Source organism: Perca flavescens, chromosome 18 (assembly GCF_004354835.1).
Source record: "Perca flavescens isolate YP-PL-M2 chromosome 18, PFLA_1.0, whole genome shotgun sequence".
Lineage (NCBI taxonomy): Eukaryota > Metazoa > Chordata > Actinopteri > Perciformes > Percidae > Perca > Perca flavescens.
Genome location: NC_041348.1, coordinates 28,293,581 through 28,437,759, shown reverse-complemented (window position 1 = coordinate 28,437,759; position 144,179 = coordinate 28,293,581). Strand labels below are relative to the sequence as shown.

The 144,179-nt window shown below is 40.8% G+C and overlaps 7 protein-coding genes, 1 long non-coding RNA gene and 1 other non-coding gene across 11 annotated transcripts in view; 8 read left to right on the top strand and 1 right to left on the bottom strand.

Annotated features, from left to right (window-relative positions):
* The window catches only part of LOC114572871 (uncharacterized), an 11,701-nt gene extending 6,634 nt beyond the window's left edge, over window positions 1-5,067 (top strand). Inside the window, exons 4-5 of the mRNA XM_028604651.1 lie at window positions 4,596-4,634; window positions 5,045-5,067. Coding sequence (XP_028460452.1) covers window positions 4,596-4,634; window positions 5,045-5,067 — 62 coding nt within the window. The remainder of the gene's footprint in view (window positions 1-4,595; window positions 4,635-5,044) is intronic.
* A 337-nt stretch (window positions 5,068-5,404) lies between these two features.
* Window positions 5,405-5,915, top strand: LOC114572692 (uncharacterized). Its single transcript, XR_003694800.1, has 3 exons — window positions 5,405-5,525; window positions 5,647-5,675; window positions 5,847-5,915. It is a non-coding gene; the product is annotated as an uncharacterized LOC114572692 (long non-coding RNA).
* Window positions 5,916-13,328: 7,413 nt separating this feature from the next.
* On the top strand, window positions 13,329-16,584 carry LOC114572869 (uncharacterized; the record flags this gene model as incomplete). Its single annotated transcript, XM_028604650.1, has 5 exons — window positions 13,329-13,587; window positions 13,716-13,973; window positions 14,119-14,322; window positions 14,799-14,827; window positions 16,400-16,584. Coding segments are annotated over 5 exons (822 nt in total), but the record flags the coding sequence as incomplete, so codon positions are not given.
* Window positions 16,585-45,230: 28,646 nt separating this feature from the next.
* LOC114573703 (uncharacterized) lies at window positions 45,231-53,064 on the top strand. 2 transcript variants are annotated; one of them, XM_028606009.1, is made up of 9 exons: window positions 45,231-45,371; window positions 45,611-45,946; window positions 46,084-46,341; window positions 46,475-46,516; window positions 48,049-48,141; window positions 48,241-48,269; window positions 48,575-48,631; window positions 49,392-49,460; window positions 52,825-53,064. In XM_028606009.1, exons 1-9 carry the CDS (start codon window positions 45,311-45,313, stop codon window positions 52,954-52,956), a joined length of 1,077 nt encoding a protein of 358 aa, XP_028461810.1. In that variant the 5' UTR covers window positions 45,231-45,310; the 3' UTR covers window positions 52,957-53,064. The 2 variants fall into 2 exon arrangements, with proteins under 2 accessions (XP_028461810.1, XP_028461809.1); XM_028606008.1 differs by having other exon boundaries at window positions 45,608-45,946.
* Window positions 53,065-62,023: 8,959 nt separating this feature from the next.
* On the top strand, window positions 62,024-73,710 carry LOC114573715 (uncharacterized). The gene is made up of 10 exons (XM_028606027.1): window positions 62,024-62,197; window positions 62,447-62,776; window positions 67,766-68,023; window positions 68,167-68,208; window positions 68,485-68,544; window positions 71,215-71,307; window positions 71,406-71,434; window positions 71,782-71,838; window positions 72,064-72,132; window positions 73,278-73,710. Exons 1-10 carry the CDS (start codon window positions 62,137-62,139, stop codon window positions 73,416-73,418), a joined length of 1,140 nt encoding a protein of 379 aa, XP_028461828.1. The 5' UTR covers window positions 62,024-62,136; the 3' UTR covers window positions 73,419-73,710.
* A 10,816-nt stretch (window positions 73,711-84,526) lies between these two features.
* Window positions 84,527-90,107, top strand: LOC114573716 (uncharacterized). Its single transcript, XM_028606029.1, has 8 exons — window positions 84,527-84,668; window positions 84,905-85,240; window positions 85,378-85,632; window positions 86,449-86,541; window positions 86,641-86,669; window positions 87,567-87,623; window positions 87,808-87,876; window positions 89,802-90,107. Exons 1-8 carry the CDS (start codon window positions 84,608-84,610, stop codon window positions 89,931-89,933), a joined length of 1,032 nt encoding a protein of 343 aa, XP_028461830.1. The 5' UTR covers window positions 84,527-84,607; the 3' UTR covers window positions 89,934-90,107.
* Window positions 90,108-95,533: 5,426 nt separating this feature from the next.
* On the top strand, window positions 95,534-103,249 carry LOC114573273 (uncharacterized). Of its 2 annotated transcripts, none has more exons than XM_028605354.1 (8): window positions 95,534-97,014; window positions 97,515-97,832; window positions 97,964-98,236; window positions 98,308-98,358; window positions 98,487-98,576; window positions 98,678-98,706; window positions 101,123-101,191; window positions 102,875-103,249. In XM_028605354.1, exons 1-8 carry the CDS (start codon window positions 96,954-96,956, stop codon window positions 102,998-103,000), a joined length of 1,017 nt encoding a protein of 338 aa, XP_028461155.1. In that variant the 5' UTR covers window positions 95,534-96,953; the 3' UTR covers window positions 103,001-103,249. The 2 variants fall into 2 exon arrangements, with proteins under 2 accessions (XP_028461155.1, XP_028461154.1); XM_028605353.1 differs by having other exon boundaries at window positions 97,102-97,832.
* A 624-nt stretch (window positions 103,250-103,873) lies between these two features.
* Window positions 103,874-142,576, top strand: vash2 (vasohibin 2). The gene is made up of 9 exons (XM_028605594.1): window positions 103,874-104,592; window positions 105,675-106,137; window positions 117,662-117,750; window positions 119,027-119,083; window positions 120,152-120,226; window positions 125,927-126,164; window positions 126,244-126,387; window positions 130,170-130,285; window positions 141,225-142,576. The coding sequence occupies exons 2-9, from the start codon at window positions 105,814-105,816 to the stop codon at window positions 141,292-141,294; spliced, it is 1,113 nt and encodes a 370-aa protein (XP_028461395.1). The 5' UTR covers window positions 103,874-104,592; window positions 105,675-105,813; the 3' UTR covers window positions 141,295-142,576.
* On the bottom strand, window positions 121,693-121,765 carry trnat-ugu (transfer RNA threonine (anticodon UGU)). Its single transcript has one exon. It is a non-coding gene; the product is annotated as a tRNA-Thr (tRNA).
* Window positions 142,577-144,179: the final 1,603 nt, after the last annotated feature.

The following is a 144,179-nucleotide window of genomic DNA, read 5'->3' as shown; positions in this document are numbered from 1 at the left end:
AAGGCCGACATTTACTTAAAGTCATAGCGCCCCCTAGTGGCAACAGGAAGTAGGCCTAAAAGTCAAGGTGCTATACTTTAACGAACTCCTCCTAGAGATTTCATCCGATGGACTTCAAACTTGGTCTGTACCATCCCAACACCTTAACAATGAAAAATTATTAAAAGAAAAACTTTTCGTCAGACGGTGTGGGCCTGGCTTGGCGGCTATTTTGAGTGTTTAGCGATGAACAAAGAAGTTGTTGTAACTTGAGTGTACGTTGTCGTATCTGCCCGAAATTTCTCTCGATTGACAAGGGTCCATGCCTGAGGACACCTACAGGACAAAATTAACTTTTGGTCATAGCGCCCCCCGCTGGCAACAGGAAATCTGCCTTATATGACATCATCCAATTTGCATGAAACTCAGAGTGTGTGGTCTACGTGTGATACTGAGCCGCCCCCTATAATATGGCCACGCCCACGTACTCAGGCCACGCCCCCTTTCTTAACATTTGAACCGTTTAAGGTAGAGTTTTGTGTGAGGTGTCATTGAACTCAGCAGAGACTTCGTTTTTAATTGGTCATGGTTTGACCAGCCCCCTATGCTTAAGCCACGACCTTTTGAATAAATGCTGACCCATCTAAGGTAGAGTCTTGTGTGAGGTATCATTGAACTCAGCACAGACTTCCTTTTTAATTGGTGATGGTTTGACCCACCCCCCTAAACTTTTGCCACGCCCCTTTTCACAGCTAATGAACCGTATAACGTAGAGTCTTGTGTGAGCTATCGTTGTACTCGGTGGGGAGTTCCCTTTTCATTGTTGACGATTCGCGGCGTCTGAGTGCCGCGCAAATGCGCGGTCGCAAGGAGCGGAGTCCGCCGGTAACCCCGACGCGCGCAGAGGCGCGAGGGCCCGTCCATCGCTGCTCGCAGCTTTAATTACTCTTGTTGGTTTTACTGACCATTGTCTTGTCCAGTGCTCTGTTTATATTCAAAATGTAAAATTGCACAGCGCATATTGGCACTTTAACACTGGACTTTTAAATGATAACTCTTTTAAAGAGGCATTTGGGTGTGTGTGGTGTATACACCGGAGTCATAAGTCCAGTTTCCCATCGTTGCAGCAGTAGTGGGATCTCGGAAAGGTTCAGGTGAAACTTTTTTGTCAGCAATATACTCACAGTGTCACCAAGCACATTACCAGGTCTCTTCAAGACCTAGAGTTCTACAAAGGCCTGTTCAAAGAGGAGTATGTGGAAGATGCTGAGTCAGCTGCTGGGCTTCCTCAGGTGGGTGCTGACAACAACACCGTGCTGGAAGATCTACTGTCCCTAATTTAATTGTATGTTGCTCTGATGAGCCTGGGGAATGGTAAGGCACCAGGCATTGACGGGCTGCCTGTGGATTTTTACAAGACCTTCTGGCCAGTGATTGGTGAAGATCTGCTGGAGGTGTTTCAGGACGGTTTGAGTAGAGGACGTCTGCCGCTGAGCAGCAGAAGGGCAGTCATTACCCTGCTGCCAAAGAAAGGAGATTTACAGGAATTAAAGAACTGGAGACCTGTTTCTCTGCTGTGTGGGGACTATAACATAATGTCCAAAGCTCTTGCTTTGAAGTGGTTCAAGACGACCAGGCTTACTGTGTGCCCGGCAGGTTAATGAGTGATAATTTCACTTTAATTCTGCATGTTTTGGATGTCTCTGGCTCACTGGGTATGTATACTGATCTTATTTCCATAGACCAGGAAAAGGCTTTTGACCGGGTTGAACACCAGTATTTGTGGCAAACGCTCAATGCTTTTGACTTCAGCCCAGGTTTCATTGCTAAGATTCAGGTACTGTACCGTGATATTGCGAGCTTTTAATTGAACTTTTTGGAAAGGAACTTTTAGGTGTGTGTTTTCCTGGGTGTGCTTCAGCAGTTAAAATATCAGCTTATGCTGACGATGTCATGGTTGTTTTGAACAAGCAAACACATATCGACACTTTGGTAGAGAATGTGAGCATCTTTAATCTTATTTCTTCTGCTAAAGTTAACTGGGCTAAGAGTGAAGCTGTGGTGGTGGGAGATAAGTCACAGAACACTCTATCTCTACCAGGAGGGCTAACCTGGAAGAAAGGAGGGGTAAAGTATTTGGGTGTTTTTGGGTGAGGAGTGTGTGATGCAAAAAAACCTGGAATAACGCTTTGGAAAAAATAGAAGGCCGTTTGAAGAAATGGAAGTGGCTCTTACCGAGCATGTCCTATAGAGGGAGGACACTTGTTATTAACAATCTGCTGTCCTCTTCTCTGTGGCATAAACTGTCTTGTGTGGATCCCCCTTCTAATTTACTTGCAAAGATTCAATCTGTTTTAGTTATTTTTTTGGGGGGATAAGCTGCAGGATTCCCCTGTCTGTTCTCTTTCTTCCCAAGGAAGGAGGAGGACATGGACTTGTTCATTTGGCCAGCAGGGGCGCTGCTTTCAGCCTGCAGTTCATCCAGAGACTGCTGTTTGGCCCTAAAGACTTGATCTGGAGACCTCTGGCCCATTGGGTGCTGAACAACTTTAAGGGTTTTGGATTAAAATATTCTCTGTTCCTGATGGATGTAAGGAAGCAGAGTTTCCAGGCGTTGCCTCCTTTCTATCGCGGCTTGTTTACAGTGTGGAAGCTGTTGATCAAGGAGAGAAGGGTGCAAGGTGACTCCTTACACTGGCTGCTACAGGAACCGGTGGTGTACGGAGAACAATTGGATTACCTCTGCTGGGCAGGTTCTGCCATCACAGAGGTGTTCTGCAGAGCACGGGTGCTCACGCTGGGGAATGTGGTGGATATCGCTGGTCCGAAACTAAACAATGCTACTGCTTTGGCAGCTGTTCTGGGTGTGAGATCAGTCAGAATCATCACCAAACTGTTGGATCACTGGAAGTACAATCTGTCTGGACATGAATCCATAATGTTGGAGGAATATAATGTTGGTCTGATTACACCTCAATCTGACGATTCCTTCCCTGGTTTATGTGTCTGTCCCAGTCTTGATAACTATGTTGTTTTTGTTTTTTTGGATGTGAAGCACTGCACTTTAGACCTGAAAGAGGAAAAAGGGAATGACTTTTATAAAATGAAGGTGCTGTGTTTAAATAAGGGTAAGTTTCATGAACGAGTTGACCCAACGTGGCGAGGACATCTGGGTTTGGCGGCTGATGTCCAACCTGCGTGGAGGAGTTTATACAAACCACCATTAACTAAAAGAGTAGCTGACCTACAGTGGAGAGTGCTACCCGGGATAGTGGCAGGCAACAAGTTCCTGTCTGTCATTAGTCCTGGGGTTAGGTAACAAATGTCCTTATTGTGATGAAACAGAAACTGTGTTTCATTGTTATTCTGAGTGTGTGCGTCTGCTGCCGTTGTTCTTGTTGCTGGAGAAACTGTTTAGTAAGGTAGGGGAGGTTTTCTCCAAACAAATGTTCATCCTTGGGTTCAGGTACAGTAAGTTTGCTAAACATAAATGCCAGCTGTTAAACTTCATCTTGGGCCAATCAAAGATGGCTGTGTATGTGAGCAGGAAGAGGAAGGTGGATGAATCTGTATATATTAATATGAATCTACTGTTTACTCAGATGTTGAAAGCCAGAATCAGTATTGATTTTAATTATTATAAAGAGATGAAGGATGTGGATCCGTTCAGTGTGATCTGGGCCCATGGTGATTTGTTGTTCTCTGTTGAAGGAGACCAACTCATCTTTTCTCAGGAGGTGATGACATGTATTTAAGTGTATATTTATGTACGTATTTATTGGCCTGTTGAAAAGAGATTATTTTGTAAATAACGAGATGGAACACTCTCTCTCTGTCTCTCTCTCTCTCTCTCTCAATTCAATTCAATTCAATTTGCTTTATTGGCATGAACAAAGAAGACCTGTTGTTGCCAAAGCAGTTTACAGAAAATGCATATAGTACATATCACATATTAAATACATATATAGTACATATCACTCTCATATATCTCATCATATTAAATACATATATAGTACATATCACTCTCTCACTCACTCTCTCTCTCTCTCTCTCTCTCTCTCTCTCTCTCTCTCTCCTTATGAAGCCTAAACTATGAATGTCAGACTAGGGCTGGGCAATGTATCGATATGAAATCGATATCGTGATATGAGACTAGATATCGTCTTAGATTTTGGATATCTTAATATCGTAATATGACATAAGTGTTGTTTTTTCCTGGTTTTAAAGGCTGCATAACAGTAAAGTGATGTCACTTTCCGAACTTACCAGACTGTTCTAGCTGTTATATTATTTGTCTTTTCCCCACTTAGACATTATATCCACATTACTGATGATTATTTATCTAAAATCTAAGTGTGAAGATATTTTGTTAAAGCACCAATATCAATATTGAGGTATTTGGTCAAGAATATCGTGATATCTGATTTTTTCCCTATCGCCCAGCCCTATGTCAGACTGACACAGTCATCTTGTAAGGAAACAGGTACAGTTGGTTTTATTTGATGTATTTATTTTTTGTACTTATTTCTTGTTTAGTCTTGTCAGACGGTAAACATGAGGTATGTTATCAACATTTGTTGTGTTTTATTATTTCATATATTCCAAACAATCAAAAGGAAGCACAACAGAGGGAGAAGACAATACATCAAAACAAGGTAGTCTCTCTCTCTCTCTCTCTGTCTCTCGCTGTCTCTCTCTCTGCCTCTCTCTCTGTCTCTCTCTCTCTCTCTCTCTTGCTCTCTCTCTCTCTGTCAATTTCAATTTCAATTTCATGTTGCTTTATTGGCATGACAAAGAAATACATCTGTGTTGCCAAAGCATAAGAACAAACATGCATATAAAATGACAAGGAGTAAATACATATGATGTAATAATAATAATAATACAAGTAAAAATATTATAATTATGATATAAATGCAGATACAAAACAACTTCTGTGCAGTTCCCTCAGAGGGTACATTGAAACAATATATAAAAAAAAGAATACAAATAACTAAAATAATAAATTAGAAAAGAAATGATAATCTATACAATTTTCTATTTATGTTGCCTTGTATTGTGGCAGGAGAAGACATATTTAGCTGCTAGCCATGCTGTGTTTTTATCTTCCCCTAATAAAAAAGGAAGCTTGTTGTCCTCAGTGTAGGTAGTGAAGAGTGGTATATGTTTTTCGAATTTTTGGAAATATTTGGTTCTTAAGCCTTCATATTTGGGACATGTACATAGGAACTTTAATTCTGTTTCGATATCTCTCTCTCTCTCTCTCTCTCTCTCTCTCTCTCTCTCTCTCTCTCTCTCTCTCTCTCTTATGAAGCCTAAAGTATGAATGTCAGACCGACTGGCTGCCAAATGGAGATATTCACGTTGGAGAAAGCACGTTTATTCCCTTTGAGCTACAGGATTTTGAATACAACAGAAAGCTGCAGCCCAAATATATATCATGTTTTTATTCTCTTCAGACTGGTGGAGGGTCATCATGGTGTCTGTGGGTTTAGCAGCACTCATAATAACTGTTGTGGTGGTCAACATATGGATGAGAACTAAAGGTGAGAATATTCACAGATGTTATTTTTAGAAGATTTAATGAATGTCTAATGAACAAGAACAATTGATGAACGTAGATTTACAGCGTGGAAACTAAAGTCTGCTCTTTTTTTGTCTTTTCAGGAAACAGAACCCAGATGGACGGCAATGCTGTGAGTGTTAAAACTGAATAATCAAACGCTTGTATTTGTGATATTTCACTATTTACAATAAGAATAAACAGTGCTGACTGGATTGTTTTGAGTCTAAGTGGCTGCAGCAACAAAGGAGATTTATTTGTTCCATTTGATCTCAGAATCTCCAGCGTGTTGTGTTTTTCACAGGAGCATCATGATGAAGATGAAGGTACAGTGACCTATGAAAACGTTGGAGAACCTTCTGTTTCTATCAGACTCCACTGATCAACAACTTCAACATCAACTCACCAGAAAAAGAAAAAATTTGTAACATCATTTTGAGTCGTATCTAAAAACTGAAGTCTAACTTGTATTTCAGTTTAACAATGACATCTTGATGTTAGGATTTGACTCATTGCTTTTAAAGGTAAAGCTTTGCTCAAGTTTTTAAATCTCTGTGTATATACGTATTAGAAATGAAGATAAGAGAAACTTTATTGTCATACTTTTATATACAATGCAGGAGCCTTGAAATCTAGACGCACCCTAGTTGCAGCAAATGTAATTTGCAGCCAGGGTCAGTCTAGCAACTCTCCGTTAGCTTGCGAGCTGAAAAAACCAAATTCTGTCCGGGCCAATCACATCGTGTATAGAGTCGGTGGGCGGGGCTTATGGCTGCTGCTGCTGGCGAGCATCAGTCTTTGGAATCGGCTTTGGCCGCGACTCTGGAAGACTTGGAGTTCAGATTTTCTTTGAGAAAAGAACAAAGAACGGCACTGAAGTCATTCTTAAAAAAGGAAGATGTGATCTGAGTTTTACCGACCGGATACGGCAAAAGTTGATCAACTAGCATTGCTCTGGTTGGTTGTAGTGCTATCCTATTGCGTGCAGAGGGAATTTGAAAGACAACCGTTTATCCCGCCCCTCGGATTGAGCCCTGCCAATGTTGAGTTCCCAGACCCAACATCTGGATGTGGGTCTGGCTTGTCAGGCTAACAATGCAGTACAGTGCATACAGGAACAGAAACGTGTTCTCTAGTCCCGGTGCAAAACAAAAGAATGAACAAATCAACATACGGTGAAAACAACAAGATACAAAACAGTTACAGAACAAGATACAAGACAAGGAACAAACATTTAGTGAAATAATAGAAAAATATACATACAGGGGAAAATATAAATACACAGAGTGAAAATAAATGGAAACAAATGTAAAGCAGTTCCCTGATAATATCATCGATGACAATGTCATCGATTTTACTTTATAATTCTGTTGTAAACATGTTCATTGGAAGTCTAATATGTTTTTAACATATTGTTGTGTTGTTTTGATGAGCTTTCAGCCTTAAGTGTCTCTTTATTATAAGTGAGAATTATACAATCTGCAAATAAATAAAATGCTTTATAATAGCTCATGCATTGTGTTTTGTATAACTCCTTTGTATTTTACAGGTCATTTTCTTCGCTATTATTTCTTTAATTCTGTCTAAGTGAATTATTCAGGATACAGAATGTAACTCTCTCCTTACTGTTACTGTCCAGCAAAGATAGAACCTGTCATTGTTTATTTCTGGGGTCCTGCTGCACTCCAGATGGTTTCTGGTTGAAATTTCTGGCACATTCCCAATTTGGTTCAAATCTAATTTTTCAATATAGAGTATACTTTGTGTTAGTTTAACATAAAAAGATGAACAACTGATAATGGACATCTTCAAGGGACGGTTATTGGGCATTTTCTTTTCAAACTCTTTATGCTCACACATTTTACAAACCAGTTCAATCTCTCACTATAATTATACAGAGGCCCCAAATTCCATTCAATTAAACAGAAGTAAAAGCAGCCAGTGCTTGCATTAAAACCCTTTCTGTCAACCCTGTGAAAACCAAGCCATTTCTGAGCAGTGTTTGCTCCTGTCACATTATGACTCATTGTGGGCTCATTTTTCACTCAATCTGCAAGTCCCACATCTCAGATTAACAAGCACAACCATGGCCAGAAGCAGGAAGAGCTCCTAAATGTCTTTTGAGCATCTAGACTATCTTTTGATCTATCAATGCCGCTGTCTGTGGTTCTGAAGTAGCAGATGGATTTCTTTGTTTTTGTTTTTAAGAATAATTTCTGGCCTTTTTTGCCTTTAAAGTGGCTCCAATCCATATTCCTGTGGTAACAATATATGACAATGACAATGTGGCAATGAAAAGGGGTTGCTCATTGTGATGAACCTACAAAGAATTATCAGCTGAATCTGCTGCTCCCTTCGGCTTTACAGAGCTTCATATTGAGTTTCAGCTCATTGTTTTGCTCTCTGGCCAAAAACTTTACTGTTCTGTTTCACACTCAGCGCTCTCAGAGCCTCATTTTCCAACACAAAAGGCTTTAAAAAGCCATTGTACACTCCCTGCTCAGCAGCAAACAGCACACAGACACAGTTAGAGACTAGCTGGTGAACAAAGTGGAGCATTGAGCAGCCAAAGAAACACAACTCCAAAAGCATCTGCGATTCTCTGCGTCTGCTGGATGTGTAAATCAGCAACTGATTGCTAACAAGTTCACCATCTTACTCACAGATTTAGTCCTGGTGATTGGTGATTCCTTCACTTGTCCTCTATCGCCACCATCAGACCAACATGTCAACTTCACTCACAAGACTTTTCATGATCTAATCTAAAAGCTGCAGCAAAGTGAACATGTCAGTTGTTACATGGCTGCAAAATCTGCACTTTCACAACCAGGTTACTTTGTTTCATAATTTAATTTCATCCATATTGTGTTGAATTTCCTGTACAGTAAAGGCTGATTTATGCTTCTGCGTCGAATCAACGGCATACCCCTGAAGACCCCTCCACGTTGCTGCCCCCCCTCCGAGTCCTCCGCCGTAGCTTGACGTGCACCTCCAACAATGTCTAACTTTGCGTCTAGGCAACGCAGACCACGAAGACTGTGATTGGTCAACTCGTCCTGTGTGTTGATAGTCAGTGTTTTAAGCAGCCTACTGTGGGGAGTAGCAACATGCTAGTTCACTGATATAAGCTTTGCAAATAAACTCAGACATATTTTGGTTACAATGACGGGGTTATCCATTTGTAAACTGCTTGCTAACATAACATAAACTTGCTGGCAGACACCTCGCCAAAGCCACACCCCCCCTAGAGTTATGGCGGTGAAATTCACCGCGATGCAAAGCAACCCCGATACAGAACTCTGAAAGGGTCACGACGCCGTAGGAGTGACAGCGTAGCTACGTCGTGGAGTTGACGCAGAAGCATAAAACAGCCTTAAGTTGGGAGCTGTTTCCTTCTCACTTCTCAGGTACGGGTTAGAAATGATGATGATGATGATGATGAAGGTGATTCAGTGACCTACAGCTCTGTGAAAGCTTCCTCCTCTCCTGCCGGAGCCTCTGCTGATCCCAGCGACCTCTACACCGCCGTTAACAGAGCAAACACATAAGAGACCACAGCACCCGAGAGACATTTTATAGCTTTGGATATTCACTGGTGTTTTGGAGTAAATATTGGAATCTTCACCTGTCAGCTTAACTCATAATGAACAGATCCCTAAAAACTTCACCAACCAGGGAAATCCTCAAAGATCAGCAATCTCCAAAGTTCATTTTCATAAACCGATTTCTTTTCAGTATCCTTCAAGCTGGAAGCTCTGACTGTTGACCACGTTTAGAACTAAACTGTGATAGTTCTAACTGCTGAACATGATTCTGTTGTCATCTGTTCTCTGTTGTGTTGTTGTTGTTGTTGTTTAATTGTGCTTTGTATTTGAATATTTTACACGGCTTTGAAACCGATAAATTGATGCTGTGACTCCAAGTAAATTCATCATCCATTTCAGCATCATGGACAGCAACATTACAAACCTCTTATTAAATTAGAGTCCGGATTGGGCCGAATTTTTCTGTCCGAGCCCGGCCCGTGTCCGACAGAGCCCTGACCGAACCCGGCCCGAGCCCGACAGGTATTAAGATATTTATGTCCGAGCCCGACCAGAGCCGACACAGTTAAAATCAATGTTTTTTCTCATAGTAATGACACATGTAGGCTACGTTTTTGTGTGGAAAGCTTTCATTAAGAAACTGTAGGAAGGCATTCGGAAATGTAAACAGATGAGGCATCAGCGCACACGGGGCAACAAGCGCACGTTAATAAGCTGTTAAAACGCTCAATGTGTTAACCTTTCCTGCTTCTTTTCCGACAGAAAACCAGGGGAGACTCGTTGCCTCCAGGGCCAACGTTATAACACGAATATCGTCAGGGTTAATATCTCGTTTCTGGTGAGCAAATTAATGAACTTGGCTTTCAGTCTGGGGTTTATTTCAGACACCGCACAGTATAGCTACAAAACTTAAACTTATTGCACCAACTCTGTTCCGTTTGCATACAACACATCTGCTTCCTCTTTCTCCATCTCTTCTGCCCACTTTCCACACACACACACACACCAACACGTACTGAGTTCTCTTAAAGGAGCCGCGGCACCATTTTACAACAAATGCCTTATCGCGCTGATGTGACCGAGCCCGACCCGAACCCGACCATAATTTCTAAATATCTGTCCGAACCCGGCCTGGCCCGTCGAGTACTGTTGGGACCCGGTTCGGGTATCCATGCCTTATAATAAATCAGCACCTGAACTCACTCTTAATGCGAGACACTACAGTTGAATAGGGTAACATTTTTAACTAGCAGATATCACCATGAAACTCTCCCAGCTGATTACTTACATTAAGATGAGAAAAAAATGTATTACAAGTTTTCTGTAATTTAGTTTTAATATGCAAATTAGGCATTATATAATTAAATATGCGCTAATTTGTTGTATTGGATGAAGCCAAGTTCAAAATTATTTTTTCATTCTGTTCACATATTAGATGGGAAAAAAACTACAGAGAGATTTATGGATATCTACTGGATTTTCGCCATGTTTTTTGGAATAAAATGTTATAGAAATCAGGCTAGGAATAATCTCTTTACAAATCCCTCTGTAAATGTCTTCCTCATATAACTAGGTATAAGACTGGAAGGTTTGGTCTATAAAGGTGTTACTAAAGTGGAGAGTTCGGACTTGAAGTATGAGAGAAAAGTCATTTTGAGAAAACGGGCTTTAAAGATTTTTATAGCAATATTCCACTAATTTCAATTGAAAGCCATGAAATACATGCAGATATCCCTTCAGGTCCAAGTAAGATCCATGTATCACACTGTTTAACATCCAAAAGTCATTATTGCTTCATCCATCATTGATCATAACATCCAAAACAGACCATTACACCACAAACTTCGAACTGACAGAACACAACCATTACACAGCCTAGTTCCCCCAAGTTAATTTACAGTCTACATATCCATGCCAGTACCATATGTAGGGCCCTCCTCCATCTCCTGCTGGGGTCGTCTCACTCTTTTGGCTGTGCTTACGCTTTTAAGGCTCCGCTTTGCACTGGTGGAATGGACACTATTGGCTTTTGAGATCCTAACCATGTTGTCATCCTTCATTGCATTAACAGTCTGTGCTCTGAAGCCACAATTTCTCAATCACAGCCAACATGGCAGAGGCACCCTCATTGAATATAGAAATAGCCATACAGCTTCAACCACATTTATTTCCCCACAAAGACTGTTTTTGGACATTGGGCCCATATAACCAAGTTGAGGCATGCGTTGGCATTCTGAGTGCCTCCATGCTGCACTGTCACTGGACATCCGGTGATACACAGGGATGAGCTTCTTATGGTGATCATTCAAAAGACCAATATTTAGAACATTGGAGAAAGCAAACCAAGTAGACAACATTTTTATTCGACAGATTATCTTCACACTGTCAGAGATACGAAGAAGAGACGGATCCTGACTAAATACAGGCTCAGTGACCTGATCTGATCAGTGATCTGCCTGCCACTGCCTGAGGGACTCACAACCACTTAGGATCCCAAATACAGATTTGTTTAGTATTGTATAGTAATTATATTAGAATAGTATATATGTGACACCAACATATTTACATGTAGGCTATGAATTTCTGTAAACTACTTGGAGAGAGAGAGAGAGAGAGAGAGAGAGAGAGAGAGACTAATTACCTCCACTTTTCTGAACGACAGTTTATTAACTTAAAGTTTACACATCAACGTACTATGTGATGGCATTTTATCATCTGCTGTCTTAGTTTGTACATTTATTTTTTAATCAATGTTTTGGGACACCTGTAAAGAACATATTTTATTTATATATTTTAATTTTGTGGTGTTGACCAAGCGTGCTGCAGGAAGGTGTCTGATCATTATGCTTTTCATAGTGGAAAGTAAATTGTCTTTGCTATATAAATTATTTTTTTAAATTCTCTGAAAATATTTAGTAAATGGAATGTAATGCTAATACCAGCTCACTTTAGAAAAAAGATCATTGAGCCAAACAGCTAAATCTCTCACTATAATTAAGCAGATGCCCCAAATTCCATCCACACAACACAATTAAAAGATGGAATAATTGATTTAAAGTCAATGAAAGGTCGACAGCCAGTGCTCACATTTAATCTCTTTCTCTTAAAGGTAAAAAAACATTGGTCAGGTCTTGAACTGTCTGTGACCTAAAATTAAATTGCAAAATGAGCCTACTGCCACCTTAAAATATAGTGACAGTTAAAACATTTCTCTCAATACAAATGGGTCCATACTTTCATGTTTAGGGAGGAGTACTACAGATGCTTATCATCAGAGTAAAACCTGCTGAGCTCTGCTGCTGCTGTTACCTCACCAAACACTTCCCCCTTCAGTTCTCAGAAAACACTAAGCTGCATGAGGAACTAACAAACCACTAACATTACATAATTTTCCCCTGTATGGACATATTGCGCCAGGGGTACATTTCTGGTGTGTGAGCAGATTGACTAATTTCAGCATTTTAATTGATTCTATAAACATTCCTTCTGTGTGAGAAGTTTACATTCTGACCTGAAGCTTCTCTTGTTGAACTTTGACTGAAAAGGGGTTTGGTCAAAAAACAGAGCAACAGGTTCTCTCCTCATCATCTGTGGGGCTGAGAACTCATCAACTCATCAGTGGCTCATGCACTTTATCTCCACATTGAACAACATCTGGCTTTTTGGCTGTTTAGATATCATCAAGAAATTAAAAAGATGAAAAGTTGATCTGTGAATTCAGCAGCTGAAAGGAAGGATAAAAAATGATTCAGTCACCGTAAGGAAGTCACACTTTACTCAGAAGGGGAAATAAACTTCTCCTAAAGAAGTCAGAAACGTTGACAGTCGAGGGCGAGAGAACAAGAGAGAGAGACCGAGAGGCACGATGGCTGAATTCAGACGGATTCAAATAACTTTATTTGTGATTCTGCTGCTTCAGTTTAAAGGTAAGGACCCAAAACACATACATGACTAAAATAAATGTTAATGGTAGTATATAAGTGACTAACATTGATATAAATGAAACAGTTTTCTGTTTGTTTTGAAAATTGTGTGTCTAGTGGATTTTAATTGAGGCAAGTTTGCTGATCTCTGTTGTAATTAATGATCATCTTCTCACATAACCTAACTATACACATAAATGCCAAATTCTTATCTCAGTCATGTTTGTCTCATCTTACACAGCAGTAGTTGGACAAAACCCCCTCTCAGTCACTGTCAGAGCTGGAGATGAAGTCACTCTTCCTTGTGAAAATGTGATAATTCAGGACAACTGTGACCAAACTACTTGGCTTTCTAGTCATAAAGGGGAAGCAGCAGTAGTAGAGCTGGTTATTCTTGGACAGATTAAAGATGAGATTCCCAAAGCTAAATCAGACAAACTAAGTGTTACAGAGAACTGTTCTGTGGTTATGAAGAATGTCACATATGAGGATGTTGGTCGTTACACCTGCAGACAGTTCAACAGATCAGGACAACAACAAGGTCCAGATGCTGTGGTTCATCTGTCTGTTGTTTACTGTGAGTTACATAAATCATTTTCAAACTCTCATTAAAACAACATACTGACACATTACAATAGTTATGATTACAATGATGAAGTTAATTTTACTCTTGTTGCCTTTCTCTCATATCTCCATCTTCACCAGTGATTGAGGTGATTGAGGATAATACGGTCATCTTGATCTGCTCTGTGTTTCCATATTATGGATGTGAACACACAGTGAAGTGGCTGTATGAGGGTAATGAGAAAGACGTGGAGATGGCACAGTTTCCCTGTTCAGCCAGTGTGTCATTATTAACTCCTCATCTTAATCAGAAGTTACTGAAGTGTAATGTGACAGATAATAAGAATGGAAACACGCTGCTGTGTAATGTCGGCCCCCAGTCCTCTAGTAAGAACACAGGTACAGTTGGTTGTTATTTAATGAATTTAAAGTTTGAAGATTACATTAATCATTCTCATTTAGTCTATTCCGATGGTAAACGTGAGGTATTTTATCATCATTTGTTTTGTGTTTTGTTATTTCATATCATATTCACCTAAATCAGGGGGGAGAAACAAAACATCTGCAAAGGATGGCACTCTAACTAAACAAGGTATGCTAAATGAGAATAAACCCCCCCAATGTGAATATCTCCATTTAACATGTTTATTTTTATCTTCAGGTTATTTGTGGTTCATCATGGTGTCTGTGGGTTTAGCAGCACTCATAATAACTGTTGTGGCAGTCAACATATGGATGAGAACTAAAGGTGATATTTCCTTTTATAAACAAGAAGATTTGATAAATTTGTGTCTGTGTGTGTGTACCCGTGTATGTATGAGTGTCTAGAGTTGGATTGTACTCAAATGTGCGTAAGCTGCTGCTTCTGTCTGAGTGTGTGTGCTGGGGAGGAGGCAGAGAGAGACTGAGTGGGCTGTTGGGGCTCCTGTTGTTTGTTTTTTTGCTAGACTGCTTGTTTTTAATTACTTTGGTCACCACATCATCTATAGTCCTGTTAAATTTCTTTTTAAAATTGTTATTTTTATAATTGTCATACCTGCCCAGGGACTACAGGTGGAAATTAGCAATTGTTGCTATAACCTGGCCCAAGACATATTCTCTTGTATTACAAGTTTAATGTTTATTTGTGCATTGTCTCTGTTTCAAATAAATACATTTCCATTCCCATTCCATTCCATAAACATAGTTATACAGTGTGGAAACTCTTTTTTTGTCTTTTTTCAGAGAACAGAACACGGATGGATGACAATGCTGTGAGTTTTAAAACTGAATAATCAAACGCTTGTGTTTGTGATATTTCACAATTTACAATAAGAATAAACAGTGCTGACTTTATTGTTTTGAATCTAAGTGGCTGCAGCAACAAAGGAGATTTGGTAACACTTAATAATAATGGAATTAATGCATGAAAAAGCAGGATTTCATTAATGTAATACTTCATGAACTATCACTAATGTACAAGGATTTTCAGTACCTCATGCACAACTTACTGCAGGAACAATGCGTTAATTAAATCATCAATTAAGGTATTTCAGTCATCATGATTTCTGATTTATCAATGATGCTCATTTCTTCTTCATGGCTAAATTTGCAGTTAAAGTGACAGGCTAGAGAAACAGAATAGTAGTGTTGTAATCATGATAAACTAAACATTACTACATCATGTTTGTGGCCCTTCAAATAAAATTGCTGACCTGGTTTATCTTTAACATTGATAAATAAAATGTGATTAATGGTGGCATATGCAGCAATCATCTTTGTGACCCCTCAAATGAAAATAAAAAAGTTGTCAAGAAATTCCAAGTGTACAGACACTTAGAATTTAATAATAAAAAAGAAAATCATGAAAATAAAAAATGCATTTGATAAAATGCATCTGCAGTATACTGTATTTTGTGTCAATGTAATGAACTCAGTAGTAGTTTGCCAACCCACTCCTTTAATTCTTAATACATTTAATTTCGTGCCACCACTATCTTATTTATCAATGTTCAAGATGGAGCAGGTCAGCACTTTATTCAAAGGGCCACAAACATGATGAAGTAATGAAAAAGTAACGTTTACTTAGTCATAGTCTCGCTTTGCCAGACCCTCCTCCAAAGTGTGCTGAAGGAGGGTCTGGCTACTCCACATAGCATTAGAGGATGGGAGGAAAACGAACTCTGGTTTATTGGCATTTCTTTAAACCAATCAGAATAGTCATGGGCGGTGCTAAACTCTGCACAGAGCTACTGCAAAATAGTTGTGCGAGAGAAAACTCAGATTGGACAGATAGTCTAGCTAGCTGTCTTGATTTACCCTGCAGAGATCTGAGGAGCAGTTAACCATAGTCCTCAGAAATCCACCGGAGGTTAGAATCACAACACAAAGAAAGAGGAGGGAAACAGAAAATACATGCATCCGGCAGAATTTCCTGCAGCACTGGAGCAATTCCCGGAAATGGAAAGCAAAGGATATAGACTAACTTATCATGATTACAACACTACAGTTCCGTTTTTTAGCCTGTCACTTTAACTGCAGATTTACCCATGAAGAAGACGTGAACATCAATAAAAAACCAGAAATCATGATGACTGAAATACCTTAATTGATGCATTAATTAACGTATTGTTCCTGCATTAAGTTATGCATGAGATACTTTGTGTTATTAATCTTTGTACATTACTGATAGTTCATGAAATACTACAAGAATTAATTCCTGCTTTTTCATACATAAAGTCATGCATGAATTCATGGTAATTCATATACCCTTATTATAAGTGTTACCGGATTTATTTGTTCCATTTTATCTCAGAATCTTCAGTGTGTTGTGTTGTTTTTCACAGGAGCATCATGATGAAGGTACAGTGACCTATGAAAACGTTGGAGAACCTTCTGCTTCTATCATACTCCACTGATGAACAACTTCAACTCATAAAAAGAAATGAAAAAAAAATGTCTGTATCATAAATTTGAGGATTAGGCTATCTTATGTATTTACACCTCAAGTCTTGAAGCTTAAAGCGTAACTCTCGCCAAAATGCAACCTAGGGTCTTTTTGTGAATGTACCCGAGTCAAACTTTCGTTTAAAAGCATTGAAAGCACGGAATCGCCACTTTTAATATTTACCGTATTTTCGTTTTTCGGTCAAATGGCCTTTTGAATGGGAGTGCTAGGGGCACTTTTATGCTAGCCTCAAAATAGCTATTTTTTAAAACACTTAGAAGGCTCGACACAACATGAAAATGTTTGAAAGTTTGACTCGGTAAATTCACAAAAAAATCCTAGGTTGCATTGTGGCGAGAGTTACGCTTTAAGTCTAACTCGTTTAATATTTCAGTCTTGATGTTAAGATTTTACTCATTGCTTTTAAAGGTTAAGATTTGCCTGAGTTATTAAATCTCTTTGTATAGACAAGAAATTAGAATAAGAGACACTGTTGTCATCCTTTCATATACAGTGCAGAACTGTACAAAAAGAAATTGTGTTTCCCTAGCAGTGGTGTAGCACAAAATTCGGGGCCCTATAGAAAGGCATTCTTTATGGACCCCTCCCCACATCCACAGCTATTCATTCTAGCATCTTCTTGGGCCCTCCTCATAAGAGGGACCCTGGGGCCTTAGTCCCATTTCCATCCCCAGTCTGACACCCCTGTTCCCTCTAGTCCTGGTGCAAAACAGAATACTCAAAAGAAGGTGCAAACAACAAGATACAAAACAAGGTTTCACAAAACAAACATTTAGTGACAAAATGAAAAATATCAATACAGATGTACTAAATATAAATACACAGAGGGGAAAAAGGAAATGCAAAGCAGTTCCCTGAGGATATTTATGCAACATGTAATAACACCACAATAATAAGTCATTTTTATTCATAACTCTGCTGGAAACGTATTTATTGGAAGTCTAATATGTCTTGTTAAACTTTGTTGTGTGGTTTTAAATTAGCTTTCAGCCTTAACAGAGTCTCTTTTTTATAAGTGAGAAGTATATAATCTGCAAATAAAAAAGTGCTTTATATCAACTCATGCGTTGTTTTTTGTATAACTGTTCTGTGCATTTTACCGTTCATTTTCTTTGCTTTTATTTCTTTAATTGTGTCAAAGTGAATTATTCAGGATACAGAATGTAACTCTGTCCTTACTGTTACTGTCCAGCAAAGATGTAACCTGTCATTGTTTATGTCCACACCTTTATGTTTAGGTAGGACTACTCTAATAGAAACACATGCTCAGAGTTTAAAAGATGCTGCTTTTATTGCTCAGCTTCCATTCTGCACTGCTCATAAACCAAGCTGAGAAGACTAATATTGTGATGGTAATATGTCTTGTATTGCAGCATAAAGAGCCAAACACCATCACACCCCTGAATTGAAAAAAATATTTAACATCACAAGTTGGTCCACTTTGTCTTTGGTGGTCTTCTTTTAAATATGTGGCTCCAGTATCGCTAGCTTAGCATCAAACTGAGCCACTGACATGATGAAGTAAACTGTGAGTCGATAGGGAGAATCCCACAGCTCTGTGATAAGGAGGAGGAACTCTCCTTGCTCTCTGTGCAGTCTCAGGATTGGATGGACCCAATAGTTCCTATTTCTTTTTCTCTTTTTAAGAAGAGACAAGACAACAAAATCATCAATGCAGCACTTTTACTTGTAACAGAATATTTTTACAGTGTGGTATTATTACCTGTACTTAAGTAAAGGATGTGAAAACTTCTTCCACCACTGTTTACCACTATAAAGACCACTTTACTATGACAGTAAACAAAGATGTCCGCCGTCTTGAAGCTCATAAACCATAGGATTTCATGCATGTTATAGATTTTTTTGCAAATTTATGAAGACGGACATGTTCTATGCAAGTTTTTCACCCACTTTGTGGTTTTTTTGTCTTAACTTTGGAGCTTTTGACATAACGTAGCCCTTGTCACACGACCAATTAATGTTTCCATGACGACTATCCAAAATTGTGATACCATGAAACCAGCACTGATTTAGAGTGACAGACTGAGCCTATAGTACTAAATGTGTATTGTATTTGGATATACAATTTGTTTATAATGAAAACAAGTGAAACTAATAATGAATGTGATATTTTATTTAGCAGAGTTACATTGTGTTCCATCTTACCCAATTTTTCCTATATCACACATGGTGACTGTCTGGTGTGTGTGTGTATGTGTGTGTGTGTGTGTGTGTGTGTGTGTGTGTGTGTGTGTGTGTGTGTGTGTGTGTGTGTGTGAGTGTGTGTGTTGGTTTATTTCTTCATTTTGTTATGCCTGCCGTGTGTTTGGTGTGTTTTGGTTTTTTGGTTGTCTGTGTTTCTGTCCCCCCCCCCTTGTTGATTCTCCTCACACCTGGTACCAATTCCAATCAGCGCACCTGCTACTCATCCTGCTCCATCATCTGCCTTCAAATGCCAGTCTGACTTTCCTCTCCCTGCCAGATTGTTGCTTACCAGTGAAAATAAGCCACCTTTGGAATCCTCTGCTGCCAGTAGCCACGCCACGTACTGGAACATCAAGCCTGCTGCAGCACTGAGGAAATAAGATTCATTACCACCTACTCCAGTCTGAGTTCTGTTCTTTCTTTCTCCGCCTCACCATGACTTATTATTGGTCCCCCCTTGTGCTACCTCACTGGTATCAGCCCTGTCTGAGAGCCTTACTTGGTCATCATCATCAGAAGGTGAAACCTGCAGAGCTCTGCTGCTGCTGTTAACCACATTCTCACTGAAACATTTCCCTTTAGTTCTTAGAAAATCCCACTAAGCTGCAAAGAGCAACCAACAAACCACTAAAACATCAGAATTTTCCTTGTATGGGCATATTGCACTGGGTGCGTCATGTCTCAAATTCTGGTGGGCGAGCATTTTGAATAATTTCTGCATTTATGTGTCGTCACCATGAAGCTGACTCTGAATCAGAAGTGACATGTGTTGTGTTGTGGTTTTGGAGGCTGGGTGAGTAGAGACGATCACTGTCAACTCCCACAACTCAGATCTCAGCTGATACTCTACAGGTTTATTTATAACTTTGACCTCAAGCTTCTCTTGTTGAACTCGTTGAACTTGTGTCTTTTATCTCCACACTGAACCACATCTGGCTTTTTGGCTGTTTAGATATCTACATGAAATTCAAAAAGATGAAAAGTTGATCTGTTAATTCAGCAGCTGAAAGAAGGATAAACAAAGATTCAGTCACTATAAGGAAGTCACACTTTACTCAGAAGGGGAAGTAAGCGCTGTATCTCTCCTCAAGAAGTCAGAAACGTTGACAGTCGAGGGCGAGAGAACAAGATAGAGAGATGGAGAGGCACGATGGCTGAATTCAGACGGATTCAAATAACTTTATTTGTGATTCTGCTGCTTCTGTTTACAGGTAAGGACCCAAAACACATACATGTCTAAAAGAAATGTTAATGATATTATTTAAGTGACTAACATTGATAAAAATGAAATAGCCAAGTGTGTTTGTTTTGAAAATGATGTGTCGAATGGATTTTGAGGCAAGTTTGCTGATCTCTGTTGTAATTAATGATCATCCTCTCACATAACCTAACTATACACATAAAGGCCAAATTCTTATCTCAGTTATATTTGTCTCATCTTAAACCGAGGTAGCTGGACTAAACCCCCTCTACATCACTGTCAGAGCTGGAGATGAAGTCAGTCTGCCTTGTGAAAATGGGATTATTCAGGACTGTGACCAAACTCTTTGGCTTTCTAGTCGTAAATAGGCAATAGTAGAGCTGGTTAATTGTGGACAAATTAATGATGGGGTGAGTGTTACTGAAAAATGTTCTCTGGTTATAAAGAAGGTCACAGAGGAGGATGCTAGTCATTACTTCTGTCAGCGACAACAAGGTCCAGTTGCTGTGGTTTATCTGTCTGTTGTTACCAGTGAGTATTTCCATCATAATGTCTCGTTAGAACAATATACTGAAACATTACAATAATTATCATTACAGTGATGAAGTTAATTTCACTCTTGTTGTCTTTCTTTCTCAATATCTCCATCTTCACCAGTGGAAGAACAGAAGAACACTGATGATACAGTCACCTTGATCTGCTCTGTGTTGACATATAAGTGTGATCACTCAGTGAAGTGGCTGTATGAGGGGAATGAGACTGACGTGGAGATAACACCTCTTACCTGTTCAGCCAGTGTGTCATTTCCTCCTCATCTTAATCAGAAGTTACTGAAGTGTAACGTGACAGATAAGAAGAATGATTTAGATTTACAGCGTGGAAACTAAAGTATTCTCTTTTTTTTTCTTTTCAGGAAACAGAACCCAGATGGATGGCAATGCTGTGAGTGTTGAAACTGAATAATCAAAAGCTTGTGTTTGTGATATTTCACTATTTACGTTAAGAATGCTGACTGGATTGTTTTGAGTCTAAGTGGCTGCAGCAACAAAGGAGATTTATTTGTTCCATTTGATCTCAGAATCTCCAGTGTGTTGTTGTGTTTTTCACAGGAGCATCATGATGAAGATGAAGGTACAGTGACCTATGAAAACGTTGGAGAACCTTCAGCTTCTATCAGACTCCACTGATCAACAATGTCAACATCAACTCACCAGAAAAAGAGAAAAACTGTAACATCATTTTGAGTTTTATCTAAAAACTGAAGTGTAACTTGTATTTCAGTTTAACAATCACATCTTGATGTTAAGATTTGACTCATTGCTTTTAAAGGTAAAGCTTTGCTCCAGTTTTAAAATCTCAGTGTATATATGTATTAGAAATTAAAAAAAGAGAAACTTTATTGTCATACTTTTATATACAATGCAGTAACCTAGAAATGTCATTTGCAGCCAGTTTCCGTCTAGCAACTCTCTGTTGGCTTGCGAACTCTGGCTGGGCCAATCACATTAGAGTTGTTGGAAGAAATACCGAAATTCCAATATAATTTGAATAGTAAAAAAATCAATACTATTCAAATGAAGAAATTACTATTCGAATGTGACTTTTTTTTATAAATATGTTGGCTAACGTTAGCTAATCTCCCTCTTCTCGCCTTGACCTACCCGCATGTGTGATTCATGTCACGCCGTATGAACAATAACAGCGGGAGCGAGAAACTCAAGGCATTTTGAGGTCTAACATTACGTACCAAGTAACGTTAGTACAACATCACAGAGCTAACGTTACGTAGCGAGTAACGTTGGTGCACTGGGGAGTGACAGGATCCGGCTGGAAATCGTAAGGAGGACGGGAAATAGTTTTAACATGACTTTAAAATCTCCACCCACCGAGCCAAAATGCTAACGTTATCAATAGTTAGCTCGTTCTGGTTTCTTAACTGTGTCGGGAGGTAACGTTAGCGTAGCTGGGAGCATCATGGAGAAAGCTACAGTTTATGTTAGCTCCCCTACAGCTGTCAGAGTTAGCTTCCACGTCATATTATCTTCTTACAGCTGTATTCTCAGTAACGTGACAATCTGCTGGATTCATGTTGGTTATAAATCACTAAAATAGTAACAGCACCATTCGGCTTGGTTATTAATGCCGTTAGCATCGTCTGTTACTTACCTAGTTTATGACAAATGGTTTTCGGCTGTGCTTCCTAACATGATGTCATTGTGCTATCCGAGCACCGTTAGACTTTACAACAGAGCCGCTTCACTTGTTAGATCATGTTTCATTCAAGAGTTCTCTGTTGATTTGTGTTTGTCGCTGTTTGCGCTGTGTGCTCGTGGTGGAAAATGAATGTAAACAAAGTTGCGTGCAGGTCGCCTCGAGGCCAGTCTATAATGTTAGAAGTCCCTCTAGTGGACAGAACGTGTAACAACAACCACATGCTTGTAGTGGCATTAACAATGCATAAGCCTGAGTAGTGTAGAACATATTTAACAGGCTGCAATTGAGCATTAAATATTCGAATATTATTTGAATATAAAAAAAATAAAATGGAATTTGAATTGTATTATAGAAGAAGATTGACAGCTCTAAATCACATAATTATAGAGTCGGTGGGCGGGCTTATGGCTGCTGCGGCTGGCGAAAAGCAGTCTTTCGAATTGGTTTTGGCCGCGACTCTGGAAGACTTGGAGTTCAGCTTTTCTTTGAGAAAAGAACAAAGAACGGCACTGAAGTCATTCTTAAAAAAGGAAGATGTGTTCAGAGTTTTGCCGACCGGATACGGCAAAAGTTGAATCTATCAACTAGTGTTGCTCTGGTTGGTTGTAGCGCTATCCTATTGCGTGCAGAGGGAATTTGAAAGACAACCGTTTATCCCGCCCCTCAGATTGAGCCCTGCCAATGGTGAGTTCAGATTAACAAGCACGACCATGGCCAGAAGCAGGAAGAGCTCCTAAATGTCTTTTGAGCATCTAGACTATATTCTGATCTATCAATGCCACTGTCCGTGATTCTGAAGTAGCAGATGGATTTCTTTGTTTTTAAGATTATTTTTGGGGCTTTTTTTTGCCTTTTAAAGTGGCTACAATCAATGTTCCTATGGTAACAATGTATATGACAATGACAATGTGGCAATGAAAAGGGGTTGCTCATGTGATGAACCTACACAAAATTATCAGCTGAATCTGCTGCTCCCTTGTGCTTTACAGAGCTTCATAGTGAGTTTCAGCTCATTGTTTTGCTGTCTGGCCAAAAACTTTACTGTTCTGTTTCACACTCAGCGCTCTCAGAGCCTCATTTTCCAACACAAAAGGCTTTAAAAAGGCATTGTACACTCCCTGCTCAGCAGCAAACAGCACACAGACACAGTTAGAGACTAGCTGGTGAAGAAAGTGGAGTGTTGAGCAGCCAAAGAAACACAACTCCAAAAGCATCTGTGATTCTCTGCGTCTGCTGGATGTGTAAATCAGCAACTGATTGCTAACAAGTTCACCATTTTACTCACAGATTTAGTCCTGGTGATTGGTGATTCCTTCACTTGTCCTCTATCGCCACCATCAGACCAACATGTCACCTTCACTCACAAGACTTTTCATGATCTAATGAGCAGATAAAATCTGCAGCAAAGTGAACATGTCAGTTGTTACATGGTTGCAAAATCTGCACTTTCACAAAAGGTTACTTTGTTTCACAATTTAATTTCATCCATATTGTGTTGAATTTACTGTACAGTAAAGGCTGATTTATGCTTCTGCGTCGAATTGATGGCGTACCCCCGAAGACCCCTCTACGTCGCAGTGGACCCCTCTCCCAGCCCTCCGCCGTAGCTTGACGTGCACCTCAAAAAATGTGTAGCTTTTCGTCGAGGCGACGCAGACCACAAGGACTGTGATTTGTTAACTCGTCCTGTGTGTTGATAGTTGGTGTTTCAAGCAGCCTACTGTGGGGAGTAGCAATATGCTTGTTCACTGATATAAGCTTTGCAAATAAACTCAGACATATTTTGATATGATATGTCAATGACGGGGTTATCCGTTTGTAAACTGCCTGCTAACATAACATAAACTGGCTGGCAGAAACCTCGCAAAAGCCACACACCCCCCAGCGTTAACAGAGCAAACACATAAGAGACCACAGCACCCGAGAGACATTTTATAGCTTTGGATATTCACTGGTGTTTTGGAGTAAATATTGGAATCTTCACCTGTCAGCTTAACTCATAATGAACAGATCCCTAAAAACTTCACCAACCAGGGAAATCCTCAAAGATCAGCAATCTCCAAAGTTCATTTTCATAAACCGATTTCTTTTCAGTAACAATCCTTTAAGCTGGAAGCTCTGACTGTTGACCACGATTAGAACTAAACTGTGATAGTTCTAACTGCTGAACATGATTCGGTTGTCCTCTGTTCTCTGTTGTGTTTTTGTTGTTTTTAAATCGTGCTTTTGTATTATATACAAACAAGGTACAAAGATTTAGTGAAAACATAAAAAATATCAATACAGATGTACTAAATATAAATACACAGAGAGGAACAAAGGAAATGTAAAGCAGTTCCCTGAGGATATTTATGCAACATGTAATAACATCACAATAGTAATAAATCTTTATTTATAACTCGGTAGCACTTTATAATAACTATCCATAATTCATCATTTAATAAGCATTAGTTAACTTTTAGTTAATGGTTTGTTCATTATTACTTATTAATTGTTCATACATAGTTCATCATGAGTAAAGTATTTGTTCACACAATTATAAATGGTTTGTTCATAGTAAATAAGCCTATTAGTTAATGGTTTGTTCATCATTATTAATTAATTGTTCTTACATAATTCATCATCAGTAAAGCATTTAATCACATTTATACACAGTTATAAATGGTTTGTTCATAGTAAATAAGCCTATCTTGAAAAATATGTTTGTAAGTACATGATTTATACTTAACAAATAATGAAACAACCATTTGGAAATGAAATAATTTTCCCATTATAAACCAGTTAGTAACTATTGCTAAATGCTTTGTTCATCATTTGTAAAGCAGTGCTCCTATGTTAATTCTCATGAATGAAGCATTTGTATACACACTCAAAAATGGTTTGTTCATAGTAAATAAGGCTCTCGAAAATTATGTTTATAAATAGAAGTTTGACACTTTCTAAGTATTGCAAAAAACATTGGTAAATTAGATAATTTTCCTATATAAACTATCTACAAACTAGTAGTAATTTATTTGTTCATCATTTGTAAAGCATAGTTCCTACATTCATTCTAATCAGTAAAGCATTTGTAAATGCAGTTAGTAAATGGTTGGTCCATAGTAAGTAAGCCCATGTAAAAGGTTTATCAGTATATTTTTTAATAATTCCTACATGATGCATTAACTATTTGTAAATTAAGTAATTTTACCATTATCAACTAGGTTGTCAGGAACGTAAACGGTTGTTTATAACTAGGAAGTTAATGATTAACAGACTATCTAGACCTACATTTGTTCATGTCTTAAATAAAATGTTATGATTTAGAAAAAGGCCTAAACTAATAGCTGGGGTGTTAACACATCTGTTACAAATACTTACCAATAATGTAATCCATGATTAACTCATGAGTTACTACTGGTTAGTTAAGTATACTGTGTGAGCCCATCTAAAGTGAGTACTTTCTTTGCTTTACAAACCATTTATAAATGAGTTCCAAAGGCTAACAGAACCTGGACACACACATGTATTGCTCTATTTGGATATGCCTTCAGAAATATGCGTACGGATAGTTAGTGTTAATACATCTTTAACAAGCACTTACCAACACATCAATCCATGATTAACTCATGAGTTAGTACTGATTAGTTGACTACATGATGTGAGTCCATCTAAAGTGAGGACTGGGTTGGGTCCCGCTTGGTCGGGCGGGTCGGCCAACCGGGCCGCAGAGCCGCCTCCGGGGGCTCAAACTCGGATGTTGCGCCCAACCCAGTCTCACGTCAGTTCGTGATGGCATTACAAAATTAAATCTATTAGAACGTGATACCATTACGTAATTGTGAAGATTTACGTGTTGGGGTCACGTTTTTTATACTAATTTATTTCAATGGCAAATATCCCTCTGAGGACAATAAAGTAGGCATATAGCTTGCAAAATGGTCCCTATGATATGTGAAAATTAAAACCTTGTTGTAGGACTATATTAAACACATCGTTGGAAAGGTCTCAACCTGGAGAGTAACATATGTCAGTCTGGAGAGCATACATTACTCCTGCTTTGAAATATTGACCTCTGAACTTTGAACCCAGTCCATGTTTGAAGGCTTGTCATTTGGGGGCAGAAAACACTGATAAACGTAAAGTGATCTCCCTCAAAGTGTATTCATCCACTTCAGCACCATGGACAGCGGCATTACTAACCTCTTAATAAATGAGCTCCTGAACTCACTCTAAATTGATGTTTTAGGAAACCTGAAAAGAACATATTTTATTTTTTTACTTTTATGTTTTAACATGATCTTTTATTTTTGAGGGTGATCCAAGCATGCTGCCGGAAGGTGTTTTTGTATAACTGTATCATGCATTTCACAGTGGAAAGTTAATCTTCGTTGCTATAGATATTCTTTGTATAGATTCTGTAAAAGTGATTATTCAGGATACAGAATGTAATGTGTCCTTACTGTTACTGTCCAGTAAAGACCAAACCTGTCATTCTTTATTTCTGTGGTCCTGCTGCAAATGTCTGGCACATTACCAATCTGGTTCAAATCTATTTTACAATGTAGAGAATACTTTGTGTTTGTTAATAACATAAAAAGCTCCAACAAATAATATAGTGATCCCCAAGAGCAACATGGCATCATGACTTTGCTATTGAGCAAGGCACTGTTCCCGCCCCCCCACCGTTCAGGGCACTGGCAGTCCACTCGCTCCACAGCTCTCCATTTGTGCATGAATAGGTCCTGAGCATGTGTGTGTGTATTTCAGGCCTGTGTGTAGTAATTTCTAACAACTTTCGACTGAGGATCGAAAAAAGTATCTTGATTGCACCAGAACAAAAAACAAAAGCAAACAAGGGGTATGTGGTTGTGTATTTGGTTGTGTTGTGTGTATTTGCAGCGCGTTTGTTAAATGCTGCACATGTGTGTTTTTTTTTTTAAATTATCTTGTGTTTGGTCTATTTGCATTTCTATTTTTTTTTAGTTACAGTGCGTTTGCCCCTGTCGGTCACCGTACAGATGGGTTAAGATTCACTTTCTTTCTTCTGCTGCTGTGAAGGTAATGTTACCGGCTGCAGCTGCACCAGGTCAGTGGGAATGTTTTCCCGCCTCTTGCTGCTTCCAATGTGGTGACGGTGACACCGACATGACACATTTAGTTGGGGGTGGATGGAAACATTCACCAACTACTACAACTCAGTTACAGTTCTCACCTGATACAAACAACGTTCCTCTTTAAGGATGACTGAAGGAGTTTGGTCATCAGTCCAGTCAGAGCAGCAGATTCTCTCCACACGTTAAAACTCTCTCTCTTGAAGGTAAAAAAGAAGAAGTTAGAAAGGTTGCTAAGGTCATGAAAAGTGATCTAAATTCAACCAGCTACATCAGCAGGGTTACTGCCACTTTAAAATATAGTGAGAGTTAAAACATTTCTGTCAGAGCGATCAAATAAAATGGGTCCATGCCTTTATGTTTAGGGAGGAGTACTGTAAAAGAGACAGATGCTTATCATCGGAGGGTAAAACAGAGAGCAGAGCTCTGCTGCTGGTGTTAACCACATTCTCACCGAAACACTTCCCCTTCAGTTCTTAGAAAACAACACTAAGCTGCATGAGGAACCAACAAACCACTAATCTTTAAATAAAAAGGGGTTTGGTCAAAAGACAGAGCAACAGATTCTCTCCTCATCATCTGTGGGGATGAGAACTCGTCTGAAAACTCATCAGTGGCTCAAGTACTTTATCTCCACACTGAACAACATCTGGCTTTTTGGCTGTTTAGATATCGTCAAGAAATTAAAAAGATGAAAAGTTGATCTCTGAATTCAGCAGCTGAAAGGAAGGATAAACAAAGATGTAGTCACTGTAAGGAAGTCACACCTTACTCAGAAGGGGAAGTAACCGCTGTATCTCTCCTCAAGAAGTCAAAAACGTTGACAGTCGAGGGCGAGAGAACAAGAGAGAGAGACGGAGAGGCACGATGGCTGAATTCAGACGGAATCAAATAACTTTATTTGTGATTCTGCTGCTTCAGTTTACAGGTAAGGACCCAAAACACATATATGACTAAAAGAAATGTTAATGATAGTATTTAAGTGACTGACATTGATATAAATTAAACAGCCAAGTTTGCTGTTTGTTTTGAAAATGGTGTGTCAAGTGGATTTTGATTAAGGCAAGTTTGCTGATCTCTATTTTAATCAATGATCATCCTCTCACATAACCTAACTATAAACATAAAGGCCAAATTCTTATCTCAGTTATTTTTCTTCAAATCTTCAACAGCAGTAGCTGGACAAAACCTCCTCTCCGTCACTGTCAGAGCTGGAGATGAAGTCACTCTGCCTTGTGAAAATGGGATAATTCAGGACAACTGTGACCAAACTACTTGGCTTTCTAGTCGTAAAGGGGAAGCAGTAGCAGTAGAGCTGATAGACTTTGGACAGATTAATGATGAGATTCCCAAAGCTAAATCAGACAGACTGAGTGTTAAAGAGAAATGTTCTCTGGTTATAAAGAAGGTCACAGAGGAGGATGTTGGTCGTTACACCTGCAGACAGTTCTACAGATCAGGAGGACCACAACAAGGTCCAGATGCTGTGGTTCATCTGTCTGTTGTTACCAGTGAGTATTTACATCATAATGTTTACTAACTGTCTTGTTAGAACAATATACTGAAACATTACAATAATTATGATTACAGTGATGAAGTTAATTTAACTCTTGTTGTCTTTCTCTCTCAATATCTCCATCTTCACCAGTGGTAGAACAGAAGAACACTGATGATACAGTCACCTTGATCTGCTCTGTGTTGAGTGATGATGGGTGTGATCACTCAGTGAAGTGGCTGTATGAGGGGAATGAGAATGTCGTGGAGATAACACCTCATACCTGTTCAGCCAGTGTGACATTTTCTCCTCATCTTAATCAGAAGTTACTGAAGTGTAACGTGACAGATAAGAAGAATGGAAACACGCTGCTGTGTAATGTCGGCCCCCAGTCCTCTTGTAAGAAACCAGGTACAGTTGGTTTTATTTAATACATTTAAACTTTTAAGATGATTATTCTTTCTTGTTTAGTTTCTTCAGATAGTAAATATGAAGTATTTTAACACCATTTGTTGTGTTTTGTTGTTTTATAACAAAATCAAAAGGAAGCACAACAGTGGGAACAGATAACACACCAACAACACCAGGTAGTTACTACATCATTCTCTCTCTCCCTCTCTCCCTCTCTCTCCCTCTCTCCCTCTCGCTCTCTCTCTCTTAATTCAAATTGCTTTGTTGGCGTGAATGTCAGAAATAACAATATTGCCAAAGCATCAAGGATAATACGATGTGAAAACATGCATACATACAATCCATTGAGTAAACTAAAATATAAATTTAAAAAGAAAAAGAAAAACATGAAAACAACAACAGTATATCAATATAACATCAAACACAACAAACCAAACAACAACAAAAAATGTAAGAAAGAAAACAAACACATTAGCTCTCTCTCTCTCTCTCTGTCTCTGTCTCTTTCTCTCTCTCTCTCTCTCTCTCTCTCTTTCTCTCTCTCTCTCTCTCTCTCTCTCTCTCTCTCTCTCTCTGAGTGGATGTGTGCAGAGTGAGTCTAAGGGCCGGGACACATCAGGCCGATTATCGGCCGTGGGACAGTCTGGTGAGGTCGGGGACTCGAGTCTGTTCGGTGTGTCCCGTGCCGTCGTCCGTCTGGGGGGCTGTCGGCGTTCATTTTGGCCGACCTGACATGTTCGGTCGGCGGCAGGGCCGTCGGGACTCACCCGGAAATGACGAGAGGAATGAGGTGACTAGAGTCTCTCAAAATCTGACGAAAATCTTCTAAACTGACCTTTGTTGATCTGAAATGAAGACAGATTCAGCAACTGCACGGCCTGTTTCTCTCTTCAAATGTTTTCAGAAACACGTTGCAGTGAACTATTTTAGTCCAATATGAGATATCGTATTCTGAACGAGCCGCCATGACAGTCTGGCTTTGGATTTCCGGAGAAAACAAACCCATGTGACGTGTTCGTCCAATCAGCTGCCGGTTTTCATTTCTTGGGCGACATTACAGATTAGCGCCGCCTGCTGTTATAGAGACGTATTACGTCTTGTCTCCTCTCGTCTTTTTGGTCTGTTCTGTGGCAGCTTTTTGGACCTCGGGGACGCGACTGGAGGGGCGTAACACAAGACCTTGGGCCCTATGCATAGGCAGTCCTTATGGGCCCCCATGTTCCTCAACTCACCCCCCTCCCAACTAAAAAAATAATAATAATCGGGCCTCTGTACACATGAATCTGTAGGCCTAGATGTTTATAGGGTAATAACTATTAACTGTAATGCTTAGAGTAGCCTGATAACACACATTTCAAACCTCCTTTCTCAACATTCTCTAGCCTACTTTACTGTGGTTACTACTACATTTTGTTGGTTTTCTCTGTACCTTTACTTGCCAGCCTGCGTACTATGGTGTATCTCTGATCATCTGTTAATTTATCTGGCCAAAGTCCTGGATCCTCTGGCAAAAACTTTCCAGTTCTTCAGCTCTCATTTCCACACTGTGTTCAGAGCTCACTGCTTTCTTCACTGCCATCATCCTCAATCAGATCATCTCTATCATCTTTCTCTATGAAGGATACATCTGATATTAACCTCTTATCCTAATTGTAACCTAATATAATAAAACACACTAAGATGTTAGTGTTACTTAACACCTTTCAGTCAAAATGGCTAAACATGGTTTGCTTTAATTTTGATATCAGCTCACCTTGTCTCAAATCCAAAGAGGAGGATGAGGGGTCTGTTGCTCCCTGCTGTGACAGTTTCTGAAACTGAAGGCCAGGTGTTTCACAATGTTAACATCTACTGAATCTGACATAACTATAATGTTGACATGATATGTATCTACCAATGAGCTACCAAGCTACCTATGACACTGATTAGCCTATTATTGCTTATTATAGACATTATAGCCTATTCATTTAAAATTAAACATGTTTTAAATTAGGCTATTACAATGGTGTGTTATATGCAAACAGCATTGCTAGTGTAGTTTATTTATTTAGCCTTTACCTCAGATTACATGTATAACCAAATTATCATTTGAATGTGTATGTTCGGCTCTTTCTATGGGCTGTCTCAGTTTGTTTTTAGCACTAACGGTCACGGAGATATTCAAGCAGTTTAGCACCATGGATTTGGTTTTCTAGTTAGTGCTCACCTTTCTTTGAAAAGAAGTCAGTTACCAATTATTTCCCCTCCTTTCGTTTTCTCTCCTCCTCCTGTCTTTCCTTTCTTTTTAGTAGCCTGATTTGGCTTTCTTTGAGAAATTCTACAGCAGAAGTTTGCGCTCCACCAGACGCTCAACTGAACTAACTAAACAAAATGCGTGCAGATGGACTAAACCATTTGGCGCATTAGCAAGGGGTGGGTGAGACCTTAGATAGTCTTTTTTTTATACAAAATGTAGTCAGTCAACCAAGTTATTCAGCCATTACACTAACTTTACATTTCATCTGACATGCATTATGAAATTGAATTCGGAAATGACAATATCCAGGTGAAATAAAATATATTCCAGACTTTTCAAGGGCCCTCTCTCCCCTTGGGCCCTGGTAATCAGTATCGGTTTTACCCCCGGTCCGACGCCCCTGAGCGACTGATCATGTCGACGGGGTTTTCTGTCAACGGTCGGCAGTCGGATATATGTGTCTACACCTTAAGGAGCGTGTGAGTTTCTATCTTTGTTTTTCTGTTTATTTTGGGTTTTGTATATGTGTTTATTTTGTTGTGTGGTTGTTAGTTATTAGTTGGTGGAGGGTTTTGTTCGGGTAGTTTGGTTGTCAGCCGGGCATCATGCCCGTGGTTGGAGAAGCTAACAGGCCGACATGCGGTGAGGATTTCCCCGCATGTCGGCTGTTCAGTTGAGGAGGCCAGCTGTGCTGTCGGGGAGGTTGTGGCTTTGACAGTGTGAAGTCTGCCTCCCGTATGAACAGGGCTGCGGTTATTTTCCTGGATGATGTGGCGAAGGTTGACACTGTGGTGGAGAAAGGAATCGTAATCCGGGATACTTTCACCCCGGTTCTCCCGCTGGTGAGCCCAGCTAAACGGATCACGATTTCAAACGCACCTCCGTTTATTAAAACTGATGATTTGGCTAAAGAGCTGTCGCGGTACGGCCAGCTGATGTCTCCCATTAAAATGGTTCTTCTTGGGTGCAACTCCCCGAAACTCAAACACGTAGTGTGTCACAGAAGACTTCATGATTTTGAAAGACAACACGGCTGATGTAAATGTAACGTTCAGTTTTAAAGTTGAAGGCTTCAGTTATGTTGTTTTTGCGACTTCTGATACCATGAAGTGGGGAGGAGGGTCATTTGGTCCGTTCTTGTCCGCGCCGGCCGGTGTTTCGGTTTAACTGGTTTTTGAATGAACTGGTGATATCTGTTGCTGGCGGGGCTGCACCGCTGCAGTAAACAATTCTGATCAATTCGCCTCTTTTTCACATTAATTTGAAAAAATTACGGTAGGAACTGTTTGCTGGGAAAATAGTTTTGGATCCGACAGATATACATGAACAAATTAGCCGTTTTTGTTACGAAAATATCACTCGTTGTCTGGCGAGTGTAACGTCGTGTGTCTCTACCACGGTCTCTGACTGTAAACCACGGACACACCGATTTTTTAGATTATCTAGTGACATTCACGCGTTAGTTAGCTATAAAACGGGGTCCAAACTATATAGGTAGGCCCGTTTCGATAACAAACAAGCTAACAACAAAGACACCAGCACAAACCTGGTATTTCACCTTTCCACACCTGCGCCTAATATCCAAATCGCTACAAAATGGGAGATTGACAGTCCTGTCCAAATGTGATGAATGAGTAATAGTGTAGACTACCATAGTGATGTACGTGATGAATGATGTACGTCCGTAGAATTCAATATAAAACAGTCAACGGGATAGAAGTTGTCACAAATTAATGTGGCATCAGTCGTTGCTATCGCCACAAACATTACGTGCAAACACCTCAGAAAGTATGTTTCACTTATCCCTGTATGAAAGCATCTCAAATTAACTTGAAGTCAGATTAATAACGGAATGATAGGCTACAAATATAACACTGATAACGGAAAAGTTTTGGAAAACACACTGACGTTTGGTGCGATGCCACATGGGTGGCAGTGAAGGTCAGGGGCCTCGACGGACCAGACCCGGGCGGCAGACGCTGGCTCTGGGGGCGTGGAACGTCACCTCTCTGTGGGGAAGGAGCCGGAACTGGTGCGGGAGGTGGGCGCTACCGGTTAGATCTGGTGGGGCTTACCTCTACGCACAGTCTCGGTTCTGGAACCATACTCCTGGATAGGGGTTGGACTCTTTTCTTCTCCGGAGTTGCCCAGGGTGTGAGGCGCCGGGCGGGTGTGGGGATACTCACAAGCCCCGGCTGAGCGCCCGCTGTGTTGGAGTTTACCCCGTGGACGAGAGGGTCGCCTCCCTACGCCTGCGGGTTGTGGGGGAAAACTCTGACTGTTGTTTGTGCATATGCACCAAACAGGAGTTCGGAGTATTCGGCCTTCTTGGAGACCTTGACTGGAGTCCTGCATGGGGCTCCAGTGGGGACTCCATTGTTATGCTGGGGGACTTCAACGCACACGTGGGCAATGATGGAGACACCTGGAGAGGCGATTGGGAGGAACGGCCTCCTGATCTAAACCAGAGTGGTTGTTTGTTGTTGGACTTCTGTGCTAGTCATGGATTGTCTATAACGAACACCATGTTCGAACATAGGGATGCTCATAAGTGTACCTGGTACCAGAGCACCCTAGGCCGAAGGTCAATGATCGATTTCATAATTGTTTCATCTGATCTGAGGCCGTATGTTTTGGACACTTTCGGGTGAAGAGAGGGGCAGAGCTGTCAACCGATCACCATCTGGTGGTGAGTTGGGTCAGGGGTGGGGAAGACTCTGGACAGACCTGGTAAGCCCAAACGTGTAGTGCGGGTAAATTGGGAACGTCTGGAGGAGGCCCCTGTCCGACAGACTTTCAACTCACACCTCCGGGCGGAGCTTTTCGTGCATCCCTGTGGAGGCTGGGGCATTGAACCCGAGTGGACAATGTTCAAAGTTTCCATTGCTGAAGCTGCGGCGAGGAGCTGTGGTCTTAGGATCTTAGGTGCCTCAAGGGGCGGTAACCCACGAACACCGTGGTGGACACCAGTGGTCAGGGAAGCCGTCCGACTGAAGAAGGAGTCCTTCCGGGATATGTTATCTCGGAGGACTCCGGAGGCAGTTGCAGGGTACCGAAGGGCCCGAAGGGCTGCAGCCTCTGCCGTGAAAGAGGCAAAGCAGCGGGTGTGGGAGAAGTTTGGAGAAGACATGGAGAAGGACTTTCGGTCGGCACCAAAGTGTTTCTGGAAAACTGTTCGCCACCTCAGGAGGGGGGGGGGAACCATCCAAGCTGTGTACAGTAAGGATGGGACACTGTTGACCTCCACTGAGGAGGTAATAGGGGCGGTGGAGGGAGCACTTTGAGGAACTCCTGAATCCGACTAATACGCCCTATGTTTAGAGGCAGAGCTGGAGGATAACGGGGATTGTCGTCGATTTCCCAGGCGGAAGTCACTGATGTAGTCAAACAACTACACAGTGGCAAAGCCCCGGGATTGATGAGATCCGTCCAGAAATGCTCAAGGCTCTGGGTGTGGAGGGGTTGTCCTGGTTGACACGCCTCTTCAACATTGCGTGGAAGTCTGGGACGGTGCCAAAGGAGTGGCAGACTGGGGTGGTGGTTCCTCTTTTTAAAAAGGGGGACCAGAGGGTGTGTGCCAATTATAGGGGTATCACACTTCTCAGCCTCCCTGGTAAAGTCTACTCCAAGGTGCTGGAAAGGAGGGTTCGGCCGATAGTCGAACCTCGGGTTGAGGAGGAACAATGCGGATTCCGTCCTGGTCGTGGAACAACGGACCAGCTCTTCACTCTCGCAAGGATCCTGGAGGGAGCCTGGGAGTATGCCCAACCGGTCTACATGTGTTTTGTGGATTTGGAGAAGGCGTATGACCGGGTCCCCGGGAGATACTGTGGGAGGTGCTGCGGGAGTATGGGGTGAGGGGGTCTCTACTCAGGGCCATCCAATCTCTGTATGACCAAAGTGAGAGCTGTGTCCGGGTTCTCGGTAGTAAGTCGGACTCGTTTCAGGTGAGGGTTGGCCTCCGCCAGGGCTGCGCTTTGTCACCAATCCTGTTTGTAATATTTATGGACAGGATATCGAGGCGTAGTCGGGGTGGGGAGGGGTTGCAGTTTGGTGGGCTGGGGATCTCATCGCTGCTCTTTGCAGATGATGTGGTCCTGATGGCATCATCGGCCTGCGACCTTCAGCACTCACTGGATCGGTTCGCAACCGAGTGTCAAGCGGTTGGGATGAGGATCAGCACCTCTAAATCGGAGGCCATGGTTCTCAGCAGGAAACCGATGGAATGCCTTCTCCAGGTAGGGAATGAGTCCTTACCCCAAGTGAAGGAGTTCAAGTACCTTGGGGTTTTGTTCGCGAGTGAGGGGACAATGGAGCGGGAGATTGGTCGGAGAATCGGCGCAGCGGGTGCGGTATTGCATTCAATCTATCGCACCGTTGTGACGAAAAAGAGAGCTGAGCCAGAAGGCAAAGCTCTCGATCTACCGGTCAGTTTTCGTTCCTACCCTCACCTATGGTCATGAAGGCTGGGTCATGACCGAAAGAACGAGATCCAGGGTACAAGCGGCCGAAATGGGTTTCCTCAGGAGGGTGGCTGGCGTCTCCCTTAGAGATAGGGTGAGAAGCTCAGTCATCCGTGAGGAGCTCGGAGAGCCGCTGCTCCTTTGCGTCGAAAGGAGCCAGTTGAGGTGGTTCGGGCATCTGGTAAGGATGCCCCCTGGGCGCCTCCCTAGGGAGGTGTTCCAGGCACGTCCAGCTGGGAGGAGGCCTCGGGGAAGACCCAGGACTAGGTGGAGGGATTATATCTCCAACCTGGCCTGGGAACGCCGGGATCCCCAGTCGGAGCTGGTTAATGTTGCTCGGGAAAGGGAAGTTTGGGGTCCCCTGCTGGAGCTGCTCCCCCCGCGACCCGACACCGGATAAGCGGACGAAGATGGATGGATGGATGGACTGACGTTTGCAGTAGCCAATTGTGAACAGGCATCGACACAGCCACCTACAGTCTACGTTCTTGCAACGGTATCACAACTTAATTCAATAACAGTACAACATGGATTAAGTGTACTGAGATCTGTTAATATTTAAATACAGCATGTATGTAAAACAGAAACTACATTTGAGGTGTTTACACCCAGCTGAACGCAGCGTGGAGACAGCTGTCATCTGTGGCTAAATGTGATCCGCTCAGATTAACTTGTTATACATGGGCATTTAAGAAATATAATTATATTTCTGTAGGCTACGTAGATGTGTTATGTTAATCTACAGCCTCTTCACAACCACATTTTTTAATGTTCTTTATGACTGTATTAAAACTTTATTCCATTATGGGTGTAAAAATTAAACACGTCAGTCATGCGCAAACGTGATCATTTATCATTGTTATTAATGTGTAGGTCTATCTCGGCACAAACAGTCTTTTCAACCGCCGCAAGTCGACTGATTGTGTTTAATTTTATATGACCCATATTAGGAATCTGAAACAGCTACATCTAATGTTATCAAACTCTCTCGAGTAGCCTACAAAGTTTTGTAATCATATGGGCCTACCAGAATCACCATTTTGTGTCGTCAAAGTAGGCCAACACGTTAGGCTATGTGTGGGATAAATAAAAGTCAAACTGTGAGAAAATAAGCTTATGTTCTTCACTTCAAATCACTTTTGCTGCAACTCACTTCATAACTTAACGAGACATAACAATAAGTCGTCCGAGAGAAAACGAGGATCAGCACTTTGCTACAAAACATTCAATGGCCATATGGTCATAACGATAGTGTATAGGCTACCATTAGACAAAAAGCGCGATTCTGGGTCGACACAGACATAAATTAAACACATATACTATATACTATAATCAGTTGACGCGTGACTGACTTGTTTCATTTTTACCCCCAAAACTGAATAAAGTGTTAGTGCGGTCATGCCTGTTTGTTGTACATCAGTTAGTTTTCGGTATGTGAGGCAAAGATGAACCTACTTTACAGTTTCTAGGTTTGCATTTGCCCATGTTAAATTGTGATATCACCAGTTGACATGGGTGTATATTTCTCTCATATGTTAACCTGTGTTTAGACTAAGGGCTAGATTTACTAACACTAGCGCAGTTTGCGCTGCGTCTGTTTATGCGAGTTCGGTAATAGCGCACGCTATGCTTCCACATTTTGCGTAGTATTTATCAACCCTGACACCCATCAGCCAATCAGCGTCTTTCTCCGCCCACTATACCGTAGATTGCGCTCTAGTGAAGCGGTACTTGTGCTATGATACGGCTGAGTGCAGACTGCGATATTCCCACTGCTGATGCTATGACTGTTTGAAATAATGATGCCAATATCTGTAATGTAGCGAGGAGTTTAACAACTGCTGGAATGGGATGTGAACGCTGAGTGGGAGATTCAATGTCATCTTTGATTTCTTCCAGTAACTCTAATATTGCACGGCTGCTCGATCTGTAACGCTAATGATGTTGTGTTCACTGACAAAGTGTGATTCTTGTGTTACAAACATTTTCAGCCTCGCCTATGTCTTCGTCTTGCTCAAATTACTGTTGCCATTTCACCAGCGGCATAAAGGTCTACGAGGAAACTCGACTGCGGCTGGTTCAGACCTGCTTTTAAGAGGCGGAGAATTTCCCCCGCAGCTCTTACTGCCAGTCTTTGTAAATACCACGGAATATATAATTAGGAGCACTTTGCGCTTCTCCTCCCACCTTTTTGGGTGGAACTCCCACTTTCCCCACGACCCTCCCACGAACGCATATTGAAAGCGCAACTTGTCTCTTCTCGTTCATGTGGAGGACAATCTGCGATTTTACCCAAGTGCCCCGTTTGTCCGTACGTCCGTCTTTGTGACCGATTAGCGCCTGGAAACAGGCGCAAACGGCTTGATAAATCTAGCCCTCTATCTCTACCAGGAGAGCTAACCTGGAAGAAAGGAGGGGTGATGTATTTGGGTGTGTTTTTGGGTGAGGAGTGTGTGATGCAAAAATAACTGGGATAACGCTCTGGAAAAAATAGAAGGCCGTTTGAAGAAATGGAAGTGGCTCTTACCGAGCATGTCCTATAGAGGGAGGACACTTGTTATTAACAATCTGCTGTCCTCTTCTCTGGTTTAGAGAAAATCTGTTTTTCCTCTTTCTAATTTACTTGCAAAGATTCAATCTGTTTTAGTTATTTTTTTGGGGGGATAAGCTGCAGGATTCCCCTGTCTGTTCTCTTTCTTCCCAAGGAAGGAGGAGGACATGGACTTGTTCATTTGGCCAGCAGGGGCGCTGCTTTCAGCCTGCAGTTCATCCAGAGACTGCTGTTTGGCCCTAAAGACTTGGTCTGGAGACCTCTGACCCATTGGGTGCTGAACAACTTTAAGGGTTTAGGATTAAAATATTCTCTGTTCCTGATGGATGTAAGGAAGCAGAGTTTCCAGGCGTTGCCTCCTTTCTATCGCGGCTTGTTTACAGTGTGGAAGCTGTTGATCAAGGAGAGAAGGGTGCAAGGTGACTCCTTACACTGGCTGCTACAGGAACCGGTGGTGTACGGAGAACAATTGGATTACCTCTGCTGGGCAGGTTCTGCCATCACAGAGGTGTTCTGCAGAGCACGGGTGCTCACGCTGGGGAATGTGGTGGATATCGCTGGTCCGAAACTAAACAATGCTACTGCTTTGGCAGCTGTTCTGGGTGTGAGATCAGTCAGAATCATCACCAAACTGTTGGATCACTGGAAGTACAATCTGTCTGGACATGAATCCATAATGTTGGAGGAATATAATGTTGGTCTGATTACACCTCAATCTGACAATTCCTTCCCTGGTTTATGTGTCTGTCCCAGTCTTGATAACTATGTTGTTTTTGTTTTTTTGGATGTGAAGCACTGCACTTTAGACCTGAAAGAGGAAAAAGGGAATGACTTTTATAAAATGAAGGTGCTGTGTTTAAATAAGGGTAAGTTTCATGAACGAGTTGACACAACGTGGCGAGGACATCTGGGTTTGGCGGCTGATGTCCAACCTGCGTGGAGGAGTTTATACAAACCACCATTAACTAAAAGAGTAGCTGACCTACAGTGGAGAGTGTTACCCGGGATAGTGGCAGGCAACAAGTTTCTGTCTGTCATTAGTCCTGGGGTAAGGTAACAAATGTCCTTATTGTGATGAAACAGAAACTGTGTTTCATTGTTATTCTGAGTGTGTGCGTCTGCTGCCGTTGTTCTTGTTGCTGCAGAAACTGTTTAGTAAGGTAGGGGAGGTTTTCTCCAAACAAATGTTCATCCTTGGGTTCAGGTACAGTAAGTTTGCTAAACATAAATGCCAGCTGTTAAACTTCTTCTTGGGCCAATCAAAGACGGCTGTGTATGTGAGCAGGAAGAGGAAGGTGGAGGAATCTGGCTATATTAATGTGAATCTACTGTTTACTCAGATGGTGAAAGCCAGAATCAGGATTGACTTTAATTATCATAAAGAGATGAAGGATGTGGATCCGTTCAGTGTGATCTGGGCCCATGGTGATTTGTTGTGCTCTGTTGAAGGAGACCAACTCATCTTTTCTCAGGAGGTGATGTCATGTATTTAAATGTATATTAATGTACGTATTTATTGGATTGTTGAAAAGAGATTATTTTGTAAATAACGAGATGGAACTCTCTCTTTCTCCTCCTTATGAAGCCTAAAGTATGAATGTCAGACCGACACATGGCTGCAAATGGAGATATTCACGTTGGAGAAAGCACGTTTGTTCTCTTTGAGCTACAGGATTTTGAATAGAACAGAAAGCTGCAGCCCAAATATATTTCATGTTTTTATTCTCTTCAGGCTGGTGGAGGGTCATTATGGTGTCTGTGGGTTTAGCAGCACTCATAATAACTGTTGTGGTGGTCAACATATGGATGAGAACTAAAGGTGAGAATATTCCCAGATGTTATTTTTAGAAGATTTAATGAATGTCTAATGAACAAGAACAATTGATGAACGTAGATTTACATTGTGGAAACTAAAGTCTGCTCTTTTTTTGTATTTTCAGGAAACAGAACCCAGATGGACGGCACTGCTGTGAGTTTTAAAACTGAATAATCAAACGCTTGTATTTGTGATATTTCACTATTTACAAAAAGAATAAACAGTGCTGACTGGATTGTTTTGAGTCTAAGTGGCTGCAGCAACAAAGGAGATTTATTTGTTCCATTTGATCTCAGAATCTCCAGTGTGTTGTGTTGTTTTTCACAGGAGCATCATGATGAAGATGAAGGTACAGTGACCTATGAAAACGTTGGAGAACCTTCTGTTTCTATCAGACTCCACTGATCAACAACTTCAACATCAACTCACCAGAAAAAGAGAAAAACTGTAACATCATTTTGAGTCGTATCTAAAAACTGAAGTGTAACTTGTATTTCAGTTTAACAATTACGTCATGATGTTAGGATTTGACTCATTGCTTTTAAAGGTAAAGCTTTTCTCAAGTTGTTAAATCTCTGTATATATGTATTAGAAATTAAGAAGAGAAACTTTATTGTCATCCTTTTATATACAATGCAGTAACCTAGAAATCTAGACGCACCCTAGTTCCAGCAAATGTAATTTGCAGTCAGGGTCAGTCTAGCAACTCTCCGTTGGCTTGCGACCTGGAAAAACCAAACTCTAGTCAGGCCAATCACATCGTGTATAGAGTCGGTGGGCGGGGCTTATGGCTGCTGCTGCTGCTGGCGAACAGCAGTCTTTGGAATCGGCTTTGGCCGTGACTCTGGAAGTCTTGGAGTTCAGCTTTTCTTTGAGAAAAGAACAAAGAACGGCACTGAAGTCATTCTTAAAAAAGGAAGATGTGATCTGAGTTTTACCGACCGGATACGGCAAAAGTTGATCAACTAGCATTGCTCTGGTTGGTTGTAGCGCTATCCTATTACGTGCAGAGGGAATTTGAAAGACAACCGTTTATCCCGCCCCTCGGATTGAGCCCTGCCAATGGTGAGTTCCCAGACCCAACATCTGGATGTGGGTCTGGCTTGTCAGGCTATCAATGCAGTACAGTCCATACAGGAACAGAAACGTGTTCTCTAGTCCCGGTGCAAAACAAAAGAATGAACAAATCAACATAGGTGAAAACAACAAGATACAAAACAGTTACAGAACAAGATACAAGACAAGGAACAAACATTTAGTGAAATAATAGAAAAATATACATACAGGGGAAAATATAAATACACAGAGTGAAAATAAATGGAAACAAATGTAAAGCAGTTCCCTGATAATATGTATGTAATATAATAACAGTAATCCATTTGAATTTATAATTATGTTGTAAAAATGTACATAGGAAGTCTAATGTTTTACACGTTGTGTGGTTTTTAATGAGCTTTCAGCCTTAAGTGTCTCTTTATTATAAGGGAGAATGATATAGTCTGCAAATAAATGAAGTGCTTTATAATAACTCATGCATTGTGTTTTGTATAACTACTTTGTATTTTAATGTGAATTATTCAGGATACAGAATGTAACTCTCTCCTTACTGTTACTGTCCAGCAAAGATAGAACCTGTCAGTGTTTATTTCTGGGGTCCTGCTGCACTCCAGATGGTTTCTGGTTGAAATTTCTGGCACATTCCCAATTCCCAATTCAAATCTAAATTTTTCAATATAGAGTATACTTTGTGTTGGTTTAACATAAAAAGATGAACAAATGATATGGACATCTTCAAGGGACGGTTATTGGGCGTTTTCCTTTCAAACTCTGATCACACCTGCTCAATTGTTAAATCTCTCACTATAATTATACAGAGGCCCCAAATTCCATTCAATTAAACAGAAGTAAAAGCAGCCAGTGCTTGCATTAAAACCCTTTGTCAACCCTGTGAAAACCAAGCCATTTCTGAGCAGTTTTTGCTCCTGTCACATTATGACTCATTGTGGGCTCATTTTTCACTCTATCTGCAAGTCCCACATCTCAGATTAACAAGCACAACCATGGCCAGAAGCAGGAAGAGCTCCTAAATGTCTTTTGAGCATCTAGACTATCTTTTGATCTATCAATGCCACTGTCCGTGGTTCTGAAGTAGCAGATGGATTTCTTTGTTTTTAAGATTATTTTTGGGGCTTTTTTTGCCTTTTAAAGTGGCTGAAATCAACATTCCTATGGTAACAATGTATATGACAATGACAATGTGGCAATGAAAACGGATTGCTCTTTGTGATGAACCTACAAAGAATTATCAGCTGAATCTGCTGCTCCATTTGGCTTTACAGAGCTTCATAGTGAGTTTCAGCTCATTGTTTTGCTGTCTGGCCAAAACCTTTACTGTCCTGTTTCACACTCAGCACTCTCAGAGCCTCATTTTCCAACACAAAAGGCTTTAAAAAGCCATTGTACACTCCCTGCTCAGCAGCAAACAGCACACAGACACAGTTAGAGACTAGCTGGTGAACAAAGTGGAGTGTTGGCTGTACATCATTCACACAACAAATTATTAACTCTTTTACAAAGTTATCATCAGTGGTGGAATGTAACTAAGTACATTTACTCAAGTACTGTACTCAAGTCCGAATGTTGAGGTACTTGTACTTTACTTGAGTCTTTTCTTTTCATATCACTTTCTACTTTTACTCTGCTACATTTCAGAGAGAAATATTGTACTTTTTACTCTTCTACTTTCATCTGACAGCTTTAATTACTAGTTTTGAGTACATTTACTTTTAATACTTTAAGTACATTTTCCTTAAATAATTTTACTTATATAATATTTTCAATGCAGGACTTTTACTTTTGTATCATAATATTTTTACAGTGTGGTATTAGTACCTGTACTTAAAGGTGGTTTAGGATAGGTTACAATATTTTTTTGTCTCGTTTTGTTTGAAAATACTTCAAACGTCAACAAAAAGTGATGTCACCCAACGTCGCTTAGAGCACCTTTAAAGTGATGGTTTGGAGTAATTTACCCTAGGGTCCTTTGCACCATGACCTCGAGCCAAACACCCCCCCCCCCAGAAGCTTTTTTCACCTGGGTCTAACATTGGGCGAGTTAGCGTAGAGTAGCGTTAGCCGCTGAATAGCTTAGCGCAGGGGCTAATGGACCCACGTTTGTATCTCGTAAGTTACCCCACTAATAATGCCCGAAATGATACCAAAGGTCTACACTAGTATATATAGGTTATGCACTCATAAAACGATGGATTGTAAAGTTTGTAAGTACACCAGAAGTTTATGTAAATAACACTTGCCTGCTGGCTTCTGCTCTCTCCTGTTGTTGTTGCGGCTGTGAGACGAGTGCTTAGGGACGTCTACAAATTACAACACCGAAAAGAGATGCAACAAAAATATTTTTTAATTTAACTTTTTTTTTAAAGTAAGTGCTGTAATATAACTAGCAGGAGACAAGTAATAATTGAGGTAAGTTTGGAGACATTACCTTATTTAATCATTAAATTAATAAATATTTTTGTTGTATCTCTTTTCGGTGTAGTAATTTGTAGACAGCCCTAAGCACTCGTCTAACTGCAGGTAGCAACAGCAACAGAGAGCAGAAGCAAGCAGGCAAGTGTTCATAAACTTCTGGTGAACTTACAAACTTTCCAATCCATCGTTTTATGAGTACATAACCTATATGTACTAGTGTAGACCTTTGGTATCATTTCGGGCATTATTAGTGGGGTCATTTACGAGATACAAATGTGGGTCCATTAGCCCCTGCGCTAAGCTATTCAGCGGCTAATGCTACTCTACGCTAACTCGCCCAATGTTAGACCCAGGTGAAAAAAGCTTCTGGGGGGGTGTTTGGCTCGAGGTCATGGTGCAAAGGACCCTAGGGTAAATTACTCCGAACCATCACTTTAAGTAAAGGATATGAATACTTCTTCCACCCCCTGGGACCCCCCCTGACTGATTATCGGTCCCCTGTATGCCACCCCACTTAAACAAATCCTGGAGTCCCCCAAGCCTGAGAGCCTTATCAGGTCATCATCATCAGAGGGTAAAACCTGCAGAGCTCTGCTGCTGCTGTTAACCACATTCTCACCAAAACACTTCCTCTTCAGTTCTTAGAAAATCCCACTAAGCTGCAAAGAGCAACCAACAAACCACTAAAACATCATCATTTTCCCTGTATGGGCGTATTGCACCGGGGGCGTCAGGTGTCAAATTCTGGTGGGCAAGCAGTTTGACTTATTTCTGCATTTATGTGGCGTCACCATGAAGCTTTTTCTCTGTATTTTAAGGAAATCGTTGCACGATCGCGTTTGCAACTCAACTTCCTCAGAACTTTTTTCAAGATGTCATAAACATCATTGTCACAAATGTAACTGAGAACCAAGTATTAGATGAGAGAAGACTGTGTGGAAATGTACGGGGAATCCTGTTAAATCTAATATCTTCGTCTATCTAAAAAAAATCAGCTCATATTAATGTTTCTAATGTTTCATACAGCAAGGTAAGTCATGCATTTTTCATTCACTTAGGTCAACTTTCAAATGTATTGAGAATTAGATATTCAAATGCAAATACCCCTGTGCACAGAGAGTGAGAACAACCATGGCACCCCTTTCTAAAGGCATTCTATTAATGCAGGTTGTGGGTATAGACAGGAAGTGTTTGACTCTGAAACAGCACTGTAGAAGTGACACGTGTTGTGTTGTGGTTTTGGAGGCTGGGTGAGTAGAGACGATCACTGTCAACTCCCACAACTCAGATCTCAGCTGATACTCTACAGGTTTATTAATAACTTTGACCTCAAGCTCCTGTTGTTGAACTCATTGAACTTGTGTCTTTTATCTCCACACTGAACCACATCTGGCTTTTTGGCTGTTTAGATATCTACATGAAATTCAAAAGGATGAAAAGTTGATCTTTCTACGTGAATTCAACAAATGACAGAATGAGAAAAAAACAAGATTCAGTCACTATAAGGAAGTGACACTTACGCAAAAGGGGAAGTAACCGCTGTATCTCTCCTCAAGAAGTCAGAAACGTTGACAGTCGAGGGCGAGAGAACAAGAGAGAGAGACGGAGAGGCACGATGGCTGAATTCAGACCGATTCAAATAACTTTATTTGTGATTCTGCTGCTTCAGTTTACAGGTAAGGACCCAAAACACATACATGACTAAAAGAAATGTTAATGATAGTATTTGAATAACTTACATTGATTTAAGTGAAACGGCCAAGTTTGCTGTTTGTTTTGAACATGGTGTGTCGAGTGGATTAATGTGCTGATCTTTGTTGTTTTTTTGTAATAATCATCCTCAAACATAACCTAACTATAAACATAAAGGCCAAATTCTTATCTCAGTTATTTTTCTTCTAATCTTCAACAGCAGTAGCTGGACAAAACCTCCTCTCCGTCACTGTCAGAGCTGGAGATGAAGTCACTCTGCCTTGTGAAAATGTGATAATTCAGGACAACTGTGACAAAACTACTTGGCTTTCTAGTCGTAAAGGGGAAGCAGCAGCAGTAGAGCTGATAACGCTTGGACAGATTAATGATGAGATTCCCAAAGCTAAATCAGACAGACTGAGTGTTAAAGAGAAATGTTCTCTGGTTATAAAGAATGTCACAGAGGAGAATGTTGGTCGTTACACCTGCAGACAGTTCAACAGATCAGGAGGACCACAACAAGGTCCAGATGCTGTGGTTCATCTGTCTGTTGTTACCAGTGAGTATTTACATCATAATGTTTACTAACTGTCTTGTTAGAACAATATACTGAAACACGACAATAATTATGATTACAGTGATGAAGTTAATTTTACTCTTGTTGTCTTTCTCTCACAATATCTCCATCTTCACCAGTGGTAGAACAGAAGAACACTGATGATACAGTCACCTTGATCTGCTCTGTGTTGACTGATGCTGGGTGTGATCACTCAGTGAAGTGGCTGTATGAGGGGAATGAGAATGACGTGGAGATAACACCTCATACCTGTTCAGCCAGTGTGACATTTCCTCCTCATCTTAATCAGAAGTTACTGAAGTGTAACATGACAGATAAGAAGAATGGAAACACGCTGCTGTGTAATGTCGGCCCCCAGTCCTCTTGTAAGGAAACAGGTACAGTTGGTTTTATTGATACATTTAAACTTTTAAGATGATTATTATTTCTTGTTTAGTTTCTTCAGATAGTAAATAAGAAGTATTTTAACACCATTTGTTGTGTTTTGTTGTTTTATAACAAAATCAAAAGGAAGCACAACAGTGGGAACAGATAACACACCAACAACACCAGGTAGTTACTACATCATTCTCTCTCTCTCTATCTCTATCTCTCTCTCACCTTCCCTCTCTCTCCCTCTCTCTCCCTCTCTCTCTTTCTCTCTATCTTTAGCTCTCTCTCACACCTTCTCTCTCTCTATCTATCTCTCTCTCCATTTCTCTTTCTCTCTCTCTCTCCTCTCTCTCTCTCTATCTCTCTCTCTCCATCTCTCTCTCTCTCAATTCAAATTGCTTTATTGGTATAAATGTCAGAAATAACAATATTGCCAAAGCATCAAGGATAATAACATGAGAAGAAATACATACATACAATCCATTGAGTAAACTAAAACATATACATTTAAAAACAAAAAGAAAGAAAAACATGAAAACAACTACAGTATATCAATATAACATCAAACAAAACAAACCAAACAACAAAAAAATGTAAGAAAGAAAACAAACAAAACACATTAGCTCTCGCTCTCTCTCTTTCTCTCTCTGTCTTTCTCTCTCTTTCTCTCTCTGTCTCTCTCTCTTTTTCTCTCTGTCTCTCTCTCTCTGTATCTCTCTCTGTCTCTCTCTCCCTTTCTCTGTTTTTCTCTCTCTCCCTCTCTCTCTTTCTCTCTCTTTGTCTGTCTTCTTTTTCTCTATCTCTCTCTTTCTTACTCTCTCTGTCTTTCTCTATATCTCTCTCTCTTGATCCTTATGAAGCCTCTCTCTCTCTCTCTCTCTCTCTCTCTCTCTCTCTCTCTCTCTCTGTCTCTCTCTCTCTTTTCTCTATATCTCTCTCTCTTGATCCTTATGAAGCCTCTCTCTCTGTCTCTGTCTCTCTCTGTCTCTCTCTCTCTCTCTCTCTATCTCTCTCTCTCTCTCTTTCTCTGTTTTTCTCTCTCTCCCTCTCTCTCTTTCTCTCTCTCTCTTTGTCTGTCTTCTTTTTCTCTATCTCTCTCTTTCTTACTCTCTCTGTCTTTCTCTATATCTCTCTCTCTTGATCCTTATGAAGCCTCTCTCTCTCTGTCTCTCTCTCTTTCTCTCTCTCTCTTTGTCTGTCTTCTTTTTCTCTATCTCTCTCTTTCTTACTCTCTGTCTTTCTCTACATCTCTCTCTTGATCCTTATGAAGCCTCTCTCTCTCTCTCTCTCTCTCTCTCTTGATCCTTATAAAGCCTGAAGTATGAATTATCTACACAAGTATCAAACCTTGCCTTGCTACCCATAATGTGGTATAGAAAAAAAAACAGATAAAAGCAAGCTTTTTTATGAAGCGTTTCATTAGAGGTTGGTGAATTTTCTCAAACCATAATCAAGACAATGTAGCAACGGGTTCATGAGATGTTAAATTGTTTAAAGATACAATTATGAACGACATTCAATGTAAGAATCATTGGCTGTAGACATGATGTGAGGTGTGTTAACTAAGAGATGCAGATTTGTACCAACAGAAACAGATTTACTTCGCAAAATATGTTTCAAAATGTTGACAAAAAGCACATATAGTAATATTGTAGTTGTTATTTTTAACCGAACATGAAGCTGTAACCAAAATGATTTTATTCTCCTTCCAGATTGGTGGGTGTACATCATTGTTCCTGTGGGAGTAACAGCACTCTTAGCAGCAATCATCATTGTGGTAGTCATCAGACGGAAGAAAACTAAAAGTGAGAACAATCACAGATTCAACTTTTTTAATAAAAGGGTTTTAATGAACCGGGAATTTGACTATGGAAGCTAAAGTCGACTCTCTTTTGTGTTTCCAGGTAACAAAACGCAGACAAATGAAAACATTGTGAGTTTTAAACCTTTATAATCATATTTGTATATAGTTATGACTTTTAAAAACTGTTTGTGGTAGTTCTTCAGTTTACTGTGTTGTATTGACATAAACCAGTTGCAGCAGCAAAGGTCTCCAAAATGACCTTGTAATCCAATATCAAATTTAGAATTTGGCTTGAGAGGGACATTCAGGGAAAAATCAGAAGAAGTAGATGTTCATTTACAGCATAGCACACAGTATATAATATAATATATAATAACTATAATAATTATCAATAGATGTGAATGGAAAACCTTAACTAGTCTGTGTTTGTCCAGGGACTGAGTTTGAACCCTGCAGAGACTCAGTCTGCTCCAGAAACCAGTCAGGACATGGTGAGATCACACACACACACACACACACACACACACACACACACACACACACACACACACACACACACACACACACACACACACACACACACACACACACACACACACACACACACACACACACAGTACAGAGTTACACCCACTGTTACTGGCCTATAATTGTTGTGAGATCTCACACACACACACGCACGCACGCACACACACATACACGCACACACACGCACATACACACACACACACACAGTATATAGTTACACCCACTGTTACTGGCCTATAATTGTTGTGAGATCACGCACGCACGCACACACACACACACACACACACACACACACACACACACACACACACACACACACACACACACACACACACACACACACACACACACACACACACACACACACACACACACACACACACACAGTACATAGTTACACCCACTGTTACAGGCCTATAATTGTTGTGAGATCTCACACACACGCATGCACACACGCACGCACACACACACACATACACACACGCACACACACACAGAGTACAGAGTTACACCCACTGTTACAGGCCTATAATTGTTGTGAGATCTCACACACAAACACACACACACACACACACACACACACACACACACACACACACACAGTTAAAAAGCTCTAAATGTCCAACTTCCCTCTCTCAGAGAAAAAGAGAAGTCAAATTCTGCAGCTAAACTACAACCCCCAACATGTTACTGAGCAGCCATGATGTTTTCTTCTCTGTGCAGGCTGATCCTGAAGGTGGTGTTTTCTACGCCTCCGTCAGCCACACCAAGAAGAGCAGCAGTAGAGCTCAGGTCAGCTGTCTGATTGGTTATAGTGATGATGTTACTGAATCAAGAGGCTACAGCCATGTGAGCTGTCTGATTGGTTATAGTGATGATGTTACTGAATCAAGAGGCTACAGCCATGTGAGCTGTCTGATTGGTTATAGTGATGATGTTACTGAATCAAGAGGCTACAGCCATGTGAGCTGTCTGATTGGTTATAGTGATGATGTTACTGAATCAAGAGGCTACAGCCATGTGAGTGGCTCTGTGAAGCTGCACAGTGCAGCTTTGAGCTGATTGCATCATGCAGCATGCTAACCACATCCATGTTGCTAACGTGCTGATGCTAAGCAACTGTAATCTTTGACATGGCCACTATCTTAGATCAGAACCTTAGCATGCTAACATTTGGTAATGGACCTTTTTCACAGCAGACATTTTGACTTGTCATAGTAGGAAAAACAAAGCTGAAATTGATAAACTTAATGATGGCTCAGTTCCATCAAGTGTCCCAGTAAGATATTTCAGTGAGTCAGCATGCACAATACCAGGGCCTCTCCTAAGTGGAATGCAGCCATCATTAATGGTTTTGAATACACCTGTGCTTTTCCTACTATGACATGTCAGCATGTCTGCCGTTAAAAAAGTCTATAGGCATTAATCACAAAGTACAGCTGAGGCTGATGTTAAAACGTTTTACAAGTATTGAAATTAGCATTTCTATTACTAGTCTATATCCACGACGTTCCACTTCAGGAATTCCTCCGGTGCCACCGGAAATTCAGCCAGATGTCCCTCTTTTTCGGTCGGACGTCAGTTCCTTCTGCTTTCTTTGTGTTGTGATTCTAAACTCTGGTGGATTTCTGAGGACTATAGTTAACTGCTCCTCAGATCTCTGCAGGGTAAATCAAGACAGCTAGCTAGACTATCTGTCCAATCTGAGTTTTCTGTTGCACGACTAAAACAACCTTTAAACGTACACATGTTCCATCGAAACAAGTTCCTTCCCGAGGTTAGAGGCTGTCCAATGCTTAGCGCCGCCTAAGACGATTGTGATTGGTTTAAAGAAATGCCAATAAACCAGAGCACGTTTTACTCCCATCCTGGAATGCTGTGTGGACTAGCCAGACCTTCCTTCACAGCGCTGTAGAGGAAGGTCTGGCAATGCAAGGTTAGGGGATTACCAAAGTCTTTAAGATTCAATTTTTTCATTCATTGTGTTGCGTTTGTTGCATAGTCCATGTCGTTGTGTTTATATGGGAATACGTACTAATAATCAACATTTCTGTAAATGTGCCAGTGTTAGCCAGACGGCTAATTTTCAACTAGTCCTTAGGCTAGATGTTTTGAGATTAGAGCAGCAGGAAACAGCATGACACATGAGTACAGGTTAACATTTACAGACGACAAGACAACAAGACACCATAAAGACAGCAACAGCAACAACATAAGCATTCTTAAAGGTGCTCTAAGCGATTTTGGGTGACGTTACTTCTTGTTGATATTTGAAGTTTTGTCAAACAAAACGAGGCTAGCTCGCCCCTCCCTCCTCCTCATCCCATCCCATCCCCCTCTCTTCCGTGCTTCCTGAAAAAGTCATGAACATGCATTGTGGAAGTAGCCTACGTGCTAACGCTGCTGTGGTGATGGCTCAACCATCTCCTTCTTGTCGGTTGTTGGCTGGAACACTGTTTGTTATTGTTCGTGGTGCTCCTGGTGCAGAGGCCCGTTCCAGAAAGCAGGTTTAGTGAAAACTCTGAGTTGGTTAAGATGAGGGAAACTCTGGGTTTTCCGTTTCAGAAAGAGAGGTAACTTAACCTCAGAGTCAGTTACTATGGTAACTGAGCCTGTGAACCTAACCTGGTCGGGAGCAGGTTTTCTTCAAGAAACCTTGAGTTTCTTGAAAAATTCATTTCCTCATTCATTCATTCAGTCTGTATCAGGCGCATTTTAATGCAGTTTGTTATCTGCATGAATAAAAAGTCGTATTGGTTTATGTTAGGCAGATTATAAGACGTTTTTTTCTCAAACATGTCATGTCCTTAAATTGTTGACGATCCCATTGATGAAAAAGCCTTATTAATTCACAGAGAGTTTACGTCGGGAGATGATAATGTGGCCCGACTATAGATGTATTTTCATTTCCACATAACCGATTTGAGAGGTATTTTTTATCACAGTCCATTAGATATGTAGATACCTTATCCGTCCTCATATCACTAACATCAACCATCGTGGACAGACTTTAACATCCCAGCAGATTCTTTGTGTAGCATTACGTTTTTTGCAAACGGCAGTTTTCTTTATAACAGTGTAGTGGATCATACTGTAATTGTAAAGCCACTGTATGCAGAGCCGTCAGAAAAGTGTGACTCGCTCTGAAACGTTTTTTAAACGTTTTTGTAGTGTTCCCTGGACACAAACCAGTGAGAGCCATTACAAAGAAATAAATGATTATACATTATAGTTCTGTTAATGATCATGGTGCTGCAGCCTCAGAATGGGATTAGTAGGCTATAGCTTACTTTTTCGCCCGCAGGATTGCACCTAAATGAAATTATAGGTGTAATACAATTCCAGTTTTCACCATTAATATTATATGTTTACTGTGATTTAATATGAAATTAATACACTGTTAATGCGTATGCATTGACTCGAGCAGCAATTTTCTCCCACACCAATTCTCTCTCTTTTGCAGCAGCAGCAGCTGTCTTGCTTTTTTAACAAAATGCATGTTCAAACTCGCTGTTTGTGCGCATGAGTATTTCCGCCGACCCATTTGTTTGTGGTTGTTACCATGGTGAATTGTAGAATCATGGCTCCATTCATGCTGCCTTTTGTGCATGAGCGTAACCCTGAGTGAACCTACTCCAAGTTGATTGAACCAACTCAAATCAGCTGTTCTGGAACCGAAAACTCTGAGTTTCCCATCTCAGGGTAAATCAACTCAGACATCAGGGTTAGACTCAGTTTGTTAAACCTCCTTCCTGAAACGGGCCCCTGGTTGGCGCGGTTTGTTTTTGTTGCCGTTTGTGGAGCCTGGGCTGTCTACAGAGACCGCGTTTTTCAGGGGACAGGCAGCTAGCGGATAGTGAGGAGATGTTTGCTCTTTGTGACAAAAAATGTTGTAGCTTAAAAACTTGTGACATCACTTAGAGCACCTTTAAGGAGGCATGCAGAGAAACAGGAAGCAGCAAGACATAAACAGTTTCCACATTCAGTACACATAGACAGGGGCGTAGGGACAAAATTCTGGGCCCTGTAGAAAGGTATTTTCTATAGGCCCTCCTCGCATCCACAGCTATTCATTCTAGCATATTTTTGGGCCCTCTTCACATGAAGGCCCTGGGTACTCAGTCATGTGTTGTGCTGTTTCCCTCTCTTTCCCCAGGCTCGGGGTAAAGATGCTGATGATGAAGATGATGCAGTGACCTACAGCACCGTGAAAGCTCCTCCTCCTTCTGCTGCAGCCTCTGCTGATATCAGCGATCTCTACGCCACCATCAACAAACCAAACCAATAAGACAGCACGGTATACTTACAGCTCATAGCATTACAGGTATTTGCATTGATAGTTAATAAAAAGACCAGGGGTCTCATTTATAAACGTGGCGTACACACAAAACGGGGCTGAAAATGTGCTTACGCCACTTCCCACGCAAAGTTTGTGATTTATAAAAAACAAACTTGACGGGAGAATGGGTGCCTGCCGTTTTGGACGTATTATTAATACATGTAGTTATTGATCAGGTTTGCCTACACTGTGCAAGAACAGGCCGAAATTATAAATCAATTTGCAGCAATTCCTGAACGTCTGAGAAGTTTTTGGCTTTTTCTCACTCAGTCGTCATGATTCGGTGTAACAACTGCCAGTGTCATTCATATACTGATCAGCATTCACGAGGTGCTTTGCATTGACTATTTATGGTTAAAAATGCGCGTGTACAGGGCGGGATAAGAGGCTGATCCACGTACGCACACTTGTAGGTAATCTCTGATTTATAAAGGGAACATTGCTTACAGGTGTGCTTACACAAAGTTTTATGAATCTGACTTTTTTTCATTTTGGGCTTTTGGGCGTACATACACTTATAGTAAGGATCCTATGCACAGTTTTATAAATGAGACCCCAAGTCTGTTTTTATTCCGGGAGTGGCTTTTACTAAAATTCACTCCAACTGTGTTTAGCAACATTGTTTCTACAGTAGAAATCCTTGTGATCATTTAATATTTATTTATAGTTTTGTAAAATAACCCTTTTACCAGATTAATAGCAGTGTTATTGATGCTTCATCTGGTTGTTTACAAGATTAATGTGATTTTATATGATGGACTGGATTAGGTTGTTTTACATGATGTTTTTAAATGTATTGGTATCAATATAAAAACAAACCCACTGGAATAATACAGTGGTAGGTTTACATTTCAGGTCTTACATGAGCATATGATCAAGTTTTCTTTTTGTTAAAAATATGTTTATGATCATTTCAATGTTTATTGCTGAAAATGCCTTTCTGTCCAGAAGGGGGTTTAGTAGATTAACTAGTAGCACAATGTGAAACGTACACGTAAGAACCTGACATTCACATTACTGGTTTCTTAAATGAATGAGATATGTGTATAATACTGTATATAATATATTTTTCTTTGTAAACTTGCTGTCAGGCACTTTATTAAAGGGGTGCTAGAATGCAAAACCGATTTTACCCTGTCATAGTTGAATAACGACAGTTCGGTGGGTAAATAGGACATACATAGAAGCTCACAATCCCATTGACACCCCTTTACTATGAAAATCTCATATTTTGAAACTGCCTCTGAAAACGGGCGAATCTCAACAAAGCTAGAAGTTGACGTAAGCATCCTAGGACCTGTACCTTTGTCACGCCCATGGGTGTATTAAGAGAATGGTCACGCCCCAAAATTTACATAGGCTACACAACTGAATGTCTTCTGAATCTAGGTTGAGCAGATCTCTGCTATAACATTATGCGAGAAATCGACTATGTAAAGCTCAAATATGGGCCGTTTCACGAAAATGTATGGCTAATTGCAAATTTTGTCCGACTGTGTGTCAGAGTTCAGCGGCCGGTGCTGCTTGGGTTGCTACATCGCTGCCCTGCCTGTCCTCCTTCACAGACCCCGGCCTGCTGTGAGCTCAATTGAGCTCCGTCACGGCCGGCAGCCCGCGGTGCTCAATACCCAAACTCACCTTTTCTGGGTGACTGGACTACCAAACGCCGGTACCCTGACAGAGCTCCAGGGCCTGCAGCTTGCTGTTCTCCCTCCCCTTTTCCTGCTAAATTGCCGGTGTGTGTGACTGAGAGCGCGGTCAGCGAGCTTGTTACACCTGCAATCTCTTACCGCAGGTTCCAGTTAATCTTTTAATGGATATGTGTGTTAACGAGACCTCTGAAATTCACGAAAAATGCATTGGAAAAAACGTGCCCCGGTAGCTCAGTAATCCACAAATGGTGACTTTGCCCTGGGTATGGAGCCCAGCAGGCTGCCACTTTCTAGTCAGACTGTGTGGAGCTCCTAAAGTCCAACACGTCTTACCAAATTTGCAATTAGCCATACATTTTCGTAAAACGGCCCATATTTGATTTAATGTGTGTGTATGGGGATTCGCTCAACCAATCAGCGCACAGCTCATCTAAATATTCATGAGCATACCATATTTGGAAGAAAAGCTCTTCTTACAAAAAGGGCCAAAACACAGGGATGCATAAGGGCCAATAAAATATCAACCAGACCATTTTCAGCCCAACCAATGTTACATAGCCCATTAGGAGACCATAAGGAACAGTGTGAAATACCCTATATAATCATTCTATCACCCCTTTAAAGGAACACGCCGACTTATTGGGAATTTAGCTTATTCACCGTAACCCCCAAAGTTAGACAAGTCCATACATATCCTTCTCATCTCCGTGTGTTCTGTAACGCTGTCTGACGGCTCCAGCGGCATCAGGCCAGCACAGAACATGCAGGTGAATGGTTCCAGTAATCCTACTGCTCCGAATAAGTGACTAAATAACGCCAACATGTTCCTATTTACATGTTGTGATTTGTAGAGTCACAGCGTGTACAAAAAACAACGTAACATGAGACACAGCCATCTTCTAACTGTAAACAAACTAGGAACTATATTCTCAGGTGGAAGAATATAGTATAGGCGGAGTGATATGCTCGCAGCAAGCCTGTCTGAGAATATAGTTCCCGGTTTGTTTACTGTTAGAAGATGGCTGTGTCTCATGTTACCAGAGGTGGGTAGAGTAGCCAAAAATTGTACTCAAGTAAAAGTACTGTTACTTCAGAATAATATGACTCAAGTAAAAGTAAAAAGTAGTCATCAAATGAATTACTTTAGTAAGAGTAAAAAAGTACTTGGTGAAAAAACTACTCAAGTACTGAGTAACTGTTGAGTAACGTCTGATTTATTTTTTTAACACAAGCATTCAATCAGACGGACAAAAATACAAAATAATCATATTTAGGCAAATTATAGTTCATCTAATCAATTAAATACATTTTAATTAATTAATTAATTAATTACAAAATAGCTTAAATTAAAATAATCCAGGTAAATTCAAGTACTTAAAAAATAAAATCAATAAAATAATAATACATAAAAAAATAAATAAGCACAAGTAACACAAATTTCCAAACCTTTACACTTTTTTTTTACCAGGCTCTGCAGGCAGAACTAGAACAAGGTAATGGAGCTGCTGTTTGGCACTTTTACTAAGGTAAACATGCTTTCAATCACAAAGGTGTATCACTTGTTATCGGGTTCAATCGCCATGGTAACTTATGCTGGATGCCTAACCTGGTCGCTAGCAGGTTAAGTTGGAGATCAGAGATCAACCGGTGTAAAAGCACGCCTACTGACCAATCAATACTCGATTGATAACTTCACCGTTCTTAGAAGATCAGGTGGAGCTCGGCGCGCGGAGAGAGAGAGAGGGGGAGAGAGAAAAAGAGAGGGGTGTGCTCATACAAAAAACATTTAGTGACCGACAGCCCCGTTAACATTCCCTGATGGGTATATTTGCCGTGTGTAATGCGCACAGCGGTTTGAATTATATTTTTTATTTGCTCTCACGATCGCTTCCACTGCCAGGGTTGCAACTGAAATAAAAGGCTAAAGCAACGGCAGTTTATGGAAAGTACACGTGTAATTATGGTCAGATCTTGTGCCTGACTGATGGGGAAGCGATATTGATAGCCTAAGAGTTGTGCGCATCTACAGCGTCGGCTATTTTTTTTTTTTGCCAGCTGTCCTCCTGTTTTAGGAAGCAGCGACTGTATTGTGTTTTGCCTGTAAAACCGTGTCTGTGTTCTTTGTATTTATGTAGAATTATAGTTTGCTCTTCTTATGTAAAATATGTGGCTATTGGTCAAACTTTGTTTTGCTGCGACTGTAAGCTACCCGTCCCGCCGCTGAGTTTGAGTATGGTGACGAGACGAGACTGCACAACTACGTTTGATTGGTGAAACACAGTCACGTGGTAGAGCCTTTAGCGGAAGTCTCTCTCTCTGTCAAAAGAAAACATTAAAATGAGGCGTACGCGGAGGGATAAAAACAATGACGCGTAGAATACCAAAGAGGTAAAAAGAAAAGTAACGAGCTCATTGTAGCCTAATGTAGCTGAGTAAGAGTACAGCTTCTTCTTCACAAATCTACTCAAGTAAAAGTAAAAAGTATAGAGATTTAAAACTACTCCTAGAAGTATCATTTTTTCAAAAACTTACTCAAGTAAATGTAATGGAGTAAATGTAACTCGTTACTACCCACCTCTGCATGTTACGTTGTTATTTGTACACGCTGTGACTATACAAATCACAACATGTAAATAGGAACATGTTGGCGTTATTTTGTCACTTTTGTCACAATTTGGAGCAGTAGGCTAGTTGGAACCAGTTACCTGCAGGATCTGTGCTGGCCAAGCTAATGCTGGAACCATCAGACAGCGTTACAGCACCCAGAGTTAGATAAGTCCATACATACCCTTCTCATCTCTGTGCGTGTCGTAGCTCTGTCTAGCGCAACACCAGAAAAGCCCCGTTGTTACTCTCAGCTCCTCAACACGGGGCTTCTCAGGTGCTGCGAGCAAATCACTCCGCCCAAGTAGCAGAAGTAGCAGTGCTTCGCCTTTCTGAGAATATAGTTCCCAGTATGTATACAGTTAGAAGATGGCTGTTTCTCATGTGACCTCGTGTGACGCTGTGACTATACAAATGACAACATGTAAACAGAAAAATGTTGGCGTTATTTTGTCACTTATTGGGAGCAGTAGGCTAGATGGAGCAGGTTACCTCCTTGATCTGTGCTAAGCTAGGCTAGATGGAGCCGGTTACCTCCAGGATCTGTGCTAAGCTAGGCTAGCGGTGGGTGTGTCAGACAGAGTTATGACACGCACGGAGATGAGAAGGATATTATCTAACTCTGGGGGATACGGTGAATAAGCTAAAGTCCCAATATGTGGGTGTGTTCCTTTAACTTTATTGATTGATGTATGTTAGCTTGTGTAACCAGGAAGCTCTCAGGGTTTCTGGCTCAGTAGTCTATATCCTCGACGTTCCACTTCTGGGATTGCTCCGTTGTCGCAGGAAATCCCGCCGGATGCATGTCTTTTCGCCGATGTCCGTTTCCTTCAGCTTGCTTTGTGTTATAATTCTAACCTCCGGCTGATTTCTGAGGACTATGGTTAACTGCTCCTCAGATCTCTGCAGGGTAAATCCAGACAGCTAGCTAAACTATCTGTCCAATCTGAGTTTTCTGGTGCGCAACAAAAACAACTTTTGAACATACACATGTTCCATTAAAACAATTTAAAGAGGGATCAGTCATGTCATGAAGGATCTTGTGCATATTATTGAGCTTTTATTGTGTCATTGTTTATTACTGTTTTCTTCTGCTGTATGAATTTGTCAGGTTTTTAGAGATTACATAAATAAATAAAAAATGTCAGTGTTTTGAGTTTTTACTGAGTTTTAAATTCATGATTAATCTGTTTTAGTCTCTTATTACCTGAGGGTGGGCGCCCCTCAGTCCTCACCTCAGTGTCCCGGGTTCATGTCCGACCCGCAGGCCTTTTCTGTGTTTCGTGCCCCCTCTCTCTCTCACCCCGTTCTTATCTTCAGCTATCCTATCAATTACAGTAAAAGCCCGAAACATCATCTTAAAAATGTCCTGGTGCTATGAAAGAGCACGCTGAAAGGAGGTAGGATGTGAAATACTTAATTTGAACTAAATAAATGATGTCATTTATCAAAAATGATTGAATCTCTCATGACTGTTGAAGTCGTATTCAACACCTGAATTAATGAGAAGTGTCTAAAACCAAATGTCATTTGCAGTTTCCAACATTCCAAATCCACCGGGCCACAAATGTGTCCAGCTAGCACAACCATGGCCGGAAGCAGGAATAGCTCCTAAATGTCTTTTGAGCAGAATAATAGTTAATGGCATAAAACATAAAAAAGGAAAAACGTAAGTTACATTTATTTGATAATTTATTTAAAAAAAATAGAGAAACAGTTGAATCAGATAATTCATTATGTTTCCATGATGGCTATCCAAAATTGTGATACCATGGAACCAGCAATGATTTAAAGTGGCAAACTGAGCCTATAGTAAATGTGTGTTGTATTTAAATATACAATTTGTTTAAAGTGCTCATATTATGCACATTTTCAGGTTCATAATTGTATTTATATGTTGTACCAGAATAGGTTTACATGGTTTAATTTTCAAAAAACACCATATTTTTGTTGTACTGCACATTGCTGCAGCTCCTCTTTTCACCCTGTGTGTTGAGCTCTCTGTTTTAGCTACAGAGTGAGATATCTCACTTCTATTCCATCTTTGTTGGGATTTGCACATGCGCAGTACCTAGGTAAGGACTACTAGCCAGTCAGAAGCAGAGTATGAGGGCGTGCCCTGACAGTACCTAGGTAAGGACTACTAGCCAGTCAGAAGCAGAGTATGAGGGCGTGCCCTGACAGTACCTAGGTAAGGACTACTAGCCAGTCAGAAGCAGAGTATGAGGGCGTGTCCTGACAGTACCTAGGTAAGGACTACTAGCCAGTCAGAAGTAAAGTATGAGGGCGTGCCACGCTAGCAGCTAGATGAGCATTATAACGTGTGTTCCAAAGTGACCACGTTGGTCTCTGAAGTAAAGGCTGGACTACAATAGAGCTGTTTGGAGCAGTTGGTGAACAGTGTTTTCTGTTGGAGATGGTAAGGCCCTTTGAGGTGGACTTTGGGCTTTTTCACTTTGTAAAACTATAACATGCACAAAAAAAGATATATAACACAATAAAAGAAAGGGAAAATGCAAAAAAGCATAATATCAGCACATTAAAAAGAAAATAAGTGAAACTAAAAATAAATGTGATGTTTTATGTAGGAGAATTACATTGAGTTCAATCCTACCCAATATTTCCTATATTACAAGCAGATTTTCTATGCTGTATTCTGATAAAATGCCCCCTGCCCCCCCCGACTGATTATTGGTCCCCCCTGTGCCATCTCAGTGCCTGAGAGCCTTACTTGGTCATCATCATCAGAAGGTAAAACCTGCAGAGCTCTGCTGCTGGTGTTAACCACATTCTAACCAAAACACTTCCTCTTCAGTTCTTAGAAAATACCACTAAGCTGCAAAGTGCAACCAACAAACCACTAAAACATCATCATTTTCCCTCTATGGGCGTATTGTAGGTGTCAAATTTTGGTGGGCGAGCAGTTTGACTAATTTCTGCATTTATGTGTCGTCAATGCGAAACTTTTGCTCTGTATTTTAAGGACATCGTTGCACAATTGCGTTTGCAACTCAACTTCCTCAGAACGCCTTGTTTTTTCAAAGGTCCCATGACAAGGTGCTCTTTGGATGCTTTTATATAGACCTTAGTGGTCCCCTAATACTGTATCTGAAGTCTCTTTTATATAGACCTTAGTGGTCCCCAGTGGGTCAAGTGGCCTTGACCAACTGCCACTTAGCTCGTTTGAAATTCTCTGGGCAAGCAGAGAAAGGGGAGGTAACCTTGCTCCTTGTGACCTTATAAGGAGAAGATTCCTGATGGTCCATCTGAGCTTTCATTTTCTCAAAGGCAGAGCAGGATACCCAGGGCTCTGTTTAGACCTATCACCATTTCTAGCCACTGGGGGACCATAGGCAGGCTGGGGGAACTCATATTAATGTTAAAAAACCTCATAAAGTGACATTTTCATGCCATGGGCCTTTAAGGTATCCTAAACATCATTGTCACAAATGTAACTGAGAACCAAGTATTAGATGAAAGAAGACTGTGTGGAAATGACAGAATGAGAAAAAAAGATTCAGTCACTATAAGGAAGTGGCACTTACACAAAAGGGGAAGTAACCGCTGTGTCTCACCTCAAGAAGTCAGCGTTGCCAAGTCCGCTTCTTATAAGCGACTTTGGGCTTGTTTTTCTGTAAAGTCTCTTACAAATATTAGTAGTCGCGGGTCGTGGTTTTTTGGGCTTGTTTCTAAAGTGTAGTTGCTTATTTGGGCTTGTTCCCAGCTCCATAATAAGTTGTCAAGCAGATCTTTTCTATATGTTATTTAAACGTAGGCGTTTGTCTTGCCTGTTCCTTCTGTCCCTCCCCTTTCCCCATACACACAGGAGACAGCAGTTTGTTCCCACCCACATCCTGCTTCTAATTGGCTCTGACCCAGATGGCAACAAGTACTAGCCAATCAGAGGCAGAGCAGGGCAATATATTTTCAGTCAGTGAGTGATTAGAAAGATAATGGTGGTGTTATTCTTCATATATATGAGGCTAAAGTGTTATGAGTCTTAAGAAAACTGTTTTAGACCAAGCCTCATCCTCACCTGTTCAAATGGTTTGGACTGGAATGGTTTTTAAACCAGTTTAGTTTATTTTAGTCTTTTCTAACGCACTCATTTGTTTATCAGAGCAGGAGCCACTTTATTGCTGCACACTAAAATTATCAATAATTCCTCCTGTTTCTGGGTTATAGTTATTAAAAATGAATGTGTAAATAGAGGTCTTTAAGTACTGGAAATTTTGAAGTTTCTTTTTTTACATTACTATTTTCTTTGGATGTTGTAGCCTATTGTATTTACATGTTCAAAATAAAAGATAAAAATTAAAAAAATTAAAAAAATGGGATCTTCTGCAGTTCCTGCCATAATAAATAACGAATTTGTGAATTCAGGATGATATTTATTTGTGTGTGCAAATTTAAATTATCAGAGGTTTACTGTGTATATAATGTACTTGGTACATCAGTCTATATTTGATATCCCATCAGTTTTCTAATGTTAAATAATGTTAAAAGGTGGTTTAACTAAGTCTTGTGATCATTGTCGTGAAGCCCTGGGGTAGGGGGTGGGGGGGAGAGAAATAAATAAACTATTGTGTGTGCAGTTTTGCAAAACTGCGCACAGTTTACCAATCTGTTAACATGGATGTAAATTGACAATCTGTTTAAAATCCGTCCCCACGGATTGGAAAACCGTGCACACAGTTTTTTTTTCTTTTTTTCTCTTCCCGGAACCTGGGGGGCGGGGGGGTCCGTAGAAAAAGTCGCTTGTTTCGGGCTTGTTTTCACAGGCCTGGTTGCTTATTTGTCTCGCAAGATCTGGCAACACTGAAAGAAGTCAGAAACGTTGACAGAGAACAAGAGAGAGAGACGGAGAGGCACGATGGCTGAATTCAGACCGATTCAAATAACTTTATTTGTGATTCTGCTGCTTCAGTTTACAGGTAAGGACCCAAAACACATACATGACTAAATGAAGTGTTAATGATAGTATTTGAATAACTTACATTGATTTAAGTGAGACGGCCAAGTTTGCTGTTTGTTTTCAACATGGTGTGTCGAGTGGATTTCTGTATGAGGGGCATTTGCTGATGTTTGTTGTTTTTTTGTAATAATCATCCTCAAACATAGCCTAACTATGAACATAAATGTCAAATTCTTATCTCAGTTATTTTTCTTCTAATCTTCAACAGAAGTAGCTGGACAAAAACCCCTCTACATCACTGTCAGAGCAGGAGATGAAGTCACTCTGCCTTGTGAAAATCGGATAATTCAGGACAAGTGTAGTAGCACCACTTGGCTTTCTAGTCGTAAAGGGGGAGCAGCAGTAGCGCTGATAGAGCTTGGGAAGATTAAAGCTGTGATTCCCAAAGCCAAATCAGACAGACTGAGTGTTACAAAGAACTGTTCTCTGGTCATAAAGAAGGTCACACCTGATGATGTTAGTCGTTACACCTGCAGACAGTTCTACAAATCAGGACGACAAGGTCCAGAGTCTGTGGTGCATCTGTCTGTCGTCGACAGTGAGTATTTACATCATATTGTTTTCTTTTTGTTAGAACAATATACTGAAACATGACAATAATTATGATTACAGTGATGAAGTTTGTTGGCAGTGCAGCATGTTACAGCGGCTACCCGTCGTGATCCCCATTTACTTAGCACCGAACATGGAGGAAAAAAGGAAGAGACGAGAGACGATCTCATGGCACTCACAATGCAACTGTAATCAGCTGGGTGCAGGTGGACTTTTATTAACCACGCCCACAGACAGGTGGCTCGTGGTGTTCATCGGTGTTTGCGCAACCCGCAAATATCTACCAGAGCCACATGTTCTATATAAGAAGAGCAAATGTATAATTCTCCATAAATATGAAGAACACAGACTCGGTTTTCCAGGGAAAACGCAATACAGTCGCTGCTTCCTAAAACAGGAAGGAAAGCTGGCAATAAATATAAAAAAAAAAAAAAAAAAAAAGCCGACGCTGTAGATGCGTAAATTACTTATCAATATCACTTCCTCATCAGTCAGGACCAAGATCTGACCATAATTACACTTTTCCTTTCCATAAACTGTCGTTGCTTTAGCCTGTTATTCCAGTTGCAACCCTGGCAGTGGAAGCGATCATGAGAACAAATAAAAAATATAAAAACATCATTTAAACCGATGTGCGCATTGGCGACACACGGCTCAAGAAGCCGATATGTAATCCCCTCCCGATAGCCGACTACAAGTGTGTGTACGTGGATCAGCCTCTTTTCCCGCCCTGTACACGCCCATTTTTAACCATAAATAGTCAATGTAAAGCAACTCGTGAATGCTGATCAGTAGGTTAATGACCCTGGCAGTTCTTTCGTTACACCGAAACATGCCGAATCATGACGACTGGCGGAGAAAACAAACAAACCTTTAAAAATCCTCTCAGACGCTCGGGAGTTGCTGCCAATTTTGGCCTGTTGTCGCACAGCGTATGGAAACCGGATCTATAGACTACCTTTTAATAATAAAATCTTCCAAATCAGCAGGCATTACGGCACTCGGGGACAGCTTCGATATACCAGAAGTGTGTATATAATAAGATTTAACAGAACTATATATTATATCCAAACGAGCCTTAGTGATAAAGTTGAAGATTATATATAATATTTATTTAAAAAAACACTTAGCTGTCTGACATTTCTTTCTGGAAACAGCCGGTTTCCCCCAGAGTGGCGAGAACCTGTATTTGGACCGGGATATGACATGGTTCCGGCGCGTTGCCCTCTCTACTGGACCCAATTCAGTACATAGATCCAAGAGCACAGCTATATTACTATTACAGCTACATTAGGGAATTTAAATCGGCATATGAGCCAGTCATCGTCATGGTCCCTGAAGTCTCTATTTCTCCTGATTCTTCCATTCCAGTCCTCCTGCAGTGCCAGCAGTGCCATCATGCAGCATTACGCACGGGTTCACCGCAGTATTTCTATGTTTAGTCTACAACAATTTTTGATTGTTAACACCTTGCTAAAATCACAGCAACAACTAGTGGTATCCCTAACCCTACAAGCGCAAATAACACTGCTGGATTTAATCTTCATGGCAACGTGGATGATATGGAGTGAAAAAATGTGCCAGGCATCAATATTTTTATTTGTTCTACTCTTATAGTTATTCCCATTTACTTTTTGCAGTCTGACTTCAGTTCACCACCTCACCATCTGCGTCGCCAATTCCTATTTTGTCTCCATAATGTGCGTACGCATGGGTCAGAGTTTGCGTGGAGGACCGCACATTCTCCCGTCAAGTTTGTTTTTTATAAATCACAACCTTTGCGTGGGATGTGGCGTACGCACGTTTTCAGCCCCGTTTTGTGCGTACGCCACGTTTATAAATGAGACCCCAGGACTTCTGGACCTGTGCTGGATGAAGTCATCATCCTCAGGTGTAAAACTAGTCTGTCTGTCGTTCTACACTTGACTTGGCTACGAACTCTACCAGTCTGTGCTTCTGCACTCTTGTTGCAGACTTTTTTTGTCGTACCCGATTAAAAACCCACTTTTCACACCTCGGATCAAGTTTTCGCTGGTGTCTTGGTGTCTGCCCTGTGCGTTTATTAAAACACCTATTCCTAACCACTACAGCAGTCTGGACTCAGGGACGTCGTTAGGCCTGTTTTAGGGGGGCTGAAGCTACCCCAAAATGTTCCTAAGCCCCACCAAATAATAAGAAAAATAATATATATTTTTTTCTCTTTTTTTTTTTTTTTTTTTTTTTTTTTACAATGCACTCTGTATCACTCACTAATTTGAATCAATCTTCCTTCACCATTAATCTGTTTGTGTCGTCGTGCACTGCAGTCAGTCTGTTTTGTTTATATTTCACGAACTGTCAGCTGGTGGAAAAGGCCGAGTCGGAGGCTCGACGAGCCCGCGTGCACGTAACGGTATGTGGACGAGCGAGGTAGAGAGGGACTGAAGAGAGAGAGAGCGCCTGGCGGCATTAAAACAAAGCAGGAAATCCGAGAAATAAAACGTTGTTTTCGCCGATTTATCACTCGAAATGCAACTGTAGCAAGCCTCTCACTACAGCTAACGTTATCCAAATTCATATTTCGAAACAACAAATAATATATCCAGCTACAAAAAAATACGGAAATTCGAAAGTTAAACAGAAGTACAAAGAGTCGATGGCTCTGAAGATGATAGGCTACACCGTCCCGTCTCGTTGGTGTCTTTTTTTTTTGTTGGTCTGAACTTGCTACTGCACACAGTTAGTGATAGGCTACAGAGTGAAATTGTAAGTTGTTGTTAATGACTTTTACTTGCTTAATTTTAGCTACGTTTACTTGAGGTAAAGATAAAGGGATGTTTTAGCTGACTATTGTAAACAATAGTCTAGCTAGAGTGAAATACAAGAAATACCTAATTAACCTAGCTAGTTATCCGAAGTTCTCTATTCTTTGCCATTAATATAGCATGCTATCTCTATAGTATTAACAGTCCCCACAGAATGTTGTCACTGAAAACTAAATGTTATAGTTTCACTGTTAATGCTATTGTACTGTTATATCCTTCAATTTATTGAGCAGATGGATACTGGACGATATTTTGAGAGGGAGAAAGAGAGAGAGGGAGACAGAGAGAGAGAAACAGGAGTTTGGCAGGGCAGCTGATTCTGAGGAAATTGGCTTGATTGAGGTAAGTTATGTTAGTGGTCTGCAGCAATGGTTCTCAAAGTGGGGTCCAGGGACCCCCAGGGGTCCTTGAGGGGGTCCCCAGCAAAAAGTGAAATAACTTATTTTCACTATAATTCCATCCATAATTAACACATGTTTCATAGACTTTCTGTAATAAAACATCTAAAAGCAAAAAATCTTATCAAATGGAGACCCCTGGACAAAATCTAATCAAATGGGGGTTTGTGGTCTAATCGGCATTTCAGTTTAGGGGTCCTTGATGTCTAAAAGTTTGAGAACCACTGGTCTACAGGGCTAAGAAAATGTGAGGCGTTTTGTTTTCTTCCTAAACAGGCATTTGTTGGCAGGTCTAGGCACTAAGGCATAGCCTAAACTAAATTATTTTATATTTATTATATATATATATGACCAACTTAACTTTCTACATTATGTTATACAGTATGTAGATTTTGTAGGCTAGGCTCTACATGAACATACATGCATTTTTTTTTGCAATTTTCAGTCTCTCGTAACTTTATTGCAACAAAAATATCAGACTCAGCAGGTCTGGCCTAAGTATGTTCCCCCCCCCATGCAGCTTTGAAGTATCTAAAAGCTAACATTAGAATAACATTTGTAAGTAAGATTTTACAAGGTAAAGTTTTGCATAGTCTGGGGGCTAAGCCCCCCCCTGTCTTTCAATCCTAGTGACGTCCCTGGTCTGGACTACATAAGTCCACAGTTGTTTTGGCAAACCACTTTCAATTAGCATGCACCTTGCCATGTCAAAAAGTGTGCGCCAATTGCACTCAGCAGTCCCATTTTGGCGAGGAGAGTAAGGTGCTGATGTTTGATGTCTGATTGCATTTTTAATGAGCAACGTCTGGTACCCTTTTCCTGCGAATTCAGTACCATTATCAGATCTGATGCATTTCACCTTGCCGTAAGGGGCTGTGTCAGCTAGAAACTTCTCTGTAGCTAGGACTGTGTCACTTTTGTTCTTTTAAGAACACAAAATCATCAGTAAATGAAAGTGCATATCTGTACCCATCTCTAGACTGTGGGTGAATTGGTCCTGCCAAGTCTGTGTGTACTATCTCTAGAGGGGTTTTAGCCCTCACATCAGGGTCTCTATTTCTGGTCTGGTAATACTTACCCCTGAGTGCACACTTCACAATGTAGAAGTTTGTTTGAACTTTTAATTTTCATACCATCCACAACATCTGGTAACTTCTGAATGTCATCGTAATTACAGTGCCCCTGTATCTCATGCCATGTCTGCATAGCATGACAACCCTTGCATTTATCACCACATTCATTGTCCTCACCATTATTTACCGTGTGCAAATAATATAGTCTATCATGTAGGTGAATATGGAATTCGGTATAACAAGTGAAGTCAGTTCGGTATAGAGGCTTATAATGCGTGGCTTTCCTTTACCTTGATAGTTGTCTCTTAACGTCTCTAGGGCTTCCCGCTCGTCATCGGCTTCCTCACGCATCACCAGCGACAAACTTTTATTGTCCAGAAACTGAACGAGTTCAGCATAGGTGTCGGCGTTCTTTCTCTCATCCTCTTGCAGCTCATCTGCGTCTTCAGTAGTGGGCTCTGTTAAAATAGTGTCCTTTTAACCCTTCCAAACGAAGGTGACCCAAGATTTCACCTCCCATTACTCATAACTCTTTTCATCTCCATCAAAGGAGCCCTGACCAGCGGCAAATGAATCCCAAATGAATTTTGCTCAACATTAAATGAAAACACAAATGAACATTCAATAATTGAGCGCAACATTCGACAAAGTTAATTTAACTCTTGTTGTCTTTCTCTCTCAATATCTCCATCTTCACCAGTGGAAGAACAGAAGAACACTGATGATACAGTCACCTTGATCTGCTCTATGTTGACATCTGCTGGGTGTGATCACACAGTGAAGTGGCTGTATGAGGGGAATGAGAATGTCGTGGAGATAACACCTCTTACCTGTTCAGCTAGTGTGTCATTTCCTCCTCATCTTAATCAGAAGTTACTGAAGTGTAAGGTGACAGATCAGAAGAATGGAAACACGCTGCTGTGTACTGTCGGCCCCCAGTCCTCTTGTAAGAAACCAGGTACAGTTGGTTTTATTTGATGTATTTTAACTTTTAAGATGATTATTATTTCTTGTTTATTCTCTTCAGATAGTACAGATAGTAAATATGAAGTATTTCATCAGCATTTGTTGTGTTTTGTTGTTTTATAACAAAATCAAAAGGAAGCACAACAGTGGGAACAGATAACACACCAACACCATCAGGTAGTTACTACATCATTCTCTCTCTCTCTCTCTCTCTCTCTCTCTCTCTCTCTCTCTCTCTCTCTCTCTCTCTCTCTCTCTCTCTCTCTCAGCGGATGTGAGTGTGTGTGTGTGTGTGTGCAGAGTGAATCTAAGGAGCGTGTGGGTTTTATTTTATGAATTTTAACTTTTAAGATGATTATTCTTTCTTGTTTAGTTTCGTCAGATAGTAAACGTGAGGTATTTCATCACCATTTGTTGTGTTTTGTCATTTCATATATTCCAAACAATCAAAAGGAAGCACAACAGTGGGAAAAGACAATACATCATCTGCAAATGACACTCTATCAAAACAAGGTAGTCTCTCTCTCTCTCTCTCTCTCTCTCTCTCTCTCTCTCTCTCTCTCTCTCTCTCTCTCTCTCTCTCTCTCTCTCTCTCTCTCTCTCTCTGTGTGTGTTAATTTTCAATTTCATGTTGCTTTCTTGGCATGACAAAAAATACATCTGTGTTGCCAAAGCATAAGAACAAACATACATATACACAACAACAAGGAGTAAATACATCTGATGTAATAATACTAGTATACAGGATAATTATGATATAAATGCAGATACTAAACACATTCTGTGCATGTCCCTCAAAGGGTACGTTGAAACAATAATATATATAAAAAAGAATACAAATAAATAAAATAATAGAAAAATAAAAATGATTTTATATATATATATATATATATATATATATATATATATATATATATATATATATATATATATATATATATATATATATATATATATATATATACATACAATTTTCTATTTATTTTGCCTTGTATTGTGGCAGAAGAAGACATATTTAGCTGCTAGCCATGCCGTGTTTTTATCTTCCCCTAATAAAAAAGGAAGCTTGTTGTCCTCCGTGGAGGTAGTGAAGCCTGGTATGTTTTTAAAAGTTTTGGAAATATTTGGTTCTTAAGCCTTCGTATTTGGGACATGTACATAGGAAATGTAATTCTGTTTGGATATCCTGGTGGCAGTATGTACAGACTCGTGGTCTCCACACTTTTAAATGTCGACCTCTTTCAATTTCCAGCTTATGGTCACCGACTCTGTATTTTGTTAAAATTCGTATTTCTTTTGGATTTTTTGTTTTGAGATATTCGGCCAGTTGGATATCTCTGTTCAGGTATTGATAACAGAGGAGTTTGTGTTGTATTTTATTTTCATTTTGCCATTGATCTGTATACTCGTCTTTTTAATTTAGTTTCAAATCTTTTTATTGAGGACTGAGGATTGTGTCTGTGGCGGCTCTGAGGCTCAGTGTATCTGTCTCTCTCTCTACCTGTCTGTCTACTACTGACTGTGTTTAGCTCAGTGTACCTGTGAGCCAGCTGGTCGAGGGGGTGGACATCTGAACCCTGCTGGTTGCTCAGGAGAGCTTTGTATGCCATGGAATTTTTATCAGCTTGATTTAAATGCTGCCAAAAAAATTCTTTTTTGGATTATAATTTTCAGAGGGAATATACTGAGTTCTGCTCTGCATGCATTGTTTGGGGTGTTTGGGCGAACTTTTAGAATCATTTTACAGAATTCCAATTGTAATTTTTCAGTGGGAGTTTTATCCCAGTTTTTAAATTCTGGTTTCGAAATCGGGCCCTAAACTTCGCCTCCATAAAGCGTTATTGGTGTTATCAGAAAATTGTAGATTTTAAGCCAAATTCTTGCGGGGATATTTGTTCCAAATTTGCATTTGATTGCATACAAAGCTCTCCGAGCTTTATTACATAGTGTTTATGGTCTCTCTCTCTCTCTCTCTCTCTCTCTCTCTCTCTCTCTCTCTCTCTCTCTCTCTCTCTCTCTCTCTCTCTCTCTCTCTCTCTCTCTCTCTCTCTCTCTTCAAATTGCTTTATTGGCATGTATGTCAGAAATAACAATATTGCCAAAGCATCGAGGATAATAAGATGAGAAGATATGCATACAAACAATCCATTGAGTATAATATATACATTTAAAAAGAAAAAAATTAGAGGTTGGTGAATTTTCTCAAACCACAAACAAGACAATGTAGCAACGGGTTCATTAGATGGTTAAATTGCTTAAAGGTCCCATGGCATGACAATTTCACTTTATGAGGTTTTTTTTAACATTAATATGAGTTCCCCCAGCCTGCCTATGGTCCCCCAGTGGCTAGAAATGGTGATAGGTCTAAACAGAGCCCTGGGTATCCTGCTCTGCCTTTGAGAAAATGAAAGCTCAGATGGACCAATCAGGAATCTTCTCTTTATGAGGTCACAAGGAGCAAGGTTACCTCCTCTTTCTCTGCTTTGCCCGCCCAGAGAATTTGGCCCACCCATGAGAGAGAGAGAGACATCATGGCTTTCAAACAAGCAAAGTGGCAGTTGGTCAAGGCCACACCCCCACCCTCTCTCCTCCTCAATAGCTACAGACACAGAAATGGCACATCCTGAGGAAAGCTCATTGTGGGACTGGCTCTAGTGGCTGTAGTTCTGCACCAAGGCTGAATTTCAGGGGACCACTAAGGTCTATATAAAAGAGACTTCAGATACAGTATTAGGGGACCACTAAGGTCTATATAAAAGAGACTTCAGATACAGTATTAGGGGACCACTAAGGTCTATATAAAAGAGACTTCAGATACAGTATTAGGGGACCACTAAGGTCTATATAAAAGAGACTTCAGATACAGTATTAGGGGACCACTAAGGTCTATATAAAAGAGACTTCAGATACAGTATTAGTGGACCACTAAGTTCTATATAAAAGCATCCAAAGAGCACCATGCCATGGGACCTTTTTAAAGATACAATTATGAACGAGATTCAAAGATCAGTCGATGTAGACATGATGTGAGGTGTGTTAACTAAGAGATGCAGATTTCTACCAACAGAAACAGATTAACTTCCAAAGTATGTTTCAAAACATTTCCAAAAAGCAGTTATATTGTAGTTTTTATTTTTAACCCAACATGAAGCTGCAACTAAAATGTTTGTATTCTCCTTCCAGATTGGTGGGTGTACATCATTATGGCTGTGGGAGTAACAGCACTCTTAGCAGCAATCATCATTGTGGTAGTCATCAGACGGAAGAAAACTAAAAGTGAGAACAATCACAGATTCAACTTTTTTAACAACAGGGTTTTAATAAACCTGGAATTTCACCGTGGAAGCTAAAGTCAAACTCCTTTGTCTTTTCAGGTAACAAAATTCTGACGAATGAAAACCCTGTGAGTTCTAAACCTTAATAATCATATTTGTTTTAATTACTAATTAATTATGACTTTCAAAATCAGTGTTTGTGGAAGAACTACCACAAACACTGATTTTGAAAGTCATAATTAATTAGTTAACACAGTTTACTGTGTTGTATTGACATAAACCAGTTGCAGCAGCAAAGGTCTCCAAAATGACCTTGCAATCCAATATCAAATTTAGAATTTAGCTTGAGAGGGACATTCGGGGAAAAATCAGAAGAAGTAGATGTACATTTACAGCACAGCACACAGTATATAATATAATAAATATCGATAGATGTGTATGGAAAACCTTAACTAGTCTGTGTTTGTTTGTCCAGGGACTGAGTTTGAACCCTGCAGAGACTCAGTCTGCTCCAGAAACCAGTCAGGACATGGTGAGATCACACACACACACACACACACACACACACACACACACACACAGTACAGAGTTACACCCACTGTTACAGACCTATAATTGTTCCCCAAAATGAGATACAGTTAAGAAGCTCTAAATGTCCAACTTCCCTCTCTGAGAGAAAAAGAGATGTCAAATTCTGCAGCTAAACTCCAGCCCGAACATGTTACTGAGCAGCCATGATGTTTTCTTCTCTGTGCAGGCTGATCCTGAAGGTGGTGTTTTCTACGCCTCCGTCAGCCACACCAAGAAGAGCAGCAGTAGAGCTCAGGTCAGCTGTCTGATTGGTTATAGTGATGATGTTACTGAATCAAGAGGCTACAGCCATGTGAGCTGTCTGATTGGTTATAGTGATGATGTTACTGAATCAAGAGGCTACAGCCATGTGAGCGGCTCTGTGAAGATGCACAGTGCAGCTTTGAGCTGATTGCAGTATGCTAACCACATCCATGCTGCTAACGTGCTGATGCTAAGCAACTGTAATCTTCATCATCAGCTGAGGCTGATGTTAAAAAGTTTTACAAGTATTGAAATTAACATTTTTCACCAGAATATTGCGAAAGGAACAATGTTACAAATCACCCTGAGGGGTACCTAAGTTGAAAGGCAACACATCCAATAATTATTGAGACATTTCACTTAAAACCAAAAATGGATTAGGCTACTAGTCTATATCCACGACGTTCCACTTCTAGAATTGCTCCGGCGCCACCGGAAATTCCGAGATGTCCCTCTTTATCGGCCAGATGTCAGTTACCTTCAGCTTTCTTTGTGTTGTGATTCTAAACTCATTTATGTGGGAATACGTACTAATAATCAACATTTCTGTAAATATGCCAGTTTAGCCAGCCAGCTAATTTTCAACTAGTCCTTAGGCTAGATGTTTTGAGATTAGAGCAGCAGGAAACGGCAAGACATATTAGTAGAGGTTAACATTTACAGACTAGAGTCCAGATCGGGCCAAATTTTTCTGTCCGAGGCCGGCCCGCATCCGAAAGAGCCGTGTCCGAAACCGGCCCGAGCCCGACACAGTTGAAATCTAATTTTTTTTTTTCCCTCATACTAATAACACATGTAGGCTACCTTTGTTTGTGTGGAAAGCTCGCTTTTATTAAGCAACTGTAGGCTAAGCATTCGGAAATGTCAACAGATGAGCTTTCTTTGTGTTGTGATTCTAAACTCACTTATATGGGAACACATACTAATAATCAACATTTCTGTAAATGTGCCAGTTAGCCAGCCAGCTAATTTTCAACTAGTCCTTAGGCTAGATGTTTTGAGACTAGAGCAGCAGGAAACAGCAAGACATATTAGTACATAGACACATAGCCATGCAACAAGCAAGCAACTAAACACAGCCGCGTCTTGTCCTGCTGTGTCATTCATGTGTTGTGCTGTTTCCCTCTCTTTTCCCAGGCTCGGGGTAAAGATGCTGATGATGATGATGCAGTGACCTACAGCACAGTGAAAGCTCCTCCTCCTCTTCCTGCTGCTGCTGCTGCAGCCTCTGCTGATGTCAGCGACCTCTACGCCACCATCAACAAACCAAACCAATAAGACAGCACAGTGTAGTTACAGCTCATAGCAGTACAGGTATTTACATTGATAGTTTATTAAAAGACCAAGGACCTGTCTTGCACCCCGGGGCAGCGCAAAGCCTGATGCACTCGTCTTTGCTAGTTTAAGACCAACGCAGTTGTCAATTTCCCGTCCAGCGCCCGCGTTGTTTAAGTAGCAAATGCACCTGCGCCTATCTATGCACCCATGGGCCTGCTAGTCTTACAGGGAGGTGCGTTCAGGTGAATTCGTGGCGTATTGCTATCTTGAGGCAGCGGGAAGTGATCGCGCCATTGACCAACAAAAACCTTGTCTAAAGTCAATAGCGCAGCATTTCATTGTATAACCGCAAATTGGTCAAATGCGCCTAGGCTTATGCACAGCGCGCGCACACTATGCTTGTTACACACACAGGGACACAAAAGATTACAAATATAAATATTATAGTGCAAATCCGCCATCATAATAGCAATGCGCCGTGGTACAAACATGCCTGGCTTTTAAAGGGAATGAGAGATGATCTCTGATTGGTTTATTGCATGTTCCTGTGTTACTGGATGAAGCCATTTAGCAAAATTGTTTCTGCAGTAGAAATCCTTGTGATCATTTAATATTTATTTATATTTTTTTACATAGCCCTTTTACCAGATTAATAGCAGTTATCAACATTAATGCTGTTGTTGACAAGATTAACGTTATTTTATATGATGAAGGACTGGATTAGGTGGTTTTACATGATGTTTGAAAATGTATTGGTATCAATATAAACACAAACCCACTGGAATAATACAGTGGTAGTTTTGCATTTCTTACATGAGCATATGATCAAGTTTTCTTTCTGTTATATTATTTATGATCATTTCAATGTTGTAAAACTGCTGTAAAATACTTTTCTGTCCAGAAGGGGGTTTAGTAGATTAACTAGTAGCACAATGAGAAACATAGATGTAAGAACCTGACATTCACATGACTGTTTGTTTGTTTTTATAAATGAATGAGAATATAATATATAATATATTTTTCTTTGTAAACTTGCTGTCAGGCACTTTATTAAACGAACACGCCGACTTATTGGGACTTTGTCTTATTCACCGTGTCCCGCAGAGTTAGATAAGTCCATACATACCCTTCTCATCTCCGTGCGTGTCGTAGCTCTGTCTAGCGCAACACCAGAAAAGCACCGTTGTTACTCTTAGCTCCTCACCACGGGGCTTCTCAGGTGCTGCGTGCAAATCACTCCGCCCAAGTAGCAGAAGTAGCAGTGCTTCGCCTTCTGAGAATATAGTTCCCAGTTTATATACAGTTCGAAGACGGCTGTGTCTCATGGGACCTTGTTATTTGTACACGCTGTGACTATACAAATCACAACATGTAAATAGGAAAATGTTGGCGTTATTTTGTCACTTATTGGGAGCAGTAGGCTAGATTGAGCAGGTTACCTCCAGGATCTGTGCTGTGCTAGGCTAGATGGAGCAGGTTACCTCTAGGATCTGTGCTAAGCTAGGCTAGATGGAGCCGGTGACCTCCAGGATCTGTGCTAAGCTAGGCTAGATGGAGCAGGTTACCTCCAGGATCTGTGCTAAGCTAGGCTAGAGGTGGGGGCGTCAGACAGAGTTACGACACACACGGAGATGAGAAGGGTATGTATGGACTTATCTAGCTCTACGGGATACGGTGAATAAGCTAAAGTCTAAATAAGTGGCCGTGTTCCTTTAATTTTATTGATTGATATATGTTTGCTTGTGTAACCAGGAAGCTCTCAGGGTTTCTGGCTCAGTAGTCTATATCCTCGACGTTCCATTTCTGGGATTGCTCCGTTGTCGCAGGAAATCCCACCGGATGCATGTCTGTCGCCGATGTCCGTTACCTTCTGCTTTCTTTGTGTTGCAATTTTAAACTCCGGTGGATTTATGAAGACTATGGTTAACTGATCTCTGCAGGGTAAATCCAGACAGCTAGCTAGACTATCTGTCCAATCAGAGGTTTCTGTTGCACAACTAAAACCACTTTTGAACGTACACACGTTCCACCAAAACAAGTTCCTTCCCGAGGCTATATCGCACCGTCTTCGTTCGGAGTTTAGCTCCACCCATGACGATTGGGATTGATTTAAATAAATGCCAATAAACCAGAGCTGGTTTTTCTCCTATCCCAGAATGCTGTGTGGACTAGCCAGACCCTCCTCTGCTCCGCAGCATGTGGAGGATGGCCTGGCAAAGCGAGACTACTGGCTCAGTAACACTGAGTTACTGGGTGCCCTTTTCTAAATCATCATGTGGAAAAGACAGCTTTTTCTGTTCAAGGTTTAATTTATAGATCCCCTTACTCTCATGACCTAAATGGATCATGACTGGGACAGTTATTTAAAGAGGGATCAGTCATGTCATGAAGGATCTTGTGCATATTATTGAGCTTTTATTGTATCATTGTTTATTACTGTTTTGTGCTGCTGTATGAATTTGAATGATGAGTTGAGAGATTACATGAATAAATTTTTACTGAGTTTTAAATTCATGTTTAATCTGTTTTAGTCTCTTATTACCTATCCCCCTCTACTGTTTTCTCCTACAAGAACAAATACATCACAGACAACGTCTCCAAAATGATTGGCCTCCCCACTCCTAACCTCTCAGACCTGAACAGAAAAGCCATCACACACAGATCTCACATCATAGCACATAACCCCAGACCCAAACCCTCTCAAACCATTCTTCACTGCTTCCATCTGGCCATAGAGACCGGACCCTGGCCTGGAAACAGGCACGCTATGTTAGGAGGTTTGTTCCTTCTGCCATAGCGGCACTCACAAAAATACATCGATAACTGCTATGTGTGTAGGAGCTGTGTGTACAGGTATGTGTAGATGCATCTGATGTATTTCATGAAGTCATGTTGTGGTTTACAATGTGTTTATGTATCTCTGATTTCCCCCGCGACCCGATACGGATAAGCGGACGAAGATGGATGATTTATGTGAGGCCTAGACAGTGGCAACAAATGTCCTTGGTAAAGGACAATAAATAATCTATCCATCTCTCCATCTGTCTGTCTGTCTATCTAACTGTCTGTCTGTCTGTCTTTCTTAGCATGTACAATTTTTTTCATATGCAATCATTTTGACATTTATGTCCTTGTTCAGTTTAATTCAAATATCATGTTATTGTCCTGTTGGTCTAGCAGCTCACCTGGGGGAGTGGTCACCCCTCAGTCCTTACCTCCGTGTCCCGGGTTCATGTCCGACCAGCAGGCCTTTTCTGTGTTTCGTGCCCCCTCTCTCTCACCCCGTTCCTATCTTCAGCTATCCTATCAATTACAGTAAAAGCCCGAAACATCATCTTAAAAATGTCCTGGTGCTATGAAAGAGCATGCTGGGGACTTCAGTTGTCTCATGAAAACCAAGTAGGAGGGGCATTTGCAGACTCGCACTAACTAATCACATCAGACATGTTCCTATTTTAGTTTGTGGTTGATGCTCATCTCTCATTTCGTTTACAGCGGTAACTGAACAACTACCCCTCTCCTTCACTGTCAGAGTTGGAGATGAAGTCACTTTGCCTTGTGGAAATGTGATAAAGGATCAGTGTGAATGTCACAGTATTACCTGGAGCTTCAATCATTTAACTGGGAAAGTAGTAGCAGATGTGGTTAAACAAGGGCAGATTGTTAAAAACTCCAAAGTTAAATCAGACAGACTAACTGTTACAGAGAACTGTTCTCTGGTTATAAAGAATGTCACAGAGGAGGATGCTGGTCTTTACCACTGCATACAGCCTGACAGAGCCAACACTGTTATTCTGTCTGTTGTTACCAGTGAGTATTGACATCATGTTTTTTCATTACAGTGATGAAGTTAATTTGACTCTTGTTGACTTTCTCTCATAATATCTCCAACTTCACCAGTGACTGAACAGAAGGACAATAACAATGTGATGTTAAACTGCTCTGTGTCGACATATGGAGGGTGTAGACACACAGTGAAGTGGCTGTATCATGGTAGAGATGTGGGTAAAGATAAGAAAGATTTGAAGACATCCCATTTTAACTGCTGGACCAGTGTGACCTTCATGACTTCTCATTTTATTTACATGTCAGAGAATTATAAGATGTTGAAGTGCAACGTGACGGATGGTCAGACTAGAAAAGTGATCACCTTCGACCTTCAGTCCCCAGGTGAGAAAACATGTGAGATGAGCTGTTTAAAATCACTTCAAACTGACGTGGAAATTACAAACTGCATTTGTTAATTTTATGTTTTTTTTAATGTAAAGTAGGGGAGAACAAAACAGCACCAAGAAGCAACAATTCCACCACAAAGCCACAACAAGGTATATTTCTTACATCACTCAACCATCTTCTTGTATGTCTGTCTGTTGTTTGATTCAGAGAAAGCATATGCAATTCTCTTTTGGCTACAGGATGTTGAACAGAAGAACAATCTTCATTGTACTTCTAGATTGGTGGTGGTTGTACATCATTGTGCCTGTGGGTTCAGCAGCACTCTTTATAACTGTTGTGGCACTCATCAGATGCTCTCTCTCTCTCTCTCTCTCTCTCTCTCTCTCTCTCTCTCTCTCTCTCTCTCTCTCTCTCCTTATGAAGCCTAAAGTATGAATGTCAGACCGACACATGGCTGCAAATGGAGATATTCACGTTGGAGAAAGCATGTTTGTTCTCTTTGAGCTACAGGATTTTGAATACAACAGAAAGCTGCAGCCCAAATATATATCATGTTTTTATTCTCTTCAGACTGGTGGAGGGCCATCATGGTGTCTGTGAGTTTAGCAGTACTCGTAATAACTGTTGTGGTGGTCAACATATGGATGAGAACTAAAGGTGAGAATATTCACAGATGTCATTTTTAGAAGATTTAATGAATGTCTAATGAACAAGAACAATTTATGAACGTAGATTTACATCGTGGAAACTAAAGTCTGCTCTTTTTTGTCTTTTCAGGAAACAGAACCCAGATGGATGGCAATGCTGTGAGTTTTAAAACTGAATAATAAAACGCTTGTGTTTGTGATATTTCACTATTTACAATAAGAATAAACAGTGCTGATTGGATTGTTTTGAGTCTAAGTGGCTGCAGCAACAAAGGAGATTTATTTGTTCCATTTGATCTCAGAATCTCCAGTGTGTTGTGTTGTGTTTTTCACAGGAGCATCATGATGAAGATGAAGGTACAGTGACCTATGAAAACGTTGGAGAACCTTCTGTTTCTATCAGACTCCACTGATCAACAACTTCAACATCAACTCACCAGAAAAAGAGAAAAACTGTAACATCATTTTGAGTCGTATCTAAAAACTGAAGTGTAACTTGTATTTCAGTTTAACAATTACGTCATGATGTTAGGATTTGACTCATTGCTTTTTTTTTAGGTCATGATGTTAGGATTTGACTCATTGCTTGTAAAGTTAAAGCTTTGCTCAAGTTTTTAAATCTCTGTTTATACTGTATATGTATTAGAAATTAAGATCAGAGAAACTTTATTGTCATCCTTTTACATACAATGCAGTACAGTCCATATAGGAACAGAAACATGTTCTCTAGTCCTGGTGCAAAACAAAAGAATGAACAAATCAACATAAGGTGAAAACAACAAGATACAACACAGTTACAGAACAAGATCCAAGACAAGGAGCAAACATTTAGTGAAATAATAGAAAAATATACATACATTTATACAAATAAATGGAAACAAATGTAAAGCAGTTCCCTGATAATATGTATGTAATATAATAACAGTAATCCAAAATAATTTTGTTAAACATGTTCATTTGAAGTCTATGTGTTTTTTTACACATTGTTGTGTGGTTTTGAATGAGCTTTCAGCCTTAAGTGTTTCTTTATTATAAGTGAGAATTATATAGTCTGCAAATAAATAAACTGCTTTATAATAACTCATGCATTGTGTTTTGTATAACTGTTTTGTATTTTACAGGTCAGTGTAAAGTGAATTATTCAGGATACATAATGTAACTCTCTCCTTACTGTTACTGTCCAGCAAAGATAGAACCTGTCATTGTTTATTTCTGGGGTCCTGCTGCACTCCAGATGGTTTCTGGTTGAAATTTCTGGCACATTCCCAATTTGGTTCAAATTAAATTTTTCAATATAGAGTATACTTTGTGTTGGTTTAACATAAAAAGATGAACAGATGATATGGACATCTTCAAGGGACGGTTATTGAGCGTTTTCTTTTCAAACTCTACATGCTCACACCTGCTCAATTTGACAAACCAGTTCAATCTCTCACTATAATTATACAGAGGCCCCAAATTCCATTCAATTAAACAGAAGTAAAAGCAGCCAGTGCTTGCGTTAAAACCCTTTCTGTCAACCCTATGAAAACCAAGCCATTTCTGAGCAGTGTTTGCTCCTGTCACATTATGACTCACCGTGGGCTCATTTTTCACTCTATCTGCAAGTCTGATATCTCAGATTAACAAGCACAACCATGAAAGAAGGAATTCCTGCCAGAAGCAGGAAGAGCTCCTAAATGTCTGTTGAGAATCTAGACTATATTTTGATCTATCAATGCCGCTGTCCGTGGTTCTGAAGTAGCAGATGGATTTCTTTGTTTTTGTTTTTAAGATTATTTTTGGGGCTTTTTTTGCCTTTAAAGTGGCTACAATCAATGTTCCTATGGTAACAATATATGACAATGATAATGTGGCAATGAAAAGGGGTTGCTCTTTGTGATGAACCTACAAAAGAATTATGAGCTGAATCTGCTGCTCCCTTCGGCTTTACAGAGCTTCATAGTGAGTTTCAGCTCATTTTTTGCTGTCTGTCCAAAAACTTTACTGTTCTGTTTCACACTCAGCGTTCTCAGAGCCTCATTTTCCAACACAAAAGGCTTTAAAAAGCCATTGTACACTCCCTGCTCAGCAGAAGTGTATAAAGTACTAGAGACCCATACTTGAGTAAAAGTACAAGTGCTCTATCAAAAAAGTGACTTGAGTAGAAATTAAAGTGCTCTTTAAGCACCACACTTAAGTAGAAGTAGTAAAGTTTTCAACATTTTTTGTACTTAAGTATTGCAAGTAGTTTAATTTAAAATAAAGTACTACTACTCAAGTACTGAAAGTAAAAGTACAAGTATTGTGTTATTTAGTTATTAAAGAAAGCAGTCAAAAGTTTGAATATCATGTTGTTTGTATTATTTCAAAGGTTTAGCCAAAGGAATTAACAAATATTAAATATATTATATTATATTAAAAATAACAAATATTAACAAATACTGAAAATGTACAATTATCACACTGTGCCAGAGGTGGAAAGTAACGAAATACATTTACTCACGTTACTGTATTGAGTAGTTTTGTAGTGTATTTTGTATTTTTCAAGTAGTTTTTAAAATCGGTATTTTAAAATGTACTTGATTACGTTTTGAGTGAAGTATTGTATCGCTACATTTCAAATCCCATCCGTTACTGAGTAAAAAAACCCCCGAAAGGAACAAAAAAAATTGCGCCCGCAATGACTACACCAGACAAGCTCTATCACTCTGCACCCATGGTTTGCGCCAGACCATAGACTGTAATGCACCAGCATTCTTTTTTTGTACGAACGTATCCAGCTTCTTCTTCTCTGGTTGCAAGTTGCAATTAATAAGATGTAGAAGAAGAACTGCAATGTGTCGGACCCATAGACAGTATAAGAAGTGGGACCCGTTTATATACTTTGAGAAACGGCTAACCCATACACAGTATATAAGAAGGTCGGACTGAAGAAATTACTATTATAAGTATTAAGTGTACAGCTTGTATAACAGTGTAAATGTGCTCTCCCCTCAAAATAACTCAACACATAGCCATTAATGTCTAAACCGCTGGCAACAAAAGTCATTACACCCCTATGTTCAATTTCCATAGAGGCAGGCAGATATTTATTACATCATCACATAGCCTTCACCATACCGTTTTATGTCAGTTAGCCTAATAGCTGGTTTGATTTGCATTGAGAGATGATCTTATGGAAAGTACCCCATGCCAATCTCTAGGTATGGTGAAGGTATCTATTTTAATTCTAAAGGCCAAGGGAACTTTATCAGGATGCATAGTATCCTGGATCCATGAAATAACTGGCCTTTAAAAATAAACATCTGCCTGCCTCTATGGGAATTTAACATAGGGGTGTACTGACTTTTGTTGCCAGCGGTTTAGACATTAATGGCTGTGTGTTGAGTTATTTTGAGGGAACAACACATTTACACTGTTATATACAAGCTGTACACTTAATACTTTATATTGTAGCAAAGTGTAATTTCTTCAGTGTGTCGCATTAAAAGATATAATGAAATATTTACTAAAATGTGAGGGGTGTACTCACTTTTGTGAGATACTGTAAGTGTGTAGAAGCTAGCTGCTATAGTCTGGGCTTTGAACATTAGGGTCTAACCATAGACTGTTAATATTTATAATCATAATTAACAGTTTGGGTCTAACCCATGTATGGAGTCAAAAGATGTGATTTGGCCTTCATTTGCATTATAACTGTTTATGTTTGTGAAGAAAGGGATGGCCTCAGAACTAACATTGTATGGTACTTTCACTTTCAATTGATTGTTTAAAAACGTTTTATGGGATGGTATGAACTATAATTGCACATTTTACCTTTCTAAGGGTCTTACACATCAGGTGTGACATTTGTTATGTTATTACATGTGTATACATTTGTATATATGTTTACATTTGTATAGATCTTTCTTTAATTACAAACAAAATAGTTTGGGCTTTATGAGTCCTTGTCCTATTTTCACTACATAGGAGAGATCCCCCTTGTCCCCGTTTTACAGTTTTATTTTTATGTAACTAAGTAACTTTTACTTAAAGTACATTTTAAATGAGCTACTTATTACTTTTACTTGAGTAATTTTTCAGATAGGTATTTTTACTTGTACTTGAGTAATATTTCATCAAAGTATTGGTACTTTTACTTGAGTACAATATTTTAGTACTTTTTCCACCTCTGCAGTGTGCAAGTAAAATGAACATCCTCTCCAGCACAGTAACGATTAAAGCCCCAAAAAACGTATCACACACTAGCTAGTAACGTGTGATGAACAGGAAAGTTAGCAAGCTAGCAAGATCCAGATAAACTAGCAGCTTCACATCTCAGGGTCAAACGGTTAACATGCAGGACTCACTGCAGACTCAAACAACTCAGGAATACATTAATCTGCTGCAACAATAACTATATAGAAAGAGTACAAACTTACATTGCGTCTGACTTCTGAACGGGCAACCGTAATGAAAAGAAACACGACGCGATCTCTGGGATTGCTTACGTAATTAACTAACGTAGCCGTAACTACAAACCCTGTAACCTCCAGAAGTCTCCGTAGCGTGAGGAATTCACAACAGTAACGAGTAACGATGCAGCACATTAAAAATGTATCGGAGTAAAAGTATTTCACTCATCGAAAATATGTACTCAAGTAAAAGTGGAAGTAGGAGATAAACATAATACTCCAGTAGAGTACAGATACAGCCTTTTAGTACTTAAGTACAGTAGTGAAGTAGTTCTACTTCATTACTATACAGCTCTGCTGCTCAGCAGCCAACAGCAGACAGACTAGCTAGTGAACAAAGTGGAGCATTGAGCAGCCAAAGAAACACCACTATAATACAGTTAATGACAGAAAACATAAAAGAAGGTATATTTATTTGACAATTTATAAAAAAAAATTGAATCAGATAATGCTACATTTCCCTGAGGGAACACACACACACACACACACACACACACACACACACACACACACACACATACATATATATATATATATATATATATATATATATATATATATATATATATAAAAATATATAGGAAAAATATTTTGGCTGTACATCATTCACACAAAGAATTATTTACACTTTTACAAAGTTAACACCAGTGGTGGAATGTAACTAAGTACATTTACTGTACTGTACTCAAGTCCAAATGTTGAGGTACTTGTATTTGTACTTGAGTCTTTTCTTTCCATGCCACTTTCTACTTCTACTCTGCTACATTTCAGAGAGAAATATTGTACTTTTTACTTAGCACTGCTACCTAATCAGAAGCAGAGTATGAGGGCTGTTTGGAGCAGTTTGTGAACAGGGTTTTCTGTTGGAGATGGTAAGTCCCTTTGGGGGGGATTTTGGGCTTTTTCACTTTGTAAACATATTACATGCACAAAAAAGACATATAACACAATAAAGGAAAGGGAAAACGCCAAAAAGCATACTATGAGCACATTAAAATGAAAACAAGTGAAACTAATAATGAATGTGATGTTTTATTTAGGAGAATTACATTGTGTTCAATCATACCCAATATTTCCTATATTACAAGCAGATTTTCTATGCTGTATTCTGTTAAAATGTCCCCCTCCATTTACATGGCGTCACCATGTAGCTTTTTCTCTGTATTTTAAGGACATCGTTGCACGATCGCGTTTGCAACTCAACTTCCTCAGAACTTTTTTCAAGATATCATAAACATCATTGTCACAAATGTAACTGAGAACCAAGTATTAGATGAAAGAAGACTGTGGAAATGTACGTGGAATCCTGTTAAATCTAATATCTTCGTTGATCAAAAAAAATCAGCTCATATTAATGTTTCTAATGTTTCATACAGCATTGTATTGAGAATTAGATATTCAAATGCAAATACCCCTGTGGACAGAGAGTGAGAACAACCATGGCACCCCTTTCTAAAGGCATTCTATTAATGCAGGTTGTGGGTATAGACAGGAAGTGTTTGACTCTGAAACAGCACTGTAGAAGTGACACGTGTTGTGTTGTGGTTTTGGAGGCTGGGTGAGTAGAGACGATCACTGTCAACTCCCACAACTCAGATCTCAGCTGATACTCTACAGGTTTATTAATAACTTTGACCTCAAGCTTCTCTTGTTGAACTCGTTGAACTTTTGTCTTTTATCTCCACACTGAACCACATCTGGCTTTTTGGCTGTTTAGATATCTACATGAAATTCAAAAAGAGGAAAAGTTGATCTTCCTTCGTGAATTCAACAAATGACAGAATGAGGAAAAAAAGAAAAAGAAGATTCAGTCACTATAAGGAAGTGACACTTACGCAAAAGGGGAAGTAACCGCTGTATCTCTCCTCAAGAAGTCAGAAACGTTGACAGTCGAGGGCGAGAGAACAAGAGAGAGAGACGGAGAGGCACGATGGCTGAATTCAGACCGATTCAAATAACTTTATTTGTGATTCTGCTGCGTCAGTTTACAGGTAAGGACCCAAAACACACACATGACTAAAAGAAATGTTAATGATAGTATTTGAATAACTTACATTGATTTAAGTGAAACGGCCAAGTTTGCTGTTTGTTTTGAACATGGTGTGTCGAGTGGATTAATGTGCTGATCTTTGTTGTTTTTTTGTAATAATCCTCCTCAAACATAACCTAACTATAAACATAAATGCCAAAATCTTATCTCAGTTATTTTTCTTCTAATCTTCAACAGTAGTAGCTGGACAAAACCTCCTCTACATCACTGTCAGAGCTGGAGATGAAGTCACTCTGCCTTGTGAAAATGGGATAATTCAGGACAACTGTGACAAAACTACTTGGCTTTCTAGTCGTAAAGGGGAAGCAGCAGCAGTAGAGCTGATAACGCTTGGACAGATTAAAGATGAGATTCCCAAAGCTAAATCAGACAGACTGAGTGTTAAAGAGAAATGTTCTCTGGTTATAAAGAATGTCACAGAGGAGAATGTTGGTCGTTACACCTGCAGACAGTTCAACAGATCAGGACAACAACAAGGTCCAGATGCTGTGGTTCATCTGTCTGTTGTTACCAGTGAGTATTTACATCATAATGTTTACTAACTATCTTGTTAGAACAATATACTGAAACATGACAATAATTATGATTACAGTGATGAAGTTAATGTAACTCTTGTTGTCTTTCTCTCTCAATATCTCCATCTTCACCAGTGGTAGAACAGAAGAACACTGATGATACAGTCACCTTGATCTGCTCTGTGTTGACTGATGAGTGTGATCACTCAGTGAAGTGGCTGTATGAGGGGAATGAGAATGTCGTGGAGATAACACCTCATACCTGTTCAGCCAGTGTGACATTTCCTCCTCATCTTCATCAGGAGTTACTGAAGTGTAACGTGACAGATAAGAAGAATGGAAACACACTGCAATTTGATGTAACCCTCCAGTCCTCACATGAGAAAACAGGTACAGTTGGATTTATTTGATGAATTTTAACTTTTTCTTTCTTGTTTAGTCTCTTCAGATAGTAAATATGAAGTATTTTAACACCATTTGTTGTGTTTTGTTGTTTTACAAAAAAATCAAAAAGAAGCACAACAGTGGGAACAGATAACACACAAAAGAATGACACTTACTATCATACTCTCTCTCTCTCTAAAATTGTAAGTGTCAAATGTAAGAAAGAAAACAAGCAAACAAAACACATTAAAAACACATTCTCTCTCTCTCTCCCTCTCCCTCTCCATCGCTCTCCCTCTCTCTCTCTCTCTCTCTCTTGCTCTCTTGATCCTTATGAAGCTTGAACTCTATCTCTCTCTCTCTCTCTCTCTCTCTCTCTCTCTCTCTCTCTCTCTCTCTCTCTCGATCCTTATGAAGCCTGAAGTATGAATTATCTACACAAGTCTCCAACCTTACCTTGCTGTTGGTATTTGTTAATCCCTCGTAATGTGGTATAGAAAAAATTACAGATTTCTTTGAAGCGTTTCATTAGAGATTGGTGAATTTTCTCAAACCATAATCAAGACAATGTAGCAACGGGTTCATTAGATGGTTAAATTGTTTAAAGACACAATTATGAACGACATTCAAAGTAAGATTCAGTTAATGTAGCCATGATGTGAGGTGTGTTAACTAAGAGATACAGATTTGTACCAACAGAAACAGATTTACTTCACAAAGTATGTTTCAAAACGTTTACAAAAAGCACATATAGTAATATTGTAGTTGTTATTTTTAATCAAACATGAAGCTGTAACCAAAATGATTTTATTCTCCTTCCAGATTGGTGGGTGTACATCATTGTTCCTGTGGGAGTAACAGCACTCTTAGCAGCAATCATCATTGTGGTAGTCATCAGACGGAAGAAAACTAAAAGTGAGAACAATCACAGATTCAACTTTTTTAACAACAGGGTTTTAATAAACCTGGAATTTCACCGTGGAAGCTAAAGTCAACTCTCTTTTGTGTTACCAGGTAACAAAACGCAGACGAATGAAAACATTGTGAGTTTTAAACCTTAATAATCATATTTTTACATAGATAAACAGTGTTTGTGGTAGTTCTTCAGTTTACTGTGTTGTATTGACATAAACCAGTTGCAGCAGCAAAGATCTCCAAAATGACCTTGCAATCCAATATCAAATTTAGAATTTAGCTTGAGAGGGACATTCAGGGAAAAATCAGAAGAAGTAGATGTGCATGTGTGTCGGTACGTGATCTGTGCTGCCTGCACAATCCGTTATATTCTACTACGCATAAATACGTAGTAGAAAATGTGACTGTTTCCCTACACTATTTGTATCAAGCATGCGTTGAAACACTTGACGGCCAGGCAGCACAACTGGTGGAGTATTTTTGTAGGCTACATTTTATGTTATTCATTATGCAGTTAACGGCGGGTCTGTTTTATAAAGATATTTAAATGAAGTACTTATTGTCACTGATCCAAAACCGCATATCGACGTCCGTGTACTAAGCCTTGGCGACATTGTTATTTTTGTGACATGTAGTGTGGGGATGTTGTGATGTTTTCACCTTATTACGAGGTGTTACGTGGTAGCCAATTCAAAATAATGAAGGAGTTGTTACATGTTACATGAACATACACCATTTTGGTTAAATGTGGAATGAAGTCTGAGTCTTCCTGTCACTGCAAAGCTTCAGTTTCCTCCACACTCCGCTTTGCGAGAGCTGTGAAATGAATGAAATTCCCGCGGTGCAAAGGTGCGCAAGCGTGGATGAGATCTTGCAATGTCGTAAACAGGATTGTCATCTGCGCATGCGCAAACATCTTGCACATGCACGGATCCTGCAGGCAGCACAGATCGCGTACCCACATATACTATAATAATTATCAATAGATGTGTATGGAAAACCTTAACCAGTCTGTGTTTGTCCAGGGACTGAGATTGAACCCTGCAGAGACTCAGTCTGCTCCAGAAACCAGTCAGGACATGGTGAGATCACACACACACACACACACACACACACACACACACACACACACACACACACACAGTTAAAAAGCTCTAAATGTCCAACTTCCCTCTACCACAGAGAAAAAGAGAAGTGAAATCCTGCAGCTAAACTACACCCCCCAACATGTTACTGAGCAGCCATGATGTTTTCTTCTCTGTGCAGGCTGATCCTGAAGGTGGTGTTTTCTACGCCTCCGTCAGCCACACCAAGAAGAGCAGCAGTAGAGCTCAGGTCAGCTGTCTGATTGGTTATAGTGATGATGTTACTGAATCAAGATGCTACAGCCATGTGAGCTGTCTGATTGGTTATAGTGATGATGTTACTGAATCAAGAGGCTACAGCCATGTGAGCTGTCTGATTGGTTATAGTGATGATGTTACTGAATCAAGAGGCTACAGCCACGTGAGCTGTCTGATTGGTTATAGTGATGATGTTACTGAATCAAGAGGCTACAGCCATGTGAGTGGCTCTGTGAAGCTGCACAGTGCTGCTTTGAGCTGATTGCATCATGCAGCATGCTAACCACATCCATGTTGCTAACGTGCTGATGCTAAGCAACTGTAATCTTTGACATGGCCACTATCTTAGATCAGAACCTTAGCATGCTAACATTTGGTAATGGACCTTTTTCACAGCAGACATTTTGACTTGTCATAGTAGGAAAAGCAAAGTTGAAATTGATAACCTTAACGATGGCTCAGTTCCATCAAGTGTCCCAGTAAGATATTTCAGTGAGTCAGCATGCACAATACCAGGACCTCTCCTAAGTGGAATGCAGCCATCATTAATGGTTTTGAATACACCTGCGCTTTTCCTACTATGACATGTCAGCATGTCTGCCGTTAAAAAAGTCTATAGGCATTAATCACAAAGTACAGCTGAGGCTGGTGTTAAAACGTATTGAAATTAACAGTTTTTACCAGAAAATTGCTAAAGGAACAATGTTACCAATCATCCTGAGGGGGACCTAACTTGAAAGGCAACACATGCACATTATTGAGACATTTTACTTTAAACCAAAAATGTCAACCTCATGGTTACCTTCAGCTTCCTTTGTGTTGGTGTTCTAACCTCTGGTGGATTTGTGAGGACTATGGTTAACTGCTCCTCAGATCTCTGCAGGGTAAATCCAGACAGCTAGCTAGACTATCTGTCCAATCTCAGTTTTCTGTTGCACGACTAAAACAACCTTTAAACGTACACATGTTCCACCAAAACAAGCTCCTTTCCGAGGTTATTTTGCAGCGGATCCGTGGCTCTGTCCGGTGCTAAGACAATTGTGATTGGTTTAAAGAAATGCCAATAAACCAGAACATGTTTTACGTTTATCTGTGTTTTAAGCCCCCAACACACCCCAACGTCTCCTTCCAGGCTGGAAGGCACTAGGATTAGGCAATGGTTAGGTTTGGGTTAAGACGCAGTGCCCAGGATGGGTGCTGCGAGGGGCACGGGCACAAGGTGACTTAGTGTTAAGGTTAGGGATAGTTGCCTTGAAGTCAACGGTCACAGCGCGGCCTTGAAGTGATTAGGTTATGGTTAGGGTTAGGGTTAGGGTTAGGTGCCTTGAAGTCAACGGTAGCGGCGCTGCCTGAAAGGAGACATTGGGGGCTTAAAACACCTTCAAGCATGTCTTACTCCCAGCCTGGAATGCTGTGTGGACCAGCCAGACCCTCCTCCACAGCGCTGTAGAGGAAGGTCGGGCCATCCCCTAACCTTGCATTGCCAAAGTCTTTTAAGATTAATTTTTTTCATTCATTGTGTTGTGTTTGTTGTAATTCGTTGCATAGTTCATGTTGTTGTGTTTATATGGGAATACGTACTAATAATCAACATTTCTGTAAATGTGCCAGTGTTAGCCAGCCAGCTAATTTTTCAAGTATTCCTTAGGCTAGATGTTTTGAGACTAGAGCAGCAGCAAACAGCAAGACACATGAGTACGGGTTAACATTTACAGACGACAAGACGCCATAAAGACAGCAACAGCAACAACATAAGCATTCTTAAGAAGACATGCAGAGGAACAGGAAGCAGAAAGACATCAACAGTTTCCACATTCAGTACGCATAGCCATGCAACAAGCAAGCAACTAAACACAGCCGCGTCTTGTCCTGCTGTGTCATTATCATGTGTTGTGCTGTTTCCCTCTCTTTCCCCAGGCTCGGGGTAAAGATGCTGATGCTGATGATGATGCAGTGACCTACAGCACAGTGAAAGCTCCTCCTCCTCCTGCTGCAGCCTCTGCTGATGTCAGCGACCTCTACGCCACCATCAACAAACCAAACCAATAAGACAGCACAGTGTAGTTACAGCTCATAGCATTACAGGTATTTACATTGATAGTTTATTAAAAGACCGAGGACCCTGTCTTGCACCCCGGGCTAGCGCAGCGCAAATCTCGATGCACTTGTCTTTGCTAGTTTAAGACCAACGCAGTTGTCAATTTCCCATCCAGCGCCCGCGTCGTTTAAATAGCAAATGCACCTGCGCCTATCCATGTGCCCATGGGTGTGCTGGTCTTACAGGGAGGTGTGTTCAGGTGCATTCTTAGCGTTTTGCTATCTCGAGGCAGCGGGAAGTGATCGCGCCATTGACCAACAAAAAGTTGGTCTAAAGTCAATAGCATTTCATTGTTATTTTAACAGCAAATTAGTAAAATGTGCCTAGGCTCATGCACAGTGCGCGCACACTATGCTTGTTACACACACAGGGAAATGCAGCAGCACACAAACATGCAAAAGATTGCAAATAAGCCATCATAATACCAATGCGCCAAGGTAATAACATGCCTGGCTTTTAAAGGAAATGGGAGATGACACTCTGATTGGTTTATGTTATGCCCAAAACACACCTATGAATTCATGCCGTACGCTTGAATTGTTAAAATAGGGCCCCAAGTCTGTTTTTATTCCGTGAGTGCCTTTTACTAAAATTCAGTTACTGTATGAAGCTATTTAGCAACATTGTTTCTGCAGTAAAAATCCTTGTGATCATTTAATCTTTATTTATATTTTTGTACATAACCCTTTTACCAGATTAATAGCAGCATTGTTGATGCATGGAGGACAAGACAAAATCTTGTAGCTAAACTTCATCTGGTTGTTGACAAGATTAACATGATTTGATATGATGGACTGGATTAGGTTGTTTTATGTGATGTTTGAAAATGTATTGGTATCGATATAAAAACGAACCCACTGGAATAATACAGTGGTAGTTTTACATTTCAGGTCTTACATGAGCACATGATCAAGTTTTCTTTCTGTTACAAATATTATTTATGATCATTTCAATGTTTACTGCTGTAAAATGCCTTTCTGTCCAGAAGGGGTTTAGTAGATTAACTAGTAGCACAATGAGAAACATAGATGTAAGAACCTGACATTCACATGACTGTTTTTTTCTTTTTTAAATGAATGAGAACATTAAAATATAATATATAATATATTTTTCTTTGTAAACTTGCTGTCAGGCACTTTATTAAAGGAACACGCCGACTTATTGGGACTTTGTCTTATTCACCATGTCCTCCAGAGTTGGATAAGTCCATAACATACCATTCTCATCTCCGTGCGTGTCGTAGCTCTGTCTAGCGCAACACCAGAAAAGCCCCGTTGTTACTCTCTGCTCCTCACCACAGGGCTTCTCAGGTGCTGCGAGCAAATCACTCCGCCCAAGTAGCAGAAGTAGCAGTTCTTCGCCTTTCTGAGAATATAGTTCCCAGTTTGTATATGGTTAAAAGATGGCTGTTTCTCATGTGACCTTGTTATTGCTGTGACTATACAAATCACAACATGTAAATAGGAAAATGTGCAAAGCTAGGCTAGATGGAGCCGGTTACCTCCAGGATCTGTGCTAAGCTAGGCTAGATGGAGCAGGTTACCTCCAGGATCTGTGCTAAGCTAGGCTAGATGGAGCCGGTTACCTCCAGGATCTGTGCTAAGCTAGGCTAGTGGTGGGGGCGTCAGACAGAGTTACGACACACGGAGATGAGAAAGGTATGTATGGACTTATTTAACTCTGTGGGATACAATAAATAAGCTAAAGTCCCAATAAGTCGGTGTGTTCCTTTTCATTTTATTGATTGATGTATGTTTGCTTGTGGAACCTGAAAGCTCTCAGGGTTTCTGGCTCAGTAGTCTATATCCTCGACGTTCCACTTCTGGGATTGCTCCGTTTTCCCACCGGATGCATGTCTTTTTGCTGATGTCCGTTACCTTCTGCTTTCTTTGTGTTGCAATTTTAAAATCCGGTGGATTTATGAAGACTATGGTTAACTGATCTCTGCAGATCAGATCTCTGCAGGGTAAATCCAGACAGCTAGCTAGACTATCTGTCCAATCAGAGTTTTCTGTTGCACGACTAAAACCACTTTTGAACGTACACACCATCCATCCATCCATCCATCCATCCATCCATCTTCGTCCGCTTATCCGGTGTCGGGTCGCGGGGGGAGCAGCTCCAGCAGGGGACCCCAAACTTTCCTTTCCCGAGCAACATTAACCAGCTCCGACTGGGGATCCTGAGTTCCCCAGGCCAGGTTGGAGATATAATCCCTCCACCTAGTCCTGGGTCTTCCCCGAGGCCTCCTCCCAGCTGGACGTGCCTGGAACACCTCCCTAGGGAGGCGCCCAGGGGGCATCCTTACCAGATGCCCGAACCACCTCAACTGGCTCCTTTCGACGCAAAGGAGCAGCGGCTCTACTCCGAGCTCCTCACGGATGACTGAGCTTCTCACCCTATCTCTAAGGGAGACGCCAGCCACCCTCCTGAGGAAACCCATTTCAGCCGCTTGTACCCTGGATCTCGTTCTTTCGGTCATGACCCAGCCTTCATGACCATAGGTGAGGGTAGGAACGAAAACTGACCGGTAGATCGAGAGCTTTGCCTTCTGGCTAAGCTCTCTTTTCGTCTAACGGTGCGATAGATTGAATGCAATACCGCACCCGCTGCGCCAATTCTCCGACCAATCTCCCGCTCCATTGTCCCTCACTCGCGAACAAAACCCCAAGGTACTTGAACTCCTTCACTTGGGGTAAGGACTCATTCCCTACCTGGAGAAGGCATTCCATCGGTTTCCTGCTGAGAACCATGGCCTCAGATTTAGAGGTGCTGATCCTCATCCCAACCGCTTCACACTCGGTTGCGAACCGATCCAGTGAGTGCTGAAGATCGCAGGCCGATGATGCCATCAGGACCACATCATCTGCAAAGAGCAGCGATGAGATCCCCAGCCCACCAAACTGCAACCCCTCCCCACCCCGACTACGCCTCGATATCCTGTCCATAAATATTACAAACAGGATTGGTGACAAAGCGCAGCCCTGGCGGAGGCCAACCCTCACCTGAAACGAGTCCGACTTACTACCGAGAACCCGGACACAGCTCTCACTTTGGTCATACAGAGATTGGATGGCCCTGAGTAGAGACCCCCTCACTCCATACTCCCGCAGCACCTCCCACAGTATCTCCCGGGGGACCCGGTCATACGCCTTCTCCAAATCCACAAAACACATGTAGACCCGGTTGGGCATACTCCCAGGCTCCCTCCAGGATCCTTGCGAGTGAAGAGCTGGTCCGTTGTTCCACGACCAGGACGGAATCCGCATTGTTCCTCCTCAACCCAAGGTTCGACTATCGGCCGAACCCTCCTTTCCAGCACCTTGGAGTAGACTTTACCAGGGAGGCTGAGAAGTGTGATACCCCTATAATTGGCACACACCCTCTGGTCCCCCTTTTTAAAAAGGGGAACCACCACCCCAGTCTGCCACTCCTTTGGCACCGTCCCAGACTTCCACGCAATGTTGAAGAGGCGTGTCAACCAGGACAGCCCCTCCACACCCAGAGCCTTGAGCATTTCTGGACGGATCTCATCAATCCCCGGGGCTTTGCCACTGTGTAGTTGTTTGACTACATCAGTGACTTCCGCCTAGGAAATTGACGACAATCCCCCATCATCCTCCAGCTCTGCCTCTAACATAGAGGGCGTATTAGTCGGATTCAGGAGTTCCTCAAAGTGCTCCTTCCACCGCCCTATTACCTCCTCAGTTGAGGTCAACAGTGTCCCATCCTTACTGTACACAGCTTGGATGGTTCCCCGCTTCCCCCTCCTGAGGTGGCGAACAGTTTTCCAGAAGCACTTTGGTGCCGACCGAAAGTCCTTCTCCATGTCTTCTCCAAACTTCTCCCACACCCGCTGCTTTGTCTCTTTCACGGCAGAGGCTGCAGCCCTTCGGGCCCTTCGGTACCCTGCAACTGCCTCCGAGTCCCTCCGGGATAACATATCCCGGAAAGACTCCTTCTTCAGTCGGACGGCTTCCCTGACCACCGGTGTCCACCACGGTGTTCGTGGGTTACCGCCCCTTGAGGCACCTAAGACCCTAAGACCACAGCTCCTCGCCGCAGCTTCAGCAATGGAAACTTTGAACATTGTCCACTCGGGTTCAATGCCCCCAGCCTCCACAGGGATGCACGAAAAAGCTCCGCCCGGAGGTGTGAGTTGAAAGTCTGTTGGACAGGGCCTCCTCCAGACGTTCCCAATTTACCCGCACTTCACGTTTGGGCTTACCAGGTCTGTCCAGAGTCTTCCCCACCCCTGACCCAACTCACCACCAGATGGTGATCGGTTGACAGCTCTGCCCCTCTCTTCACCCGAGTGTCCAAAACATACGGCCTCAGATCAGATGAAACGATTATGAAATCGATCATTGACCTTCGGCCTAGGGTGCTCTGGTACCAGGTACACTTATGAGCATCCCTATGTTCGAACATGGTGTTCGTTATAGACAATCCATGACTAGCACAGAAGTCCAACAACAAACAACCACTCTGGTTTAGATCAGGGAGGCCGTTCCTCCCAATCACGCCTCTCAGGTGTCTCCATCATTGCCCACGTGTGCGTTAAAGTCCCCAGCAGAACAATGGAGTCCCCCACTGGAGCCCCATGCAGGACTCCAGTCAAGGTCTCCAAGAAGGCCGAATACTCCGAACTCCTGTTTGGTGCATATGCACAAACAACAGTCAGAGTTTTCCCCCCACAACCCGCGCAGGCGTGGGGAGGCGACCCTCTCGTCCACGGGGTAAACTCCAACACAGCGGCGCTCAGCCGGGGCTTGTGGAGTATCCCCACACCCGCCCGGCGCCTCACACCCTGGGCAACTCCGGAGAAGAAAAGAGTCCAACCCCTATCCAGGAGTATGGTTCCAGAACCAAGACTGTGCGTGAGGTAAGCCCCACCAGATCTAACCGGTAGCGCTCCACCTCCCGCACCAGTTCCGGCTCCTTCCCCCACAGAGAGGTGACGTTCCACATCCCCAGAGCCAGCGTCTGCTGCCCGGGTCTGGTCCGTCGAGGCCCCTGACCTTCACTGCCACCCATGTGGCATCGCACCCGACCCCAACGGTTCCTCCCACAGGTGGTGGGCCCATGGGCTGGAGAGATGGGAGCCACGTAGCTTGTTCGGGCTGTGCCCGGCCGGGCTCCGTGGCAAACCCGGCCACCAGGCGCTCGCCCGACGAGCCCGCCGTCTGGGCCTGGCTCCAGGCGGGGCCCCGGCTTCCTCCGGGCAGGGTCACTCCATCTCTGCCTAGCTTTTTCATTGGGGTTTTTTAACCATTCTTTGTCTGGCCCCTCACCTGAGACCACTTTGCCTTGGGAGACCCTACCAGGAGCACAAAGCTCCAGACAACACAGCCCTCAGGTTCACAGAGACACACAAACCTCTCCACCACGATAAGGTGATGGTTCACGGAGAGGTGGAACGTACACACGTTCCACCAAAACAAGTTCCTTACCGAGTCTTCGTTCGGAGCTTAGCTCCACCCGTGACGATTGTGATTGGTTTAAATAAATGCCAATAAACCAGAGCTGGTTTTTCTCCTATCCCAGAATGCTGTGTGGACTAGCCAGACCCTCTGCTCCACAGCATGTGGAGGATGGTCTGGCAAAGCGTGACTACTGGCTCAGTAACACTGAGTTACTGGGTGCCCTTTTCTAAATCATCCTGTGGAAAAGACAGCTTTTTCTGTTCAAGGTTTAATTTATAGATCTCCTTACTCTCATGACCTAAATGGATCATGACTGGGACAGTTATTTAAAGAGGGATCAGTCATGTCATGAAGGATCTTGTGCATATTATTGAGCTTTTATTGTATCATTGTTTATTACTGTTTTGTGGTGCTGTATGAATTTGAATGATGAGTTGAGAGATTACATGAATACATTTTTACTGAGTTTTAAATTCATGATTAATCTGTTTTAGTCTCTTATTACCAATCCCCCTCTACTGTTTTCTCCTACAAGAACAAATACATCACAGACAACGTCTCCAAAATAATTGGCCTCTCCACTCCTAACCTTTCAGACCTGAACAGAAAAACCATCACACACAGATCTCACATCATAGCACATAACCCCAGACCCAAACCCTCTCAAACCATTCTTCACTGCTTCCATCTGGCCATAGAGACCGGACCCTGGCCTGGAAACGGGCACGCTATGTTAGGAGGTTTGTTCCTTCTGCCATAGCGGCACTCACAAAAATACATCAATAACTGCTATGTGTGTAGGAGCTGTGTGTACAGGTATGTGTAGATGCATCTGATGTATTTCAGGAAGTCATGTTGTGGTTTACAATGTGTTTATGTATCTCTGATTCATGTGAGGCCTAGACAGTGGCAACAAATGTCCTTGGTAAAGGACAATAAATAATGTATCCATCTGTCTGTCTATCTAACTGTCTGTCTGCCTTAGCATTTACAATTTTTTTTTATATGCAATCATTTTGACATTTATGTCTTTGATCAGTTTAATTCAAATGTCATGTTGTTGTCCTGTTGCCCTAGCAGCTCAGCTGGGGGAGTGGTCACCCCTCAGTCCTTACCTCAGTGTCCCGGGTTCATGTCCGACCCGCAGGCCTTTTCTGTGTTTCGTGCCCCCTCTCTCTCTCTCACCCCTTTCCTATCTTCAGCGATCCTATCAATTACAGTAAAAGTCCAAAACATCATCTTAAAAATGTCCTGGTGCTATGAAAGAGCACGCTGAAAGGAGGTAGGATCGTCGTATTAAACACCTGAATGAATGAGAAGTGTCTACAACCAAATGGCATTGGCCGTTTCCAACATTCCAAACTACACCAGGCCACATATGTGTCCAGCTAGTGTCAGTGTGTTGACAGGAGGAAAGTCAAAGCTGAGTTGCCCAAAAGAAGAAGTGATATACATGACTCACAGGAAGATGCATTATCCTGTTAAGAATCCCCAGCACAGAGACAGAAGCGTGAAAAGAACAGGAACAGAAGAGAGAGAAACACGATGGTTGAATTCAGATGGATTAAAATGTTTCTATATCTGATGCTGGTGCTTCAGTGTACAGGTAAGAATGCACAAATACTAACACTTTGCAAATGTTATTAACATAAATAATACTAGTATTTGATTGATTCATTCTGTTTGTTCGCAGGCGAGTTCAGTCGTCTCATGAAAACCAAGTAGGAGGGGCATTTGTCTCCTGCTGTGTCACACTAACTATAATCACATCAGACATGTTTCTATTTTAGTTTATTTGGTTGAGGCTCATCTCTCATTTCGTTTACAGCGGTAACTGAACAACTTCCCCTCTCCTTCACTGTAAAGTGTGAAGTCATTTTGCCTTGTGAAAATTTGATAAATGATCACTGTAAATGTCACAGTATATATTGTCAATATATTGTCCTGGTTGAAAACATCCTAGTCTGTAGCCAGGAAGCAGCCACTTAATTCCTCTTAGACAAACTCAGATTACAACAGACGTCTGTTCTCTCATGCCCGAGTCACCAGCAGTGCCGCGCCACGGGAACCAGTGGTTTGTTGATTTTACTCTCATTTCTTTTACAGCGGCAACTGAAAAACTTCCCCTCTCTATCACTGTCAGAGCTGGAGATAATGTCACTTTGCCTTGTGAAAATGTGATAAAGGATCAGCGTGAATGTCACAGTATTACCTGGAGCTTCAATCGTTTACCTGGGAAAGTAGCAGCAGATGTGTTTGTAGGAGGGCAGATTGTTAAAAACTCCAAAGCTAACTCAGACAGACTGACTGTTGCAGAGAACTGTTCTCTGGTTATAAAGAATGTCACAGAGGAGGATGTTGGTCGTTACCACTGCATACAGCCTAACAAATTGCCTAACCATGTTGATATGTCTGTTGTTACCAGTGAGTATTTACATCATAATATTTTCAAACTGTTTCGTTAGAACAATTTTCTGAAACCTGACAATAATTATGATTACAGTGTTGAAGTTAATTTTACTCTTGTTGACTTTCTCTCTCAATATCTTCACCAGTGACTGAACAGAAGGACAATAACAATGTGATGTTAAACTGCTCTGTGTCGACATATGAATGGTGTGGACACTCATTGAAGTGGCTGTATCAGGGTAGAGATGTGGATAAAGATAACAATAATTTGAAGACATCACAGTTTAACTGCTGGACCAGTGTGACCTTCATGACTTCTCATTATATTTACACGTCAGAGGGTAATTATAAGTTATTGAAGTGCAACGTGACGGAGGCTCACACTGGAAAAGTGATCACCTTAGGCCTTCAGTCTTCAGGTGAGAAAACAGGTAAGATGAGCTGTTTAAAATTACAAACTACATTTGTTAATTCCTTTTTTTTTAAGTAGGAGAGAACAAAACAGCACCTAGAAGCAAAGATTCCACCACAAAGTCACAAGGTATGTTTCTTATATCACTCAACCATCTTCTTGTATGTCTGTCTGTTGTTTGATTGAGAGAAATCATGCAATTCTCTTTTGGCTACAGGAGGTTGAACAGAAGAACAATCTTTTCATTGTATTTCTAGGTTGGTGGTGGTTGTACATCATTGTGCCTGTGGGTTTAGCAGCACTCTTCATAACTGTCGTGGCACTCATCAGAAGGAGGAGAAATAAAGGTCGGAACAGTCAGAGAAGAAACTTTTATCAACAAAATGTTTTTATAAATGTGGATTTTTATTATTGTGAAAGCTAAACTACCCTCTATTTATCTTTTCAGGGAACAAATCACACGAGGAAGAAAACGTGGTGAGTTTTAAAACAAAATGTTTCTGACTTTACAGAGCAAACCAGTGTTTGTGGTAGTTGCTTTTCAGAACTATAACTGATTCTACAGCTGAGAGAGAATAAGATAAGAACAGACAGTACTGATTATATCGTCTTGAAACAAGGTGGTGGCTGCAGCAAAGATCAGATAATTCATTGTGAAGGAAACCAAGATAGAACATAAACACAAATAAATATGTGAATGATGAAATATAACGCAGTTCAATATAGGGCTGGGTACCGAATGTAATACTTTTTAGGCACCGACCCAATTGCCTCCAAAGTATCAAGTATCGAAAAGTCTAGTCTATATCGGCCTTTTTTGTGTTGGAATTCTAACCTCCGGTGGATTTGTGAGGACTATGGTTAACTGCTCCTCAGATCTCTGCAGGGTAAATCCAGACAGCTAGCTAGACTATCTGTCCAATCTGAGTTTTCTGTTGCACGACTAAAACGTTTGAACGTACACACGTTCCACCAAAACAAGTTCCTTCCCGAGGCTATTTTGCAGAGGCACCGCTGCTCCTTCCGGTGCTAAGAAGATTGTGATTGGTTTAAAGAAATGTCAATAAATCAGAGCACGTTTTTCTGCCATCCTGGAATGCTGTGTGGACTAGCCAGACCCTCCTCCTCAGCACTGTAGAGGAATGTCTGGCAATGTGAGACTATTAAAGGTGCTCCAAGCGATTTTGGGTGACGTTACTTATTGTTGACGTTCAAAGTATTATCAAACAAAACAGAGGCTAGCTTAGCGATTGGCTGCAGTGGTTTGTTGTATTTTGGTGCACAGCCTGTGCCCTAGTGTTTGTTTGACGTTTACAACCCCTGTGTTGTCTCCCGAGACCGGGCTTTTTCACGGTGTATTCAGGGGGCAGGCAGCTAGCGGATCAAGGAGAGATGCCTACGATTTGAGACAAAAATGAAATCGCACTGAAACCATGCAGGAACTCATAGTGCACCTTTATCTCAAAATTGTAATTAACTGTGAGGAGCCCAAGGCGAATTTTTGTCCCAAATTTCCTTAATCTTACATAAACAACAGCCGAAAAAAAATAACGATAGAGTTCAGTGACAGTTTTAAAGGACAATTCCGCCGCAAAATGAACCTAGGGGTTAATAACAGATGTGTACCCACTCGATCGCTCTCTGGGACATGAGTTCATGCTAATCAAATGTGTTTGTAGCTTGAAAAAAGCTAGCGCGGACTGCTGATTGGCTTACAATGCTAGTATTCGGGGCACAGGGAAAGTAAAAACAAATCGCTTATTATACTGTTCGTTTTGCGCCGTAATTGTCCTTTAATAAAAACTGAATATTTTAAGCCTCATAGAGGCAGTACTTGTGACTGGGTGTTGCATTGAACTTGAGCTGAAGTTGTAAAGCAGTTTTGGCTTCATTACATCACGTCTACCAGCTGGATTAAATGAACCCCACACACATGTATTTCACTGCAGCACTGTTGCTTTTATTGAAGATTTTTATTATGTATATATAATATTTCCATTATGGAACCGGGTTTCGGTACCCAACCCTATGAGAGAGACACACTCTTGAGCCTAATTTCCTTCTTAAGAAAAGGGAAGGATGTTAATGCAACTTCACTGCAGCAGAACTGAAAGAAAAAGAGTTAAAAGTGGCAGACTGAGCCTATAGTAAATGTGTATTGTATTTAAATATACAATTTGTTTAAAGTGCTCATATTATGCTCATTTTCAGATTCATAATTGTATTTAGAGGTTAATTTTCAAAAAACACCATATTTTTGTTGTACTGCACATTGCTGCAGCTCCTCTTTTCACCCTGTGTGTTGAGCTCTCTGTTTTAGCTACAGAGTGAGGCATCACACTTCTATTCCATCTTTGTTGGGAGTTGCACATGCTCATTACCTAGGTAAGGACTACTAGCCAGTCAGAAGCAGAGTATGAGGGCGTGCCCTGACAGTACCTAGGTAAGGACTACTAGCCAGTCAGAAGCAGAGTATGAGGGTGTACCATGCTAGCAGCTAGTCGAGCATTATAACGTGTGTTCCAAAGTGACCACGTTGGTCTCTGAAGTAAAGGCTGGACTACAATAGAGCTGTAAATAAACTGGAAGGCCCTCTGAGAATTTTATACTTGCATCATTTCATAACTCTTGAAGACATCCTGAAAGAGACACAACAGAACCTTCCAGGAAAAGGAATGAAAAGATAAAGCCTAGATGGGAATAGAATAGAAAATAATGAAACAGAAGAAGTTGACAGGATTCATGCATTCTGGTTGAAAGTTAGCTGACTGGCTAACACTGGCACATTTATAGAAATGTTGATTAATGTGCATTGTCCTAATAAATAAACTTGAATCTGTCCAACAGTGCGTCAGTATTAATCCACAGCCTTTATGTTGTCTCCTCTGTGCAGGCTGATCCTGAAGGTGGTGTTTCCTACGCCTCCGTCAGCTTCACCAAGAAGACCAACAGCAGAGACCAGGTCAGCTGTCTGTTGCTGTCATACTTGAACTCGATGGCTACTTTATTTCTTTCATTCTTTCTTTATTGATTTATTTCTTTGTTGGTTATATATTCTAGTCTTTTGACTGTGTTAAGGACATCAGAGACGTGGTGATGTAACGTAATTGGATGCTGATGTTGTCGACGATGGTTGTTGTTGATTATGTTGTGTCAACTTTGTAACGCAGCCCTCACATTGACGCAGTAGATACGGCTGTGAAACGACCAGAAGTCATTCATTTCCTATGGAGATTCGCAGACCGCAAGCAAATGTGTCCGAACCAATGCAAACGAGTGCGATGCGGAAAAAAATCGTGTCCGTTGGTCATCCGGATGCATTAAAAAAAAGTTTAACTCATACAACAGGTAACGGACGGTTCCTTTCCAACAATCCGAGCGGAAGTTAATGTTGCTATGGTACTGATAAACAAATCTGAATTCTTAACTTTTAATAAAATAAATAATGATTTCATAACGATATGTTGTCATGTAATTGATTCATTTTGGAGTATGAGAAAAGTTCTTCCGTGCAGAAAAGATGCATAGGATACCTGCTATGGCTAAGTTGGTTAGCAACAGACATCGAACTATTGACATTATACCGCTATATCACATTTAACCGACCTGACATACCAACATCCTGGGCAACTTTTCTCCACGCAGCAGCCTTTCTGTTTATATCTCTATAGCGCTCAGATGAGAGGTCATAGAGAATAGGACATTCGGACACTGACAGAATGAGTCGTTCTAGTCTCTCCGCCATTTCTTTTCTACTCGCTTCCGACGCTTTCAGCGGTGTAGTACCACGTCCACTGGGGGCTCATTGCGTATTACAGAGCTGATTTCAAGTGCCAGTGTGAAGGCGGCGTAAGGCTGATATGCACTTTTCCTAACCTGTGTAGGCTACTTTGACGCTGCTACCTATGCACCTTGCTCAGTACTTGTATTTATTGGCTCTCATACTGTAACTGTTGTGTTCCAGTTTTTACTGTGTGTTCAGGCTTACTCTATTCCCCCGCTCCTGACTGTGTGTAAATCTTGTATGTATTTATGTATCTTTTATGTGTTTTTACCTGCTGCACACCCAATCGCCCTTTGGGACACAAATCAAGTTGAAGTTGAGTAGTGAAAATAGAATGTTTTAATGTATGAAAATAATCTCTATTTTGCCCTTAACCCTGCTGTTGTCATTTTTAAACTTTCTACATCATAAATTTGGGTTTTTCAACCAAATTGCCCAAAAATAACATAGATGGTTCCAAACATCATTCTTTGCAGGTAAAATTAATGATTACTTTCAGGGAATTTTGGGTGTTTTATTCAATTTTATAGCATTGGGGGGAAAAAATTGAAATGGTTTCAAAACAGTTTCCTGACTAAACATACATGACATATAGCAGTGATTGTCCACTCGACATCCTCTGATCTGAACTATTTGTAAATATAATATAAATCTATTCATAATTTCAGCTTTTTTTAAAGACAAAATTTAGATATAATTAGACTAGTGGTAATAAGTTGGTGTTAGTGATGTACTGGTGATATTGGGAAAAAAAAAATTGAAAAACGTTGACAAAGCACCAAAAATGTCAAAAAATCTACGCCTGGTCATGTCCTGGTTTGTCATTTTTGTGTTGTTATTTGTCTATTTTGTGTCCTATAGGTTCAGGACGGTGAGGATGCAGTGACCTACAGCACTGTGAAAGCTCCCTCCTCTTCTGCTGGATCCTCGGCTGATCCCAGATACCTCTACGCCACCGTCAACAAACCAAACAATAGCACAGTATAGTTACATTTAAGATGATTACATTCATTTTACTTGGATTGTTCATAAGTTAAAGCCTTCACTCATTTCACGTTGCTTTTTGGCACTGTATGAATTCTTGTGGGGTAAATGATCCGCAATCCAAATCTTGGAGAGTATTTTAAGCCTCATGCTATATAACTCAGTAATTTATTGTATGTTTTTTTGGATACAGGTGCACAACTGCATTTTAACATAAGTGTTTGCTTTTCATTTCTGTATTGCTGTAAAAAAAAGTTAAGTTAAGTTACTTCCACAATGTTTTAGTCCAATATTCATATGGCTGATTGCCATATAAAACTTTGACTTTTTGCTCAATAAACTTGCTTCCAGGCACATTATTGTGCTGTAAAGTATATACAGTTGGGTTGTAGTTCAAGGATTAATAGTTATTTTAATTTATTTGTAATTTGTTTTAAGCATGTTTAACCTGTAATTCCATATGCAATGTAATGAACATAATTTCAGCCTGTAATATCAAGTAATCATTATTTACAGCCACATTTGGAGCTTTTATTAAAACTGATATTTTGTCTGTATTTTGTGAGATGTGGGGATATACTTTTAGTGTAAGAATAATTATATTGTATTCTACTCGATTCTATTCGATATTCATATTTTTTGGGAACTAATCTTGTCAAGCAGCACCTGAAAATGTACAAAATGTGCAAAATCAACAGTTGCAACAAGGGACTGAAAATCCCCATTTGTTGCAGAAATATCACTTGTTGACGCCTTCGTCTATCAAAATCCACCAATCAGAGAGCGTCGTCCGTTCCAATTATGGTAGAGCGTCCTCTCCGGCCCGCCCCTCTTTGTTGGCTCGACCAATGACATGCCGCCGAACGTTGGTGGCTGCCTGGGATACAAGCAACTGAGAGATACAGGGAGAACAGTACTAGGTAGTAGGTCCGTTTTATCCCCAATAATTTAATCATGTGAGTGATTAAAGAAGCCTATTTTTTTTTATCAAGATGGAGTCGGATTTTCCGGGGAGATAGTTGATACCGAGGCGCCGTGCAGGCTGCTTACGAGAAGGAATGCACAGAGGAGGTCATTTTCCCGGACTGAGGTGGTCGGAGGCAACGGCCCCGCAATGAGAGCCGCTAACGTTAGCTAGCTAGCGAAAGAGAAGGACTTCCTGGTGGTATTTCCAAAATAAGAAAAGCTCCGACGAGAAAATGATTCATTTGGTTGAAGTTATTGACATGATACCTTTACTACTACACTTAAACGTATCACCAAGGAAGACATGAGGGGTTTCCGAGTATGTCGCAACGATTCGTAGTATTTTATTTTATAAATACGCAAGATTGACACACCTACTGCTTTTACTTTGAAGTGAAAACGACCGTGTTCCCAGCGCACCGGTTGTTAGCACTTGGTAGCTTGACACGTACAAGAAGGGGTGAAGTTACAAGCCTTGAACCAAAACAAGACTTTACATCCTGTGGTGGACAACGCCGCCTTGTTATGAATGGGACCCACCTCGTCTCACTGTGTGTTTTTCGAATCAAATGCCTTTTAAACCGGAGTGTCCATCGTTGATCTGAAATTGGAGCCCCGTGGAAAATACGGTACGGTTAAATTACTAACGGTTGGGATATTTCAGCCTCTGCACTCAAAAATAATGATTTCGATATTAACTTGTGCCCTGACGTAAGCGAGTTTCTCTTCCTCCTTCACTTTCCTTCTGCAATAAGTTTAATTTTTTTCTGCCAATGTAATACTTTTAAAAACAAACTAGCATGTTTTTTGATATCCATGAATGAGTTTGTAGATATATCGTTATGTTGGGTAACGTTGACGTTATCTAACTAATTTTATAACGTTGTTATATTTTTAGCGAACATATAGTCTTTTGGCATCATTGTAACGTTACAGACTAAAACAATGTTCGCATTTTCTTGTTAATTTTACCATACATTCTATCCTTTATCGTATATTTTACACCTTTGGTACCTTAGGCCAGTAGTTCCCAAACTTTTTCATTTCAAGGGGAACCTAAACTGGCACAAATTAGACCACGGACCCCCTTTTAATTATATTTTTGCTTATATATATATATATATATATATATATATATATATGTGTGTGTGTTTTTAATATAGTTTTGGATAGTCATACATTCTTTCATTGTGTTACTTATGGATGGAATTATAGTGTTGATACATTATTCCCTTTTTTGTGAGGAACCTCATCGAGGACCCCTGGGGGTCCCCTAGACCCCACTTGTGGAACCACTGCCATAGGCTACTTGTGTGATTCTCAATGTTGACTTCAACATTAAATGCCAACTATGATTTTTTCATATCTGTCATCACCTAATGTAATGCTTTTTATGAAAGAAATCAGTCTTGGTTATTGGGGGAGGATTTTTCTTCCCTATAGGGCGCTGTAGTTAGGCTGACAATGCTTCGTACTCCACTCACTGTAGCGCCATCATTCCTCTTCCAAAATAGGAACGGTACAGGTCTTCTTTGGGTGTACGCTACTGTACCTTTTATGGAAATATTAGAGCTGACACCCAGTACATAAATTCACCTGTACTGTGGATCTATTTCAAACAGTGTATTGACATTTTTACGTTATTGGCAAGGACGCAAATTGTGTTCTGCTAAGGTTGAAGTTTTTTTTGTGTTTTCTTCTACCCCGCCAGGTTTGCTGTGGAAGATCACCATGCACTGCCCGACGCTGACAAACAAGAAGAAGCTCTTGTAGCTGGAGGAGGATTGCCTGGCCCGAACTTTTCCTCCTCCTCCTCCTCCTCCTCCTCTTCCTGACCCTTCCCGGGATCAATGACGGGGCCCAACTCCCCGAGCCGGTCCGGCACATCCCCGGCCAAGCTGAGCAGGCACGGCCGGTCCAAGAGCAGCAGCTCGCACTGCCTCCTCCGCTGCAGCACCGCCCAGGACGATTCCTCCACCTCTCCCCCCAACAATGGCTCCCGGTCCCCTGGGGAGGAAGAGGAGAAGGACGGAGGGGTTCTCTTCTACGTTAACCGGTCCGGCTTTCCCATCGAGAGCGTGACCTGGGAGAGGATGTGGTCCCATGTGGCTGCTGTGCACCCTGAGGGTCAGGAGATGGTGGACAGGATACAAAATGCTGCATACCTTCCCAAGGTAAGCCGACTGTGATTGGTTCATCCATCATTATTCAATAAGATAATATATCGTCTTTCAATGGAATCATATCGTGATGAAATAATATATCGAGATATCGTCACATGCAATTACTTTGTCTAAATTGATAATAACAAGCACATAATAACTAAATTTACTCAGAAAATCTGTTGTGAAACATTTTAAGGGAATACCATTTGAAGAATTGTGGATTTGTTTTGACATCACATTTTTTTTTTGTGCATGCATGTAAACATAGTCAGTATATAGACTATTTATTTATTGAATTACCAGAAAACATGCTATATGCATGCTGTATTTGGATAGAACATTTATGCCATAAAGCCCAGCCCTAGTTCATCCCTCAGTGTTTAAAGTTGTAGAAAAATAACACTATATGACAACATATTTTAACTTTAAAGGCTACATTTCTACCAAAAAAACAATGCTACAGAGGCTTACAGTGTTTGACAAATAGTACTCACTACTCGTCAACCCCTTTTTAAATATACTGGAGAGATGAATTATTCATTTGACATTTGAACTTACCTGTGTTCATCTTTGTTAATGAGTGTGCTGCGTTTAGCACATGTTGTCATCATTTACAAACACTTCCCTTCCCATAAAGTGTGTTGCAGTATTGTTGCCCAACGCTCCTGCAATATATAGTTCTGTGTGTTGTCCTCTTGCCTTTTTTGTCAAATCTGTTTAATAGTGTAGAAATATAGCTGAAAAGGCCCAGTTAAAATAATTTTTTTGTTCCAACCCGGGATATTCAGTTTATAAACATCATATAAAGCAGAAAAAGTAGCAAGTTCTCATAGTTGCAAAGCTAGAAGGAGCAGATGCCTGACATTTTGATTCGTAAATGAGTCAAACAATTGATTAATTGAATTGTTGCAGCTCTAGAGCAACCGATCAGTCTGCTAATCAGCTATTATCAAGTATTTGTACCTGCAGACAAACGGCATCTTAATATATTGCTACCTCCAGATGTTCTCTCCTCTGGTGTGCGTCCTGTTCCGCCGTCAATGAGGAAATTACGATTGTGATATGAGTCAGGCTCAGGCAGTCAGATAGATTATGTGTCTGTCTGCTTGACAGTGCAAAGCATACTGTATGTCTGTGGAGAAGTGTGTGTGTGTGTGTTTACAGTTGCACGGCTTCGGTGTTGATTTCAATCTGTTTTTTTCACACTCTGTTTCACGAATATACACACACTCACAGAAATACACCACAGTGCCATGACAACGAGCGAGCTAAATCGGGGTGCCATACCTGTCAAGTGATGTTAATTCTGCTTTTTGGATTGGTCACACAGTGCGTGTGACTCATTGTGACTCCTGACTTAGCACACACTTCAAATACACACACATTTGCACAATCATAACTTTTCTTTAGGTTAGACAAATACTGTATGCGACAATTAACGATCAGGAGCTAAGATGACACGCCGGTTAGAAAGTGACATTAAAATCCTTGTTTCATATCAAAAACTCTCTTACAGTAAACAAAGGTTCAAACCGAAATTGCAATAACTCCCCACACTGCTCTAGGGGTGTGCTGCAAACAGCTGATCTTGAACTCTGACTGTCTTGTAGAGAATTCCAGTGAAACAAAGAATGTTCTGTATTATTATTATTATTATTATTTTTGGGGCTTTTTAGGCCTTTATTGGACAGGACAGTTTAGGCATAAAGGGGAGAGAGAGGGGGAATGACATGCAGCAAAGGGCCGCAGGTCAGTATTGAACCTGCAGCCACTGCGGTGAGGACTGAGCCTCTTTACATGGGGCACACGCTCTACCAGGTGAGCTACCTAGGCACCCCCAGCAAACATTATTATTATTAAAAATTAAAGGCTTGTTAAACGATGAGTCGACTAATCGATCAACAACAGTGCTTAACATTATCCCGATTCATTGGATTGTTTATGAAATATATTAAGCAGAAATAACAAACATTTGCTGTTTCCAACTTCTTAAATGTGAATATTTCTGCTGCTTTTGCCTGTTTTGTATCATCGTAGATTGAATTTCTTTTGATTGGAAAAAATTATGACAAATTAATGATAAAACACTTTTCACCACTTTCTGTTATTTGAAAGACTAGACTATTAATAGAAAAAGCGATCTTACAGGTTAATCGATAAAGAAATGATCATAATCGTATTAGTAGTCGTGTCTTTCATTTGGTATTTTTCATTCTATATCGAGCAGCGTTCTCCGTGTAGCAGCAGAAAAGACAGAAGTCGGTGAAACACAAAAATATGTACGACTGGTTCCTTCAGTCTGAAAGAAATGGCATCCCCACGCGCGTGATACACCTCTTTGTCTGCTGCCCCTGAGGCCCATCAGCCCAGATTGTCCTCGTAGTTTTCCCCATCTGCGATTTAGATGAATGATTGTTGTGTTTCCGACTGTGGAGGAGGGAATCTGGTTGTTCGTTAGCTCTACTAATTGGCCATGTGGTCATTAGTGACCCGGTTGGCTGGCAGTGCCGAAATCCCATACGGTTGCTCTGGACAGAAGGACATGTGTGCACACAAACAAACCCATCAACATAGAAAAACTGGACATACAGAACGCACACACATAATTTAAGACTTCAGCCATAGGTCATAATTGTTTCAAATTTAACGTATCGGTTCAGAAATATCTCTATAAAGTTTGAGCCAGCTGTAAAGTCTTGCAAAGTAAAGTCTTGAATAGGAAAAGGCAGTATGTCTCTGTAGGAGTGAGAGAGTAGTATCAGTACAGTGATGTTGCTAATAAAAAGACAAACTACCCTCTCCACTTATATATCATGTTTTCAGTAAACCATATGCTTTTTTTTAAATTATTTTACATGATGACTTACTGATGGCTATGTCAAACTAAAAGGCAACTAAGCTCTATTTTAAAGTAACAACTTTACATACTTTCAAGCAGCATATATCTGCCTTGATTGACAAGCTTTCAAATTTCTCTTTCATATAACTGTGTGCAGATGTTACAGACTCGGAACATCATATGTGTAAAACTAGTATTAAATTAGGTTGATTTGCTTTGAATCGCTTTGCGATAATGGGTGTATACATATGCATGCACCTAAGGCGTCTGTTAGCTTACGCTGCAGTATTGTTAATATGCAACCTGACTCGTGTGTGTTGTTTGTGTGTGTGGTGTGTGTGTGTGTGTGGTGTGCATTGTGAAAGCAGGTGGTTACCACAGATACAATTGATGATACACTGACCCTGGATTAACTGGGTTAACTGGGTCATTTATTTTAAGGAAAGAGAAGAGGAATCACTTTGTTATTGGTACAAACTGTGTGATACGATAAGATGTTTCCGGTGTAGTTTCTTTTGTGATCGTGAAATGTCTTACAGCGGCTGTGTGTAACATTTAACAGCAATATATTAGACATTTTCAGAGTTAAAACAAACAAATGAGACAAATTGTCTTTTGTATTTGGATTGCTCTGGGATCCAATTTAAAAAAAACTACATGTAGGTTTAGGTTTTGTAGGTTACTTTCAAAATGCAAACATTCGGTAGCCTCAGGCAGACTCAACACAGTGTACATCTTTGTTATTGTCAGTAAGTGCATGCTGCCACTCTCTGTGTCCTCATTTACAGAATAGAAGTCTTGGCACGGGGACCAGATAATCCCTCTAATACAATCTGGGAAGTGGATAATCTCTGGATACCAACTGGACTACGTAATGGACTTTTAATTGTGGAACAAAACTGGCTAGAACTCGTCTGAGCAAAGGTTATCTGTCAAAGCAAAAGAAGAAACCCAAACCTTTTTTAAACATTCCTGTAATTTGCCATTATTCATTTTCAAAACATTTGTGACACTCATTTTTTTTTCCGGTCGAATGTTTGAAATAAAACCTATGAGCCCATAAACAAGACAAGACCGGTTTGAAATGGGTTGACCGTGAGTGTGTTGTCATCAGCAGTTGAGTCTCATGTGCTACATGTGAACTAGATCACTCGACAGGAGCAGGTCTGCAGCAGGAACTAAAACTACCAGTACAGTAGAATATATGTTGTCACCAAATAAGTAGGATCAAAGTTTTTCATTTCCATAATCCATTGTAGTTCCATTGTTGTGGATTAAAATGTTTCTGCTCGGTCTGTGACAGTAGGATTTTATTTTGGATGGGGTTAACGGATTTGGTTTTAAACTAGACATTTTCAGCATTTGCAACAGTGCAACCAGTTCTGACATCCAAAGTGACTTACAATTGCTATATATGTCAGAGATTGCATGCCTCTGGAGCAACTAGGGATTAAGTGTCTTGCTCAGGGACACATTGGTTGATGTATCACAGTGGGATTCGAACCCGGGGTCTCCCCCACCAAAGGCATGGGTCACATCCACTGCGCCATCACCACCCCAGTGTACGTAAACATCTCCTTACTCCCTGCTCCCTGTTCAGGGAATGTCCGTTAAGGGAACTTCTTTCGACAAAATTTCCACTCGGAACACCCTGGGTAGATGCTAGATCGGATCCGCTAGACGTGTTGACGTCATATGACGTGCCTCGTGGCCCGCCCTAATTTTGCCTTATTCTGCCTCTGATTGGCTCACCCTGTTATTTTTACCCTAAACAATCCCCACTCCTCATGCCTAAACCTAACTACGTCGACACGTCTAGCAGATCTGATTTAGCATTTACCAACACCGTGCAACGTCACCAATGCAGATCAGAATCAGATTTCAGAATCAGATTTATTGGCCAGGTATACTTACATAGGCAAGGAATTTGACTTTGGTAGGTGTTAACTCTCTATACATAGACAAATAGTAATATAGACCCATACTGTACAATAGAGACAACATTATACATATAGGCACATATCAACATAATATACAAAAATACAAATATACAAAAAAAGGCATAATATCAAGACAAGTACACATGGAGTGGGATGTAGAGTGCAAAAAGTGAAAAGTACTTCCTCTATGCGTTACCCTGGTAAGGTAAACACCCTGGATACATTGCTACTACTGTGGAAATTTAACAATACTGAAGTAAAATATTGAAACAAAAACTGATACCATTACAAAATGTATTCTGTTGAAATGTATGCAACTTGTGATTTGATTAATTTACAAGATGTACAATGTTGTTTTAGCGAGGCGCGTTGACTCATGGGTAATCTTGCTTGTGAACGTCAGGCCGAAGTGATGAACTCTTGTTCAGTGGTTCCCTACACAGTTCGCAGTTCCCTTTTGAACTGAGCGTGTTTTCTAACTACGGTTTGGATTCTTACTTAACATGGCGGAATACGCTACACACCCACGGAGTTACACATCCCACAGTAAATCAGGGCTGGTGAAATGTACATCTTGTAAATGTCTGTCTGCAGAAGCTTGTGTCAGTTTGTTTAGTTCCGGATACGAATGGCCTGCTTTGGATTGGACCCTTTTTATGTTTATGGATGCCTGCCAACATGGATTAGTTAAGAGAGATGTTCTCTCAGCCAGAGAATTACAGACTACAGCATTAATCTTCCAGAAGGTGTTCTTTAGTGTGATGAAGTCCTGCAGTAGATACAAGTACCGCTGTCAGTACTGAAGTAGCGTAAGTCCCCTTTTGTGCAACCAAGTAAAAAAAGGATCAAAAGAAACGGGGGGACTCTCCAGACTGCAAAATCATTTGTTTCTCAGCTGTCTCTCTTGACAAAGACACACACACACACACACGCACACACACACACACACACACAGCATACAGGCTGTCTGTGTGTCAGAGGAAGTGTCTTTTTGTGTTTTAGTCTGACTCACTCTCTGCTGGTGTGTTCCCACTCTAAAGATATCCTGTTAGCAGGAAGTGAGACCTGTCTCTCTCCCCCTTGCTCAGTGGTTTCCATTTTTACACTATGACACTCATCTCCCCTCAGCCTTGTATTGATTTTGTAGCCTAGAAATCTAGACGCACCCTAGCGGCAGCAAATGTAATTTGCAGCCAGGGTCAGTCTAGGCACTCTCCGTTGGCTAGCGAGCCTGAAAAACCAAACTCTAGTCAGGCCAATCACATTGGCCCTCATTTATCATTATTGCGTAGAAACGGGCGTATATGTTGGCGTAAGATTATGCTTACACTCATCTCACCGCCTGATTTATGAAGCTGTGCGTATACTTGAAATCCAGGTGTACGCAATACATGCCCTTGATAAATGCCGCGGCTAAAAACGATCGTCATTAGAATATCACGCCCCAATATATTCTGGGTTTTGAGGCCTCGCCCCCACAATTCACAACATTGCGAGACGTAATCCGGCTGAGAAGCGGCACTTTTCAGAGGTGGAGATTGAAACCCTGATATCTCCGGTTCATTTGCATTAAAGTGTGTACTATTGGCAGCCTGAAAACAGGTATTAAAGGCTGTAGAAAGAATGCGGCATGGAAGGAGATCAGTGACGCGGTCAACAGTGTTGCCGTAGTAAATCGGACTCCAGCTGAAGTTTAGCCTATTTACATCGACACATTTTTCTATAGTCCTAATAGTAATATACAGGCTTCTATTGCAATCTCTTAGGCCTACATATGTAGGTGTACTTATATTTAAATAACCACACGGTAGCGGAGTTTATGCAGTGTCTTTTATTTTACTCGTGTTTTTTTTTCATGAGTCGGAACGAGGCAACAGCTGACGGAGAGCGCGTGTCCTCTGCCCCCCCCGTGCTGGACCCTGTCTCCTGACAGCAGAGGGGCTGGAAAAACAAGCCAAAATAACTTGGTCATGGGCAGAAATAAATCATTCATTTGAAAGAGAAAGAAAAACCTGAAGAATAAATAAAAATGTTGTGCATTGTGCAAATGTTGTGCATTATGTTGCCAAACATAAAACTATAGGCTACCTTTTAAAATCGAGGAATAATATCCTGTCTCCTTCGCCCCCAGTTAGGGCTGTGCTGGACACTGCTCTCTGGGCATCAGGTCATCTGGCTCCATCGCTACATTTATGGCACCATGTTTTCCTGTGAGATGTTGTACAGAACCCCCCCCCCCGGCTATAACAATGTTGCATACCGGCGCATAGAGGTCTTCTTTTAGTTTGTCAGTGCGTTTTGTGGTGTTACGAATAGTTTTTCTGCGCATTTTTGGTGTACGCACTTTTGATAAATGAGGGCTATTTTGTATAGAGTCAGTGGGCGGGGCTTAACGTAATGACCGCAGAGTTGCGACGGTTCCTGAATTCCCTGCTACTTGAAAACAAATAAGATGGCTGCTGCTGCTGCTGGCAAACAGCAGCCTTTGGAATTGGCTTTGGTCACAACTCTGGAAGACTTGAAGTTAAGTTTTTCTTTGAGAAAAGAACAAAGAACGGCACTGAAGTCATTCTTAAAAAAGGAAGATGTGTTTTGGAGTTTTGCCGAACGGATACAGCAAAAGTTGAATCTATCACCTAGCGTTGCTCTGGTTGGTTGTAGCGCTATCCTATTGCATGCCGAGGGAATTTGAAAGACAACCGGTTATCCCGCCCCTCGGATTGAGCCCTGTCAATGGTGAGTTCCCAGACCCAACATCTTGATGTGAGTCTGGCTTGTCAGGCTATTGATTTTGTTACGCGCTGCCTAATCTCGTAGACTTTTTTTTTTCTTCTCTCTAACCACTTTCTACTCCCCATCTCCTTCAAACAATTAAAAATTCAAAAACCAGGAAGGTCATAACCGATACTATAAGACATCCATCGTCTCTGCTCTGTCTCCGTGTCTCTGGTTACATTCCCTCTGGTTTTTGTCTCCTCTGCTGCTGCGTGGGTCAGGTTGCCAGCCTGCCTCCGGGCTCTGGAGTGGGAAGCTGGTGTAAGAAAAAAAAAAAAGTAAAGCATATTGGATGAGGAGGGAGGACTGCCCAACATAAAATATGGAGAAGGAAGGGATGTGAGAGACAAAGGGGGAGGGTAAGGCAATGGTGGGGAGTGAGTGGGGGGGGAGATAACTATAAAGGTGAAGTAGAAAGGGGAGAGGAGATCTAGATTAAATACCAGTCTAAATTTTCCTATATCTATATAGTCAGTTTATGTTTTGTTACACGTTTCTGGATTTTTATAAAAAATCCAGAAACGTGTAACAAAACATAAACAGATTTCCCTAACATTAGTTATTTGTAGTGCTGTCAGTTAAACGCGTTATTAACGGCGTTAACGCAAACCCATTATTATTTTTATTAAATATATTTTTTGGGGGGGCATTTTAGGCCTTTATTTTTTTTATACGACAGCTAAAGACATGAAAGTGGAGAGAGAGGGTGAATGACATGCAGCAAAGGGCTGCAGGTCGGAGTCGAACCCGCAGCCGCTGCGTTGAGGACTGAACCTCTACATATGGGTGCGCGCTCTACCAGGTGAGCTATCTGGGCACCAAACGCAAACCCATTTTAACGGCATCAATTGTTGTTTTTTTTTTGCGAGATTAACGTTCTTCTTGGTCTAGCAAACTTTGTAGTTTTTTTACAACACCACACCGGATCTAGATAGACCGGAAATAAAACAACAGGCACGCCACACACACTTGTTTGGGCTTGCGAGCCGGCCAAAGAATAGTAGGCTAACGTTACATTTTGAGAGGATGGCGAGGGCGAGATGCCGAAATGGATGCCAGTAGGATTCTGAATGGAAAGTTTACTTTTAAAAAGTTGCCAAATGATTGCATTAACAAGACCAAAGTGATGTGTGTGTTTTGTCGTTGTGAACTGAGCTATCATCGCAGCATGTCCAGTCTGAAATACCACTTGATGGCCGAGCACACAGCTGATGCAAATTGTCCGTCCCCCTCGTCAAAGCCAGGCAACAAAAGCACAAAGTAAGCCAATCCACTTCTCCATGTTGATAAGAGCATTAAAATGAGTAGTTATTAATGAGTCAAAACTTAAGATATGAAACTTAAAGTCCTTTGAACAAAAAAAAAAAATCAGTGTTGCTAACAGGGACATTGTAGAGCGCCCTCTGGTGGACAACGCCAACACTCAGGACATGGTTAAAGGGTGTTTCGTCCGTTTTTATAAATTTTTTTTAATATTAATTTATCAGCCATTATAAATGCAGATACCGATAGTTTGGAGAATGCCTAATATCGGCCCGCCGATATATCGGTTGGGCTCTAATGTGAATGCAGTCAGCAGCATGCACAATGGCTGTTAGTGGTGACTGAAACTGTAACTTCATTTCACTGCAGTTACAATGGAGCCTTTTTGTATCGACTTCATGCGCTGAACGTGATGGTGGCAGCTCTATCTAACGGACGGGAAGGATGATAAAAGTGAGGGATTACCAATCATCTCACTCCATGACCCAGCAGAGAAAGCAGCTTTAGAGAGTGTGTGTGTGTGTGTGTGTGTGTGTGTGTGTGTGTGTGTGTGTGTGTGTGTGTGCTGATGCAGCCAGTGTGTTACGCCTTAGTGAGGATTTTACAACATGGGAGATTATGTGGCTGTAAAAACTGCTATTTACTGGTCTTGGCTGGCTGGCAGACTGGTTTATGGGCCCAATGACTGTCGACTGGCCTGATAAGAAGAATAACCAGTTGCTTAATTGTTTTACTAGCTCAATGAATGACTGACAGGTCAATTGCTCGTTAAAAGGCTGATCTACTGTTCGTACTAAACGAGTGGTCGAGTGGCTTAATAACCGCTTTATTGGCCGAGTAACTTGTTGATAGTCTGATGTACAAATGGCCTGAATGTCTGACTACAGATCAAATCCCATACATCAGGGGTGACAAACTCATTTTAGTTCATGGGCCAAATACAATTTGTAATACAATATAATTTGTAGTGTATGTGTGTACTTTTACCATAACTATGCATGTGGGGTATGTTGTATAAAAAGAAGCAGATTTTACCACATTTTATAAAGGGTTTATTTACATAAATAGGCCTACTTTTTTGGTAGATCTCACATGCCCCAGTTTTCCAGCGGGACCTCAACGATTAAAAAAAAAAAAAAAAAAAAAAATCCCACAACATGCATCAGGGCTCGGTCGTCCATTTTGTCCTGTTGTCTTCCTCCTCGGCTCTATTTTTCTTGTTGTAAATAAACAGTGATGCAGAAACCCACAGGAAATGATAAGGCTGCTGCCATAGTTCACCCTTCCTGCGTGTGTCAGAGGAAGTGCCTTTTTTTGTTTAAGTCTGACTCACTCTCGGCTGGTGTGGTCATGTGCTTTTATGAAGCCACATCTGTGACCTCGGTTACCTCTCTCGAGTGGTTCTCGTCGAGGTGAGACAGCGCCTCAGCGGGCCTCTCTCCTCACATGTGGCTGTCTGTCGGCCGGGCCGGTCTAAGGTAGCATCAACCACATGACCACACTGGGATAGAGACAATGTCGTGTGTCGTGCGTCTCTTTACCACGTTATCTCATGTGGCTGCTCACTGTCAGCTGTGTTATACACATCAAATACACAGGTTTTTTTTGTTTTTTTAGTACCACAACTACCACTAGTGGTATCAGCGGTCATAGTAGCTGTAGTAGTATTGTCTTGTTTTCTAAATGTTGTTCAGAGGCTTTTTAGTCATAAGGAATAACATTTTGATGAGGAACAGATTTTTCTACATTTCTGCAAAAAATGAAATGGCCTGCGAATTTAGAAATTTAAAGATAAATTAAAGATAAGATTGAATATTACAAGAAGTTGTCTACTGGTTTCCTGTCTAAAAACCCCTGATGTAGGGCTGGGCGATGTATCAATATAAATCGATATTGCGATATGAGACTAGATAAAGTCTTAGGTTTTGGATATCGTAATATCGTGATATGACACAAGTGGTGTCTTTTCCTGGTTTTAAAGGCTGCATTACAGTAAAGTGATGTCATTTTCTGAACTTTCTAGGTGTTTTATTATTTTCCTTTACCCACTTAGTCATTATATCCACATTACTGATGATTATTTATCACAAATCTCATTCTCATCAAATATATTGTGAAAGCACCAATGGTAAACCCTTCAATATCGCCTCGATATCGAGGTATTTGGTCAAAAATATTGCGACATTTGATCTTCTCCATATCGCCCAGCCCTAGCCTGATGGCATCTGTAACAGCTTTTAGAAACACAGAACACTAGAACGTTACGCAAGTGTTTGTAAAAAGAGCAACCAAGCCTGAGGATTTAATCTGCTGTTACGGAAATACTTTATAAACAGATGCATTGATTTGTGGTGGATTGGAAGGAGCGAACTGGTGACTTGTACCACTTTCACGCTTGGCTAAATAAGCGTAGCACTGCAGCTTTAAATAAAATGGTCTTTAATGTGAAAGTAGTATAAATAGTTGCCTGGTGTTGCCAGTGTGAATTATTTCCAGCAGTGGTGGAACATCAGTGAGTGTCAGCTGCAGTACGAGCTGTAATGAGTCACGGGGCATTGCGAAGGCAGATTTTTCAAGATGTCTTTGAACGTTACCACATGTCAATTTTGCTTTGAGATAATAATCTCTCTCTCTCTCTCTCTCTCTCTCACTCTCACTCTCACTCTCTCTCTCTCTCTCTCTCTCTCTCTCTCTCTCTCTCTCTCTCTCTCTGCAGCATCCTATCCCCTCAGTCCCAACCTTCAGACCGTCCATGTCGGTCCCAGATTGGTTGGTGGCCATCCAGAACTACATGAAGGCTCTGCAGTATCCTTTTAATGCAAACAAAACGACACGTGTTGCTATACAGACACAGTGCATCAGGGGAAAACAACTTTCCACTCTCCATTGTCTTTTTATTGCGTGAAATTTGCCTCCTTGCCAATTCCATCTGCTAGCTAACCTAACATTATGCCCAGCGTTAATTTTGCAGAGAGCAAGTCAAATATCCAAATGTCAGTTTTAGGCCGGCTACACACTGGCTGCGTGGCGCGAGCGTGTCAGCTGCGTGGCGTGTCCGTTTTTATTTCGGCCGCCATGTTAACAGGTTAGAGCTTCCACGCCGCCTGAGTGACACCCACATCTCAGGCGGGGCTCGAGCCGCGCCGAAAACTCGTGCATTCTAGAAATAGAACCGACCGATTTTTCACGCGACACACAAGCGTGTTTGAAGTGTTTCCAGGCAAATTAGAATAGGAAAAGATGTTTATATGTCATTTTGACACAAATACATATTAATAAATGACATTTTGATGTTTGAAAGTCTCTAGTATTTTGAAACAAACAAAATATTCTGTAGCCTATTTTGCCGTCAATACTGCCGACGTTGTCTTTGCTGTAATCAGATCAGTATATATTTAGGTTTAACATGAAGTATACTACTGATTGAGTGTAGTAAATCAATGGGAAACATACATGTGTCCAGACAAGGCTAGCAGCAGCAGCGCCGCGTCAGACGCATTTCTGGTGTGTAAAGACGTAGGAAAATCCACGCAGCTGACACGCAACAGAAACGCCACGCTCACGCCACGCAGCCAGTGTGCAGCCGGCCTAACTATAGTTCTGTAAGTTAAGCTAACACACGTAACGCCATGCATATCGTTAGTTTAGTGTCAAGATCCCACAGTCTCTCCATTTTCTCTGCTGATTCCTCACGTCTGCATCCACTTTTGTCTTTATAAAAGCCCCGGGTTTTTTTTTCGGTTCGACAACAAGAAACTTGAGTAGTAGTGAATATGAATATCACAACAAATCAGCTTTGAGGCATTTTTCTGTTGTTTGCTAGCAGACAGAATTGACAAGGATGCACCTTAAGTCTATGGCGAGCCAAGAGTTCTTTTCCCCTCCGGTGGGGGCGGGACTTAAATGCGCTCAGTCTCGATGACAACAGCTGTCACAATGAGAGCTACACCTGTTAGTTGAAGTCCGCCTGTGTCTCATCACCTTTGGCCTTTCCGCAGACTTTAAATTCTCGAGACACCAGCGTGACACTAACTTCAGGAGCACTTCGTCAGATGTTTGTTGTCCTTAACATTTCTATCAGATACAACCACACAGGAACCCAATTCTTTGAAATCAAGAAGAGCCGTCCACTGTGTGGGTAAGTGAACTGCAGTTTTAAATTAGAACATGCAACGACATTGTAATTTAATTATAATCAGATCAACACACCTAGAAATGTTTTCATATTTAGATTTGATGTGGGCATTCGATAGCATAAGTTAAATGTGCTAAAAGTGTTAAAAATTTGTAAACATTATAAATGTGTTAATCAAGTCCTTAGCCTAATCTGGTTACTTCCGGTAATCAGGTCATTTTCTAAGAATCTCATGGAGGAGATCAAGGTAAAAACAAAAAAAACACATCAGAAGAGATTGTGTTGGGAGGAGTAAACACTCTATATATGGGCGCCCGCTCTACCAACTGAGCTATCCGGGCGCCCATATATAGATGTTTACTCCTCGACGCAGCAGGCCCGAGTTGGACTCCGACCTACGGCCCTTTTTTTGCTGCATGTCATTCCCCCCTCTGTCTCCCCTTTCATGTCTTCAGCTGTCCTGTTAAAAAATTGCCCGATAATGCCCAAAGAAATCATCTTAAAGAAGAGATTGTGTTTTCATTTTGATGAACAGTGATATTTCTTCTGCATGCACATAATACAAGTGCGCTGAGCAAACGGGAAGCGACTGGATCTACTCTCATCTCATTCGTCTAAATTGCATCTTTGATGGTTAGCACAACACCGCTGTGATTCAATCTATAGATAAACACAAGCATTTACAGTGTTTGGCTTTATGTTTCTTATTATAACTTAGGTTTATAGATACATTAGTTTGAGGTGTAACAAAGTACCATCTAACTCATGGCCATCTCTGTAAAAAATTTAAAAATATCAAAACACTTTTCTTTAATTTTTAATAAGTTGCTTACAGAGCATCTTTCTTCTTTCCCCTTTCTCCTCATCCTTGTCTTGCTCTTATTCCCTCATATTGTCAACGTATCCCTTATTTTTCTCTTTGTTTCTTTCTAACTGCACTTCTTCCTCTCCTCCCGCCTGCTGCTCCTCTTTTGCTCTCCCTGTGCTCTGCTCCTCCTCCTCCTCCTCTTCTCACTCATCCTCTCACTTGCCCTTCCTCTTCTTCATCTCCTCCTCCTCTTCCTCCTCCAGGTTAATGGAGACAGCAAGAGAGATGATCAGAGAGTCTTTGCCAATCAAATGTCTCGAAGCCGTCATCTTGGGAATGTATCCTTTCCTGCACACACACACACACACACACACACACAGACATACACACACATACGCACACACACACACACACACACACACCGAGCACTGGGCCAAAAGGTTATTTTGTCATCTGTGGGTGAAATCAATGAGACATGTTGTTCTAATGCCCTCCCATCCACAGCATCCCTTTCCATTTCTTACCGAACCGCGTTGCTTGGCAACAAGCCCTCTTCAAAGTCTAACCCCCCACCACACACACACACACACACACACATACACACACAATTCACAAGCTTAGTATCATCCGTCGGAGCTTAAATATTAAAGCAGCAATCTGTAGATTTTGCAAAGGCTAGAAATCCTGCAGTTGTGTTCTGTCTCAACAGATTTGGTCCTCTACAGTTTCTACTGTGCCTGATTATGCTCTAGTGGTACCGGAGCTCTGGTTTGACTACAAAAGGCCCATTTAACAAATCACTGGTGGCTTTTAGTGATTATGTCTTGACACGGAGCCATCGGGGCCAAACATCTGTTGAAGTAGACTCTTTCCTGTGTGTGTTGTTGCCCTTGATGTTGTTAGGAGCTCTTTTTATCGGTTTGTGCATTTGTGGATGCAATCTTACTGTGTGTTCACAGCTTAGATTTTACATAGCTGTACTGATATTTGCTTCGTTTGAAGTGCGACTTGTATGTGACAACCTGCAAATGTGTCGTCACATCATGTACGTAATTGTTACAAATGCTGTCAAAGTAAAAAATCAATAACTTTTGGGTTTCTTTTGGGCAAACTTCTTCAATCTGCGTTTTAGTCAGAAGGTGAGATCTCTACTAAGCTCTGTTCAAATATAATCAGCCACACTACAGGATGTGAAAGGGTCGGGTGTGTGTGTGTGTGTGTGTGTGTGTGTGTGTGTGTGTGTGTGTGTGTGTGTGTGTGTGTGTGTGTGTGTGTGTGTGTGTGTGTGTGTGTGTGTGTGTGTGTGTGTGTGTGTGTGTGTGTGTGTGTGTGTGTGTGTGTGTGTGTGTGTGTGTGTGTGTGTGTGTGTGTGTGTGTGTGTGTGTGTGTGTGTGTGTGTGTGTGTGCTGCAAAGGGTTTGGTGGTTTCTGGGTATTTTGGCATGTCAACACATGAGAGATTTCTGTCTTTCTGTGAATGGATGGTCCAGTTTCACAAGTGCTAGTTTCACAGTGGCTTTTCTCCAGGGCTGTCTGGGTGGCAGCTGACAGTGACTCTAATTGAGAGAGGGAGGGAAATGGAAAAAGTGGCAACAGAAAACTAATATAAAGGTGAAGAATAGAAGGAACATATGAGCCTGAGGGAGTGTGAAAAGGAACAGAGTGAAGACATTCTATCAGTGTTTGTGATTTGCTTTTTAAACAACCTCACACTGACTTACATTCATGCCAGCGAAGGACATTGTGGGTTAGCGCAGTGTCACCTTTCATTGGCCGTGAGGTCATAACACGAGGGAAAAGGAGTCAGGCCCCAGCGAGAATTGAACTCGCGACCCCTGGTTTACAAGACCAGTGCTCTAACCACTGAGCTATGAGGCCTTACCTGGTTCTTAAGATGACTGGCCTCTGTTTTAAATATTAATCACAGGGTAAGACACACCTTGTTTACATACTGGATATTGTTAAGTAATAATGTGGCCTAACCAGTTGACTATGTCATTGACTTCATGAATGCTGATCCTCCACTGTGCTACACAGTCAGTTTAAATGGTCCAAAAACAAAACAACATGTCTGTTGTGACCCAGTGGGACTGACAAACTGGAAAAACTCAAATGTCCTTAATTTGATTTTAAATCGCAATATAATCTTCTTAGCTTCTTTACCACACATTCACCTAAAAAAAAGTATGTACATATGCTTAATATGTCTGATACTCAAATCAAAACAGTTTGTAAGTAATAATAAATAATAAAGAGTGAGACAAGAGAATATAGGAGAATATTTAGAAAGCAAAGACCGAAAAGTGATGGGGAAGGAGGGATGACTAGCGACTGTTTGTTGTTGCTTTTGGCAGTTGGAGCTGTCTGTCTTCTTGTCTCTGTGTCTGGCTTCGGTCTGTCCTCTGCCGCTGGTTCCTTTCTTTCCCTGTTAACAGTGATCTGAATTCTCTCCAGGATATTCTGGGTTCATCTTGGGTCACACCAGCTCTTTGTGTGGGTTGGTGTGTTCACTGAGTGGGTTTGACTCGGTGTCTCGTTGTATTAACCATCATGACTAGTGTTTTGCAGAATAAGGCAGTACAAAGAAGTAGAGTACTGACAGAGTACAAACATATTCCTGAAGAACTTATCAAAATAAAGTAACAAAATGCGACAGAGTAAACAAATCTAATAAATAAAGACTGCACGAGGCCTTTAAAAAGCGTATGACGGTATATTTCATTTGGAACTATAGAGGCCTAACGCAAGCCATGACAACAGCCCCAGACTTGTGTCCACAAACCTTTGGCCATATTTCAAGACCATTCCAGAGCGGCAACTAAAGAAATTAATGGCCTGCAGTTTGCTTGCCAATGAGGAAAGCACATGACTCTCAGTAAAAAGGCTCCGCACATTAAGATGATTTTATACCTTTTCCAGTATTTTCTTATCTTGAATCTCATCGCTTTGAAATGTAGCGAGGAAGGGAGAAAGAGAGAGTAGAGAGAAACTCGAGGAGGAGGGGGGGGGACGAGGGCGGGTGAGAGAGAAATAGACAGCGACATGGGGATGGAAATAGGGAAAGGAATAGGGACAGAGAGAGTGGATTTCAAAAGCTAGTGGATTAGATCCGCATTACATCCAAAGAAAAGGTTTCTCTCTTACCTCTGCCTCTCAAACATAGAACAGTTAGATAAGGAACAATTTAACTTTTGGAGAGGAACAGGGTGAGTTGTGTGTGTGTCTACAGACTTAGTGTACAATCTTTGTGTTTCTGTCAAGTTCCTATCAAACATGAACATTTAGCATCCAGACACGTTGTTAATCATTGTTTATAGCCGTCTCGCCATAGTGTTTGTGGGTTTGCATGCATCTCTTTTTTTGGCCTTTCACAGTATAACTCCTCTTAATTACAAGCTAAGACAATGATCCGTACTGTAAAAATTGTGTGCTCAGTTGTCTTTATTCATTGTGTTTCTTTACAGTTGTTAGTCACTCTACATACATAATGATTTTAACAGTTTGTTCATTTCCTGTACTGACCTGTCAAGAAATAAAACGTTCAAAGTACCAAACTACACATGTATATTAAAGGTATAATATGTAACGTTTCCACATTAAAATGTCTGAAACCTACTAGATCTATGGTTTAACTTTGTTGGGTTGTTTACTTACATTCTCCCAAATGTTTCCAACATGTATAAGGGTTCTGGCCGCAGTAGCTCATCTAACGGAAAGTTAGAAATAACTTTAATTAATTAACTCGTCCGTTAACATTATATTTGCCTGAGTCAGGCCACATAGACTTTCATTGGCACTGATGTCTGTTTAACGACGAGGACAACAACTCCCATGATCCCGTGCAACTTCTCAACATCATCAAGGTCTGTCTTTTGTTATTGTCTTGATTGAGAGATCCCAGCCCCAGAAATGACATGCTGTGCGTTTAATTACAAACTTTTGTTTGTACATATGGTAAATTATATGTACTGTATGTTTTGTAATGCAAAGGGCATGTTGGTTAGGCCATCATTCACAGCCGGGTGTACTCCAAGCATTTACATTAGATTTAGTCATTTAGACAGCACACATCACTTCGAAACTGGTAATGGCAAAGCGGGAAGGGACTCATTGTCTTGCTAGGATACTTTTTAATGGTTTCTTCCTTCAGTAGGCCAACGTACTAGGGCTGGGACAATATGCTTTTGTCCCGATTAGTTTTTTTCCCCCGCAATACATGGGTGCCGATTTGATTTGTATTGCGAATTTCATTTATTTTTTGATTCTAGAAGTATTGCGATGCGATAGTATTGAGTGTTGCGATTTTCTTTTCCTTCTTTTACAAAAACAAAAGTTGAATAATACACTTTTAGAGACACTATATCATGAGACATTTCTAAAAACTAATTGTTTTCTAAAACGAATGGACATCACATGGTAGTCAGCCAGTCTGACATTTATTTCATTTATAGTAAAGTAAGTACATAACATGGATTTTCTGCATTGTGTCCTTTCTGTCTGTTTTGCTGGAAACAGATATGATGTAGTCGGCGTCAGTGGTACCGTATAAACAGAAAATATTTAGGTCAATCATTGGTAAGAAAATAAATAAAAATATCGATTCTGGGGGAAAGAATCAATTTTAAAAATCGTTGTGAAAAAAACGCGATACAGTTTGGGATTTATAAATAAACTTCCCTGTTTAAGTATGTCTTCTCCTTTAACACTGTGGGCTTCCCTACAGCATGGAAACACACACACATACACTTGGTATGTGTGTGTGATCAGTGGTCTAGTTTTGTTCATGGCGCTTAGTGAATATTTAATGAAAACACAGCAGCGCTGTTGCGCCCCGGCTGCTGAAGGTGATGGACAGGCAGTCTGGCCAATGGCAAGCCTCCATGGACAGAACGGAGCAGATGGTTGGGCTACTTGCCGAGAAAGATACTGTCCAGATCTCAGTGTTTGTGTGCGTGGTTGCACAGATTGCTACAGTTGGATCCCTGTCCGTGTTGAACTCTGAGAAGCTGTGCAGTCCACAGCATGACAGCCGAATAAATATAGACCTCATTCAGTTATCATTTGTGGACCAGTTTTTGAGAAAGAAGAACCAAATCTGAAATCCCAGAAAATGTTGCAAACACGTTTCTCTCCCCCTGAAGGGTTATTACGTCTCTGTTTCCATATTTTATTGAGCCAAGTTGATTGTTGCTGTGGCAATTCTGCGTCATGTTTCGTTCTGTTTCCAGTCAATCTTCTGGCACTCCCAGGGAAAAGAAATCTCCTTTTTCTATCTCTGAATCCAGGATTTACACTTTGAAGTTTATGTTGAAAACAATTGAAACGCATACAGTATGAATTGTTAAGTTATTTAGCCAAACATGACCTATAGGTAGTAAGAGATTGGGGTCAGTTGAATATTTAAAATTGGTTGGAAACTGGATTGGTCAGATTGATCAGGTTATAGAGTGGGAAAGGAGGAAAAGAGGGAAGGGAAAGAAGATTAGAAAGAGAAGTGGAAACTATGCACATGGAAAAGAGAATGGAATGAGAAGGTCAAAGGTCAAGAGGTGCACATAATCGCTCCATATCTCCTACTGAGTTGCAAGGTTAACCAAACGCACGCATACCCTGAACATGTGTCATCGTTTTTCTTAGGCTTCTGATGGCACCAGATAGCTCTCTCTAGCTATCTCTCTGTCTTTGTTTCTCTTGGCACATTCAGTCAGACAGGAGGAGCTGCACAAACTGTGGCAGTCCCACAGCCACTGTTTAGCCTGTGGCATTTTCGTAGTATTGGCCTTCTGAGAGTCAGACTGAATCTAATTTCACATGACTCAAGCTGCTATGCTGCCTCTGCTGAGACAAATTCAAAAAAATCCACTTTCACTTTCACTCTGGGGTTTGAACTCAAATGTACTTGTACTTTGTAGTCAAATATGTAGCTTCAGTGGTCTAAATTAGTTCATCCAATACATTGAAATATACAGCGCTTCAGATGGAACCAAGAACAAAAGAACAACCCTCCAGATCCTTCCTTAACACAGGTGTGCTGACCAGCTACCTGACCAACGGGCTGACGTCTCTCGAGCGTTTCCCCATCAGCTTTAAGACCCAGTTTTCGGGCCACTGCTTCCACCACGTTGTGCTGGGCGTCTACTGCAACGGCCGCTACGGATCGCTTGGCATGAGCCGCCGCCAGGACCTGATGGACAAACCGCTGACACACCGCACGCTGGGAGAACTGGTGGCCGAGTTCGAGAGCTCCTACAAGAGATACCAGCACACTCTAAAGAAGGTAAGAGACGGGATGAAGAAGGGACGGGGTGGAGATGTGGAGGTAGGAAAAGAAGTATTAAACCCCCTCCTTCTCCCAGGTGAAGATCGGCCTGTATGTGCCTCACGACCCCCACGTCTTCCAGCCAATCGAGTGGAAGCATTTGGTGCTGAATGCTGCCCGACTGGGAGCTCAGGAGATGCGGAAGGAGCTGGAGAAACACGGACGGGACATGAGGATGAAGGTACATACTGTACACACACATAGACATACACTCTTAACAGATTTATTGTTCCAAAAACTTAAAATTTGACTATTTTTGTGGAAAAGAAATCCAACTATTATGTATTTTCGGCTGAATCGCAAGTCCTAATATAGATAAGAGCACTAAACATTCGATCATGCTCGATGTTCAGAGCGGTTGAGGTTATACAGTATCTACAGACCACCTTTGTTAATCAAACTACATCATGATCATATACATCATACTTTTTAATAAGATATATGAAGGGGCCAGGATCAGTAATGAATGTGCCCAAAGGAAATGTTAGTAAATTAAAGGTTAAATTTCCCTGATGAATAACAGTATTCCTTTATGGGCTTCAGTGTAGTTTTGTTAGGAGAGTAAGTAAGTAAGTGTGCAGCCTGACTCAGAAGAAGAAACTTCGCAGAATGTAGCCAAAGGGAGAGGAAAATACAGACTGTGCACACACACACACACACACACACACACACACAACACACACACCAGAATGATAACAACTGAACACAGCAGGGGGACAAAGGACCGTTTAGGATTCGTTGGCCAGTTTCCAGGAGTGGAACAGAAGAAAACAGTTCTTAGTGGTGCAACTAATGGAGTGTTTGTTTCCCAAAATACAATAAAGACATGTTATTTCATAGCTGAATGCAAAAAAAACAAAATGTCTCTCTTAATCAGATCAAGAGGGCCACATATGACCATTTTAAAAATAGTGAAAACACACCATCCCGATGTACTGTACACAGTTACTTTTCATGGTCACATGTATCACGTGTGCTGCAAGTTATTCGGGTGCAAATTGATTTTCCCTAACCCTAACCCTTCATTTCCTTCTGTGATTCAAATCTGATTTGATTTATTCACCAGTGCTGAAGTGTTTTTTTTATTTTTTTCATTTGAGAGTGAAGGGGAACACCTTTGTCATGTTTGTCCAAGAGACCAGAGATGGATGTAATGTCCTTTGTGCTGAACATGGAATATAAACTGCCAGGAATTATTTAGGGCATGATGGGAAAGGAAGGAATGTGTGAGTGTGTGTGTGTGAGTAAGAGGGCCAGACACCGAGAAGTGAGTTGTTTTGAGGTTAAATGTTTTATGAACACTTGGGGGTTTTTATGTGTACATTTTTATGGGTTTACTCCTTGTTTTCTTTTTGCAATTTTGCATATTTTGTAATTCCATGAATATGTGTGTGTGTGTGTGTGTTGCTTGGTGTTGGATAGTGGTATATGGTCTGCATTCCATGTCAGCAAGATATGTAGGTCAGCGAGTTTGCAGCTGTCTCACATAGACACGAAGACACAAGTCAGACTCTGGTCAGCTGTGTAGTCGTTTATAAGACTTAAGTATAATCTCTACTGTACTCCAGAGAATGTGAGATAATTATGGACTTTAACGTGTGTTTGTGCTACTCATGTACATCTATCTTTATATGGGACCCAGTCGAGTTTTAAATTGGACTGTGAGGTCATTTAGTTTGTTCTTCTCTCTTTTTTTAAAGGGCTGTCTTAGGTCAACATTAGGTTTATGTTATGGCTTATGGAATGCACTACAGCAAGTCACTGACAGTCCTCACAAGTACAGGCTTAAAATGTGTCTTTTGTCTGTGAAGAACTCACAGTAACCCATTACCAGACTACTGCATCGAGGACTAGATATAAAATGTCATGGTTTAAAATGGAAGTCATTTTAAAGCATATGGCTTAAAAAGGCTGTAGGACATGCGAGGCGAGAAACAAACAAACACACACACACACACACACACACACACACACACACACACACACACACACACAACGTGACACACACACACACACACACACACACACACACACACACACACACACACACACACACACACACACACACACACACACACACACACACACACACACACACACACACGTGAACGCACACACACACACACACACACACACACACACACACACACACACACACACGCACACAGACTCATATATCTAACGGAACCACATGATAAACCTGAGCAGCTGTGGAATATGAGCCATTTCCTGGCTTTTCCTGTGTCCGGGAAAGCTTGCCATCCATGTTCCTTCTGCAGTTTTCTGCTCCCACTGAGATCTTAATGATAGCTTCGAATTGCTGTTTAATACACACACACACACACACACACACACACACACACACACACACACACACACGTTAAAAGGCAATTGTAGTATCCCTTTCCGTTGAACATCATTTGCCCAAACTGCCTTTTCAGTAAAAGGGGAAATTATGGAACTCTCTGCCAGACCACTTGAAATGTATCACAACATTAGCCACCTTCAAAAAAATACCAAATTGTGGCTAATTCAGGAACAATATTACTCTCATATTTAGTTTTTATACTGTTTTCTCACTGTATACTTTCCTTTTTCATTTCATTCCATTTTATTTCATCTCTATCTTATTTTTAATAATGTTAATCTGTATTTTTATTTTTAACCAAAAGCCCTACTAGGGACAACTGTCGTGAATTAGATTCAGCTAAAAACTCTATGATACATACATCAGATGACTGTTTAAGCTTATCTATGTTTTTTGTATCTGTCCCTATCTAAATAAACTTTAATAACTTGCTCACAGTCAGATTGTTTCTGGGCTCCCATTCATCACAGTTGCACTTTCTGTCCTGCAGCGGAGTAGCAGCAGTGGGTAATGTTGGGGCCATGCTAGCATCATTTCTGTACATTAAAATGCCTGAAGGTGTTCCGAAAGCTCTTAATGAGGGTGTAAATCGAAAACCAGCTTGTGTGCTGCGCTTAACCATTTTCACTGGGTGAATGAATCCATGGATTTTGTGGCAGCAATGACTCTGAAATCATCCATGTCGAGCTTAAACGATTAGTCAATTAATTAAGTGTGAAGATTCGCTGCTTTATATTATTGCATTTTGAATACCTTTTTCAATTTGTACTGTTGTACATGACACAATGGGCTGAACGGAATTTGTTTTTGGCCTTTCATCACAATATGAGATTCTGTTGACTATATGATTATTTGATTAATTAGGAAAACATATACAGTATTGTGTGGCCTTCACCAACTGCCATGCTTCACTCGTTTGCAAGCCAAGTATGTCTCTCTCTCTCTCATGGGTGGGCCACATTCTCTGGGCGGGCAAAGCAGAGAAAGGGGAGGTAACCTTGCTCCTTATGACCTCATAAGGAGAAGATTCCTGATTGGTCCATCTGAGCTTTCATTTTCTCAAAGGCAGAGCAGGATACCCAGGGATCGGTTTACACCTATCACCATTTCTAGTCACTGGGGGACCATAGGCAGGCTGGGGGAACTCATATTAATGTTAAAAAACCTCATAAAGTGAAATTTCCATGCCATGGGACCTTTTTAAAGTCACTTGCTTAATAAAACCCCAGTATTCATTCTTATTTTTAGCTCTGGTTTGGTCTCCACCAACTCCTGAGAAAAATATCTCTGGCTCTTAAGGAGCTAGAGTTCCAACTTTTTCCACTTCCCAGCTAGTCTCTCATTTTGCCTGCTGTTTGGTGCTGGGCAGGTGTCGTGTACAGCATCAGAGCTTTTTTTTACTGAAAACAGCTGCTGCTGGAATAATAATAATGAGCACATTTGCTTCAAACCAAAACAATGAGCTTAAAGAGGCTAAAAAGCTGCATTGAATGCTAATGAATAGTGGTTTTGCACAATATAAATGTTAGTAAACAAGTGTAAATTATCACATAAATAGTGATATTTAGCGTTGTTGCTTTATGTGATTTTCTTAGATCCTTAAATCGTCCAGTGCCCAGTCCCCAATCAAGGAGCGGAGCCGGGGAAAATCCTTATCACCACGGCGACGACAGAGCAGTCCCCAGCGACGCTTCACGCGCAGAGACAAATCGTGAGTGTTTTTCATCGCAGGAGCAAATTGTGTGTATGTGTGTGTGTGTGTGTGTGTGTGTGCGTGTGCGTGTGCGCGTGGTCTTGTATGCTCTTTTACAGACCATGTTCACTGTTTCAGCAGCTTATAGGATTTTTAGACGGAGAGAGACTCCATTGTTTGGAGTGTGTGGTGGTTTCCAAACCTACCAGTGAGTTCACCAGCGGTTTAATGGTGGATGCAGGTATTTATCAACCCTTCTATGTTCCTTCCTTCCCCCTCTCCCTTTCCCTCTCCCTTTCTCTCCATGGCTCTGCTCTTCGGGTCAAGGAGAGTTGAGACTTTAGGTGGTGTGTGTGTGTGTGTGTGTGTGTGTGTGTGTGTGTGTGTGTGTGTGTGTGTGTGTGTGTGTGTGTGTGTGTGTGTGTGTGTGTGTGTGTGTGTGTGTGTGTGTGTGTGTGTGTGTGTGTGTATGTGTGGAGCCCTTGTTCTGTTCAGCTGACACTCAGCAGCAGAGTGCCTCCCTTCGTCTTTCTGAGATGCAGCATGTAAGGCCACTTACGCTGCGAGTGAAATACTAATCCATATATAGAACCAGAGAGAACATGAACCAAAACTCCATAGAGAAATCTGGGAATTTTAAAGCCGCCTTGCTCAGTGGCCACCATGCACATATTGAAGAACATGGAGATACTTTTTAATTTGACATGAAAGCGGTTACTGCAGTTATGAAGGATATCTGGATTTTCTGTATAGATTTTTAGTGTGTGAATCTCTTCAAATAGGCTTTTTTTTTTTTAATCCGACTACACTCCTGGTGAATTTTCCCAAATTGTTTTCTTAGTTTGAAGCACTGTCAAGAGTAAATGAAGTAATTACTGTTATATCTCTGGGAAAAACATATTATTTCAGGGTTAGCAGCTCTTAATGACAGGGTGACTCACCTCTCCGATTCAATGGCAGGGAAAACTTGACACAGACACACACACACCCACACGCACACGCAGGATGCTGAGTGTGTTTGCGTGTTCTGTCAGCTGTGTGGTAGGATGTAACACAATCCGACTTGGACAGCAGCTGCAGCCCACCGTACTGCAGAGTCACCACAAACGCACACAAACGCACACACACTCTGCACCAAAATTAGTGACATTCCCGGTGTTGCCATTTGCCGTGGCACTGCGCTGACCTTTTTTCTGTGAGAAGCTTGGATTAACCGTCATTACTCAAATGGTTGTGTGTGTTTAAAAACAAAAACGTAATTCTTTCAGTCATCTAAAGTCAAATTATGTCCTGTATCAAAATATGTAGAACTGAACCTGTTATTAGGTCATTTGAGACAACAAATCATAAAACCGCAATGCAATTCAGCTATATACACATTGAAAACGACAGTGGATATTTAAATTACAGCCACAGATATTATCTCAGCAACCTAAGCTTTGCATTTTTGTGTGTGTGTGTGTGTGTGTGTGTGTGTGTGTGTGTGTGTGTGTGTGTGTGTGTGTGTGTGTGTGTGTGTGTGTGTGTGTGTGTGTGTGTGTGTGTGTGTGTGTGTGTGTGTGTGTGTGTGTCTGTCTTTCTTCTCTACTAGCTTTCAGCACAAGTTAATATCAAAAATGAAAATGGAAGGCAAATTTCTGCAACAAATCTTTAAAAAAGCTACTATTTTGACTATCAATTCATTGTTTCAGTTATTTATCAAGCAACATGCTGCTTTTTCCTGTTTCATATCTCTGTAAACTTAACATCTTTGGGTTTTGGACTTCTAACAGACCAAATGATTAATCTCTGGAAAAGAGATCAGCATATTAATCGTTAATAAAAGTTTTTAGTTATTAGTTGCAGCCATAGGTTGCAGCCTTCTTATATTTATAAGCAATGCAGATTAAGTCACATATATTGGCCCATGATCTACATGGAACTTACACATTACAAACTTAGGAACAGGAATTTAATTCAGGATTCCTACATTACAGAACTTTGAAAGGTGTTTTTTAGCCTGAAAGATTTCTCAAAGTTTTCTGCCTACTGCATTTAACCACCACGCCCCCTAGTGTTGAGTAATAAAAATCTCAAAAATAGAAGGACTTTGGAGAGACTATCATGTAGAAAACCTATAAACCCAGAATTTATTTTCAAGAAAAGGTATTACACACTCAGTTGAATGAGGAGGGTTTATAACCCTCATGCTTATAAGTGTCCTAAACTTAATAAGGTGCCTTAAAGCCAAACTTGATCCTCTGCCTGTCATTGGCTAGAGACACGTGATTTTTTTTTTTTTTTGCAAAAAAAAAAATCTCATGAAATCTCATCACAAGGAGCTACAGATATGCGAGTTAGAGAAAGCTCATGTGAGTGTGGAAAGTTTCTGTTATTATCGTAAATCTGCTTTCTTTCCCCTTCAGGGTTGAGTCAAATAAATTGTTATTTTAATCTTCATAAAAGTTAATTGTCTCATCAGTGCGGAGAAACCGTTTAAATGATCAGGACACATCAGAACATCACATTACCACTTTAAACCACTCGAATGTGGTACTTAACTGTTATCAAGAGAGCACTTACGCACTTAACAACATGTTGCCACTTCACACAGACCGCTGCAGCAGAGACAGCCTAATGATCTGCTGCTGCGGTTTAAACAGCCGAGAGCACGGGTGCTTCTACACCACAGGGTTATTTTAGCAGCATGATCAAGACGTTTTAGGAGGCTTTTAACAGCGCTGCCTGCTATACACCAACAAATACAACACAAAACTAAATTAAGTGAAAAAAAGAATGAAAAAGTACAAAAGAAAGACAGCAAGCACTAAACAGCACTAAGAAAGCAAAGACATAGGAGCTTGCGAGATGACAAAAACAGGGTAAAGAGAGGCAAAGAGGAGAAATAGAAGAGAAGGCAAGAAGAAGAAAGGGAAAAGACCAGGGGAAAGAAGAGAGTGACATGAAAGAAGCCAGGAGGAGAGAAAAGGGCAGAAGAAAGGTTGGAAAGAGGAAGGTTGAGAGCGAAAGAAAAATAAGAGAACAAGGCCTAGCAGAGGATAGGAAGAAAATAGGAAATAAAAAAGAGAGGAGGAATAAAAAGGTCAGTTCAACGGATTGGCTTCGACAAATTACACTTCTCCTTGATGTGTCAGAGAGAGAGCACTTGAAAGCAACCTTTTAAGCAGAAATTGCTGAAGAAAATAGAAGAGGATAAAAAAAGAGTGAGGGAGGAGGGATGAGAGGAGGAGATGACATGAGAAGAGAGTACAAGAAGAAAAGAGGAAAGGGCATTTAGCATTTAATACTGATAACCTTCTGGCTTTTGGAATCTCTTACTGAGAAATAAGAGAGAGCTGAAGCTCTTTCTCATTTTCCGTCGTCATTTCTTCCTGCTCTTCCAATTTAATGACTTTTTTCTGACTTTTTCAACTTACTATACTATGACTTTGACATACTATACTATGACTTTTTTTATTATTTTCTTTGACATGCTATACTATGACTTTTTCGACATACTATACTATGACTTTTTATGTCTTTTTGACACACTATATTATGATTTTTTAAAGACTGTCGACATGCTATACTATGACTTTTTAATGACTTTTTTTCAACTTACTATATTATTGTTAGACATACTATACTATGTTTTTTTATGACATACTATTCTTTGACTTTTCGACATACTATACTATGGTTTTTTATGACATACTATTCTTTGACTTTTCGACATACTATACTATGGTTTTTTATGACATACTATTCTTTGACTTTTCGACATACTATACTATGACTCTTTGCAACATACTACTATGACATTTTTGTGACCTATATCGACATACTATACTATGACTTTTTTCCAACATTATTATACTATGACTTTTTTTCTACGTACTATACTATGACATTTTTTGACTTTTTTTGACACACTATACTATGACCTTTTTATTACTTAATTTTCAACGTACTATACTATGACTTTTTGACTTTTTTCTCCATACTGTACTATGACTTTTTAATGACTTTTTTCAACATACTATACTATGTTGTTCACTTCTCCGTGAACCATCACCTTATCGTGGTGGAGAGGTTTGTGTGTCTCTGTGAACCTGAGGGTTGTGTTGTCTAGAGCTTTGTGCTCCTGGTAGGGTCTCCCAAGGCAAAGTGGTCTCAGGTGAGGGGCCAGACAAAGAATGGTTCAAAAACCCCAATGAAAAAGCTAAGCAGAGATGGAGTGACCCTGCCAGGAGGAAGCCGGGGCCCCGCCTGGAGCCAGGCCCAGACGGCGGGCTCGCCGGGCGAGCGCCTGGTGGCCGGGTTTGCCACGGAGCCCGGCCGGGCACAGCCCGAACAAGCTACGTGGCTCCCATCTCTCCAGCCCATGGGCCCACCACCTGTGGGAGGAACCGTTGGGGTCGGGTGCGATGCCACATGGGTGGCAGTGAAGGTCAGGGGCCTCGACAGACCAGACCCGGGCGGCAGACGCTGGCTCTGGGGACGTGGAACGTCACCTCTCTGTGGGGGAAGGAGCCGGAACTGGTGCGGGAGGTGGAGCGCTACCGGTTAGATCTGGTGGGGCTTACCTCTACGCACAGTCTTGGTTCTGGAACCATACTCCTGGATAGGGGTTGGACTCTTTTCTTCTCCGGAGTTGCCCAGGGTGTGAGGCGCCGGGCGGGTGTGGGGATACCATCCAAGCTGTGTACAGTAAGGATGGGACACTGTTGACCTCAACTGAGGAGGTAATAGGGCGGTGGAAGGAGCACTTTGAGGAACTCCTGAATCCGACTAATACGCCCTCTATGTTAGAGGCAGAGCTGGAGGATAATGGGGGATTGTCGTCGATTTCCCAGGCGGAAGTCACTGATGTAGTCAAACAACTACACAGTGGCAAAGCCCCGGGGATTGATGAGATCTGTCCAGAAATGCTCAAGGCTCTGGGTCTGGAGGGGCTGTCCTGGTTGACACGCCTCTTCAACATTGCGTGTTAGTCTGGGACGGTGCCAAAGGAGTGGCAGACTGGGGTGGTGGTTCCCCTTTTTAAAAGGGGGACCAGAGGGTGTGTGCCAATTATAGGGGTATCACACTTCTCAGCCTCCCTGGTAAAGTCTACTCCAAGGTGCTGGAAAGGAGGGTTCGGCCGATAGTCGAACCTTGGGTTGAGGAGGAACAATGCGGATTCCGTCCTGGTCGTGGAACAACGGACCAGCTCTTCACTCTCGCAAGGATCCTGGAGGGAGCCTGGGAGTATGCCCAACCGGTCTACATGTGTTTTGTGGATTTGGAGAAGGCGTATGACCGGGTCCCCCGGGAGATACTGTGGGAGGTGCTGCGGGAGTATGGGGTGAGGGGGTCTCTACTCAGGGCCATCCAATCTCTGTACGACCAAAGTGAGAGCTGTGTCCGGGTTCTCGGCAGTAAGTTGGACTCGTTTCAGGTGAGGGTTGGCCTCCGCCAGGGCTGCGCTTTGTCACCAATCCTGTTTGTAATATTTATGGACAGGATATCGAGGCGTAGTCGGGGTGGGGAGGGGTTGCAGTTTGGTGGGCTGGGGATCTCATCGCTGCTCTTTGCAGATGATGTGGTCCTGATGGCATCATCGGCCTGCGACCTTCAGCACTCACTGGATCGGTTCGCAACCGAGTGTGAAGCGGTTGGGATGAGGATCAGCACCTCCAAATCTGAGGCCATGGTTCTCAGCAGGAAACCGATGGAATGCCTTCTCCAGGTAGGGAATGAGTCCTTACCCCAAGTGAAGGAGTTCAAGTACCTTGGGGTTTTGTTCGCGAGTGAGGGGACAATGGAGCGGGAGATTGGTCGGAGAATCGGCGCAGCGGGTGCGGTATTGCATTCAATCTATCGCACCGTTGTGACGAAAAGAGAGCTTAGCCAGAAGGCAAAGCTCTCGATCTACCGGGCAGTTTTCGTTCCTACCCTCACCTATGGTCATGAAGGCTGGGTCATGACCGAAAGAACGAGATCCAGGGTACAAGCGGCTGAAATGGGTTTCCTCAGGAGGGTGGCTGGCGTCTCCCTTAGAGATAGGGTGAGAAGCTCAGTCATCCGTGAGGAGCTCGGAGTAGAGCCGCTGCTCCTTTGCGTCGAAAGGAGCCAGTTGAGGTGGTTCGGGCATCTGGTAAGGATGCCCCCTGGGCGCCTCCCTAGGGAGGTGTTCCAGGCACGTCCAGCTGGGAGGAGGCCTCGGGGAAGACCCAGGACTAGGTGGAGGGATTATATCTCCAACCTGGCCTGGGAACGCCTCGATCCCCAGTCGGAGCTGGTTAATGTTGCTCGGGAAAGGGAAGTTTGGGGTCCCCTGCTGGAGCTGCTCCCCCCGCGACCCGACACCGGATAAGCGGACGAAGATGGATGGATGGACTATACTATTACTTTTTATGGCTTTTTTCAACACACTATATTATGATTTTTTTTATGACTTTTTTCCTACTTTATTATACTGTGACTTTTTTTCTAGGTACTATAATATGACATTTTTTCTGACTTTTTTCGACGTACTATACTATGACTTTGACATACTATACTATGACTTTTTTATACATACTATACTATGACTTTTTATGAATTTCTTCAACATACTATACTATGACTTTTGTTTTGACAGACTGTCTTTTTATAACTTTTTTTGACATACTATACTATGAATTTTTTCAACATAATATACCGTACTATTGACTTTTTTTGACATACTATGACTTTGACATACTTTACTATGACTTTTTATGACTTTTTTTGACATACTACACTATGACTTTTTTATTATTTTCTTGGACATGCTATACTATGACTTTTTCGACATACTATACTATGACTTTATGGCTTTTTTTGACACACTATATTATGACTTTTTAATGACTTTTTCAACATGCTAAACTATGACTTTTTTATGACTTTTTTCAATTTACTATATTATGACTTATTTTTGCCTTTTTTCCTTAATACTATACTATGACTTTTTATGATTTTTTTCAATTTACTATATTATGACTTATTTTTGACATTTTTCTAAATACTATACTATGACTTTTTATGATTTTTTCGACATACTATACTATTACTTTTTATGGCTTTTTTCGACACACTATATTATGATTTTTTTATGACTTTTTTCTACTTTATTATACTATGACTTTTTTTCTACGTACTATAATATTAAATTTTTTTACTTTTTTCGACATACTATACTATGACTTTTTTGTTACTTATTTTTCGACGTACTATACTATGACTTTTTTCTGACTTTTTTCGACGTACTATACTTTGACTTTTTATGAATTTCTTCAACATACTATACTATGACTTTTGTTTTGACAGACTGTCTTTTTATGACTTTTTTTGACATACTATACTATGAATTTTTTCAACATAATATACCATTGACTTTTTTTGACATACTATGACTTTGACATACTTTACTATGACTTTTTATGACTTTTTTTCGACATACTATACTATGACTTTTTTTTTATTATTTTCTTGGACATGCTATACTATGATTTTGTCTACATACTATACTATGACTTTTTATGATTTTTTCGACATACTATACTATGACTTTTTTTTGACATACTGTCTTTTTTTTTTTTTTTTTTTGACATACTATACTATGACTTTTTTCAACATAATATACTATTTACTTTTTTGACATACTATGACTTTTTTCAACATACTATACACTACTATGATTTTTTATGATTTTCTTTGACATACTATACTATGACTTTTTCGACATACTATACTATGACTTTTTTGCGACATACTATACTATGACTTTTTATTACTTTTTTCGACTTACTATACTATGACTTTTTCATGACTTTTTTGACATACAATACTATGACTGTTTTTATGATTTTCTTCGACATACTATACTATTACTTTTTAGGACTTTTTCAACTTACTATACTATGACTTTGACATACTTTACTATGACTTTTTAATTACTTTTTTGACATACAATAATATGACTGTTTTTATGATTTTCTTCGACATACTATACTATTACTTTTTAGGACTTTTTCAACTTACTATACTATGACTTTGACATACTTTACTATGACTTTTTAATTACTTTTTTCGACATACTATACTTTTTTCGACATACTATACTTTTTTCGACATACTATACTATGACTTTTTTTATTATTTTCTCTGACATACTATACTATGACTTTTTCGACATACTATACTATGACTTTTTTGCGACATACTATACTATGACTTTTTTAATGACTTTTCTTCGACATATTGTGACGTTTTTGCCACTTACTATACTATGACTTTTTATGACTTTTTCGAGATATACTATGACTTCGACATACTATACTATGACTTATTTATGACTTTTTCGACATATACTATGACTTTTCGACATACTATACTATGACGTTTTTGCGACATACTACATTATGATACTATACACACACTATACTATACTATGACTTTTCATGACTTTTTTATGACTTTTCGACATACTATACTATGACGTTTTTGCGACTTACTATACTATGACTTTTCATGACTTTTTCAACATACTATACTATGACGTTTTTGACATACTATACTATGACTTTTTTATGATTTTCTTCGACATACTATACTGTGACTTTTTCAACATACTATACTATAACTTTTTCATGACTTTTTTCGACATTACTTTTTATAAAATTCTCAGACATCATTCTGTGACTTTTTTATGACAAATATGAAATATAGTAGAGAAAAAAAACTTTAATGGTGAAAATTGATGATACTGAGGAGGGATCCCTTTGTTGGGTTGGACAGACAGGAAACAAATGGCAAGTGTACAGAATAGCCGATATAATTAAATGATAGTATGGACAATTCATATGACAAAAGATATACATAAAATGTAAAAACATTTGAAGAAAATGCATTCAGGAGAACCTTCCAGATGTTGCCAATCCAGTCATAATCCAGATTATGACATCTCTACTATGTAACCTGGACAAAAATAAAAACCTGAAGCACATCATTCCCCTTTCATCTTAGCTCTGTTAAATTAATTTTGATTTGTCTATTTTATAAATATTAGCTGTGCATTATGTGGTTGACATTGGACGTTGATGTCATGTTGCATCAGTATCAGGAAATCAAATTGTCTCTTGCTGACTTTGGCATCCTGCTAGCCAATGTGCAGGCATCAGACGTTGAGCTGGGTGGCCTTTTGGTTTCCTGTTGTGGTGTCCTTTCACTGAGACTTGGCTGGATCCTGGAGTGCCGTCGCCATTCAAACAGGAGATTTTTTCTGTATGCTGATCTGATGGACACATTCTTCTTCATGATGACTCATAAATAAAAAAAGTCATACAAAAATCATAGTATAGTATGTCAAAAAACTTCACAGTATAGTATGTTTAAAAATGTCAAAAAATACATAAAAAACTATAGGATAGTATGTCAAAAAAGCCAAAGTTTAGCATGTTGAAAAAGACATAAAAAGTCATAGTATAGTATGTCAAAAAAAGTCATAGTATAGTATATCAGAAAAGTCATACAAAGTCACGGTATAATATTTTGAAAAAAGTCATAAAAAAACAGGATAGTTTGTTGAAAAATACATAAAAAAAGTCATAGAATAGTATGTCGAAAAAAGTAATAAAAATGTCATGGTATAGTATGTCGACAAATCTTCAAAAAGTCGTAGTATAGTATGTTAAAAAAGTCATAGTATGTCAAAAAGTCATAGTATAGTATGTCAAACAAATCATTAAAAAGTCATAGTATAATGTCGAAAAAAATCATAGTATGTCAAAACAATTCACAAAAAGTCATAGTAGAGGATGTTAAAAAAGTCATAAAAAATTAATAGTATAGTATGTCGAAAAAATGCATAGTATATTGGAAAATGTAAAAAAGAAAAGTGTAAAGCACTTTGAATTGCCTTGTTGCTGAAAGGTGCTGTAGAAATAAAGTTGCCTTGCCTTCAAACCTCAGCCAGTCAGTCCCTAGGGCACAGAAACCACTGTTGTGCCTTCTTGTCTTACAGGAAGCGTAACGTCAGCAGCACTGCGACTGCTTTCGCCTCGCCATTAATATCATATCGCAGCAAACGCTGTCTACCACACCTGAAACCACTTTACCGGCATTGCTGTGACTCACTGTGACTTCAACAAAACTGCAGAGCCGACGTAGTTTACTCCGTCCGCACTTCTGCGTGCGTGCGTGCGTGCGTGCGCGCGTGTGTGTGCGTGTGTGTGTGTGTGTGTGTGCGGGTGTGTGTGTGTGTGTGTCGGACCTCTGCTCTCTGTCAACATGCAGAGAGGACAGATAAGTTTGATTTTACGTGAACCAATACTCGGTAAAAGTACCAGGTTCGGTACCCAATCCTAATAGTATGTCGAAAAATGTCAAACATTTGTCACAATGTAGTATGTCGAAAAGTCATAAAAAGAAATATTATAGTATGTAAAAAAAGTCATAAAATGTCCAAGTATAGTATTTCTTTCAAAAACAATGTTTATTTCATGTAATTGTTCATCCCACTGTTTCTGTCACTTTAGCAAAATGCTCCATGTTTTTGTTGTATTAATCAATATCAATAAAAGCCTAATCAACAAAATAAACAAATATTGAAACAGAGAATAAATCTAGAGCTTATCAAAAGAGCTGGTCTGTTTTTTTTGTCTCACACATTAACTTTACATTTTAACAGACAGGGATTTCAGACATACTATACTATAGCATTTTTGAATACTATACTATGATTTTTTTTTGACATACTATGACTTTTTATGATTTTTGACACACTATTTAGGGATGAGTGAGAGGAATATGTGTAATGGATGGTTAGTTAGGAAACAGTTGAGGTTTGTACTAGTTTAGGTGTACTGTGTAACATTTAGGAACACATGGACTTCTACAATGGCACCACTGTGTTTTGAATACGCACTGGGTGACCTGACTGTTTATCTGCTGCTCTCTCTCTGTCTTTTAGGCCCGCCTCGGTGGAGAGGAAACCTCCGGAGCTCAGCACGCTCAACGACGGCTACCAGATCCGCATCTGATCCTCTACTTCACCTCCCAATCATCCCAAATCCGTCCAACCTTCTCCGCCGACCTGATCCTGAACAGTCTCTACCTGCCACCAACGTTTGCAGGAGAGGAGTCCCTGCACCTAGAGCGATTTTACACAGACAAAGTGGACACAAAAATAAGTTTCAAGAACCTTTCTGCGCTTCTTTAAAGCCGAGGAATCAGACAAAAAGTGTCTGGTTGGTCTGGTTTTTATACCCGTTTTCCCCAAGCAATGAATCCTCGACAACCGCCTTATCATCACACACCTGAGAGTGGCTGCTCTTTTTTCTTTCCCACTGACACATTTCAGTCAAGTAGCTGAAGCGCTTACCCTGACCTGGGATAAAATCAGAAGAAGTGATATCAATGTATTTCTAGGTTTACAACATTTCAATCAGCCGTCATGTCCTTCATGACAACAGATGTAACCAAGTATTTCTATGACCCCCCCCCCTCAGTGACAACGTGTCTCAGAAAAGAGCTACAACATGAAGTGAGAGAGAAGAAAGGGTTGGTACAAATAAGTGAACATATTCATATGTGACAGGTAGCGATGATGGAAGATGGCTTCTGTTTGCACAGAACACGACTAAAAACAACATTAATTTATTGGTGCTTTTGGCATGTAAAATGATTGGTTATCCTAATGCCACTTCTATAGCACAATTTTAATACTGCAGTAAATTTATTTTGTAAGGGATGGGAGTGAGGATGACTTTCATTTTGTTGTCACTTTTCCAACATGGCAGAGGCTGCAGGGGAAACAGAGACCGATTCAAAGCTCTTGTTATCCCACTTTATTCTCACATGCCTGCTCAACTACTGCAACACTGTGGCTTCAAGAAAAAGGTCATAAAGGAATGTTCAGAAGTAATGCTTCAGTTACACTTTTGACTTTCCCAAAAAAAAAATAATCCTGAACCAACAGCAGCTTAAATAAGATGACTAAGTAGGCTTCCACATGCAGATTCTATTGATCAGAGCGGACGAGTGTAGAATAGGGAGAGGGCGTTCGATAACTTATGCAGAAATATCAAAGATGAGAGTCGATAGAGAGGAAAAGGAAGAAGAAGAGAAGAGAAGAGGAGTAAGGAGAGAGATGATTTACTGCAGAAGATCAGTGAAGGATCATTAAAGCACTGCGGCAAACCTCCTGCCTTCCCTCCCTTCTCATTTTCCTCTTCCTCTGCCCTCTGTTGACACATTACTGAATACATAACCACAGCCCTGATCCATCCAAGCCTTGTGAGTGCTAGAAAGAAACTACTGAAACAGAAAAAAAAATATCAAATACAAATGAGAAGAAGTTTAAATGAAAGTTAAGATGTTTTTAAAGTTGGGTTGTATGAAGTACTACATTGTATTACCTATTAATTTGGAGAAGGAAACCAGAGTACCGACACGGAAGCTAAGCAATGTACTACTGTGGACGGGCGCGGCAGGTAAACGTATTTTAGACACCTAAAAAAATCTATATCGGTTTATGTGTATGCTATTTTTTCACCACTTTACCTTGGCGTCAGACAGCCCTTTATGACTGAAGCCTTTGTATCCATCTATGCTCTCTTTAAAGCCAGGCATCTTTTGACAAAAACAGAAATTTTACCTCGCAGAACACAGGAGTTGCTGGTCTACTGCTGCCTCGATCGGTTAGGCTGTTTGTGTTGTTGTGTGACTCTGGCGTTTTAAAGTGTTAGTTTGTATTGCAGTCCATCCACATGCTGTGGAGCGGAGGAAGGACTGGTTAGTCCACACAGCATTCTGGGATGGGAGAAAAACCTGCTGTGGTTTATCGGCATTTCTTTAAACCAATCACAATCGTCACTTAGCTCCACACCGCTATAAAAAAAAACGTTGTGTGATAGAAAACTCAGATTGGACAGATAGTCTAGCTGGCTGTCTGGATTTACCCTGCAGAGATCTGAGGAGCAGTTAACCATAGTCCTCAGAAATCTACCAGAGGTTAGAACGCCAACACAAAGAAAGCAGAAGGAAACGGACATTTGCGAAAATACATGCATCCGGTGGAATTTCCTGCCCCACCGGAGCAATCCCAGAAGTGGAACGTCAAGGATATTGACTAGTTATACACTGACTATGGAAAAGTACTTCATACAACCCCACTTCAATTTTATGTACCAAAATTCAATCCCTACTTTTTCCAAAACAACCTAGCAGAAGGCTAGTGGAGCTCCGCATGTGTTGACCAAACTCAGCTGTAGCTGACCCACGTGTTCACACAATAAACTTACATAGTGTCGGACCGGCTGGCTGCCGCCTTTACAGCTGTTCCACCAACAGCTGGAATATCAAATCACTTAGCTGGTCCGAGTTCAGCTGCAGTCAGTTTGTCCACTCAGACAAACGAGGAGTGAAGGCAGATGTTGTTGGCTGAGTGAACACTCTGTAACAAAGGCCTCATTCAAGACAGATTTATCTGGCAGAGGGATTTATCGCTCTCTGCACGCTGTCAGCGGATATCAAATAAAAGCAGTCAGGACAACAAGGTCAAGGACCCTTAGGGAGCTCCAGGATGATGTTTTGGTCACATTATTGCGATTTATCATGTTTTATTTCAATGATGAATGCCCTTTGTTTTAATACTCTAAAACAAAAAAAAAGTATTTATAGTGAAAGATGCAACTGTAATTCTGCAACAGGAGGGTGCATATCAGCTCTGTTTTGTGTTTGACGACCTAAAACGTAAGAAAAAAGTCTGCTTTTTTCGTAGGAGACAAATAAGAGTCAGGAAAGTTCTCATAGCAGCTCGGTGAATTGTTTTCTGCGCTGAGAAGCCCCTGTACCAAGTGACCTATGAGAGTACATTTAGTACTGTATACATTGTTTCACGCTCGTATGCGTGATGTATCGTAAG

What these genes read in the sequence shown, in the direction of transcription:
- LOC114573273 (XM_028605353.1), top strand. Translation starts at nt 97,442, where the DNA reads ATGCCCGAGTCACCAGCAGTGCCGCGCCACGGGAACCAGTGGTTTGTT. An exon ending in TGATATGTCTGTTGTTACCA is followed by an intron (nt 97,833 to 97,963) that starts GTGAGTATTTAC and finishes TATCTTCACCAG; the next exon opens with TGACTGAACAGAAGGACAAT. An exon ending in CAGAAGGAGGAGAAATAAAG is followed by an intron (nt 98,577 to 98,677) that starts GTCGGAACAGTC and finishes TTATCTTTTCAG; the next exon opens with GGAACAAATCACACGAGGAA.
- LOC114573715 (XM_028606027.1), top strand. Translation starts at nt 62,137, where the DNA reads ATGGCTGAATTCAGACCGATTCAAATAACTTTATTTGTGATTCTGCTG. An exon ending in TCTGCTGCTTCAGTTTACAG is followed by an intron (nt 62,198 to 62,446) that starts GTAAGGACCCAA and finishes AATCTTCAACAG; the next exon opens with AAGTAGCTGGACAAAAACCC. An exon ending in TAACACACCAACACCATCAG is followed by an intron (nt 68,209 to 68,484) that starts GTAGTTACTACA and finishes AACAATCAAAAG; the next exon opens with GAAGCACAACAGTGGGAAAA.
- LOC114573716 (XM_028606029.1), top strand. Translation starts at nt 84,608, where the DNA reads ATGGCTGAATTCAGACCGATTCAAATAACTTTATTTGTGATTCTGCTG. An exon ending in GTCCTCACATGAGAAAACAG is followed by an intron (nt 85,633 to 86,448) that starts GTACAGTTGGAT and finishes TTCTCCTTCCAG; the next exon opens with ATTGGTGGGTGTACATCATT. An exon ending in AGAGCAGCAGTAGAGCTCAG is followed by an intron (nt 87,877 to 89,801) that starts GTCAGCTGTCTG and finishes CTCTTTCCCCAG; the next exon opens with GCTCGGGGTAAAGATGCTGA.
- LOC114573703 (XM_028606008.1), top strand. Translation starts at nt 45,311, where the DNA reads ATGGCTGAATTCAGACCGATTCAAATAACTTTATTTGTGATTCTGCTG. An exon ending in TAACACACCAACAACACCAG is followed by an intron (nt 46,517 to 48,048) that starts GTAGTTACTACA and finishes TTCTCCTTCCAG; the next exon opens with ATTGGTGGGTGTACATCATT. An exon ending in CAGAAACCAGTCAGGACATG is followed by an intron (nt 48,632 to 49,391) that starts GTGAGATCACAC and finishes TTCTCTGTGCAG; the next exon opens with GCTGATCCTGAAGGTGGTGT.
- vash2 (XM_028605594.1), top strand. Translation starts at nt 105,814, where the DNA reads ATGACGGGGCCCAACTCCCCGAGCCGGTCCGGCACATCCCCGGCCAAG. An exon ending in GACGGGACATGAGGATGAAG is followed by an intron (nt 126,388 to 130,169) that starts GTACATACTGTA and finishes TGATTTTCTTAG; the next exon opens with ATCCTTAAATCGTCCAGTGC. An exon ending in TTCACGCGCAGAGACAAATC is followed by an intron (nt 130,286 to 141,224) that starts GTGAGTGTTTTT and finishes TCTGTCTTTTAG; the next exon opens with GCCCGCCTCGGTGGAGAGGA.